This window comes from Phoenix dactylifera, chromosome 1, assembly GCF_009389715.1.
Source record: "Phoenix dactylifera cultivar Barhee BC4 chromosome 1, palm_55x_up_171113_PBpolish2nd_filt_p, whole genome shotgun sequence".
Taxonomy (NCBI): Eukaryota; Viridiplantae; Streptophyta; class Magnoliopsida; order Arecales; family Arecaceae; genus Phoenix; species Phoenix dactylifera.
In genome coordinates this window covers 9,587,572-9,731,750 of record NC_052392.1, presented here as the reverse complement: position 1 = coordinate 9,731,750, position 144,179 = coordinate 9,587,572, and the positions used below count along the sequence as shown (strand labels likewise).

The 144,179-nt window shown below is 41.5% G+C and overlaps 5 protein-coding genes across 6 annotated transcripts; 4 read left to right on the top strand and 1 right to left on the bottom strand.

Moving 5' to 3' along the window:
- The first annotated feature begins 17,705 nt into the window (after positions 1-17,705).
- LOC103707421 lies at positions 17,706-23,087 on the top strand. Its single transcript, XM_039128607.1, is given in 4 exon segments — positions 17,706-17,998; positions 22,777-22,854; positions 22,856-22,918; positions 23,007-23,087. Coding segments are annotated over 4 exon segments (435 nt in total). The 5' UTR covers positions 17,706-17,785.
- A 3,865-nt stretch (positions 23,088-26,952) lies between these two features.
- LOC103707420 (protein TSS) lies at positions 26,953-55,150 on the top strand. Its single transcript, XM_008791897.4, is given in 32 exon segments — positions 26,953-27,418; positions 27,420-27,450; positions 27,568-27,629; positions 27,760-27,775; positions 27,778-27,851; positions 28,469-28,541; positions 28,818-29,183; positions 29,186-29,206; positions 29,319-29,383; positions 29,508-29,639; positions 29,756-29,797; positions 30,639-30,834; positions 30,837-30,869; positions 30,872-31,002; positions 31,005-31,172; positions 31,288-31,448; positions 31,634-31,826; positions 31,828-32,142; positions 32,662-32,724; positions 32,820-32,921; positions 33,074-33,106; positions 33,108-33,395; positions 33,501-33,593; positions 33,673-33,751; positions 33,754-33,773; positions 33,938-34,042; positions 48,390-48,523; positions 50,939-51,122; positions 51,375-51,506; positions 51,608-51,720; positions 52,351-52,432; positions 52,526-55,150. Coding segments are annotated over 32 exon segments (5,589 nt in total). The 5' UTR covers positions 26,953-27,379; the 3' UTR covers positions 54,569-55,150.
- Positions 55,151-61,270: 6,120 nt separating this feature from the next.
- Positions 61,271-65,392, top strand: LOC103707419 (AP2-like ethylene-responsive transcription factor At1g16060). The gene is made up of 8 exons (XM_008791895.4): positions 61,271-61,580; positions 61,749-61,831; positions 61,960-61,968; positions 62,145-62,233; positions 62,310-62,383; positions 62,491-62,541; positions 62,991-63,067; positions 64,432-65,392. The coding sequence occupies exons 1-8, from the start codon at positions 61,423-61,425 to the stop codon at positions 64,947-64,949; spliced, it is 1,059 nt and encodes a 352-aa protein (XP_008790117.1). The 5' UTR covers positions 61,271-61,422; the 3' UTR covers positions 64,950-65,392.
- Positions 65,393-68,145: 2,753 nt separating this feature from the next.
- LOC103707417 (DNA topoisomerase 1-like) lies at positions 68,146-71,559 on the top strand. 2 transcript variants are annotated; one of them, XM_026804797.2, is made up of 2 exons: positions 68,146-68,979; positions 70,721-71,559. In XM_026804797.2, exon 1 carries the CDS (start codon positions 68,245-68,247, stop codon positions 68,941-68,943), a length of 699 nt encoding a protein of 232 aa, XP_026660598.1. In that variant the 5' UTR covers positions 68,146-68,244; the 3' UTR covers positions 68,944-68,979; positions 70,721-71,559. The 2 variants fall into 2 exon arrangements, with proteins under 2 accessions (XP_026660598.1, XP_017698376.1); XM_017842887.3 differs by lacking the exon at positions 70,721-71,559 and adding an exon at positions 69,142-69,440.
- A 5,331-nt stretch (positions 71,560-76,890) lies between these two features.
- On the bottom strand, positions 76,891-125,913 carry LOC103707416 (nudix hydrolase 3). Its single transcript, XM_008791893.4, has 21 exons — positions 125,713-125,913; positions 125,428-125,607; positions 123,543-123,620; positions 112,856-112,952; positions 98,797-98,930; positions 96,490-96,571; positions 95,879-95,965; positions 95,367-95,473; positions 94,574-94,745; positions 94,122-94,372; positions 93,910-93,991; positions 91,106-91,171; positions 82,800-82,877; positions 82,638-82,733; positions 81,260-81,366; positions 80,934-81,102; positions 79,944-80,027; positions 79,096-79,190; positions 78,918-79,008; positions 78,686-78,832; positions 76,891-77,226 (listed from the first exon to the last, which is right to left on the bottom strand). Exons 1-21 carry the CDS (start codon positions 125,853-125,855, stop codon positions 77,164-77,166), a joined length of 2,409 nt encoding a protein of 802 aa, XP_008790115.3. The 5' UTR covers positions 125,856-125,913; the 3' UTR covers positions 76,891-77,163.
- Positions 125,914-144,179: the final 18,266 nt, after the last annotated feature.

The window sequence follows — 144,179 nt, the reverse complement described above, 5'->3', positions numbered from 1 at the left end:
AGTCCCTGCAAATGGTACGATTAGTTATCTCAGTTTCTCCGTTTGCTGGGGATGGGCGACCGAGGTGAAGCGGTGGTCGATGCCGAGCCAGAGCAAAATTTCCTGAAGTGGACATTGTCGAACTGTCGGCCATTGTCGGATATAAGGATACGGAGAAGTCCGAATCTGCAAATTATGGACTTCCACACGAAGTTCCGCATCTTTTGCTCGGTGATCCGGGCTGCAGGTTCGGCTTCGACCCATTTGGTGAAGTAGTCGATGGAGACGGCCAGAAATTTTTTTTGCCCGTGGCCAGAGAAAAGGGCCCCAGAATATCAACCCCCATTGGGCAAACGGCCAGGGGGCGATGATTGAAGTCAGCAGGGCCGAAGGTCGGCGTTGGATGTTAGCATTCCGCTGGCACCGGTCACACTTCCGAACGAAATCCGTCGCATCTTTCTGGAGCGTGGGCCAGTAATATCCTTGTCGCAGAATCTTATGAGCTAATGCTCGACCTCCCAGGTGATTGCCGCAGATTCTTTCGTGACCTCTCGGAGGGCATAGTCCGCCTTAGAGGGGCGGAGGCATCTGAGAAGAGGAGAAGTAAATGATCGTCGATAGAGTCTGTTTTCATGTAAGACGTACCGGGGAGCTTGGCGCTTGATCCGGCGAGCCTCTGTCTCATCCTGGGGAAGGATTCCGTTCTGGAGATAGCAGACGAACCCGTCGATCCAGCTGGTTTAAAGTTGATGCACATGGTGGGTTCTGGTTCATCCGTGCTGGGAGTTCGAAGATATTCGAGCGCTGTCCCCGTGGAAAGCTCGCTCATGCGGGAGGTCGCTAGCTTGGACAACTGGTCTGCCCTGAGATTCTCCGCTCTGGAAATGTGTTGGATACTGAAAGAGCTCAGGGCAGACACGAGTTCCCGCACTTTTGGAAATATTTCTGCATGGATGGCTCTTTTGCTTCAAAGTCCCCCTGGATCTGGCTTACTATCAGCTGGGAATCACTGAAGGCCTCAGGTCTTCTACTTTCAGCTCCTTTGCTAACTTTAGCCCGGCGATGAGAGCCTCATACTCGGCCTCGTTGTTCGAGGCCGGGAACTCGAGGCGTAAGGCTTGCTCGGCCACCACTCCTTCTGGGCTGGTGAGGATGAGTCCAGCCCCGCTACCCCCCGGAGTTGACGACCCGTCTGAGTGTAGGACCCATGGTAGCCTTGGATTTCCTCTATGGATACGGATGGTAGCTCGGGGTCGTCCGGCAGGGTGCACTCTACGATGAAGTCGGCGAGTATTTGAGCTTTAATAGCCGGCCTGGGCTGATATTCAAGGTCAATTCTCCGAGCTCGACGCCTATTTGGCGATCCTCCCCGCACGATCCGACCTTTGCAGTATTTGCTTCATAGGCTGGTCGGTCAGTATGGTTATTGTGTGGGCTTGGAAGTAAGGCCTGAGTCTCCGAGCTGAAATGATAAGAGCGAAGATCGTCTTCTCAAGTTTGGAATATCGGTCTCAGCATCCCTGAGGACCCGGCTGATGTAGTAGACCGGCTTTGGAGCTTGTTCTCTTCCGGGCGAGGACTGAGCTCATTGCAACTGGGGAGACGGCCAGGTATAAGTAAAGGACTTCGTCCCTCTGAGGCTTGGTGAGCAGCGGGGGAGAGGCCAGAAGGCTCCTGAGCTCTTCAAAGGCCTGCTGGTATTCTTCTGACCACCGGAAGTCCTTTGGCCGCTTGAGGATCTTGAAGAATGGGAGGCAGCGCTCAGCCGACCGGGAGACAAATCTCCCCAAGGCGGCAACCCGCCGTGCACCTCCTTGACTGTCCTCGGGGGCGTCATTTCTTGCAGCGCTCGAATTTTCTCGGGATTGGCTTCAATCCCGCGCTGGGTTACTATGAACCCAGGAACTTGCCCGAGGTGACTCCGAACGCGCACTTCGCTGGGTTGAGCTTCATTCGGTATCCCCTGAGCTTGGAGAACGTTTCGTTGAGGTCAGCTATGTTGCCCAGATAGACAACCCAAGAGGGGGGGTGAATTGGGTTTTTAAATTAACTTAGCTAATTAAAACTTTGTGGATGATTAACTAAATACTATAGCCAGTTATTTAATTAAAGCTAAGTGCTGTGAGTAATGTGTGGGGAAGAAGATGAGAGACAATGCACTACAAACACAAAGTTTTATAGTGGTTCGGAGCTAACCCTTGCTCCTACGTCCACTCCCCAAGTCTCACTTGGGAATTTCACTATAACCCCCTTGGATTACAGCCGGTTGTTTTGCAAGCTCACAACCGAACTTGTTGTTTTACGAGCTCACAACGAACTCGGTCGGTTTTCCCAGGCTCACCGACTAGAACCAACCCCGATTGTTTTCCCGGGCTCACAATCAAACCCTTACACTCGTTGGTTTTAAACCGGCTCACCAACCAACCTTAATCCCCTTGATTCAATCCCCCGATTGAATCAAGTAAATACACGAGATAGAAGAAAACAGAAAATAGCTTCTCAAAAAGCAGATTTAAAACAATATAATCGTAAAGGAGTTAGAAGCCCTCAAACGCTTTTAAGATGGTGAAGAGGTGTGGCTTCTGGAACTCCGGTCTCCTCTTGAAAGAGTGATCGACTTGAAAGCAGGAGGAGGAAGCTTTGAATGCTGGGAAGATGTTGGTGGAGCAGTAAATGCAGATCTTCCCTTTTTCTCGTTGAAGAGCACTTAGAGAGCTTGAAGACTTGAATGCTAGGAGTGGAATGTGTTCTCTACCTTGCTACAGTCTTCTGTGGCTATTTAAGCCAACCCCCACGGAAACTAGCCGTTACTCTGCTTTTTCTGGCCGTTCTGCACACTCTGCGCAGCCTGACAATGTGACCGTTGGTGGGTTGGAGTCGACTCGCGCGATCAGGAGTCGACTCGGCTGTAGCAGGAGTCGACTCGAGCTTTTCCGGAGTCGACTCGGCAACTGTTCCCAGTTTGAATTAAAGTTGCCGTCTTGACTGGGAGTCGACTCGTCTTGACCCGGAGTCGACTCGCCAACTTCTGGCGCTGACCTGGCAATTTTGGAGTCGGCTCATCCTCTGTAGTCCGTGGATCCAAATTTGAATTTTGTCCACTCGAGTCGACTCGACTGTCCTGGGAGTCGACTCGAATCTCAGAGCCCGAACTCCCGATTCTCTGTCTTTTGGCTCATCCAGTCTTGGAGTCGACTCGAACTTCCTTGGAGTCGACTCGGCTCTCAGTTTCCGAAAGTTGGTCTTCTGCCTTTTGACGTGAAGCTTGTCTTGGAGTCGACTCGAGCTGTCTGGGAGTCGACTCGAATCTCAGAGGCAGTAACATGGTCTTCTGTCTGTCGATGGTCGCACAGTCTCGGAGTCGACTCGCGTACTGCGGGAGTCGACTCGAATCTCAGAGTCCATAAAACGCTCTCTGACTTTTTCTTTGTGTACCGCTGGGAGTCGACTCGCGTTCCACTGGAGTCGACTCGAATCTCAGAGTCCATAAAACGCTCTCTGACTTTTTCTGTGTGTACCGCTGGGAGTCGACTCGCATTCCACTGGAGTCGACTCGAATCTCAGACCTGAAAAACTGCTCTTCTGTCCTTCTGTCTGTTTTCAGTCGGAGTCGACTCGTACTGATCAGGAGTCGACTCGAGCTCGTGCCAGTGACCTTGATACGCTTGGAGTCGACTCGTGAAACTCGGGAGTCGACTCGTATCTCAGACATTGGTTCATGCAGACTTCTTAACTTATCCAAAATGCTATGAACCAAGTCTAGAGACACTTGGACAGGATTTTCACTGAAACACTCAATTGAATTCATTAGTAATCACAAGATATACTCAATGCTTTGAGCTCATCAAAATCAAACGGGGTTTTAATCGATCACTCCACAATCTCCCCCTTTTTGATGATGACAAAACTTTGAGTATATGTAAAATGAGTTGCTCAGTAAATAATGAAATAAACTCCATAAATGAATTCAAATGTCTGATAATTTAATTTATCCAAGTTTGAAAGGAGTGAAACATTAAATTTCGGAGTTAAAGTTCCCCCTTTCATTTGGAATTATATAAGCCTTCATATTCTGCAATCAATTGTTTGGCTTATATGACATTAATGATTTAGCTTGATTAAAATTCAGATTCTCCCCCTCAACATATGCATTCAACTATGTTTTGATTTTCTGAATTTCCTTTTAATGCTTTGAAATTTTTGAACTAAAATTTTTTTTTAGAGGGAAAATCTGTCAATTTGTTCTTGAGTAGGATTCAGCTAATCTCCGAATATCCCTTGAATAGATTCTGGAGATTACTCCATTAGGAGCCCCAAAAGAGAGATAATGAGCCTCGAGGTACCGAATCCACTTAGAACAAATTTATGTGTGTTTTTAAGAGTTTATCGTTTTATTTATTTCCATTGATTTCTTTTACATATTTTTTAATATTTCTCCCCTTTTACATATTTTATACTTACACATTTCTCCCCCTTTTTGTCATCATACCAAAAAGGAGGTAATCACACACAATCAATGGCACAAATGGCACAGTCAATCATCAAATGGCACAGAAATGAAGATAAGATGTCTACTCATTGTATTGATATGAAGGTGAATACATTTGAGCATACAATAGGTAAAGCAAGAACAATACAAAAGAAGACAAAACACAACTCAAAATCATCTATGACCTCCTCGAGGATGTGGCTCCCCCTCTCGAGGATACATCTCCTCCTCTGGAGGATGTAGCTCCTCCTCTCGAGGATGTGACTCCTCCTCTCAATCGGCTCTGCTCCATGAGGAGGGCGACTGCCTCTGTAACATGGCCCAGCTGCGTGATAATAGACGTGGTGGCTCTGCTATGTGTAGTGGAGAGCTCAGTCACCGACGTCTGAAGCCCAGTCACCGAGGTCTGAAGTGCGTCCAGCTTGTCGATGAGCACATTCGACAAGCGCTCGGCCCCCTCGGTGGTGGTGTGCATGTCACGGCGGATGTCATCCCGCATCCTCCTCGTGGTGCTCGTGACCTCGCTCATGCTGTGGAACTGGGCCTGCACCAGGGTCCTAATGTTGTAGATCTCCTGCCGCACCTCAGCCGTCATGTCTGTCACGGCTGTCAAGGATGGGACCAATGCTGAGGATGGAGTGGGTGCAGGAGTGGGAGCTGGCACGGAACCTCGGAGCTCCCGGAGCAGCTCGTCCCTCAAATCTCGGACGATCTCCTGCCGCAGCTCCCGGAGCTGCTCTGGATCAATACGGACCTCCATAGATGGTGGAGCTGAGGAGGAAGGTCCGGCAGAGGTGGTAGGAGCAGGAGGAGTGGATGGAAGGTCTGGATGGTCTGGGACTCTGGGTAGTCAGAATCTGGCTCAGGACTGGGTGATGGTCTGGTGGTCTGAGCGGTGAGAGTGGACTTCCTAACCCAGATCCCTTCTCTCTTCCGAAATCCCATCCTGTGCATGGTCCCCGTACCCAAGCGATCAGTCCATCGCAAGGCACGAGAGGGTTCCTTCTCAGGAATGGAAATTTCGTACTGCCTAAAGAGAAGAGTGAATATCATTCCGTATGGGAGGGAGAGCCTAGGTCTATCCAGGGGCTCACACATATACCTATAAATGAGCTTGGGGAAGTTGACCGGGGTGTCCTGAAGAATGTAAGACATAATAGCTAGGTCCCTCTCATTCACAAAATCAAATCTCCCTGTCTTAGGGAAGATGGACCTGGACAAAATGCTCAAAAGGATTCTCACTTCAATAGGAAGTGAGCTAGCAGATACCTCATCTAGGGGAGACTGAGGTGGATGCCCTAAGACGATCGTAAGGGCCTCAAATCTATCCTCAGGATGTGCAGGAGCCACCCCTACTAATGGAAGGTGGAGGATATGGGCAATGAGGTCCTCTGTGACACGCAATGGGACACCTAATACCGTGCCCTCAATACCTCCATCTCCCGATGGACGGTACTGTAGAACTCTTGAACTAGGCCAGGATAGGTGGGAAGGTCCAAGGTGAGGAAGTACTCTAGACCCTGGGCTCTAAGCCTATCGCCTATGGTGAATCCTTCCCGGGAGAGATAGTCGAAAGTGACATACCTCCCGGAGGTGACGGCCTTCCCGGCCAACGGCCTAACATGAACCACCCTAGGCGGGGAACGATCCGGAGGAGGTTGCCTCGCGGGATCGTGCCGCGCCTTGGAGCGCCGCTCGGGACCGGCCACGGGACGGGACCTCTTTCTAACAACTCCCTTGCGAGGCATCTTGACCTAAACGAGATGAAAACCTAGAGAACGAAGAAGGATCGATAGAGGAAGCTCGGGACTGACCTGAAAAGACCTAGGAACGGACGGAAACTCAATGTCCGGCGAAGAATCGACGGGAAAAGGGCTTGGAGACGATCGAGGATGACCTAGGAGTCGGCTCTAGGGCTTTGTGAACAGTGGCGGCTTGAGAAAAAGTGTTTGCGAAACGACAAACCTAGGGTTAAAAAGTCGGATCCCGACTGCGAGTCGACTCCCCTGAGTCGCGAGTCGACTCGACCTCGAGTCGACTCCAGAAAATGCGCGAGTCGACTCTCCTTATGCGCCTGTAGACTTCGAGTCGACTCCCGACAATGTGCGAGTCGACTCCCCCTCAGCTGCCAACTTTGCGAGTCGACTCCCCCAAATGCGCGAGTCGACTCCCCCTTAGGAGCCGGCTCTGAAACTTACTCGAGTCGTCTCTAACCTTGGCACGCACTTAAAAATCATGCTATAACCGTGCCAAATGAGGGAAAATCACCTAGTTGGGATCTGATTTGATGATCATTGAATAGAAACTCTATTTTAACCTCATTTTAACCATCAAAATCAATTAATCTAGTGGAAACTCCCACTAGGATGGGTCAATCACTCCTAATCCCCTCCTAAGTACACTGAACCTCTCTTCACTTAGGGGTTTTGTGAAAATATCTGCTAATTGATTATCAGTACAAACAAATTGGAGAGTCACATCACCATTCAATACATGATCTCTTATGAAGTGATGTCTTATCTCAATGTGTTTAGTTCTTGAGTGTTGAATTGGATTTTTAGTTAGGTTTATGGCACTTGTATTATCACAATTAATGGGGATTTTATCTTGTTTAATGCCATAATCTTCTAATTGTTGTTTAATCCACAAGATTTGAGCACAACAACTCCCGGCTGCAACATATTCAGCTTCTGCAGTGGATAATGCAACCGAGTTTTGTTTCTTGCTAAACCATGAGATTAGGTTTTCTCCTAGAAATTGACAAGACCCGCTGGTACTTTTTCTATCAAGCTTACATCCAGCGAAGTCTGAATCTGTGTACCCTATTAAGTTTAGGCTAGATTCTTTAGAGTACCACAGCCCTATGTTCTTAGTTCCTATTAAGTATTTAAAGATTCTCTTAACTGCAGCTAGGTGTGATTCTTTAGGATTAGCCTGATATCTAGCACACATGCACACACTAAACATAATATCAGGCCTACTTGCAGTAAGATACAGTAAAGAACCTATCATACCTCTATAAAGTTTTTGATCTACAGATTTACCTGATTCATCTTGGTCTAACTTACATGATGAGCTCATGGGGGTGCTGATTGACTTGTTTCCCTCCATATCGAACTTCTTGAGCATCTCCTTGATATATTTGGCTTGATTGATGAAGATGCCTCCTTCAGATTGTTTGATTTGAAGCCCGAGGAAGTAGTTCAGCTCTCCCATCATGCTCATCTCAAACTCACTCTGCATCAAATCAGCAAATTCCTCGCAGAGGCGATTGTTAGTAGCACCGAAAATGATATCATCAACATAAATCTGTACTAATAACATATCCTTATTTTTCTTTTTCAGAAATAATGTTGTATCTACATTTCCCTAGAGAATTCATGTTCTAATAGAAATTTACTAAGTCTCTCATACCATGCTCTAGGTGCTTGTTTTAGACCATAAAGTGCTTTGTTCAGTTTATACACATGATTGGGGTATTGATGATTTTCAAAACCAGGAGGTTGTTCCACATATACCTCCTCATTAATAAACCCATTTAGAAAAGCACTTTTTACATCCATTTGATATAGCTTGAAGTCCTTAGAGCATGCATATGCTAATAATAGTCTAATAGCCTCAAGTCTAGCTACGGGAGCAAAGGTTTCATCAAAGTCTATACCTTCTTCTTGATTATAACCCTTTGCTACTAGTCTAGCCTTATTCCTTATAACAATTCCATTTTCATCTAGCTTATTTTTATATATCCATTTTGTACCTATAATTGGATATTCAGAAGGTCTCTCTACTAGATCCCACACTTTGTTTCTAGTAAATTGGTTTAGTTCTTCTTGCATTGCATTTATCCAATTTACATCATTTTCGGCTTCTTCTATATGTTTGGGCTCAAAGTGTGAAACAAAAGCTAGATGGTTATTCAAATTTCTAAGGGATGCTCTAGTCCTAACGGGTTGGGATGGATCATCTAGAATTAGTTCCTTAGGATGCCCATGAGCATACCTCCAAGCTTTAGTTAGCCCATGATCCACTATAGGCTCTTGGTTTGATGATTCTCCTTCAATCAACTTTTGATTATCATCTTGTAATCCCATCTCATCTATCTTTTCTTCAAGTATTTCAATATCATCATCAAAATTAACCTTCTTACTAGATGAGATGTCACTAGAGTCATCAAAAACAACATGTATAGATTCTTCTATAACTAGGGTTCTTTTATTAAAGATTCTATAGGCTTTACTAGTTGTAGAATAACCTAGGAATATTCCTTCATCAGATTTTGGATCAAATTTCCTAGATTATCTTTCCCATTATTATGTACAAAACACCTACATCCGAAAACATGAAAATAGTTAACCTTTGGTTTTCTGTTTTTCCACAGTTCATATGGTGTTTTCTTTATGATGGGTCTTAATAGAACTCTATTTAATACATGGCAAGAAGTATTAATGGCTTCTCCCCAAAAGTACTTAGGGAGGTTACTTTCACATAACATCGTTCTAGCCATTTCCTCTAGGGTTCTATTTTTCCTTTCCACAACTCCATTTTGTTGTGGTGTCCTAGGTGCTGAGAAATTATGGGTTATCCCCTTTTTACTACAAAATTCATCAAATAATTGATTTTCGAATTCGGTACCATGGTCACTTCTAATAGCTATAACTGAGGACTCTCTAGCATTTGTTACTTCCTTATGGAACTTCTTAAACATAGAAAATGCTTGATCCTTATGCGCTAGAAACATGACCCATGTGTACCTAGAGTAATCATCTACTATAACTAGACCATATTTATTTCCACCTAGGCTTGTTGTTCTAGTTGGACCAAATAGGTCCATGTGTAGTAATTCTAGAGGCCTAGAAGTAGAGACACATTTTATGGATTTAAAAGAGTTTCTAGATTGTTTGCCAAATTGACATGCTTCACATATTTTGTTCTTTTCAAATTTTAATTTTGGCAAACCTATCACGGAGTCTCTTTTAACTAGTTTAGTTATTGTGTCCATGCTTGCATGACCTAACTTACGGTGCCATAACCAACTAGCATCATTTTCTTTAGTTTCATTAACAACTAAACATTGGTTATGTTTTGTAAGGTCTTCTAGATCTACCACATATACATTTCCACGTCTCATCCCTTTAAAAACTAAACTATTATCATTAGGATTTGTTATAATACATAGTGATGGTTTAAACATAACATCATATCCTTTATCACATAATTGACTAATGCTTAACAAGTTATGCTTAAGACCATCAACATATCTAACATTATCTATAAAGGTAGAAGGGGTGATTTGAACTTTACCAATACCAATGATGTGACCTTGGTTGTTGTCTCCAAAAGTCACAGCACCTCCCTTCTTAGCTTCAAGGGTGAAAAATTGATCTTTATCACCCGTCATGTGCCTTGAACAGCCACTATCCAAATACCAGCAGTTTTTGTTGACCTTGGCTGCAAGACACTCCTACACAAGCAAATCATGTCATCTTAGGTACCCAAGTTTTCTTGGGTCCTTCATGGTTAGTCAAGTTGGTTCCTTTTGGAACCCATACCCTTTTATTTTTCTTTTAGTTTTACTTTTCCTAAAATTACATGCATTTGCTTTATGTCCTACTACCACAACAAAAGCAAGTTATTTTCTTAATTTTAGTTTCCCCAGCTTTAACAAAGAAGTTACTAAGAAGTTTTTGCTTATTCCTTGGTTTATACCCTAAACCCGCTTTATTAAATACGGCTCGTTGATTATTAAGTATCATGTTTAACTTTTCAGAACTATATGTGAATTTTTCAACTAAGGGTTTGTATTTGTTTAGTTCTTTAGTTAATGTCTGATTTTCGGTTTTTAGATCATTTAGCTCTTTAGTTAGATCCTTGTTTAAGACTTGTTTTATTTTTTGAGATCTGAAAATTCCTTTGTTAGTTTTCATTTTCGTTAAGGTGTTAGTCTTCTTAAAAGTTGGTTGCTTGTCTTAAGTTCTAGATTTTCTTTGGTGATTATCTTTATCCTTAATAATTTATCATTTATGAATATAATTGGTTAGTTATTTTAGTTCTTTTTAACATTTATACTTATATTCTCCATTAATTCATTGAACGCATCATAAAGTTCATCAAATGTAAAATCAAAATGCGTATCGGAATTACCTCATTTTCGTTGGCCATGAAACAGAAATTGGCCTTCTCTTCTTGTTCTTCATCCGATGATGAAGATGATGCGTCGGAGTCCGATAGGGTGGTGACAAGTGCCTTCTTCTTCTTGTACTTACTCCTTCTTAGTAAGGGCACTCTGCTCTTATGTGTCCCGGCTTTTGCACTCGTAACACCCAATCCCCTCATTTTCCCTTTCCTTACCTTTGTCCTCTGCGGTAGGAATTTGAGGGCCTCTCCTTTGATGATACGACTTCTTGTGGTTGATAAACTTCTTGAACTTGCGCACAAGAAGTGCCTCACCACCATCTTCCTCATCTTCTTCTCTTCACTGCTGCTGCTGCAAGACAGTCCTTGTTAGAAGAAGTAGATTTTAAAGCTATTACCTTTTTCTTATGGGAGGACTCTTCCTCGTTGTGTTGTTTCATGGTAAGCTCATGCGTCATAAGGGATCCAAGGAGCTCTTCAAGTTGAAGCTTGTTCAAGTCTTTAGCTTCTTGGATGCCGTCACTTGGCTTCCCACGACCTTGGTAGACACCGAAGGATTTTCCTGACAAGTTCACTGTTAGTATAGTTCTTGCCAAGGCTTTTTAGGCCATTGACAATATCAGTAAACCTAGTGAACATGCTTGTGATTGTTTCATTTGAATCCATTTTAAATAGTTCATATTTATGAACCAAATATTTATTTTGGATTCCTTGACTTGATTCGTGCCCTCATGGGTCACTTCAAGTCTGTCCCAAATTCTTTTGCAAACAAGTTAAACCTATTGAATTCATTACGGTCTAAGGCACAATAAACACATTCATTGCTTTAGAGTTTAGTTGTGCCTTCCTCATGTCATGTTCATCCCAATCCGTTTCTAGTTTGGGTACCTTAACACCTCTACATATGGATGGGATGTATGGGCCATTCACTACAATGGTCCACATCTCATAGTCTTGGGCTTGGATGAATATTCTCATCCTAGCCTTCCAGTATGAGTAGTCGGATCCATTGAAGAAAGGGGTCTTTGGGTGGACTGACCCTCAATGTGAGAAGATCCAAATGGGGTTGTCATTTTGATCTTTTAACTCTTGAGTGGAAGAGTTTTTGGCTCTGATACCACTTGTTGCCCAGATAGACAACCCAAGAGGGGGGGTGAATTGGGTTTTTAAATTAACTTAGCTAATTAAAACTTTGTGGATGATTAACTAAATACTATAGCCAGTTATTTAATTAAAGCTAAGTGCTGTGAGTAATGTGTGGGGAAGAAGATGAGAGACAATGCACTACAAACACAAAGTTTTATAGTGGTTCGGAGCTAACCCTTGCTCCTACGTCCACTCCCCAAGTCTCACTTGGGAATTTCACTATAACCCCCTTGGATTACAGCCGGTTGTTTTGCAAGCTCACAACCGAACTTGTTGTTTTACGAGCTCACAACGAACTCGGTCGGTTTTCCCAGGCTCACCGACTAGAACCAACCCCGATTGTTTTCCCGGGCTCACAATCAAACCCTTACACTCGTTGGTTTTAAACCGGCTCACCAACCAACCTTAATCCCCTTGATTCAATCCCCCGATTGAATCAAGTAAATACACGAGATAGAAGAAAACAGAAAATAGCTTCTCAAAAAGCAGATTTAAAACAATATAATCGTAAAGGAGTTAGAAGCCCTCAAACGCTTTTAAGATGGTGAAGAGGTGTGGCTTCTGGAACTCCGGTCTCCTCTTGAAAGAGTGATCGACTTGAAAGCAGGAGGAGGAAGCTTTGAATGCTGGGAAGATGTTGGTGGAGCAGTAAATGCAGATCTTCCCTTTTTCTCGTTGAAGAGCACTTAGAGAGCTTGAAGACTTGAATGCTAGGAGTGGAATGTGTGTTCTCCCTTGCTACAGTCTTCTGTGGCTATTTAAGCCAACCCCCACGGAAACTAGCCGTTACTCTGCTTTTTCTGGCCGTTCTGCACACTCTGCGCAGCCTGACAATGTGACCGTTGGTGGGTTGGAGTCGACTCGCGCGATCAGGAGTCGACTCGGCTGTAGCAGGAGTCGACTCGAGCTTTTCCGGAGTCGACTCGGCAACTGTTCCCAGTTTGAATTAAAGTTGCCGTCTTGACTGGGAGTCGACTCGTCTTGACCCGGAGTCGACTCGCCAACTTCTGGCGCTGACCTGGCAATTTTGGAGTCGGCTCATCCTCTGTAGTCCGTGGATCCAAATTTGAATTTTGTCCACTCGAGTCGACTCGACTGTCCTGGGAGTCGACTCGAATCTCAGAGCCCGAACTCCCGATTCTCTGTCTTTTGGCTCATCCAGTCTTGGAGTCGACTCGAACTTCCTTGGAGTCGACTCGGCTCTCAGTTTCCGAAAGTTGGTCTTCTGCCTTTTGACGTGAAGCTTGTCTTGGAGTCGACTCGAGCTGTCTGGGAGTCGACTCGAATCTCAGAGGCAGTAACATGGTCTTCTGTCTGTCGATGGTCGCACAGTCTCGGAGTCGACTCGCGTACTGCGGGAGTCGACTCGAATCTCAGAGTCCATAAAACGCTCTCTGACTTTTTCTTTGTGTACCGCTGGGAGTCGACTCGCGTTCCACTGGAGTCGACTCGAATCTCAGAGTCCATAAAACGCTCTCTGACTTTTTCTGTGTGTACCGCTGGGAGTCGACTCGCGTTCCACTGGAGTCGACTCGAATCTCAGACCTGAAAAACTGCTCTCTGTCCTTCTGTCTGTTTTCAGTCGGAGTCGACTCGTACTGATCAGGAGTCGACTCGAGCTCGTGCCAGTGACCTTGATACGCTTGGAGTCGACTCGTGAAACTCGGGAGTCGACTCGTATCTCAGACATTGGTTCATGCAGACTTCTTAACTTATCCAAAATGCTATGAACCAAGTCTAGAGACACTTGGACAGGATTTTCACTGAAACACTCAATTGAATTCATTAGTAATCACAAGATATACTCAATGCTTTGAGCTCATCAAAATCAAATGGGGTTTTAATCAATCACTCCACAGCTACATGGTGCTCCGCCGCTCGGCTCTTCACCAGCATGTCGTCCACGTAAACTTCTATATTTCGGCCGATCTGGTCTTTAAAAATTTGGCTGACCAACCTCTAATAGGTGGCTCCAGCATTCTTCAGGCCAAAGGGCATCATCTTGTAGCAATAGGTGCCCTTGTCGGTGATGAAGGCCGTCTTCTCCTCGTCTTCTAACGCCATTCGAATTTGGTTGTACCCCGAGAAGGCGTCCATAAAAGTCAGCAGTTGGTGTCCTGAGGTGGAATCGACGAGCTGGTCGATGCTTGGGAGGGGAAACTGTCTTTTGGCAAGCCTTGTTCAGGTCGGTGTGTCCACGCACATGCGCCATTTTCCATTGGCCTTCTTTACGAGGACTACATTGGCGAGCCAGTCTGGGTAAGAGACCTCCCGGATGAAGCCGGCTTCAAGAAGTTTATCCACCTCCTCGGCCGCAGCTCGTTGCCATTCCGGGCGGAGCCTCTTTTCTTCTGCTTTACAGGTCTGCTGGTTGGCTTCACCTGAAGCCGATGGACTATGACCTCAGGGTCAACTCCCGGTATGTCCGCGGGCGACCAGGCGAAGATATCGGCATTGTCCCGCAGGAAGCTGATGAGGTGATTCCTCTCGCGGGCGCCAAGGCCGGAGCCGACCTGCACAGTTAGCTCGGGAAAATTTTCTCATAGTGGAACTTGAACAAGAAGCTCACCAGGCTCTACTTGCTTCTTCCAAAGGGTGTCCCTCGCATCCAGGGTTTCTATGGGTAGTGAGGGGCCCGTTGGCTGAATCGACGCCTCGGTCGGTTGCCTTACTCGGTAGCCGCTATGTAGCACTGCTTGGCAACCAGCTGGTCTCCACGGACCTCGCCTACTCCTTGGCCGGCGGGGAACCGCATGAGCAGATGGCGGATTGAGACCACGGCTCGAAGGGCGTTTAGCCCTGGCCGCCCAAGGATGGCATTGTAGACTGAGGGCAGGCGGACCACAAGGAAGTCCGTCCTCACAGTGCTCTCCTGGGGAGCGAGGCCAACTGTGACAAGGAAGCTGGCCTCGCCTTCAATTGAGACCGAGTCCCCGGTGAACCCAACTAGTGGGTATTGATTTTCCGGAGATGTCCTTCTGGCAACCCTTTTTTGGTAGGCATGATAATACAAAATATTGGCTGAACTTCCATTGTCAACTAGGACACGTTTTACATCAAACCTGTTTACAATCATAGAGATGACCACAGCGTCATCGTGGGGTCTCAATCCCTTCCAGGTCCTCGTCCGAGAACGAGATGACTTTATCAGTGCGCAGGTGCTTCGGGAGGCTCCCTGGGCTGCCTCTCCTGCCGAGGCTCCTCCGATCATATTGATGGTGCCGGCGATAGGCATGTTGTCGTCCGGGTTTTCGAGTGGTGTGACGTTTTCCGTCGGCCTCCTTGCCTCACGTCGGTTCCTCACGAACCGGTTGAGTACTCCTCGACAGATGAGCGCTTCTATCTCGTCCCGGAGCTGGAAGCAATCCTCCGTGTCGTGCCCACGGTCTCGATGGAAGCGGCAGTACTTCCTGGGATTGCGGGAAACTCCCGTATCCCGCATAGGAGCGGGGGTCGGAAGAAATCCCGACCCTCGATTTCCATCAAGATCTCGGCCCGGGGGGCATTGATAGGCGTGTAGCTCTCATACCTCCCTGGGTACGTCCGGGGCCGTGGTGGAGACCTTGGTCGAGGTGGGGTTCTCCGCTGAGGTCGTCCCTGCTGCCGAGGCGGGCTCCTCAGTCGGGGGAGGTTCTTCTCTCGACGGGGGGATCGGCTCCTTTGTCGGCCGCGCTCCTCACGGCGTTTCTTCTGCTTCCTTGAGGCGGGCTCAATCGCACCCCGCCTGGAGGCGACCGCCTCCTCGGCCTTGGCATACTTCCGGGCTCGGGCTAGCATTTCGGTGAAGTCGACCGGAAAGCTCTTCTCAATGGAGAAGAGGAATCGATAGGAGCGAACTCCAGTCTTTAGGGCCGACATGGCTATTGACTGGTCTAGCTCGCGAACTTCCCACGTGGCGGCAGTAAAACGGTCCAGATACTCCTTGAGAGATTCCCCCTCCTTCTGCTTGACGTCCAGGAGGGAGTCTGATGTCCGCCATTGGCGTCGGCTGGCAGCGAAATTGGTAGCGAACTGCCTGCCGAGTTGCTCAAAGGAGGATACCATATTCGGCTTTCATCCAGAAAACCAAAGCCGAGCTGTCCCTCGAAGAGTCGCTGGGAAGGCCTTACAAAGTACGGCCTCCGAGGATCCTTGTAGAGCCATGAGGGCTCGGTAGCTCTCTAGGTGGTCGAGGGGGTCGGTAATTCCACTGTAGGGCTCCACCTGAGGCATTTTGAACCTCGTGGGGACCGGCTCATCCTCGATCTGGCGGGAAAAGGGGGATTTGGTGGTGAACTCAAAATCTCCCTCCTGCCTTGCTTTCTTACTGTGGAGCGCTTCGATCTGGCGCTCCAAGTGCTCAACTTTCCTGTCGAGCTCCCCAACCTGTGGAATCGTCGCCGTGGTTTGCTCCGACTCACGGTGGTCCGGGGCTGATTCAGCTTCAGAGGGTTGGGGTCTTCTGCTGAGACCTTCCCCCAGTAGCTCTCCCTGGGGGGAGGTTCGCCCCTCATTGTTGGCTCTAGAGGAGCCATGAAAGTTCTGGCCTGGGATAACCAGGCCGTTGGGAGGAAACTCCGGCTGGACCTGGGCCTGCGGGGGAGCGTTGGTAAGGCCTCCACGCGTCGCAGGCTTTGGACGGCGGCGGCCAGGGCCTGGACTTGCTGTACCAGAGCATTGAATTGCTCCGGCTGGACCTGAGGAACTGGGTCAGCCGGAGTAGGTGAATTCTGGACGGAATGTCCAGGACTCTGTAGGGGACGCTGGGAGATGTTGGAGGCTCCCTTGCTTCTCAACTTCATGATCGCTACTCGGGCCTTCCTCTAGCGCCAACTGTTGCTGGAAATTGGACCCGGGGGCGATCGTCGGTCGAAGAGAGGGAGCGGCAGGTGTTCACAGCGGAACGGCGGTCCGTCGGCAGGCGGCGTCCTCCGTCCGGGTGCCTGCAAGAAAGCCGGTGGCTGGGTCTTCCGGCGCCGGCCCTCCGACGCTTAAGTCAGAAGGGGGGATTGTATGAGAAAAGAAGAAGAACAGTATTTGTAGAGTTCGGAGTCTCTCCTTCCCCTCTGAGAAGCAAGGGCTCCCTTTTATAGGGGGGAGGTCGGTTTACCTGTGATGTGATGGGGCGAGGCCATTGTACGGCTCGGCATGTTGCTCGGATCGGCGCACGATTGGGTGAATCATCGCATTGATGTCGGAGGTGAGGTCGTCGTACGACCCGGGCTGGCGCGCGATCGAGTGAATCATTGTATTGATGTCGGAGGTAAAGCCGAGATCAGAGACTTATCATGGTTGATTGGACTCTGCGGAGCTGACTTGCCGTGGAGAGCTGCGGGTCCGTAGATAACAGGAGCCATGCGCATTAATTGTGGAGTAAGCCGGAGATCCGCATTAATTGTTGAGTAAGCCGGAGATCCGCATTAATGGTTGAGTGAACCGGGGTTTGCAGGGGTCATACGCAATAAATGCCGGGCAGTGGCAGGATATGGCCCTCGGCCGGACCTCGAGGGGTACGGCCGTAGTAGTAGTCGATAAAAACAGACCTCGGGTGTCGGGAGTTTTCCGGATCGGAGGTTTCAAGGTCGGACGTTCCAAGGTCGGACGCCGACTTCGGTTGTCCAAGGCCGACGGTTGTACGACTCCTTAGGGGTAATTATGTCGCTGGGGAAAGCCATATTCCCCAACATCATGCATACAATATACAATACAAATATTGGTAGGGCATTATTTGTAATTATCTCTACGTTATTTGTAATATTGCTCCAGCTTGCCGAGTGCCGACTAGTTCAAAAGTTGATATATATGCAATGTTACATATAAACCCTTATAAGTGTAAATATTAATATTATTACCAAATTCTTCTGCGTGCCGTGCACGGACCTCTTAATCCTGGTCCGTCCGTTGGACGATGACTATCCTATACCCACCCTTTTGACCAATCGAACATCATATTCTCTCTCCTCCGCCGCCAGAACCACACTGCGATACGATCCTTCGGGTCAGTGGCATCCGAGTCTCTCAAGAAAAGAAGAGAGCGAAGCCCGAGAGAGGCGAAACCCAATGGCGATCTCCTGCTGTTCCTCCCCCAAATCCCTCCTCCCGTCTCTTCCTCTCAGATGGCGAGGACGAGGAGGAGGCCGCGCCGCCCCTTCCAGAATCTTCTGGAAGGCGCCCGAGCTTGTCATCAGGGCGTCCATGGTCGACTCCTTCGAGAGTTCCGGCAGCTTCGCCAAGCGGATGGAGCGGGCGTGGCTCATCTCTCAGGTACCACCAGCCTCCCTTTCATTTTCGTTCCCAGTTCTAAGGTTCTTGATTGGATCACGTTTCTTGGCAAAAGGAGAGCTTTTTATGTGTTTGAGGGGTTTTTGATATTCTATATCTTGATTCAAAGTTCTAGGGTACCTGATTTGCTAAATTCTATTGGACTGAAAATTTTTAGAACGAAACAAATTTGTGGTATAATCCAGTCGAGTACAGCAACATGAGAGGGTTGAGAAGTTTACGTGGAGGTTCATCGATTAATTTTAAATGAATTTATCTTAAGCTTCCCTTGAAATATCACCGTATTATTTATCTCCAATATTTGTATTTACAAATCAATTTCTTGTTAAAATTTTTACAATCTAGAATGAAATTTGATACTAAATTCCTCACCCAAACGAACCAATTGATTTGAGGGAAAAATGACTTTTATCAACTAGTGAAACCCACTGGAACCAACAATCAGAAAACGATGTAGTTCAGTAGGCTTTTTTAATCGGTGTTATTTTGCGGTAATTAATTTTGACATAATCAACATCATTAGACAGAGTTATACTTTTCAACAATTTATTTCGAATCACTATCTGCACTCCATGCTAGTTTTGGATTCTATGCAGTTATATTATCTCTAGCTAGTTGTGTTATTAGCTAGAAAATTACTGCTGGTGAAATGGTTATGTGGATATTTGACGGCATGCTTATGTGATTTGCTGTTAAGTGATGCGACTAAAAATATGTTTAGATATGAATTTATGCTCGTACATGGATAAAAACTTGTCAATATCTGAAAATATTTCAGATACGGATTGGAAAAAAGGGCCAGATATGGAGCCCACAATGAAAAGGTTCTCAAGATCAAGATAAAGAAAAACTTCAAGAAAATGAGAAGGAAGATGAAGAAAGATGACCAAAATTTTAGGACTCCACATAGGGAAGAGAATAGAGGGGCGGTGGATAGGAGGCTGATGGTTCTTTGTTTCCTTGTGCCTTGTGTTCTTTCCTTCTTTTCCTCCATCTCCTTGTATCCTTTTCTTTTTGTTTCCTTTCTTTTTCTTCCTTTTCTCCATTTTCTCTTCCTCCATGCTCTCCTCATGTGTAAGGGCAGCTACTCCTTCTTATTGATCTGTGAATTATAGAAAGCTTAGTCTCTTTTTTTGTTATAGAAGAGGTGGATGGGCTCCAATATGGCAGCCAGCTACTCCACTGCTAATTTCTAACAGTAAATTTCAACTCTTTGCTTAAGTTAAAACTCATTAACACCCAGGACATTCAAGAAGGAAAAAAAGAACAAGTAAAAGAAATCCCACAGGCCAAAAGAGACAGCAAGTAGCAGTCAGTTTGACCCTCCTAGGCTGTTTTTCTCCTCCTATCTACCCAATTATGCAATAAACTATGTTGATAGTGTCTTGCATTCATCATCAGTGCCAATTTGTCCAATCTGGATCCCACTAGTTGAGAAACAGCTATATAGGAACAATCATCTTGCTTAACAAAGTCTAAGTTTATAGTGGACTCAAAGCACCATTCTGTCATTGGGAGGTCAAACAGGTTTAAGCATTGTGATTGTAATGTTATAGACATTCAATTGATACACCATATCCCGTATTGGCTGCTTAAGAAGTGTGAAACATTTAGGTCAGTTAATTGCCTGTAAGAGAATGCCAATTAATCGAAAACTATTTATTTTCATGAAATAATCGAGTTACGAATGATGAGTTCTCAATCAAACGGGTAAAATAAAGTATTGTCCAGCTGAATTTATTGGTTTGTGGGGGCTTATTAGGATGTCGTTAACTAGTGGAAGCAATGTATTTAAAGAAAGTATAACAAAATTTGGTTAATAATAATAATAATAACAAAAGCTGTACTCAATAGCATAATGAATGACCAGACGCATTCATGTGGTGTGAAAGCTTCAAAGGCTCAATTGTTTCCCTCTTTAACACCGTGAAAAGCTTAACAAATGTCTATTGAGGCTTGCATATGCATAAGCAGCACATGTATCATACAGAGTCAGATTTGCATCTATCATTAGTTCCATATTAAAGCATAATTAACCTGATCATGGATAAACACCAACTTGGTATATAATATACTAGGTCATCACTTGAAGGTTATGCACAATAAATAAAAGTTAGTTCTATGATTTTCTTCCTTTCTGCAATTAGTTTGGCAGTGATTACTAAAACAATTAAATTAAACTTGCTGATGTTTGATTATCAGTACTTTAAGAAGAATGGACTTTTGTGGTATTTTCAGCTGACATCTGCTTTTTGATAGTAAGAATGGTCAGTATTTGGAAATAAAATAGATCGAGAGCTTGAGCTAGTACATTGGTCATACTTGTTATGGATATATCACTATCATATTTTATTGGTAGTTATCACACTGTTCTTTTTGTTGATTTTCCTTTATTATAGTTGATATTGCTCTTGGATGGGAGAGACTAGTATCGTTGTTTTAGTAGTTGATACTTGATCAATCTACAAATTTTTTAGTGCTTTAAGCCATCTTTTTTTGGAACTAGTAATTGGTTGAAACCTCTGAGAGTAGAAATTTATTTTCTTGCCTTTGCTTTGATGTTCTTTTAGAAGTGCATGAACCCTATAATGGCTGATATGGTGCCTAATCTAAAAATGTATACAACTGGCCAAGATATGAGATGCTTTCCATAGGTTGTTATTGTAGCCATTTTATAGGATAAGTGGCATACTAGCAGCTGGCTGCTCTTCTAACTAGTGAGGCATCTTTCATTATCATGATGCTTTAGGTGTTGTGATTTAACTTTTTTTTGTCAATGGGGCTGGATCTGTTTCTGAAAGTAAGCCATGCTCACCTTTTAAAATTTTGAAGATAGCTTATCCTGCTCTGCATGATGCTATATACAAGACATGTTCTGATGATTACAGTAAGAAGCATTGTGGGTGCTCTTTACCCTGAACGTATATGAAATAGCAAGATACTTTTTTATAGTCGATAAAGGAAAAGATGAAGGATTCAGGTTCTATATATTTGAAGCTTTTGGAGACCAACATTTCATATGCAGTGTAGGAAAGAATGTGGAAGATGGAAGAATGAAGTATTTTTATTTCAAGAATACTGTTCTGTGGAGCAACATATAATTTAAAACAATGTTGTACCTCTTAAGAGTCCATATTTCTGCTTTCTAGAGTGTCTTCTGGAGAATTTTTTTTTTTTTAATGTGACTTGAATTATTATTTTTTTAATGTGGACTTTCTTTTGTGATGCCTGCTTTGATTATTGGAAGAGGAAAATTTTACACCTTGCGATTCCTTGTAGGATCATGTGCCAGTTGCAGTGCAGGCTTGTATGGTTTAGAACGTTAGGTGAACTTCCTAATTCTCCATTAGCAATCTCTTCTAAGTTTCATTCTAGCTGAAGATGCCTAATAAAATTTAACTTTCAATGTATGAAGAGGCTTTGAAGGAAAGATGCTCCAGAAAGGGAACTTACTCTCCAAAGTCAAATTAATTTCCTCCTCGTGGGTTATAAATGCAGTCCAAGATAGGGCATTGTGTTTAACCATTTAATGTTTAATGATGTGAAGGATATTAAAGAAGAAACAAGGGAGACATTTATATTAAGTTCGGGGGAGAAAAAAAGGTAATGCACGTCCAGTGAGGCAGAACTATAGAGAGAGAGTGGGACATTCAGTGGGTGCCCTTTTTGCCATGGGTGTTATGATACTGGATAAGATGGTGCCTCTAGCTAAAAGGATTAACTGTAGAGATGTGTGGGGGATTCAATGGGTATATTGATGCATGTGAGGATCAACATGAATGGCTAATGTCAAAGATTATGATAGTTTAAGTTCTGTCAGACGATACATGCACTCCCAGTTTAACTTCTCTGCTTTTCTCTTTTAAGTAAAGAGGGAAGGGAAAGAGTTAAGCCAAGGCGAGTGAATTTAGTAAAGTTGTATATTTTCAATACCTGTCGGCAGTTGAACGCTCAGTTAGTCAGACATGCACCAAGGGTTTGCTTTAATTTGATAATAAAGTATCTTAATTCAATTGGACACTCAGAAGAGTAAGATTCTTTTATATTTCTCTTGTTCTAGTTGCTGATCACAAACTGCTTGTTTATTACATAATTTCTCTATTATGAGATGAATGGCTGAAAGTTGTTCCAGGAGAAGCATGGATATTTGATGCTTGTTTTAGATCCTGCACGGATATTATTTGTTGATCTTAATTCTGCCTCTTGTCCTACTTGACTTCCTAACTTGTTGGAGGAAGTTCACGGATATAGAAGATGAATTTTTTGGTCTCAAGAAATGGGAATATTAGAGAAAATCGAGGGAGTATGGTTGATTGAGAACTATCTGTGCTTGTGAATGGACATCAGCCAATGAGCCGGGGGCATCCATCAAATTTTAAACTCCATGCTTCCAAAAAAAACACAACAAGTTTTGATCATTCTATTAAGAAATATGAACATAGTGCATAGGCACTTATGCGATTATATATCGCTGTTGTGACTAGCTTGATTACTTTGATTCTTTACCTACCTTCGTTTGAACCTTTTTTTTTCACATGATCTGTTATGGTCCATCAGATATTTAGTGTAGGACCCGAGTGAATTTTTCCTTTTATGAACAGTTGAAATCCGACTCCATGCGCTATAGAGTCGGATTATTTACCCAGTAGTATTGAACTGTTAATATGAAATTAATGCTGAGAATCATTAATCCCCTGTTCCCATATATTTCTTTTGGTGGAATGAATCACTGATATTCTTTTCATATATTTACTTTGAGCAGCAACAAGACCGGGATTGCTTGTTCATCTTGCAAATCGAATGGCTACATTGAATGCAAATGGTGCAGAGGTACTGGTTTCTTCATCCCTCGGCAACAACATGCTGTGTGAAGTGCCTTCAAGAAATACCACCTGTTTATATGTGCGGGGAAGTGATGAAGTGGTAGAGACTTTGAGGACCTTCACATTTTTTGTTGCTGAATATTAAACATTAACGGACTTGATTTTTGTTTTTATCTAGGGTTCTGCTTGCTGTCCTGATTGCAAAGGCTACCCGAGGCTTCCGTGCCAATGTTGGGAGAACCTCCACCACCCCATAGTAAGTCCTAACTGAGAATCTGCTGACTGTAAAGAACAAGTTCATTTTTCATGCCATAAGCTTGCCAGAGCCATCAACATGTAACGAATGTGTTTCTTATAGACTGCAAATTCCTGTAATCAATACGACTTCAATGGTGATAGTAGGAATATGTTTATTCCGTTTATATTCTCCAATCTTATTCCGAGTTAATGTGGAGACAGCAGTTACGTTCCTCAGGATGTTGTATTGACAATGCCGACGTTTTTTAATGTATTAGTGTGTGTGTGGGTGGGTGGGTGGAAGAGATCTGGTCTAATTTGAGATGGAATCTTAACCCTTGTCAACGCTAAGCAAACTCGAGGTCTCTTCGGAGACGTCCAATAAAAAACTTTAAAACTTTAGGGGCTCGTTTGGTTCGCCGGAAAAGAAAGAGGGAAAGTGTGGCACATGAGAAAGTAATGAGATGCTTGTTTTTAAAGGAGAAAATGAAAAAGTTGTGTTCCTATGAGAAAATGATTTCCACATTTCATGGAAAAGTCTTTTCAATGAAAAACATGGAAAAGTTACTTTTGTATGAGGTAGGAATCACTCCATCTTTATTTTTTTTTCGAAAAATGCTCTTCAGCATTAAAGGGGAATGAAAGATCTAATTTTTATTAAGGGTATAATAGAAATTATACATAACTTTTTCAGAAAAAGTGAAATGATCAACCAAACATAAGCACTCTGGAAATCTAATCACTTTCTCATGTTTAACCAAACATGCCAAAAGTACATTTTCAGGAATTCTTCTTGTAGGAATCTTCTTTTCAGGAATCATATTTTTAGGAGGAAAAATGCTTCTTGCGAACCAAACGAGCCCTAGGAGGAACAAGAGAGCAGATTTAGGGAGGCGAGCGTCAGCATGGCCTCTTGGCACACGAGCACTAGCGCTAGGCGTGCTCGGATGGTTTCAGATGGAAAAGCAAAAGTATAACTAAATTGCCTTTGAAAATATAGCAAGGTAAGGTAAGCTGGGTGGCTTTAGAGTATTTAATAGCCATGCCTTCCGCAAAACTAATCTATTTTTCTGCAAGAAAACATGGTTGCTATCAGGATCGGTGAACTATTCCGAATCTGATGGTTCCGGCTATTCCGAGCTGTACTGGTGGCTCACAAGTACGATTCCGACAACGGACACGAAATCCATTGCGGAGCCAGAGAAGGATAAAGAAAGAGAGAGCGAACGGAGGAGGGACGGAGAGGGAGAGGGTGGAATGCCGGCGGAAGCTGGCTGAGGCTGCTGGAAGCGAGGCTGCGGTCGAATCCCTATTTCGTACTCTAGCGAAAACCACGCTTTCCGCAGCCTCGGCCGGCCTTCCTTCCTCTTCCTCCTTCTCTCTCTTTTTCTCTCTTTCACGGTCTGCGTACTGTCTCCTCCATCGGTATAAGTCCGGCACGGTTCATACCGGCTCATACCGTCAAAAATCGATACGATGTCTAGTACTAGTTTTGCCGACCTTGGTCGCTACTTTTTGAACACTTGCTAATGTAAGGGTGAACCTGCTGAATTGGTTATCTTCAATAGCAGCCCGACAATAAGAAATTAGACTCTCTTACCAAAAAGATGAGAACTTAGAACTCTGATTTTTTTTAGATTTTAGAAAGTCAAGCAATTTCTTATACTCATGTTGGAAGGCTTGATTTCTGGACATGGTATGATCAACTAATCACAGATAACTAAGAAACAATTTCTTTAAAACAGCGAAGTTGGAAATAGAAGAGATGAAGTTCTGCATGACTGTTGAACGTGTTCTTAGAGGGCTTGTTTAATACTAACCTTGGAGTACATGACTGTACGTTTCTTGTAAGGTTTCAAGGCCATGACTCATGAGAAATTCGCTGTTCCGCAGTTCCCTGTGAGGGTGAAATACTGGCACAGTCGCAGGCACCTTTCTAAACTTGAATATATCGTCATGCATTCGTCTTAACAAAGTCTTCAAGTTCTGCATGAAAAAAGAGGTGTTCAAGTTGTAAACTGTCTAATACCACACCAAGATCTAAAGAAAGTGATATAACATCAGATTCTCTCGCCCTCTTTATAAATTGTTTTCGAATTTAATTTGCCATTAAATTTTATGATGCAGGTTGTTAGGGCATTTTATTTTACAAGTGTTCTGGTCGCTCAATACTAAGGTTCCTTTCAATGATCAAAACTTGATCATTTCAATGGGAAAGACTATCTCTGCAAGTTCCTAATTGGTTGTGCTAGCTATCCATGTTGTAGCTTTTGTGCTTTTTGCCCTTTCTAAGCCTAATGCTGCATTCTTTAGATTTTTTTTACTTGATATAGCTGTGCTCCAACGAGACGAGGTTTAAAATTGATGCAAATGTGGTCCAAATTGTATTCCACGGCATAGACAAATAGACAATACTAGGACTCGTGCCATTCGTGGAAAAAAAATAATATTGTCAACAAAAAGAATAAATTTTTTTATTGGAGTTTTTAAAGGAGAGAGATAAAAATAAAATTTCCATATTTTATGGAAAAGAATAACCCATGAGGAACATGAAAAAACTACTTTCCACCGCTTGAAAATTAGAATTTTTTTTCTCCAAAATTACTCTTAAGCCATCACAATTCATAGATAATTTTTTTTAAATTAAGAGTATAATAAATATTTTACGCAACATTTTTAGAAAACTAGATGCTCAACCAAGCATAAGCAAGTATAGAATATACTACTTTTTATGGTTAACTAAATATGCAAAAACTATTTTTTCAGACATCATATTTTTGAAAAATTAATTTTATAAATAAAATATTCTGGTGAGAAATTTTTTTTTTTTTTTGCAAACCAAATGAATCCCCAAATAAACTGAAGTCTATTGGCTCATTAGTCTCTCATATGTCTTTAATTATCCCGTCAGATATTATATAAAGTTTTCCTCTTTAAATGTATATTTAATTGATCAATCAAAAACTAGTTAAGAAAATTCTCATTCAACTGTCAATCAAAACTACAAGTGCCTTTTGCATCACTTCCAACCATGCAGCAAAGCATTATGGAGGCCAGAAATAGTGTCATTTTTTTTTCTCTTATATTATTTCAAAGTGTACATAACAAATTACGGAATATGCTTTTGTACTTGAAAAACAATCTCACTACTTGGGAAAGTGGAAAATCATCATTATTACATTATCTACAAATCCAGTTTAGCAATCTTTGCAGTTCAAAACACTCTCAATATGTCGAAGGACATGAGAATTGAAACTGAATTGCATTGTAATCTTATCGTAATTCGATTTTTTTTTAACCCTTTCAACTGCTTATCAAATGATGTTGTTAGATCTGAATGCATAAGTATAAATTTTAGTATCAAAGAACAATGAGTTGTTGCTTGGGATTATTAAAGCATTCCTTTTGTAATCATTACATTCATAGAGACAGAAGACTCTTTAGCAGTTGCTTGACACGATAAGGTAAAAATTGAAACATGGTTGCATGCATGTAGGCCACCCAACATCCTCCTGCACCATCCAAACTACATCTAAACAAGTAGTTATCACAGTGAAACCATCATAGTAAAAGAGCTCAAAGTAAAGGGAAAGAAAAACATTCTTGCAGCTTGCTAATGGACCATTCCAAGCTTATCAGACTCGTTTATCACGGATAACTATAAGAAGACTCCAAAGAACAACTCAAACCCATGCAGTCAAAAGTGTGGGGGAATGGATTGGACTCAAAAAGGATAGGGTGAGGCACGAGAGAAGGCGAAGATAGGAGGGGGTTGGATTCAAAGGGAGAGATTTGGTGATGAGGATCGTCCCTGTCCATAAACGAGAGCCTCAAATCCCTTACCCTCCCACACGCCTTCACCTTCTCTGTCTCCAAGTCTTAAGCCGATGGGAGAGAGTAGACCCATAAAACCTTATCCCCTATCCCTTCTCCTCATCACCTCTATACCCTATACCTTCCCTTCACCTATCTCTCTCCACCACATCCAAAATCCATTCCAATATTCTCTCTTCTCTTCCCCTCTCTCACTTTCTCTCTTCTTCTACTTCTCTTTTTCTTTTTCCTTCGCATTGCTTTCTTCTTGAGAGAGCTCTCTCTCTTTTTCTCTCATTCCATTCCCCATTTTGTACGAATTAATTAAAGCTTGTGCCTTTTCTTTCCTCCCCTTTAATCACTCTGTCCAATCCCATATAGTTCTACTATAATATGCATCTTAGGAGAAATCTTATAGCATTTTGAATTCAAATAATAATCCTTGCAGAGAGGAGGAAGGTGGTTTTTGTTATCTCTGAGTGCGATTCTCTGGTGCTCGATGTCTCCCAAGGCTGGGAAAGCGAAGCCTCACAAGGCCCAAGGGTGACAAGAAGAAAAAAGAAGAAAAAGGTCCCCCAATCTCTCTCTCTCTCTCTCTCTCTCTCTCTCTTTCCAAATTAATGTCTATTTCTCTCTCCAAATCTATCCAAGGATTTAGAGAGGATTTGTATTTGTGGAAACTTGCAGTGTTGCCGACCGTTATCGACGTCATCGTTGAGACGCCGGACTACGCCCAGTTGGCCCTCAAGGTAACGGGAATAGTTTTCGCACCTCTCATTTTAAGAAGCCACTGTGCGCAGGTTAGCTCTGTGTGCGCCTGTGGATCAAGATAAGATTATGAGGTTCCTCAGCTCCATCTGACTTCTGCGAGACACGCAGGGGATATCAACGGATAAGATTTGGACGTCCGTAAGCTTCTGGCCGTACACGTGGATACATGCCACCTCACCAACTATTCCCTCTCCCACGAGGTACGAAACCGTTTCAAATTTCAAACACGGTCGCTGTCATAGATTTCTTTATGCGGAATTGCGTCGGAACAAAAGTTTTTGCGCCAGTATGCGGCATTTATCTTTACGCATTATATATTTCTGTACCGACGAAACCCACTCGGAATTCTACGAAAAAACCAAAAAAACCCGCTGGGACATTACGTGCTGACGTCCGCATTAATTTTCTACGCGGATTTACATGTGCATAGAAATTTCGTGCGTAGTTCCGCATACGGGGTTGTATGGTGCTGCATTATCCCAGCGCCAGGAAATAGGAAGGTAACCAATCGTTCCGTGCAAATGTCCGCATATAATTCTCTATGCGAGTTTGTTTCCGCATAAAAATATTATATGGACGCTTGTATATAAGCAAGCTTGTATTAACGCACTATTATTTATTTTCCCACGTTACCAACGCTTCTGTTGATTCGTGCGCGCTACCACACTTATAAGGATCGGACGGTTGGCGTTTAGTCGATCATTATTATAGTGTCGAGCCCGTCGGGGGAACGAGTACTTTAAAACCTCGTCTCGATTTACCAAACAAATAATTAACAAAAAGATTTTCTAACGTTCACCAGTTGTGTACTTAACAGGTGCGAGGAGCCAGATTGAAAGACACGGTGGATATCGTCTCCCTCAAGCCCTGCCAACTCAGCATCGTCGAAGGTAACATGACCGCATCCCACTTAAGTACACCCGTCCGCATCATTAATAAGTAGACTTGCCTTCAGGAAAGAACTGATCATAACCCTTCATTTAATGATGGCGGACTTAACCGGCATTGATCGCCGAACTGGAGGAACTATTTAATGACGTTCCCTTGTTCCCTTTCCTGAAAAAAAAAAGGACGGTTCTTGATCTGTCCAAAGAACCGATATAATTCTTGCGAGTTATTTTACCGGGACTTCGCGGCTAAACGACGCGTCCGCTCTTTTATTGTAGAGGACTACACGGAGGAGCTCGCCGTTGGCCACGTCCGCCGACTGCTGGACATCGTCGCTTGCACCACCGCCTTCGTCGCGCCTCCGGCGAAGAATGCTGGATCGACGGCGGCACCGCCTGGAGGCGGCGGCAAGGGTGGATCGCGGTCTGGTGCTCCGCCTCAGCCCAGCTCCCCCCCGAAGGCGTCCGAGGCCTCCATCGAGTCCGTAACAGCCGAGCCCCCTCCGAAGTCGAAGACTGGGAGCAAGAAGCCAGGTTCCCCCACCACCACCAGTACTGCCACCGCCAGTCCCTGTGGGAATCACAAGGATGAGCTAATGTACCCTCCGCCCAAGCTCAGCCAGTTCTACGACTTCTTCTCCTTCTCCACCTCACACCGCCGCTCCAATGTTGGTCACTCGCCTTTTTTTTTTTCCTTTTATTTCGCGTTTTTTATTCAGTTTTCATAAAGAAAAATTGGATCTTGTGATTTTTTTTTTTTTTTTTTGTAATTCGTTTCAGACATTAGGAAGTCATCGCGACCGTTCTTGGACGACAAGAGGGAGGATGACTTCTTTCAGATTGATGTGGGTTCCTTTCTTACTTCAAGAAAGATGGGATCTTGCACGGTGGAAATTTAACAAATAAGCGTTGAATTCCAATTTTTCCGTTGTCTTAATTAACTAGTGGGAGTTGGGAATTGATGAGCAGGTGAGGATTTGCAATGGGAAGCCAGTGACGATCGTGGCATCTCAGAAAGGGTTCTACCCGGCTGGGAAAAGGGCGCTCCTCAGCCATTCGTTGGTGGGTCTGTTGCAGCAAATTAGCCGCGTCTTTGATGGTGTAAGTAAAATTTTAGATCTTTCCTTCATATCCTACCTTCATGAGATCCCCCTTTCTCTCCCTTCTTTTTTGCATATAAAACGTTTTGTTTGATCAAGAATCCTTGGCTATTGCAGGCGTACAAGTCCCTCATGAAAGCTTTTATTGAGCACAATAAGGTGCGCTTTAACTACTTATTCTTTGAGCAAATAGTTTAGTGTTTTCACTTTTGCACTCGTAGATAGAGCCCCTCTGACCAATTGACATATTGAGTTATATTTTGTTGGTTCTGATGGAGATCAAGAAATTATGCCCGTCTTATTTAATGTCTTCTCTTTCAAAATATATGCGGAAATATCACTGAATTTTTTCAGTCATCGTTTCATTGAAGTGATATTATGGTATGCATTCCTTATCGGTCTAAATTAAATTTTCACCATTAATCAATCAACTTTCCACAGGCCATATTCCTTGAGTATTAGTATTTTGCAATTGACATTGGAGGCATTATTGCTTTGTTGCTTAATTCACCAAAACTTTTAGCAAGCTTCCTTTCAGCTTTTCTGAAGTTCACTAACATGATCAACTTATATTTCTTGATTCTTCTCTACAAGTCCTCCCATTAGATATCTCTCTTAGTCCTTCATAGTTCATTTGGTTTCTTCATTAGTGAATAAATAAGATAATTGCTCTCTTCTGATGTAGTAGAAAATTATTTGTTGATGTAAACAAAATAAAATAATTTCTTGCGATTAGCAATACACTTTAAATTTTCACCCAAATAAAAAATATAATGGTTCTTCTTCATACCATTAATCAATGAGAGTAGGCTGCCTTCAAGAAAAATAAATCAAAAAGGAGGACCCGACTCAACATGTTTCAGTTCGTGCTAGCTATTTTACTCTCATCAATTTTCTTCTCATATGACCCTTTTTTTAAAACATCTAAATCTAGAATTAATTGTAACATGTTATATTTCTATATTTACTTTATGGTCTATCTGTATTCATTTTGTTCCAGTTTGGGAATCTTCCTTATGGATTCCGAGCAAACACATGGGTGGTTCCTCCCATCGTTGCAGATTCTCCATCAATTTTTCCCCTTCTTCCAACAGAGGATGAAACTTGGGGCGGAAATGGTGGAGGTCAGGGAAGAGATGGGAAGCATGAGCAAAGGCAATGGGCAAAGGAATTTTCAATGCTAGCTGTCATGCCCTGCAAACAGCTGAAGAGAGACAAATCCGAGACAGGAAGGCTTCCTTCTTCACAGCCTATTTGTTGATGTTGCTGTCCTCAAAGCTGTTGGAGCTATTCAGCAGCTTGTTATCAGCCATGAACATTTGAACACAATGCCAAATGGTCCTACTGATGCAATTTTTGCACAGGGAACAAATTGGGGGATTTAAAAATTACAGTTATGAGAGATAAAGCTGATGCAAGTGCTAAGTTGGATGCTAAATTGGATGGGAGTCAGATTCCAGGAATGTCTCCTAAGGAGCTTGCTCAAAGAAATCTACTTAAGGGAATCACTGCTGATGAGAGTGCAACAGTTAATGTAAGCATTGCCTTTCCCTAATAAAATTACACCCCTGATTTTACTTAGGTGATTCTTCTTTGTAACCAATGATGGGATTGCTAGTTAAGTGCTGAAGAATATGGTGACCTTGCAGGATACTGCTACTCTTGGTGTAGTTGTTGTTCGACATTGTGGATATACTGCCATCGTCCAGGTTCCAGTTGAAGCTGGCTTGGCTGGAAATACTGTAACACAGTCAGACATTGATATTGAAGATCCGCCTGAGGGAGGTAGCAATGCTTTAAACGTCAATAGGTAATTTCGTGAGAGAATTTGAGGTCTATGTAGAATAAACATTTCTAAATGGGTTGTTTATATTTGTTTCATGTTAATTTGGTTGCATATATAAGTGTTTAATTTTAGGCTGTTTTGATTGGTGATCAACCTATTGGTTGCTAATTGGCAAGATAATAATGGGATGTTTCCTGTCTACCTTTCAGCTTGAGAATTCTATTGCACAATTCATCTGCTCAATCATGCGGTGGAGCCCAGCGCTTGCAATGTATGGAATTTGAAGATTTACAATCTGCTAGGTCCTTGGTACGAAAAGTACTAGCAGATAGTCTGATGAAGTTGCAAGGAGAGGAAACAAAGCAGAGAAAGTCGATCAGATGGGAGCTTGGAGCCTGTTGGGGTGCAACATTTACAGAACCAGGCTTCTGGGAAAGTTGAGTCGAAGAAAAGTGAAGACACCAAAGTTGAGCCAACCGTAAAGGGTCTTGGGAAACAATTTGGTCAGCTAAAAGAGATTAAGAAGAAGATAGATGAGAAGGGTTGCAAGATCGATCTTGCAAAGGAAAACTCTGCATATAGTGGTGTCATTGCAAACAAGACAGAGGTGGCAGGCAGTGCCAATTCAAAGGAGAAAAGGGAAATTATGCTGCAGAAATTGCTTCCTGAAGCTGCATTCTTGCGCCTGAAAGAATCTGATACTGGTCTTCATCTTAAGGTTTGCGCTGCTCCTGCTGTTAATATAAATTCTGCTTGCACTGAACAGCACTTAACTGGTTGAGCAAGTCATCGGACCCAATAATTGATTGCTTTTTGTCTTATTTATATGTATCATTTCATATTTACAAATTGATTTTTTGTTTGTTTAGTTTTGTCATATTTCTTTGGGGTTAGTCACAATGTCGCTGTTGCACATACTGATCATCACTTGTCTGAAATGCTTAGTTTGGGGGTTTGGCATATCATTAAATCCATTTACATATTTTGGCTACTACTAATGAAATATTGTAGGCACTTTGCTTCCCTGGAAATTATTTTCTGTCTAGCTACCTATCTAGTCCGCCAATTCTGACAATTAATGATTTTGGCACCAGATGCATGACACCAAGTGAATCTGGACTTTGCAAGTTTATTATCTATTGTTAAATATAGTTGAATCTGGACTTTACAAGTTTATTATCTATTGTTAAATATAGCAGCAGGACTTAATCTTTGTCTCATTTAATCATTTTGACAGTCACCTGATGAGTTGATTGAGATGGCACATAAGTATTATGAGGATACTGCATTACCAAAGTTGGTAAGCTTGGCCAGCTGTTCTTGCTGATGTTTCCTTTTTGTGGATTGGTAATTTTACAGCCAAAAGCCTTAACACCGTGCTGCATTATTCCTCAGGTAGCAGATTTTGGTTCACTTGAACTTTCTCCTGTTGATGGGAGGACATTGACAGATTTTATGCATACCAGGGGTCTGCAGATGTGTTCATTAGGATGTGTGGTAAATATTTTATTATTATATGTATTTTTAACGGCTTATCAAATACTATTAAGCAATTTATTCCTGGCCATCATGTATAGTAACAATAGTAACTGAAAAAAAAAACTTGCTGAAGCCTTTTTTCTCTCTATGTTTTCCTGCCCTTCTTACAGGTTGAACTTGCTGACAAACTTCCTCATGTACAGTTCCCTTTGTATACATGAGATGGTGGTTCGAGCATTTAAGCATATACTGCAGGCAGTTATTGCAGCAGTTGATGATATAACTGACATGGCTGGAGCTGCGGCCTCATGTTTGAACATTTTGCTGGGATCCTTGTCAGCAGAAAATGTAGATACTAACTTAGCTACTGATGATAATCTGAAGCAAAAGTGGTTGGAAATCTTTTTACTGAAGAGATTTGGATGGAGATGGAAAGATGAAAGTTGTCATGATTTAAGGAAGTATGCCGTTCTACGTGGGCTTTGCCACAAGGTGGGATACCTAAGTTCTGTTGTTTACTTCATAGTATTGTTTAGTCACCTAAGGTCCTAAACCTTTTTATCATTTGTAAGATGTAGTGGAACTTTATCAATGCAGGTGGGACTTGAACTTATTCCTAGAGACTATGATATGGATAGCCCATATCCTTTCAGGAGGTCAGATATCATCAGCATGGTTCCTGTATACAAAGTAAGAACATGCTTTATTCCTAGGAGACAAGTTTGACTTGATTATTAGAACCTGTGACACTTGTTATTTTGAATGGCAGTATGTCGCATGTTCATCTGCAGATGGACGCACTCTGTTGGAATCATCAAAGACATCCTTGGACAAAGGAAAACTAGAGGATGCGTTAACTATGGCACCAAGGTATAAAACATTTTTTTCCTGTGATTTCATCATGCTTCCCCCATCCCTCCCTCCCTCCCCCCCCCCCCCCCCCCCCCCCCCCCCCACACACACACACAAATAGCTTTGCTTTTTCACTAAAAAAAAATCCTAATGTGATCTTTTAAAAAATTTTGATCTTGAAGGCGCTTTCAAAACTTGTGGCAGTCTGTGGTCCTTATCACCGAATGACAGCAGGAGCATATAGTCTTTTGGCTGTGGTGCTCTACCATACTGGTGATTTTAACCAGGTACATGCCTTGAAATGTGGTTTGTTAGAGCCATGATCAATAGTTTTTTCTAGTGATAGTTATCATGCTGGTATCTTAAACTGAACAGCAAGTAAATCAATTAGCCTTTTCGGTAGAAAGTGTCCAAATCTTACTTGACTATTGTTTTTTAATAGATGGGTTCAAAATCATCTGTGCTTACTAAATTTATAGTTGGAGAGACTGCATGTAATTTAGAGTGGATAATTCTAAGTAGAGAAATGAATGATGCAAAGAGACAATCTCGAGGAATGTAAGACATCCCTTTCTGAGTAGTAAAATAACAAAAGTCAGAACCATGAATTTTTAAGTACTAGTAGGCAGGATTTGGAAGGATTAAATTAGATAATGGAGAGAAATTCTTATATCGAATAATTTTACTGGGTTGCTCATTAAAAATTTTGAAATGCTGGTAAGGAGAAGCAGGGTGCAATATGATTGTATAACAGGAAGCAGGCATTTGGGAATCTATGTTGTTGTTGTGAGGAGGTCATGAACAAAGAATAGTAGATGATATAAAAAAAGGAGAAAAAAATCACTAGGCAAAGAGAAAAGGAAACTGGCTTGGAAATAGGAATAGCTTGGGTCGAAACCTGCTACTTGTATGCTGTATATAAATCATATGCTCGAGGACTATATGGTAACAACTCACAACCATCTATCACATAAACCATTCATTGTTAAGAATTTTTTCCCTACTTAGTTCCTATCATTTCCATGTCATCCATGGAATCTTTTGACCCTTGTTACTATGCTTATCCATCTTAAGGGCACATCTCTTTTGTAATCTAGATGCATATTAAACTTTCCATTACACAAGTAACTAATAGCAAAAGCAGTAATTATTCTATACATTATATGAACACCTAAGATAATGTTGCATGCATGAAATTAATAAGCTTAAAAAAGTAATCTTTTATTGTGAAGTGTTATCATGCAGTCCCTTTTATGGTACAATTTTCATCATGCTGTCTTCTTGTAAGTAGTACCCTTTTTTTGCAAAACTTGCAGGCTGTTGTTTGGTTTTTCTGACAGATAAATGAATCTATGATCACATTTCAACAAGTTATTCCTTGCACTAGGGGTTTTGTTTTGAGTGTTATATCTTATAAGCATGTTGTGGAGTGATTGATTATAACCCTATTTGATTTTGATGAGATCAAAGCATTTGAGTATATCTTATGTTATACTGATGAATTCAATCTAGTGTTTCAGCCAAATATTTGTAAATTTATATTTAAGTGTCTCTAGCTTTGGTTCAATACACTTTGGCTAAGTATGGAACTCAGTTTGAACCAAAGTCTGAAGCTCGAGTCAACTCCAGAAGGTTACGAGTCGACTTCAAGTGTTTCAGAAGTTCTGGCACATGCTCGAGTCGACTCCGGCACACTATGAGTCGACTCCGACTGAGAACTGACAGAAAGATAGAAAGTTGTTTTTCAGACGCTGTCAGCGAGTCGACTCCAGAAGGGTTCGAGTCGACTCCGATGGTTGCCGAGTCGACTCCCGACGTTTCCGAGTCGACTCCAAAGGGTAACAGAAGAAAGACAGAACAATGTATTTCAGACCCTGCAGCCGAGTCGACTCCAGAAGGTTACGAGTCGACTCCGAAGTTTGGCGAGTCGACTCCTAGTTAAGTACGAGTCGACTCTCAGAGGAAAGCAAGACTAGAAGGCAGTTCAAGCCAAAACACAGAGGATCAGTTTTCGGATTCTGAGAGCCGAGTCGACTCCAACAAAGTGCGAGTCAACTCCGAGGCAGTTCAACTCAAAACACAGAGAAACAGTTTTCGGACTCTGAGAGTCAAGTCGACTCCAACAAAGTGCGAGTCGACTCCGAGGCAGTTCAACTCCAAACACAGAGGATCAATTTTCGGGCTCTGAGAGCCGAGTCGACTCCAAGATTATCCGAGTCGACTCGAGAAAGAAATGAAGAAAAACAGATCTCTGGAACCCTGAGAACGAGTCGTCTCCGGAGGGCCGAGTCATCTCCGGACATTGGCGAGTCGACTCCAAGTTTGGCCGAGTCGACTCCAGAACGGGACAGTACTTTATTTCAAATTTTGAACGGTGGGCGAGTCGTCTCCCGTAAAGCATGAGTCGACTCCAGCAACAGCTGAGTCGACTCCAGATCGAGCGAGTCGACTCCGATCCCAACGGACACTTTGTCAGGAGTTGCAGACTGTACAGAACGGCTCTAAAAGTGTGTCTAACGGCTAGTTTTCGATGGGGATTGCTTAAATAGCCAGAGTAAACAGTAATAGACAACAAGTAAGAGACTCCATTCAAAGCAAAAGGGATTTCCTCCTACCAAAGCCTCTCTAGAGTAAATACAAGAGAAAGAAGGAAGAAGTGCATTGAAGTCCATCCTCCAAACGTCTTCCTCCCATTCAAGGCTCCTCATCTGATAGCAAATCTTCTTCCCACTCAAGAGGAGATTGCAGAGTTCGAGAAGCCCCTTTCCTCACATCTAAAAATCTGTTTGAGAGCTTCTAACTCTTCATTATTTATATTGTTCATATTTGCTTTTGAAGAAGCTTTTTCTGTACTCTTTACAAACTGTTTTCTTGTTACTTGATTCAATCAGGGGATTGAATCAAGGGTGTAGAGGTTGGTTGGTGAACCGAGGGTAAAACCAACGTGTAAAGGTTCGATTGTGATCCCGGAAAAACAATCGGCTGGTTCTAGTCGGTGAGCCTGTGAAAACCGACCGAGTTCGTTGTGATCTCGTAAAACAACAAGTTGGGTTGTGAACTTGTAAAACAACTGGCTGTAATCCGAGGGATTATAGTGAACTCCCAAGTGAAGCTTGGGGAGTGGACGTAGGGGCAAGGGTTAGCTCCGAACCACTATAAAATCTCTTGTGTTTGTGATTGTTTAATTGTCTCTCCCATTCTCTTCATCCACTGCATATAGTAAACTAATTAATCCACTAGCAATAAGGTTTAATTAGTTACTCATTAAGTTTTAATTTGCAATTATTACTTAAAACCCAATTCACCCCCCCTCTTGGGTTGTCTTCTTGGGCAACAAGTGGTATCAGAGCAGGAACTCTTCTACCAAAAGAGTAAAAGATCAAAATGACAATCCCATTTGGATCTTCTCACATTGAGGGGCAGTCCACCCATAGACCTCCATTCTTCAATGGAACCGACTACTCCTATTGGAAGGCTAGGATGAGGATATTTATCCAAGCTCAAGACTATGAGATTTCGACCACCATACTTAATGGACCATACATCCCATCAATTTTTGTAGAGGGTGTCACCATACCCAAACTTGAAAAAGATTGGGATGACAATGATATTAGGAAGGCACAACTAAATGCCAAAGCAATGAATGTGCTTTATTGTGCCTTAGACCGTAATGAATTCAACAGAGTCTCTACTTGCAATTCTGCAAAAGAGATATGGGATAGACTTGAAGTGACCCACGAGGGCACGAATTAAGTAAAAGAATCTAAAATAAACATACTAGTTCATAAATATGAACTATTTAAGATGGAATCTAATGAAACTATCACTTGCATGTTTACTAGATTTACTGATATTGTTAATGGCCTAAAAAGCCTTGGCAAAAACTATACTAACAGTGACCTTGTCAGGAAGATTCTTCGATGTTTGCCAAGATCATGGGAGGCGAAGGTAACGGCAATTCAGGAAGCCAAGGACTTGAACAAGCTTTCGCTTGAGGAGCTTCTTGGATCCCTGATGACGCACGAGCTCACAATGAAACAACACAACGAAGAAGAATCCTCGCATAAGAAAAAGGTAATAGCCCTCAAATCTACTTCGTCTAACAAGGATTTATCTTGCAGTAGCAGCAGCGAAGAAGAAGATAATGAGGAAGATGATGATGAGGCTCTTCTCGTGCGAAAGTTCAGAAAATTCATCAACCGGAAGAAGTCCTTTCATCAGAGGAGAGGTCCCTTAAGTTCCTACAACAAGGATAAAGGTAAGAAAAGGAAAAATGAAGGAATCGGATGCTATGAATGCAAGAAGCCGGGACATTTCAGAGTTGACTGTCCCTTGCTTAAGAAGGGCAGCAAACATAAGAAAAAGAAAGTCCTCGTTTCCACTTTGTCGGACTTCGATTCATCATCATCATCATCGGATGAGGAACAAGAGAAAAAGGCCAACTTCTGCTTCATGGCAAATGAAAATGAGGTAACATCTGAAACGTATTTAGATTTTACCTTTGACGAATTGTATGATGCATTTAATGAATTAATGGATGAATATAAGACAATAAATCTTAAGAATAAAGAGCTAAAACTAACTAATCAATCTCACTTCCATAAGCATGATAAATTAATTAAGGACAAGGATTTTATCATTAAAGAAAATTTAGAACTTAAAACAAGCAACCAAAAATTAATTCAAAAAACTAATACCTTAATTAAAGATAACGAAAAACTAACCAAGGAAATTTCAGAACTTAAAAACGGTAAACAAACTTTAAAAGATAATCTCACAAAAGACTTGAACACACTAAAAACAGAAAAACAAAAGCTTACACAAGAGCTTGAAAAATACAAACCTATTGTTGAAAAGTTTACATATAGTTCTGAAAAATTGGAAATGATACTTAACAATCAACGAGCTGTGTTTAATAGAGCTGGTTTAGGATACAAACCTAAGAATAAGCAAAAGCTCCTTAGTAACTTTTTTGTGAAAGCAGGGGAAAGTAAAATTAAGAATATAACCTGTTTTTGCTGTGGAAAGGTAGGATATAAAGCTAATGTGTGTGACCATAGGAATGTAGGAGCTAAAAGAAAAAATAAAAAGGTTTGGGTTCCAAAAGGAACCAACTTTGCTAATCTTGAAGGATCCAAGAAAACTTGGATACCTAAAATTATATGATTTTCTTTTGTAGGAGTGCCTTGCAGCCAAAGTCGACAAAAACTGTTGGTACTTGGATAGTGGCTGCTCAAGACACATGACGGGTGACAAGGACCAATTCTTCACCCTAGAACCTAAAAAGGGAGGTGCAGTGACATTTGGAGACAATAATCAAGGTCACATCATTGGTATAGGTAAAATACAAATCACCTCCTCAACCCTTGTTAATAATGTACGATTGGTAGATGGTCTTAAACATAACTTACTTAGCATAAGTCAATTATGTGATAAGGGTTTTGATATTCTGTTTAAACCATCCCTATGCATCATAACCAACTCAATTGACAATAGCTTAGTATTCAAAGGAATAAGACGTGGAAATGTCTATGTAGTAGATCTTGAAGATCTTGCTAAAAACAGTTCTTGCTTAGTAGCTAGTGATACTAAGGTTGATGATGCAAGCAGGTTATGGCACCGTAAATTAGGACATGCAAGTATGGATACAATATCTAAGTTAGTTAAAAAAGATTCTGTAATAGGTTTGCCAAAATTAAAATTTGAGAAAAATAAAATTTGTGAAGCATGTCAATATGGCAAACAATCGAGGAGCTCTTTTAAATCCATAAATTGTGTCTCTACCTCTAGACCTCTTGAACTACTACACATGGATTTATTTGGACCAACTGGAACCACAAGTCTTGATGGAAACAAATATGGTCTTGTTATTGTAGACGATTTTTCAAGATATACTTGGGTCATGTTCTTAGCTCATAAAGATGAAGCATTTTCTGTATTTAAGAAATTTCATAAGGAAGTAACTAATGCAAAAAATGCTTCAGTCATAGCTATTAGAAGTGATCATGGAACGGAATTTGAAAATCATCTATTTGATGAATTCTGTAGTAAAAAGGGGATAACTCATAATTTCTCTGCACCTAGGACATCACAACAAAATGGAGTTGTAGAAAGAAAAAATAGAACCCTAGAGAAAATGGCTAGAACCATGTTGTGTGAAAGTAACCTCCTTAAGTACTTTTGGGGAGAAGCTATTAATACATCATGTCATATACTAAATAGAGTTTTATTGAGACCCATTATAAAGAAAACACCTTATGAACTTTGGAGAAATAGAAAGCCCAAAGTAAACTATTTTCATGTTTTTGGATGTAGGTGTTTCATTCATAATAATGGAAAGGATAACTTAGGTAAATTTGATTCTAAATCTGATGAAGGTATCTTTTTGGGATATTCTACATCAAGTAAAGCTTATAGAGTATTTAACAAAAGAAACCTTGTTATTGAAGAGTCTATACATGTTGTTTTTGATGATACTAATGATGTCTCTTCTAGCAAGAAAGTAGCTCTTGATGATGATGCAGAAATTCTTGAAGAAAAGATTGATAAGATGACATTACAAGAAGATGAACCAAAGCTAATTGGAGATGCATCAATAAGCCAAGAGGCAATTGTGGATCATGGGCTGACTAAGGCTTGGAGGTATGCTCATGGGCATCCTAAGGAATTAATTTTAGATGATCCATCTCAACCTGTTAGAACTAGAGCATCTCTTAGGAACTTAAATAATCATCTAGCATTTGTCTCACACCTTGAACCTAAAAACATAGAAGAAGCTGAAAATGATGTAAATTGGATAAATGCAATGCAAGAAGAGCTAAACCAATTCACTAGAAACAAGGTTTGGAACCTAGTTGAACGACCCTCTGAATACTCAATAATAGGAACCAAATGGATATATAAAAATAAACTTGATGAAAATGGAATCGTGATTAGGAACAAGGCTAGACTAGTAGCAAAGGGCTATAATCAAGAAGAAGGTATAGACTTTGATGAAACTTTTGCTCCTGTAGCTAGACTTGAAGCAATTAGATTGTTACTAGCATTTATATGCTCTAAAGATTTCAAATTATTTCAAATGGATGTAAAAAGTGCCTTTTTGAATGGGTATATTAATGAGGAGGTGTATGTAGAACAATCTGGTTTTGAAAATCATCAATACCCCAATCATGTGTATAAATTAAACAAAGCACTTTATGGTTTGAAACAAGCTCCTAGAGCATGGTATGAAAGACTTAGCAAATTTCTGTTAGACCATGAATTCTCTAGAGAGAATGTTGATACAACATTGTTTTTAAAAAGAAAAAACAAAGATATGTTAGTAGTTCAGATTTATTTAGATATTATTTTCGGTGCTACTAACAATCGCCTCTGCGAAGAATTTGCTGACCTAATGCAGAGTGAATTTGAAATGAGCATGATGGGAGAGCTGAACTATTTCCTCGGGCTCCAAATCAAACAATCTGAAGAAGGAATCTTCATCAATCAAGCTAAATACATCAAGGAGATGCTTAAGAAGTTTGATATGGAAGGAAACAAGTCAATCAGCACACCCATGAGTTCATCATGCAAACTAGACTAAGATGAATCAGGTAAATCAGTAGATCAAAAGATGTATAGAGGTATGATAGGATTTTTATTATATCTCACTGCAAGTAGACCTGATATCATGTTTAGTGTATGCATGTGTGCTAGATATCAATCTAATCCTAAGAAATCACACTTAATTGCTGTTAAGAGAATCTTTAAATACCTAATAGGAACAAAAACCATAGGCTTATGGTACTCTAAAGATTCGAGCATAAACCTAATAGGGTACACTGATTCAGACTTCGCTGGTTGCAAACTTGATAGAAAAAGCACCAGCGGTTCATGTCAATTCTTAGGAGAAAACTTAATTTCTTGGTTTAGCAAGAAACAAAACTCAGTTGCACTATCTACGGCTGAAGCCGAATATGTTGCTGCAGGGAGTTGTTGTGCTCAAATTTTGTAGATTAAACAACAACTTGAAGATTATGGCATTAAACAAGATAAAATTCTCATTAACTGTGATAATACAAGTGCCATTAATCTAACTAAAAATCCAATTCAGCACTCAAGAACTAAACACATTGAAATAAGACATCACTTCATAAGAGATCATGTACTGAATGGTGATGTGACACTTCAGTTTGTTTGTACTGACGATCAACTTGCTGATATCTTCACAAAATCCTTGAGTGAAGATCGATTTTGCATACTTAGAAGAGGGTTAGGAGTGATTGATCCATTCTAGTGATACTCTCCTCTAGTTTATAGATTTTGAGGATTAGTTTATGTTGGACATAGGATTTCTTATCTATGATCATCAAATTAGTTCTTAAATCCTAGATAAGCTCATAACTCTCTCTTTTGGCACGAGAATAACAATATTTCTGGTTGTGTGCCAGGGTTCGAGTCGACTTGGACGTTTCTTAGAGTCGGCTCATGTGGGAGTCGACTCGCGCATATTTGGGAGTCGACTCGAAGTCGAGTCGACTCGCGACTTACCGGAGTCGATTTGAGGTCGGGAATCCGACTTTTAACCCTAATCGAAACGTTTATTCCTCACTTCTATTCACAGCCGACACTGTTCCAAAAACCTAGAGCCGTCTCCGAACTCGTCTCCGACCCAGTCTAGGTCTTCTCCGTCGAGTTTTTCTCATAGTTTCCGTGTTCTTTCCCGTCCTTAGGTCAAAATGCCTAGGAAGGTCGTTGTACCGAGCCGAAAGAGACCTATCTCCGCAAGCGGGGCCGAGCGACGGTCCAAGGCTCGGAACGAACCGGCGAGGCCACCACCTCCGGTTCCTTCCCCGCCTAGGCCGGTTCCCTCGCGCTCATGCGCCGGGAAGGTTGTCTCTACCGGAAGGCAAGTCAACTTTGACTTCCTCTCCCGGAAAGGGTTCAACCTAGGGCATCACCTTAGAGCCCAAGGTTTAGAGTTTTTCTGCACTCTTGACCTCCCTACCTATCCAGAGCTTGTTAGGGAGTTCTATGGTACAGTTGCACGGGTTAGCGGAGGTATCCAGGGAACTGTTATGGGTGTCCCTGTTTTCATCTCGGAGGACTTCATTGCTCGAGTCCTCCATCTCACGAGTGAGGGGATTGTTCCCACACACCCCTCTGATAGGACAGAAGCCCTTACGGCCATCCTAGGAAGTCCACCCTTGTCCCCCATAGAGGAGGTGTTCGCAAATCAGCTTTCGGCTGAAATGCGGCTTCTCCTTAGTGTCATCTCTAGGACTCTCTTCCCAAAGACAGGTAGGTTTGATTTCATTTCCGAGAGAGACCTGGCCTTGATGTTCTACCTCCTCCACGACACTCCCATCAACTTTCCAAAACTCATCTACAAGTACCTTTGTGAACCCCTAGATAAACCTAGGCTCAGCCTCCCTTATGGCATGTTATTCACCCTCATATTTAGGGAGTTAGAGGTCCCCATTCCTGAGGGGGAACTCTCTCGCTCACTGCGGTTTACAGATCGCATGGGTGAGGGAACCTTTCACCGGATGGGATTCCACAAGGTAGGGGGAGTCTGGGTTAGGAAATCATCCACATATTCTGACCCTACCACTCATCACTCACCCAGTCCTGACCATGACCAGGACCACTATACAGATCCTCCCACCTATCCTTCCACCTCTGCTCATACCTATACTGAGCCTTCCACCTCCACTGCCCCACCTTCTCAGCAGCAGCCTCTGGAGGTCCGGATATCTTCTGAGCAGCTCCGAGAGTTGCGGCAGGAGATAGTGAGGGATCTGAGAGATGACTTGCTGAGGGAGCTCCGAGGTCCTTCAAGTGCTCCCTCCACCGAGATTGTTCCCACCCTGGCAGCAGTAGCCGAGATGACTGCGCACTTGAGGGAGGAGATATCAAATGTGCGCAGCCTGGTCCAAGCTCAATACTGGAACATGAGTGACGTCAAGGACGACACGAAGAAGATGCGAGACGGCATCAGACATGAGCTAGGGAGCCAGAGCCAGGGTGCCGAGAGACTAGCCCAGGCACTGCTCTCCAGGTTGGACACCCTTCAGGCGAGCGTGACCGAGCTTACCACGACACAGTCTAGGGCCACCTCGGCGATCATCAAGCAAATAGGGAACGTTTCGGAAGGAATAAGCTTAGTCTTGCAAGTGACTAGGCTTAGAGGAGATGCTTCATCCTCCACTGCAAAGAAACCCTAGTGTAGCTTAGTTATCAATCTCTTGATGTATTTGTTTTCTATACTTGTATTTTTTTTTTAATTGTACTCAATTCAGCATCAATACAATGAGTAGACATTTTTTTTACAAACGGTGCAATTCTTTTCTATGTTCTGCACTCCTTTTTGCTATGATGACAAAAAGGGGGAGAAAATATATTGAAATGTAAAGGAAATCTCTAAAAAGAAAATTCTTAAAGCAAAACTTAATTTGTTCTAAGTGGATTCGATACCTCGAGGCTCATTATCTCTCTGATTGGGGCTCCTAAAGGAGTAATCTCCAGAATCTATTCAAGGGATATTCGGAGATTAGTTGAATCATACTCAAGAACAAATTGTCAGATTTTTCCTCTAAAGCCAAAAATTTAAGCTCAAAAGCTTCAAGACATTAAAAGAAAATTTAGAGAATCTAAATAAAATTGAATGCATATGTTGAGGGGGAGAATCTAAAATCTTAAGAAAGCAAATTCATTAAACACATATAAGCCAAACAATTGATTGCATGACATGAAGGCTTATATAATTCCAAATGAAAGGGGGAGCTTTAACTTCAGGATTTACTGTTTCACACCTTTCAATTTTGGATAAATTAAATGACTAGACGCTTGAATTCATTTCAAAACTTTCTTATAAATCTCCTTTTGGTTGAGCAATTCACTTTACAAATACTCAATCTTTTGTCATCATCAAAAAGGGGGAGATTGTGGAGTGATTGATTATAACCCTATTTGATTTTGATGAGATCAAAGCATTTGAGTATATCTTATGTTATACTGATGAATTCAATCTAGTGTTTCAGCCAAATATTTGTAAATTTATGTTTAAGTGTCTCTAGCTTTGGTTCAATACACTTTGGCTAAGTATGGAACTCAGTTTGAACCAAAGTCTGAAGCTCGAGTCGACTCCAGAAGGTTACGAGTCGACTCCAAGTGTTTCAGAAGTTCTGGCACATGCTCGAGTCGACTCCGGTACACTACGAGTCGACTCCGACTGAGAACTGACAGAAAGACAGAAAGTTGTTTTTCAGACCCTGTCAGCGAGTCGACTCCAGAAGGGTTCGAGTCGACTCTGATGGTTGCCGAGTCGACTCCCGACGTTTTCGAGTCGACTCCAAAGGGTAACAGAAGAAAGACAGAACAATGTATTTCAGACCCTGCAGCCGAGTCGACTCCAGAAGGTTACGAGTCGACTCCGAAGTTTGGCGAGTCGACTCCTAGTTAAGTACGAGTCGACTCTCAGAGGAAAGCAAGACTAGAAGGCAGTTCAAGCCAAAACACAGAGGATCAGTTTTCGGATTCTGAGAGCCGAGTCGACTCCAACAAAGTGCGAGTCGACTCCGAGGCAGTTCAACTCAAAACACAGAGAAACAGTTTTCGGACTCTGAGAGTCGAGTCGACTCCAACAAAGTGCGAGTCGACTCTGAGGCAGTTCAACTCCAAACACAGAGAATCAATTTTCGGGCTCTGAGAGCCGAGTCGACTCCAAGATGATCCGAGTCGACTCGAGAAAGAAATGAAGAAAAACAGATCTCTGGAACCCTGAGAACGAGTCGTCTCCAGAGGGCCGAGTCATCTCCGGACATTGGCGAGTCGACTCCAAGTTTGGCCGAGTCAACTCCAGAACGGGACAGCACTTTATTTCAAATTTTGAACAGTGGGCGAGTCGTCTCCCGTAAAGCATGAGTCGACTCTAGCAACAGCCGAGTCGACTCCATATCGAGCGAGTCGACTCCGATCCCAACGGACACTTTGTCAGGAGTTGCAGACTGTACAGAACGGCTCTAAATGTGTGTCTAACGGCTAGTTTTCGATGGGGATTGCTTAAATAGCCAGAGTAAACAGTAATAGACAACAAGTAAGAGACTCCATTCAAAGCAAAAGGGATTTCCTCCTACCAAAGCCTCTCTAGAGTAAATACAAGAGAAAGAAGGAAGAAGTGCATTGAAGTCCATCCTCCAAACGTCTTCCTCCCATTCAAGGCTCCTTATCTGATAGCAAATCTTCTTCCCACTCAAGAGGAGATTGCAGAGTTCGAGAAGCCCCTTTCCTCACATCTAAAAATCTATTTGAGGGCTTCTAACTCTTCATTATTTATATTGTTCATATTTGCTTTTGAAGAAGCTTTTTCTGTACTCTTTACAAACTGTTTTCTTGTTACTTGATTCAATCAGGGGATTGAATCAAGGGTGTAGAGGTTGGTTGGTGAGCCGAGGGTAAAACCAACGTGTAAGGTTTCGATTGTGATCCTGAGAAAACAATCGGCTGGTTCTAGTCGGTGAGCCTGTGAAAACCGACCGAGTTCGTTGTGATCTCGTAAAACAACAAGTTGGGTTGTGAACTTGTAAAACAACCGACTGTAATCCGAGGGATTATAGTGAACTCCCAAGTGAAGCTTGGGGAGTGGACGTAGGGGCAAGGGTTAGCTCCGAACCACTATAAAATCTCTTGTGTTTGTGATTGTTTAATTATCTCTCCCATTCTCTTCATCCACTGCATATAGTAAACTAATTAATCCACTAGCAATAAAGTTTAATTAGTTACTCATTAAGTTTTAATTTGCAATTATTACTTAAAACCCAATTCACCCCCCTCTTGGGTTGTCTTCTTAGGCAACACATGTTGCGTGGACTTCCTTCATATATATATTTGATTCCCTGTTCTTTGACCATTTTTCTTAAAATACTAGCTATTTTGGCTCTTTGTCCAACACAAGATTTTATTGGCATTTTTTAGGGTTTCTATGAGGTCCAGTGGTCTTCTACGAGGCAAAATGCTTTATAGTTGGGATTTAGATTGCACATGTTCTTAACATGGTGGCAGCCTTTGTTAGAAACAAATGGAGGATGCTTGTGATATTAACTTGGTGTTTGTGAATATTGAAAGTAGGAACTCACAATTGCAGCAAACTGCAAAAATACAACTTTGATGGGAGTTCCTGGGCAACCTAGGATTTTCTGGCATAATTGAATTTAAAGTTCGCCATACCGACCATACCGACGTACCGGTGCGGTCCTGTACTGGTACCGAACCGAGCTAAACCGGTACCGTACCGAAAGTGCTACAGCGCGTGGCACTTAGCGCGTGGCTTTAGCCACACACTATCTCCCATGAAGAACACCCCGTACCGGTACGGTACGGCCTGAACCGACCGGTACCGGTCGGTTCAGCAGACCATGATTGAATTTGCTATGCAGACTCATAATTTTACTGTAAGTGTCACTACTCACTATGATGTGTGCCATTCTTTACTAGGCCTAAGATATTGAGAGACTTGCTTGTTTTACAAAATAGATATAAAGCAACCCAAATGATTCTTGAGTGTGACTTAACTCATTTTCGCTCTTGGTAATTTTTTGTTGAAAATTTATTATTGGCACCTAGTTAGAACAATATCGTGGTCCTTTCTGATTGCTAGGCATGGACATTTGGAGGGATCTGCCAATCCTGTAGGTGATAGCCAGAAAGGTCAATAGCTCACGATGACTATTGACTTGCTTGCTAATGACCAATCATATAGTAGATTGCTGTTTATTGTTCTAGGCACATGTTTGGATCACTTGCAGAATGCGCTTTGTTTGCCAATGCCATTTGTCAATCTAGGACTTGGGTGGTCTTTAGTATATTCTTATGGGAGTGGAACTGACATTTCTGTGTTAGTTTAACTGATTTTTGTTCTCTTTCAATGAAAAACTTTCATCTGCTTAGCAGAGAAGGTAATCATTAAATTTGCCTCGAACTTTTGACATCCTCAAAAGAAGAGGTTGACCTTAGCCGAGCTGCCTTATCCCATCCCTATGGGTTTGTCTTTGTTGATCGGGGTATAGAAGAATCCAAGTATTATCTTTTTTCTTAAATTTCAATTTTTTGAAACAGATATTCATGCATGCATGTGGGTATATTGGCATTATTTCAGAAAACTTTTGAGTGCATGGAATAGGTGAATTGCCTTACTGTAGCCATTTTTCAACTGCCTTACTTTCACAATATTATGGATCAAAGTCCCATAATTGGTGTATGCACATTATGCCAATTGCTTTCATAAATGATCTCATGCATATGAATTAAAAACAGTGTATTATAGCTGAGAACGTCAAAATATGTCAATAGAATCATTTTCCAAGGCATTTAATTGTAGAATTTAGTTTAACTAGTTGTAGTTTGTTATGATGCTGCTTTCCGCAACCCCATATTTATGCTGTAGCTACTTTCTACTTTCTAAAATGCTCGTCTTAAATACAAATGGAGAATTGGGGCAGTATAGTTTGTTTAACATTCTATCCTGGGCTTTTAGTTTCTCAAGGTTCATGCAGTATTTGTTTTGTTTATGAAAATGGGTAACAAGCTGTCCGGCCACTTGGCTATGAATTCTCCTAAGAGTTATGTTTTAATGTTCTTTATTTTCAATTTAAATAGGCAACAATCTATCAGCAAAAAGCTTTGCATATCAATGAGAGGGAACTTGGTCTAGATCATCCAGATACAATGAAAAGCTATGGAGATCTAGCTGTTTTCTACTATCGCCTTCAACATACAGAATTGGCACTGAAGTAAGTAGAGTTTCCGAGGTTGTTATTCAGTATTTTAACTTTAAGTTTGTGAATCCAGAGCCATTATGCAATATCTGTAGCACTGATTAGGTTCTTTATGTTGCCAGAATTAGGTGAATGACTTTCCCCTTTACTATGTTTATGGTCTTACTTAGCTTCTGATTGCCTTAAACCCAGTTATGTGGAGAAACATATGTTCCACTCAGTGCTGACCTAATCAAGCTGTAGTTGTACTAACTTTCTGATTGCGTTAAAATCTAATTATTGCAGATATATTGTGGCAGATGTTTGTTAAATTGGATTTATCTAGGTGCCTGAGGTACCACTATTTGCAAAATATCCAAGCATAGTAGTTGACAGATGTTTTCGCCTTCTATATGAAGAATATATATTTTATGTGAGAACCTAAAATTCTGGTGAACAAGTCTCAAAGAGTCCAATGCCTTCTTTAATTTCCTCTCTAACTGTAGTCCACCAAATTGGTAATGCTGAAGTATGCTTGCAAACACTATGGACCTTTTCTATCAGACATATAACCTTGTGTTAAGATCTATATGGATTATGTGTAAGGTCTATATGGATTATGTGTCATGTTTTCTTTCTTTTTTTTTTGGATTAAATAGTGCCTTTTTTTCCACTTTGTGTTTCTATTTTTATGTTTCTGCAATAAAGTACTCTACTTAGTTTTGTTTCAATAATAATATGAACTCCCAGTTATACAATCTACATGCATACCTATCCGTATTTTCTAAAAAAAGTGCATCCGAATGCACGAGGCTCCTGCCGTTATAGCATTGGAGAGGGCCAAATGTATACAGCCTTACCCACGTGTGTAGAGAGGTTGTTTCCATGACAATAGAGCAAACTTACCATTGAGCCAAGGCCTGCCATTACCTATTTGTATTATCTAGTTAGTAGAATCTTATTTTTTGACTATAGATAATCTGAAACCTGTATTAATGCTTGATTTCATTTTCCCATACTAATACTAAGAACATAGGCGAAGCTAGTCATGATATCTAGAAAATTATTGTCATCCAATTGAATTTTTTTTAAAAGGATGCTAATATCCTGATGTTTTCTTCCTTTTTTGAAGTTCTCAAGATAATTAGAATACATTATCAGTTTAACTGTCTCTTTGTTTTTCTCTTGTGCCTTCCTCATATGATCATTAGTGTCACTATATAGAGTTTCATGAATGAAATGCAATCTTGTGCTTGCCCTATACTATATTTTATAAATTTTGTGTAATTCATTTCTTCATCTCCATTCTCATGCTCTTGTAGTAAAAACATATCGCTCACTACTTATTTCCCATACAATATTATGATAATTTGAAACCATGCAATATACATGCATGCCTATCCATAGGTTTCATTCTGATGCCCATATCAGTATTTAGGAACATAGGTTATGGTGGGCACTTGAGGAACTGGTTGTCCTCCAGTTGAATATTGTAAAGATGTTAATCTCCCTCTGAAATTTTCCTTCTGGCCAAACTCTTTCTTGCTTTTTCTTCTTGATAGTTCTTGCACCAACCAGGAAATATTCTTACAACAATTATAATCAGAAGCCCTTTTCTTGTGCTTTCCTCCTATCAGCATTAAAATTATCAGATGAAAGCTATTCCCAGAATCAACATTTGCCTCCTCTTGCTTGTTATGTTTCTTCATAAACCATGCTCTCTTATGGATCTGATTTCCATCTTGTTTTAGACCATCAAGAAATTAATCATGGAAGAAATTAATGCACATAGGTCAAACAAACTTTTTACTTAATGATCTCTATACTTGGGAAACATATATTTTCTCAAAGTACGAAGATTTTGTTCCTTAGACACTTTAAGATCTAAAAGTCTTTTTTCTAGCTTTATGGCTGCCTGCAATCTTATCATTATGTATGGTAGCCATACAGTTTCAAAACAGAATAAAAACATTAGCTCATCTTCTTACTGTAAAAAGACGATAAGAGCGGAAATAAATCGACCTACATAGAATAATTTTCCATACTAGCTTGCTTCTAGTTTGATAATTAAAAGAGTCAGCTTTTGATCTGACATTGTTATCCCTGTATGAGTTTTCTATCATGGTTACTTATACGATATCTTACATGTAACAGCAGATTGTCAGAATCAGACGTGCTGGAAAAGTCGAAGCATGATATTTGGCGAGATAGTGTCAAGTGTAGCATGCTTTTGACTTCCATATTGATATGATGTTAAGACAGAACCTTGCTATTGATGTGTCATATGGACCAAACAGAATTTTGCCTCTTTTAGTGAATATCTCAAATTCTCAATATATGGAAACATTTTTCTCTATCTAAAACCCTTGTGATATATCATCTCTTCAATTTTATCACACTGCATGTTTTGGTAATGACTGTAAAATGTCAAAATGTGTCCATGTGCCCCAGGTATGTTAATCGTGCATTATATCTTTTGCACCTGACTTGTGGTCCTTCGCATCCCAACACTGCTGCAACATACATCAATGTAGCAATGATGGAAGAAGGCCTGGGAAACGTTCATGTTGCACTCAGGTACCTCCATGAAGCTCTTAAATGCAATCAAAGACTGCTTGGAGCAGATCACATTCAGGTCTCTCTCTCTCTCTCTCTCTCTCTCTCTCTGAGTGTGTGCACACACACTCATCAGATATATTTGTTAACAGATCTGGCTTCTTAGTTCCAGACAAATGCATTCCATGAACCTAATCCTTTGATTTTTATTTTAAAGACTGCATGAATGCACACATAGACCTGGTCCTGTAGCATCCCCTAAATGCTTGCACACAATATTATTCACTGGCTGCTCCCTTGGGAGATAATTTGGTTTTATTCTATTGTGCAGACTGCAGCCAGTTATCATGCTATTGCCATTGCTTTGTCTTTGATGGAAGCCTATTCTCTAAGTGTCCAACATGAGCAAACCACTCTACGCATACTTCAAGCTAAGCTTGGATCAGAAGATCTTCGTACACAGGTAGCCATAGTATTGGTTACTTGACCGTTTTGTCTACCATCTTCTGCTTCTTATACTAGAGTATTATCCAGTTCGATTATAATCTTACACATCTCATGCAGGATGCTGCTGCATGGCTTGAGTACTTTGAATCAAAAGCACTTGAGCAGCAGGAAGCTGCACGCAATGGTACTCCAAAGCCAGATGCTTCCATCGCTAGCAAAGGTCATTTGAGGTAAGCAACAACTGTAGCAGTAGTGATTGCTTTAGTTAAATCAATAAAAGTCAACAATACCACTTGTTAATTTAGAAAAAAGAGAAAAGGAAAGAGAGAAGAGAAAAGAAGAGAATAAAATGGCTCTCTCATCTTGTTTGGTTGTTTGGACTTAGAAAAGAAACGAAATTTATTTGGACTGTCCAGTTTTGGGCCAGAAGAGGAGTGAAAAAAATATTTTGAGCATCTGTTTTCTTCTCACCAAGTCTCTCCACTTTCACAGAGAAAAATTGTGGATTTTGAGAGAAGTGATTGCTCTCTGTTTCTCTTCATCTATTGCAATCCAAACAGGGTGTTAAGAACGAACAGTCATTTGCCAATATGAACAAAATTACTGTACTTCTGACTGGTGTTGCTTGTCGATAACTGCTACACGATTATTGGGCTTTTTTCCTCTCCTTTGAATTAGGTTTTCTACAGTTTATGCTGACAATCTAGCCCAACAATAAAACTGGAAATGATGAAAAATTTTCATATAAGCTTCAGTAGAGCCTGCCTGTCATTGTACTATCATAGCCTGTGGCCATTTTGGCTATTCTCATATGTTGTGGTCTTGCTGATCTATCTTGCCTCCTTTGGATGTTTTATCAGCGTATCAGATCTTCTGGATTATATCAATCCAGATGCAGAGCTCAAAGCAAGAGAAATTCAAAAGAAGCAAGCTCGTGCAAAGGTATAGGTTTACTTGGATTGAAAAAACTACTGCATGTTTATTTTTCTATCTGAGCGTGAACTTTATTTGCATGTTTCAACTTGTCTCTTGTAGATCAAAGGCAGAGTTAGCCAAAACCAATTGGAAATGGTTGAAGATGATGATTGTAAGGTTGAAACATCCAATCAAGATCATCCTAATGATATAGAGAATAGCAGCAATATTCAGCCAGTGGAATCTAAAGATGAGAAGCCCAACATCACTGTAATTCATGTGTCTGGGTTGAACCCACATGATGATGTGACACAAGAGAGCACATCTGATGAAGGATGGCAAGAGGCCAGCCCCAAGGGAAGATCTCTGGCAGGTCGTAAGTCTGGTTCAAGGAGACCAAGTCTGGCAAAGATTAGTACAAATGCATTAAACAATGCAGAAAATGGACGATACAGAGGAAGGCCATCCACCACCTTCTCTTCCCCAAGATCTTCACCTAATGAGGCTGTTAATCCTGCTGCTTCTAGCCCTGTTTCGAAGAAGCTAGTGAAGAGTTCTAGCTTCAGTCCCAAAACAAGCACCCCTGCTGTCTCAGCAAACAGCATAGAAAAGTCTAGTAATGCCAAGTCAGCACCGGCCAGCCCTGCTGCTCCAACAATAGCTGCAAAGGCAGTTTCATTAACAATTCCAATCAGTGGTCAATCAACCAGAAAAAATTTGTCGTACAAGGATGTAGCATTGGCTCCTCCTGGAACTATTGTGAAGGTTGTAGAAGATCAAATACCAGAGGACAAAGATCCATATGAGCAGGACAATGAGGCCTCCAAGGTTATAAGTGCTATGGGACCAACTCCAGGTGAGCAGATGGCAGAAGATCTTAAAAAAGAGAGAAAGGATCAAGAGACCATCGAAGAGAAGGACCCCATGTCTTCCTGCAAGGAAATCAAGGGGCGTGTTTTAGAGGAAAAGGACAAGGAAACAGTCGATATTACAGCATCAGAAGCAACCCCAGAAACTGAAGGTGTGGTTGTAGGGGTAACGAAAGCTGAAGATAGAGGCACTGCAGATTCTAAGTCTGTGAATGTGGAAACTTTGGAAGAGTCAAACAAAATCTCATCAAAACCTGGAATAAATTCAGATCCAAAAGGCAGCACAAGAGAGGACTGCAAGGCAACTCCTGTCTTGGGACGATCAGAAGTATCAGACACTGGAGGTTCTGCAGATAAGGAATGTCAAGCAGTTTCATTGTCTTCAGAAGAAACGCCTGACATGCCAGAAAGGAATGCCTCTGCTTCCGCTGTTAAGGTGAATAATGTAGGTTATGAGATACCAGAACAGGTGTCCAGTGGAGATGAAAAGGAGAAGTCTTTACTGATTGAAGAGAAAAGACATGAAGAAGCTGTTCAAAGTGCTAAGGAACCAACTAGCAAACTTTCTGCGGCTGCACCTCCATTCAATCCATCGACTATACCAGTCTTTGGCTCAGTTGCAGTGCTGGGATTCAAAGAACATGGAGGAATCTTGCCTCCTCCAGTAAATATGCCCCCAGTGCTGACACTTCCAATCCGCAGGCATCCTCATCAGTCTGCTACTGCAAGGGTCCCTTATGGTCCACGGCTCGGCGGTGGGTACAACCGATCAGGTCAGCGGGGTCCTCGTAACAAGTATGCCTTGCAGAATGGTGAGATTGTTGCTGCTGAGGGGAATTGCTTGGGCCCTACAATAATGAACCCAAATGCTGCTGAATTCAAACCGGACCAACCCTGGATTCCTCCAGCATCACCCAATGGGTTTTCAGCATCGCCAACTGGTATACCATTGTCCCCAAACAGTTTTCCACCATCACCAAGTGGTCTAGGGACAACACCTACATCAGTTTCCTCTGAAATCCCTGAACATACTGAAGCTTCTGCTGAAGAAAATGGTAACAACAAGGTTATTGTGGAAGCCAAGGATAATAACCAAAATTTGGAGGTTGAACAGTCCATGGAGGGAGAAGATACCAATCTTGATTCTGAGCAGGACATAACTTCCCCAGGAACTATTTCTGAAAATCTTGTGGCGGCAGAAGAATCTCCAGAGGCAGGAAGAGTTACTGATAAGCCAAAGTGCTGGGCTGATTACAGTGATGGTGAAGCTGAGATTGTTGAGGTTGTGACTTAAGAAAAAAAGGGAACATGAACCTCACTCGAAAGATAATTAGTTCATGAAGGATGGTAGAAAGCCGAGAACCAGAAAAAGTTTATTTGAAATAGAAATTTGGCCAACCCTTTCCTCCATCTCTAGGACTCTGAAGGACACACAAATGCTGATTGGACCACTAGTTTTAGAGCAATAGCAAGGGAGAGCAACCAGAGAAGCTGATCTTATTGCATCTGTTGCATGGCATGATGGAAGCTATGAAGACGAACCGAAGCAGCTAGCATGTAGTTGATTTAGGTTTTCCTCCTTTCCCATTTTCCTTTGATTTTTTTCTCTTTTATTTTTTTAGTGGGTTTTGAACATCGTCGACTTTGAAACTTGGATTTTGTTGATCGGTTAACCATTCTATGCAGTACAAGTTGTAAAAGGAGCTGATTTCCCTTTTCAAAGACAGGCATGATCAAATTAAGGATTGATATTAGGTTGGTTTACAAACTGCTGTTTTGAAATGTGACAATAATCAAAAAGAAATAGCTAGAAACTTCCTGCATGAGCATGATTTCCTTATATCTTCTGTTTATCTAATAAATACCAAGTTCTGAAGCTTTTTCCTTTTTGTGTATGATCTCGGTGCAACTTGTCTTTTTCTCGCCCACTAAAACATATACATTGTGAACGTTGAGTATTTAGCTGAAAACTTTCAGGTTGAATACCATTCCCTTTGTGCTCCTCTTGCGGAAGTTTATACTTCCATCTATTACATTTACCGATGTCATTGAGTTTATGATAAAAGAATTCTCCGTGAGAATAGGTTTTTGTCCAATCCTCACAGCTGCTCCTCTAACAAAACTTTTCAGTAATGACAGAACTCATGCAGAATCTGAGACTGATAACTGAAAATGAGAGAAATCATGAACAATCGATCTTAATTTGGATTTTTCAATTTTACTTCATGGTCATCTTGAGTGTAAGATGAGAAGGGAAAGCCGTGGGGAGAGGAAGGATTCTTCTGATTTTAAACTCCAAGTGCAGTCTCACTATATATATATATTCCTGTTCAAAAATTGTGTTGCTAGGAAATCTCAGTTTATTATTCTCTCCCTTATCCTTTTATTGATTTGACCCTTTTTTTGTAGATGATCTTAGCGTTGACTTTCTTCCTTGCTATGATAATCAGAGGGTACACACCCATCCTGGACATTGGCAAGAAAGTCTCCTTCTGAGACTTGACCAGGAATTCTCTTTACCAGCATAACTTCGACCAGGGAGACTACTCATCACCATGAAGCTAATATTTCAAACAATCTCGGCCCACTTAAGCAGAAATCGGAAAGACCACCTTGTTTCATATTACAAGTGTCTCACATGTCTGTTTTTTTTTTTTCCGTTCAACACAAACCTACTGCAATGGTAAGCTTGAATCCTGAGAATTCAAAACATATGACTTGTTACTTAAAATTGAAATTCAACATATTTGACTATGACCTACAACATTAAAATATCCAAGGAGCCATAAATCACGTTTTAGAAGCTTTTCTAGTCTATGCATCAAGTGTTTTTAAAAAAAAAAATACTATGTCCATGATATAACATATAGTTCTTTATATTAAATTTGTAAACGTATATTAAAGCAGTGTATAAATCATAATCAATAATTGTTTCTCAACTAATATGGTCTTTTATGCATTATATATTTCTATTAGTCTTGTCCACTTTCCTTCTTGGTTCACATATAATGACATTTGACCATTTAATTTTATGCTTTCTAACATTTTAGACATTAATGATATGCTTTCTTAATTTGGATGACTATATTCTGAATTTGATTGGATTCACGCGCAGCAAATGCACTTGATTTTTTAATTTGCAAAACCAGCACAATCACATTTATACAATCAACTGAAAGCTATTTTCAAATAACATTACCTTACGTGACTCGATGTGAGAGGGCATACACATATGTTATGTCAGTTCTTATATTGCGTGCTTGGTTTGGAATCAGTATTAAAACCTTTTCTGGTCAGCAATCAATGGCGATTATAGAGATTACAAATTCATTTGCCATATTGCATCACTTGATGTTCGCATGAACCTGATCTTTTCTCATCTCGTCCCCAAGGTTTCTATAAGTTTGGAAATAAGAGGTAAAATTTTATTCTTTTAGGGGCATATTTGGTTAGAAGGAGTTGAGCTCTGAAATGAATATAAGAATGAGTGATTCCCATTCTAGTTATTTGGTTGGAGAGAGTTCCATTCCAATTCCAATTCCAATTCAAGAGAGAAGGAAACGACAATATGCCCCAATCCTCCAAAACCCAATCCAAACTCTTCTCTCTCTTTTTTTGCTTTGGCGGGTTCATCATACAATGCGTGTACAAATACACTCAATAAAATCAGAAAATACAAGCTCACAGAGTGCCCGAGGCAACTCCCCCTCTTCTGACCACAGGTATATCCTGAATGGTTAGCCGCATAGGCAACCAGCCAGTTGGCAGCTCCTTTGGCCTCTCTAAATGCATGTTTGGCTTGAAAGGCCATCCTATCCCTCGTCATCATCCAAATGTCCCGGAGCAAAGGGTGGTCCGTGCTCACGTCCCTCGGACCCCCCTGAATCCAACTGATCACCGTGGCTGAATTGCCCTCCAAGATAACCGAACTGGCCTGCAACACCCGTCTCGCATGTCAAAAGCCCGCCTAGGCAGCCCGCAACTCCGCCCTGGGGACCAAAGTGTCGAACAATTGGCAGCCGCCCTCGGCCACCACCCTGGAGTACAAATCTCGTATGACAAAATCCGTACATCCCCTCGTACCTCCATCCAGAACAAATCCATCAAAATTGACCTTGAGAAAGCTCGAAGGTAGGGCTCTCAAGTGAAGAACACCATCGAGGGGTTGCCTGAGCAGAGAGGGAACTCCAGGTGTTCCGAGTTATCAAAGGTCCATCACAAGAAGAGATGGGATTGATCTTCGCTGCCTGCACTCGGGCGTACTCTACCACAAACCTCGGTGACATCCAGCGCTCACCAAAAGAACGAGCATTTCTTACCAACCAAATATGATACGCTGTGCAAGTCGCTCTAACAGCCTCCTGATGTGTCAGCGGACTACCCAACCACTGGCGAATCACCTGTAGGAACTGCACCCTCTAACTCCAGGCCTCCCGCAGAATCTCTGCCCACTGCCACGTCAACCTCGCCCATGTACACTGAAATAACACGTGGTCCACCGTCTCATCAGCACCACACATCCCGCACTCAGGAGGATCCCCAAGCCATGTCTACTCAGTACTGCTCTCATCAATAGGCAGTCACATAGCACCTTCCATCAGAAGAGTGCTGCCCTCGGGTGAAGCCCGGACCTCCAGATCTAAGTGCAGTCCAGCCCTGGCTCGTGCTCCTGCTGGATAACTCGAGAGAGATCCCCCAATCTAATGTTGGTTCTGCACAAGGTGCCCCAAACCTGAATATTTGGTCCATACAACACGGGACCGGACCCTCTCAGCAAGATGCACCTCGAACAACTGTTATAGCCTAGTCTCATCCCACTTTGTCCCTCCTAGTACTAGGAGGTCGCACACCGGAATCCCTCTGCTGCCTCAGCATCAACTGTGATCGGCCAACTTTTCAAAAGAAGGGTGTCCATCCATGGGTCACCGGTCACATCAATGCTCCGCCCATCGCCTATCAGCCACCTGATGTTCGCCGAAGCAGTCGGCAGGTGATGTCTCGCCACATGAAGGAAACTCTGCGACCACTCAGTGCCATTTTGAAGCCAAACTCTCCTTTAGTATTCTAATCCCATTTCGATTTCAATTTCGATTCTAGTTATAAACCAAACACATTTAGGAATATTGTCATTTCGATTTCCATTCCAATCTATTACGATTCCAAGTCCAACCTTTATCAAACACACCCCTAGTGTTTTTGGCATTAAATGAGTTGCTGATCTAACACTTTCAAATACTTGATGAATCGAGGTATAAAGGAGCTGAGTTTACTAGAACGCAGGCAAGATAGAAGAGTCCCCATCAGATGAAAAGGAATGAAATTTTTGCGGGTTCCACAAAATCTAAAAACTCCTACCATTATGTTTCATCCATATTGGTGGCTATTGAACTTATTTCAACTGGCTCCTCACAGATCCTACATATATGATTGTTGAGAGCATTGACGCTGATGCTGGTTCATTGGGCGATCACTTCCTGCCAAAACTCTTTAGGGACCACCACCTTCAGTAAACTTATTTTTCTCTTGAGCCAGATGGATCTCCAATGCTGCTTCCCGGAACCCAGCTGTTTATTGTGTTCATTATTAATCCAAGCATTGGATCATGCTCTCCTTCAACCAATCGTCGCCATGATCGCATCTGCCAAATCCCTCCCACAGTAGAATTATTAGGTTTTTGGCTTTGCCTCTTAACCCCTGCACTAAAACCAAACAATGAAAGCCAAAAGGACACCATCCCTCCAATGCTCGATTAACTAATTCAAGGACATCATGGGAACTCTAAGTAACCCGTTGGGATCGTTTACAAGTTTCTATCAATGTGGTTTTCCTGGTTTTTGTATGTTGTAGGTTGATCCGTAGGAACTTAATGCTTCTCAGTTCTCCTTGTTCTCTACCCTCTCTTCAAATTTGACTCTCTCATTTATCTCAATTGAATAAATCTTGGGACCCTTCATCTCAAAAAAGAGAGAGAGAGAGAGAGATTTTGAGATGATTCGATAAAAATGTACCAAATTTATTGATGTAAACTAATTTCTCTAATTTGATCTCTGTGGCTTATAAATAACTGTATGTAGGTCCTCAAAAATCAAATAAGGTGGACTCCCAACCATGGTGCAATCAAAGAGCCTTGTCCCAGAGGATATAATTTTTTTTATGAGCAAATCAACTCTTTAGGAAGAGTGCAGTTAGGATCAGAGTTCAACCTCAGGTGAGGAAAGAGTTCAGCCTTGGGATTTTGATCTTACAAGAATTTGTGCATAATTTACTAAGTAAACTTAGAAAATATATTTGCTTTTTTGGTATATTATGACATTTGACTTTGAACTAAATCATTCTTCTTCGTATTATGAACTGTTTTTGACCGTTTCTGGGGTTCTTCAGGGTTTGCGGCTGAGCACGACGTTTTTTCTTTGAGAAAAAGACTCTCATTAAACATCAAATGCAATTGCTTCCATAACTACCTAATTAAATGCATCCAACCAAATTGACTGCTAGCTAATCAAGTTTTAAGAGGTTACATTGATCTCAGTTTCCCTTTTAATGCGGCCTTAAGAAGTTGGAGTTTGGGATATAACTACATCAAATATGGATAGGGTGGGAAGTAGGTAGAGCTGTTCATGAACAACTCATGGCATGCTGCAAAGTTCAGAATTTTCTCTCTTCCCATCCAAGTTTATAAATGAAAAGATACCTGGCTTTGGCTAAAGTTCAGGATTTTTTCTCTTCTCATCCAAGTTTATAAATGAAAAGACACCTGGGTTTGGCTAAATACTCGGTTCGTATATGTATCTCATGACTCAAGCATTAACAACCTTTTCTTTATTTGCTAATTAGCTTCGACAACTATAATGAGCTTGGCTTAAGGTTGCACCAATTTGCCCGAAATCTTGAACATTTGCTTCCATGATTGAGCCAAGCTCTATAAAGTCCATATCCTATGAAAATGTTATTGAACTTCAAAGATATTAGTAATGACATTACTTATGTAAAATGTCCGTAATTTTTTTTTGGGTAGAGACGTACATAGTAAGACAAAATGATGAACTTACAAATTAAGCGAAGTATTGCAGTGAACTGAAAAAAGGGAGAGAACCAAGAATCCAATCAAATGATTCAAATCCATCACCCATTAAACGAATATATAAGTATGGATTTAGAGTGACTCAATCCAAATATATATACTAAAACCTATAACCTCAAAATTCAGAAAACCATTAACTACAAATTCGTAGTCAATTAAAATACTAAGATTTTTTTACAAGATCACCAAGCTTGCTCATGCGTACTCTAAGCCCGGACCATCCTGCGTTCCTAGTGACCCTATTCGTCTGAAAAGAAAAAAATATGAGCTACACAACTCGGTAAGTAAACCTTATACTTTATATATATGAAATTTGTATTTTTGGTTATTATGTAAGGATCCATGCGAGTGTATGTTTAGTCTCATATCAGCTATGCACTGGGTAGATCTTAGGTACTTATACAGGGTCAAAGAATCTAAATAATACATTCCGGCTAGCTTTTTTTGGATAAGGTTTTAAGTTGTTGCAAAAAGTATCAAAGCAGATCCGACTCATGGCCTATGTGGACTATGAGACACTGTAGCACAAGCCCATTAGAGCGATCGTGAATCTATCGTAGTACTTGTGATTAGATTTGAAGGATTTAAACTCTTAGACTAGCGAGAATACCAGAACTCAAATAGGGAAGGATGCAGAGATCCGTGTTAGCATGTCTTTAGTCCCACATTAGCCATGCACCGGATAAATTTTAAGTATTTATATAAGCCAGAAACTAAATAATAAAGGTTGCTGCTCTTAATAGAAAAGAACAGAGGTAACCGTACTTGCAGGGTAAGTAGATTCTAGGTGCCCATCACAAAGTACAGTAGAATGAACAACGGATAGTGCTAACCACCATAATTCTGATTAGCGACAAAAGGCCGCTTAAAGACGGCCAATTAGGGGAAGCCGGCTCCATCTAATTTGCCATTAGCTCCCTTCCAAAACCACCCTTTGCCGCCCCCACTCTCCCCTCCTCTCCTCCCTTTAAAACCCCTCTCCATTCGAGGACTCAGTCATCTCCCCCCTTTCTCTCTATCTCCTACCTCCTTCCTTCATTCACCTCTACGAAAGTTTTTTGAGTCTAATGGCTAAAAGCAAAAGAAACACTGCAACCAGCGAGATCACCACAGCCAACAATAACGACAGCACAAATAACAATGGTGGCAAGATGAAGAGGACAAGAAGGAGTGTGCCGAGGGATTCTCCTCTGCAACGTAGCTCCATTTACCGGGGCGTCACAAGGTTTGCACATAATCCTTTTCCTCTTCTTCTTCTTCTTCTTTAGCAAAAGGCGAAAACCACCCCATATTTCATTGACAAACGAAATGAGAACAAAGAAAAGGAAAGAGATGACCTTAAAGAGGCTAATCCCCAAAACAAACCATAACCCTGTTTCTCATGGAAGAACAGGCACCGGTGGACGGGCCGATACGAGGCCCATCTATGGGACAAGACCTGCTGGAATGAATCCCAAAACAAAAAAGGAAAGCAAGGTTCTTGAATTCCTCCTCTTTATCCATTTTTTTCTTTGATATATTTACTGCTGCATGAGTTATTTAATTTTCTAACTTACTTTTTTCTTCCCCGCATGTTTTGGTGGATGGAATTGGACTGATATCAGTTTATCTTGGTGAGTTTGGTTCATGAATCCAGGTGCTCTTTTTTTTAAAATAAAAACAAATTAAGGGAAGAAATGAAAACAGAAACATATAATGGGAAAGTTTCTCTAATGGACAGTTTTTAATCATAGTCTGAGAATTTTGATCATGTTTCCTATTTGTTTGGTGTTTATGAATTATGATCCAGGGGCTTATGATGATGAGGAAGCAGCAGCCCGTGCATACGACTTGGCGGCATTGAAGTACTGGGGCTGTGACACCATACTAAACTTTCAGGTACCATTTTATCGATTGAGTCATGCTATAATTTTTCTTTTCTTCTGTTTCTAATTATTGTGTGATCTAATACCAGCTATCGACTTACGAAGAAGAGTTGAAAGAAATGGAAGGGCAGTCCAAGGAAGAGTATATTGGATCCTTGAGGAGGTATGATAGTTCAATGATGCAATAGCTAGAAAAAGAATGAGGCCTCTATAGAAACTATATATTCTCATAAGTTTAAAACTTTATATGTTTACCTCTGGATTTAACAGGAAAAGCAGTGGGTTTTCAAGAGGAGTCTCAAAGTACAGAGGTGTGGCAAGGTATGTATGTGATAACAGTTACTAATTATATATTTAAATTATTAGTTTCCACGAAGAACCCATGAGTTTTTTTTTCTTCTTCTTCTTTCACAGCTTCCCGTTTTTCTTTAAGATTTTCTAGCAACACTTGAAAGTTCAAATGGATTTGTGGAGGTTTGTTGTAACAGTTTGAGATGCTACCTTCATGATAGGCATGGTATCCTCCACGACTATGGATATTCTATTAGAGAGAGATAAATATATTTAAACCATTATTTTTAATAATGCAACCCCTAATCTGGGGTCTTTAAATTTCTGACCTTTTGTTTTCTTATACAATTGGGATTGTTATAATTTTTTTTAGCAAAGTGGTGGTTTTCTTAAAAATTTTAGGAATGTAAAATTTAAGTCAATGTTTTATTTAAAGCTATTCCGATTTAAACTAATTGTTCTATCTAAAATGTTTGCAGGCACCATCACAATGGAAGATGGGAAGCTCGGATTGGCAGGGTTTTCGGTAACAAATACCTTTATCTTGGAACCTATGGTGATCTCTCTCTCTCTCTCTCTCTCTCTCTCAATCCTATAAAACAATGTTTAAATGCAGCTCTATTTCAGATGGTAACAACAAATTTTTTTATCTAATAGTTTTCTTTTTATATACATATATAAACAAGTCCTTTTGATTATGGCTATAAAGTTTTTGTCTTCCAGTTACTTGCGTAATTGTGGACAAACCAAGTTCCAGTAATCTTGGAAAGAAATTACCATCCCCATTGGCCATACTGCCTTTAAAACCAATTATATACCTAATGTATGGCCTCTCCTTCTCAATATTTAATGCTGGAGATAAAGCCGTGCAATTGATGTCTGGATAGCAGCTGAGTTAGACCAACAAAAGGAACCTATATGAAACACCGAGTCCATTGAAGTTTTCTATTAGCTAACTCTAGAATTGATGAAAAATTGATGTAGTGGAACATGACAGGCTTCTGTTTTCTTACATCCAAGTATACCTTAATTTGCTCCTGATAAAACAATAAGCATAGCCCAAAAATATTAACTTGTTTTGCGAGAAGTAATATTAAAAAATAATAATAATCAAACAATTGAGTTACATGTCATTTTAATTTGGTCCAGGGAATATTACTTCAAACTTTAGACCTTTCAATCCAGTCTTAATAAGTAGGCCGCAAAGGGTGGTGAAGCCGTGAAAGGAAGCAACCAAGAAGTAGCATCTCGTAAAAACTTTCACACCCAGCGGATGTTGACAGATCCACAGGACATCATTCTCAACAAATGGCTGCTTGCCGCGTACCAAAGACCGGGGTGTATCTTTTGGAGGAAAATGGGATCCAGTGGGTGGAACCGCTGACCCACCACCTTGGAATCTTATTTATTCTCCTTTCCCTCGGAATAGATACAGGTCGGTAGGGGCATTTCTGTGTCACGCAAGAACATTGGAAGTCCATAAAATCTGGTTGGCCGGAGGTAGGAGCCATTGTCACCAACCTCCAACGCCCTGTACCGCCCTTTTTATGAGAGCCCACCAAAATTTTCCATAGCTATTAAATTCTAGGTTCACACCCCCAACCATTCTTAAGCATCCACGCCTCTCTCGGTTGAAAGCCTACCATTAGCAACTTTCATGCAATTGTTACTTGCATATAGAATAAACCTATTCTATTACCCTAAACCATCAGAGATTAAGAACCCAACATATTAATATCTAGGGTTGTTATTAGGTAGAGTTGGTACAATTCCGTTCGGATGAATTAATTTTTTAAAACAAGTGTAAATGCATCTATGTAAATCAAAAAATAAAATAAATTCAGTATGATTAGCCATATAGCTCGCCATCCAATCTGCAGTACATGTATCATCTATTAATGTTTCTGTCGTTATCTACAGCAACACAAGAAGAGGCGGCGATAGCGTATGACATGGCGGCGATCGAGTATCGCGGGCTCAATGCGGTAACCAACTTCGACCTCAGTCGCTACATTAAATGGTTGCGTCCGAATCATGATGGTTCTAATGCTAGCCCTAGCATTGATCCTCTACCCAACCCGGCGTTAGCTGATCATACATGTGATGTTCAACAAAGTTTTCATCAGCATCAGCAAAGTGTTGGGGAGATCTCTCAATTCCCTGAGCAAAGAGCCAGTGGTGTGGCGGCATCATCTGCGCTTGGGTTATTGCTGCAATCACCAAAGTTTAAGGAGATGTTGGAGAGAACATCAGCAGCAAGTGGCTCGTCCTCTTCGCCCAAATTTGATAGCAAGCCATCTCGATGCAGCTTCCCGGATGACATACAAACATACTTTGAATCCCCTGACAGTGGAAGCTACACCGAGGGAGATGATGCCATCTTTGGGGAGCTGCACGCATTTACATCCTCGATGTTGGAGTTCGAGCTCGACGTATAAAAGCTTTGAATATCTCTCAATTTTGATTCATCTTCATTACTCCAAAAAAAAAAACATTACAGTTCGGTCATTGATTCTTTCAAGGAAAAATAGGTTTGCCTTTTTTTTTTTTGTCTCTCTTTCTCTCTCTCTAACTAATAGGAGGAAGAAAATGAGTGGGGGAGAATTAGATGGCAACGATTGCAGATTACCAGGATGTGTTTGAGCTAATGATTGATTTATTTGTTTTTCAGCTATGTGGATTGAGATTCTCTGTCTCCCATTCTAAAAATAATGACAAATGGCAGCTATTGAAGCTATTCCAACTTTCACAACGCCTCTGATGTAACGTTGGTATTTTTGTTATCTTTTACTCTCAGGAAGTTTCCAAGGCAGATGATGGAAATTTAATTACTATAATATACATCTTTCATGGGCCAATGCTCTTTGTGGCTTCTTAGGGGCAAGGTGGATGGCAGATTGATTGTTTGCTTAGAAATTTTTCTATATCCATCTGAGGAAAAGAAGTAATTTACATACACATCCTTCTGGAAGATGGTGTTCTTTGATGGTCAATATTGGGTAGGCTTATTTAGTTTCTATGGCCTACTTGAACCTTATGAGAGGAGAAGGCTTGGTTGAGAACTATGACCATGCTTTGTTCTGCTATGTTGGTATGGGTTGGTCAGCACCTTATGTTATGCATGGTAGCTTATAGAATATGTCCCTCTAGTACCATAAGCAGCTCTGATCTCCTTAATCTAATTGGCTCTACCACCATTGATGACACTTGCAGTGCATTGGCTTATGCTGGCTGGCTGATTTAGAATGCAAGAAATGTACGAATTTTTTCAAGGTCAGAACTTGCAACGTAGATAAATTTCCAACAGAGCAATCCACGTAAATGGCATTGGAATAAAACAAAACAGCTGAGGATATGTCTACTGTTTGCCCAAGGCAGTGAGCTGACAAGGGCTTTCCAAATCATTTATTCACTGCACAGCTCCTTCCATTGACGCAGTTAAGATTAAACTTCTATATATGGATCTGTTATTGAGAAACCATGCCGTTCAAATATTATTTGTAACCTCTGAACAAACTCCTTGGTATCAAGGAATCCATACATTTCTTCCATGCATTCCATGTCCAAAGAGAGGAGAACCAACCAGCATCTGTCGGAGAAACCAAGTCCTACACCAGGAACTCCTTACCTTCTGAACTTACCTAGTAAATTGCCAATGCTCATGGTTTTTTGCGAGTAATGCAGTATCTGTGGAGAAAACAAAACCAATACTTGACATTCCCACCTGTTGCGTGAGGCTCCGGCCTGCACCCCCCCCACAACACCACCCATTAAAGGAGAAGTTCCTAGGTCAAAAGCAATGAATAATGTATAAAGTCGGATAGGGGCGGTTCCCAGAATGCAGGGTTCTGCTGCGAGTTTGATCTATTTTGACATTGAGCATGGCGTGTAGCAAGGTATTTCAGTTCAAAGCAAGCAAGTCATGTGCACGCTAGCACTGCTGTGCTTAGTTTGACATGATTTTTTTTGCAATTTGAATTTTGAAACAGTTCTTCATGGTCCCAAGCTGATTGAGGGTAGATTTGCACCACTTATAGACCAAGTATAAGCTAAAAATTATAGGCCGCCCGTGTAGCAAGTTGATTGCATTGAATTATGTTATTTTTCTTAATTTGTCATAAGAAAATAAAGCCTGATGGCGAATGAGACCTCCCGGAATATGAGCAAAAGTGGATAGAATAATATCCATCGGGATCTGTTTTCATATTTGAATCTATTCTGATATGGATAGAAATTTAAGTATTTGACCAATATTCATATCCATCAAAGAAAAACGGATGTAGATATAGATATAGATAAACAACTACCCGATTCATATCCAAATATTTGATTTTATTTATAACTATATTTACTTTTATATAGAACTCATAAATTTTTAATGAAAATATAGAACCACATTAGCATACTATTAAACTTGATTTACTATTCACTTAGTAATATGTTTGATTCTCTAGTTATAAAGTTTAATTATTCGACATTTATATACATACTTCTCATATCCGATTTGTATCCATATCTATTTTAAACAAATGTGGATATGAATTTTTGCATCCAATTAATATCCATATCTGTATCTATATTTGTCACACAACACAAATATGAATATGGATTTATCACTATCCGATCCGGTTTCAGCCCTATTCTGAAGATATGATCTTGGCTTTTTAGGCCTTGAAGACAAACAGATGAATATGCTTCCATGGCGACAACTTAGGTCATAATTTGTACTCCTTTTAGGAGTTCAATTGAACTTCTTACTTGAAGTATCCATAATCGATTATTTTATATGCATCCCAAATTGTGTATGTTGTAAGCATCACTACCCTACATCTTGCAAACATAAGCCATTAGGTTCAAAGGTTTAATAAAATTAGCATCGCCTAAGTTTTAATTTTTATTTAGGGTTTTTACTGCACATATTCTTGCTAATATAGCTTATTAGATATGTCTCTAAAAAAAAATCACTATTTATATATGTACCCTCAAAACATCCTATTTTTGTCTGGATGCCCCCTCCTCCCTCACTCTAAAAAAATGTATTTGGCTAACGATGTTAGTAAATAAATATTTTAAATACAAAATAGTTCCAATATTCTTTTGCATTAATATTTTTTAAAAATTTAATAAAAAATACAACTCTTTTTATTGAAAAAGGTTGATTTTTCAAAGGTATTAATGTAAAAGAATAGTAATATCAAATGATATTCAAAATAATTATTTCTTAATGTTGTGAAGGTATTCACGCAAAAATAGGATGGTTTGAAGGTATATACATAAATAATAATTTTTGAAGGATAAGTATACAATAAACTATTTTTACAAAAGTTATACGTGACGAAATCTCTTTATTTATCGGTCATTATTTACTTAACTCATGGAAATAAACTACATACAGTTGTTAAAGCTGTTAGCTATTATAATATAAAATTAAAAACAATAATGATAACAATGTAACATGACTACCTCATTCTTCACACGAAATTTTTAAGCTCTTAAAAAAAATTATTTTAATTAGCTGAATAGTAATTCGAAACTGGTCTATCGATTGACCCGGCTCTGCCATCCGAATCTGCCTACCTCATGAACTATCGTAGGGATCAGATATCACCAGTTCAGTGGTGCACGAATCTCCACGGCCGCAGCTCCTGTTCCCCAAACCTTAAACCCTAGAAAGCGTTGCGCTGCGCGCCTCTCTCTCTCGGTCGGAGGCAGAAGGGGAAGGAGGAAAAGGAGATGAGGGCGGTGACGGGATCGGTGGCGTCCTCGAAACGGGTATCCGTCTCGAAGGCGGCCGCCATTCTTTCCCGCTTCGCCGCCGCCGAGACGGGCGCTCGCCGGGACGTCGCTGCCTACCTCAAGCGCGCCTCCGCAGCCTTCGACGAGCTCGTTCGCTTCCACCGAGAGGTCAGGGATGGCCAGCGGCGACGAGAGCGCGGGAGCCGGGTGGAGGAGAAAGAAACGAGGAGGAAGAAGCATGCCGGCAGTGACGGCGACCCCAACCCAAGGGAGGTGGAGGGAAACCCTAGAGGAAGGCCGGAGAAGGAGATCAGAGGGATTCGGGAGGTAGAGGAGGAGAAGGAGGTGTTGGAGGGTGGGGATGACGGGAACCTAACGGAGGTGGAGGGGAACTATGGGGGCGGAGTCGCGAGAGAGGAGGATGGGAAGAGGAATAGTAAGAAGAAGGGGGTAAACGACGCGAGGGAAAGCAGCGAGCTTGGGGGGAGGAATGAGAAGAAGATGGAGGTAGAAGGAGAGAGGAGGAAGGAGGAGAAGAAGAGGAGAAGGGAGATGGGTGAGGAGAGAAGGGACGGTGGTGGAAAGAAGAGGAGGAATTCAGATGATGGAGAAGAAAACGAAGGTGGAGGACTGGATGATCAGAGCGAGCGGCACAAGAAAAAGAAGAAGAGGCGGAAGATCGGAACGGAGGAGTAGGGATCAAAGGGGACAGATTTTCTTTTTTTGATGGAGGTTGGTTCATTTGAAAAAAGAGGTCACCTTTTGCTATTCTTATTTTTAAAACTAATGAAGTTTTATTTTTTCCTCAAATCATGAAAAGGCCTGGTAAATAACTACTTTATCTTTAAGCTGCATTTTTGTATGAATTATTTAGTTTGGACTGAAATAAAGCAGGGAACTGTCGGAGAACATACTTTTATGAGGGTTTTAGGTGGAGGCCGGACTGTGGTAGGTTACATTGCACAGTAAGTATTTCTTTCATTAGAACTATGAAATGATTTTGTTTGTAAATAGCAAATGTTAATGTGCAATCCACCTTGATCCAAAGAAGTATTGCTATTTGAAATGCAATTCGGATGGTAGAGAAGTGATGTAGTATGCTCTGTAATGTAGTAATTCAGTACGATCGTGCATTTTATTGGTCATGTATGAATGATTGCCCATATTGGCACTAAACCTTGAACTCTTCATAAGCCCCATCTTCTCTTCTTGTGTCTAATGGTCATTTCTGTGGTAGAACATATTTAACTAGCTTAGTGTATTTATAACCACTACATCTAATTGTCTTTGTGCAATTCAAAATCCATGAAGATGATTCTAGGTGAACATTATTATAGTAAAGCAATATCTTCATCTTTGCAAGCAGTGTAGCTCTTATTATTGCAATATATGTCCTATTCGTTGAAGGGGTTCAATAATCATGATGTTAAAAGATCGAGTTAGTTCGTAGAATTACTGCAACTTTTCATGTCATCTTGTTGGTGGGCTGTAGATATACTTCTAGAGTGGCATTCAATGAATACTAGCTTTCAAGATATTGAGAAATAAAGATGGCTATGATGAGAAAATATTGATTGTTTTGAAGAACTTAAATCAGGATGTTGGTTTAAAAGAAATGCTAAGTTTGCGTTTGTTGTAGGATAGGCAAAAATAAGTGCTTAGAAGCTTAGTATTAGCATCAACTAAGAATACAACCATTTGGTGTATTCGAGATGTCTTAGTAATGTGCAAGGACATAAGCCAAATCTGAATTTTGTTAAGAATGGGGATTGCATTTTATCAAAGGGCATGGAGAGATCAGGAGACTTAAGAATATCATGCATATGCAATGGAAATGTTCCAAGGAGTGTGCTAGTGAAGGATATGAAGTATGAACCTAGAGGAAAAATACAACAATTAATAGGTTTTCAACAGGGAACCCAACCGTGGGTCAAAGTCTATTGATTGGTACTTTTGACACCATTCTTTTGGACTTGAATCATGGGATTGGATCTCAGACCGTAGTCCTTGCAGTTAGTTATTAAGCTGCTGTATGATTTGTATGCCTGTGCCCCTTATTGTAGTTTACACTTCTGCGCCTCTGAGAAAGAGGTCCATTTAAGATAGATTTACCTATGCTTTTTTTTTTTTAAGTATTCATCTGGGTAGCAATAGCCAGCAAGTTGTGCTCCAACTATCTGTTGCTCCAACTTCTCCAATTCTCTTCTTGTAGCTCTCAATGATGTTATTTTAGATCATTGTTTCCCTTTTCTAAGGCTTTGTCATAGTACAATATCTCTATATACTAGACTCAACCAAATGCAGCCTAAATGATATACTAATATTGCCCTGAGTTCTTGAATTGTTAAAATACAGCTGCGACATGTACCTTAAGAATTCCGATTTTACTTTGAATGAATGGCTAAGTTTTTCTCGCTTCCAGCTTTTCAGAAGATTGAAACTCGCAACTTAGCAGGATCCCGTTCTCTTTCAGGTCTGGCTGAAATTGGTTCAGTTCAAAACAATTAGAGAAAAAGAGATTACAGTGTATGCTCAGTGTGCACCTCCGGGTTTGTTTTTTGTTTTGTTTTTTCTTTTTTTTTTTCTTTTTTTTCTTTTTTAACGGGCATATCTCACAGATACGAATATATCCAGTAGAATCGGCAAACAAAAAGTTCCGGAATGCACCAGGCATCTCACCCTTTCCAACCCATAGGGTGTTTTCTGAGTGACTCGCTATATATGCTGCCATCCAGTCCGTCATTCCGTTAGTCTCACGGTATACATATATGGTCTGAAATGTAACATCCTTCCTCACCATCAACCAAATATCATGGAGTAGAGGATGAACTTCTCCTTCACTGCTCGAGCCCCTTCTTAATTGTTTGGATCACATTTTTTATCTTTCCATGCCTAACAAAGCTATGAAAGATGAGGGACTCATATCCATTGGACATCGAGCAAAGGCACCTGTATCACTAGCTTGTCAATGGATTCATCATATCTATTGACAGTCGTTGAATTGGTTCTCTTGCCTGGCTACAATTTGGATATAAAAGGACATGGCCAACAAAATATAAAATATATAAAAGGAAAAATCTATGTTATGGTAAACTAATCAAGGTTGACACTTGCTTGAGGTTGGTTAACCGATATGAAGAAAAACGCGATCTAACGACAAATTAATAAAGCTTACCGCCTGCTGGGGTTCGTCAACCAATATCCATCCAACTCACAACCTAATAATTGAGTTCACTTCGGTAGATGTGAACTGACTGCCACCTTAAGTTGATCTGCCAACAGCATACAATTCATTTATATAATTACACATCCTTCAAACCTTAAACTATTTAAATCCTTAAACTATATTAAAGTAGTTTAATTTTTTCAAAAATTATCCTAATCATATTACTTCATTCAAGATTTAAGATAAAAAGTGACACAAAAAAATTATAATAATGCTCAACTTTGGGATGGAAGGTCCTGAGATTTCTATGATTGCATCATGATAGGAGTCTCACATCATTCAGAGTTCCAACTTCATGCTAATTTGTTGGTTATAGCAATTTTTTTAGATAAAAATAAGATATAGCACATAAATCTTAAATAACTTCTTAAAGAAATTATATTAGTTTAAAATTTAAAACTTTATTTAGGTTGAAAATATAGAATACAAAATAAAAAACATTACGTAGCGAATAGATCTTGGAAAATTTTCATAAAAAAGACATATTAGTGTGTAACCCATGCTATCTTAATAAGCAAGTACTAGATCTTTCCAAGGTCCAAATTCATAACAATTTGTTGGTTATAGCAAAATTTAAGCATTTATTCAGATAAAAACACAATATAGCATATAAACCTTAAACAATTCTAAAAGAAGCTGTATTATTGTAATTGAAAAAAAAATGATAGCAAAATGAAAACATGTATAGCCAATAAGTGTTGGAAAAATTTCATGAAAAAGGCGTATTAGTGCACAATGCATGCTTTTTCTTGGGAGAAAAAAACTCATATCTAAAATCTTTGCTTGTCACATGCTTCACACATGCAGGATAACTAGTGTATCAAAATGGTTTTAATATGCACATGAAAACGTAGAGGAAGCTCTATGAAGAGAAATTTGAATAGAGCATCCCAAACATAGCATGCATGAAATTTGCTGCGAAAGTGAAAAAAGTACAACAATACTATTGGTATCTCCATGAATAGCATGCATAGGTTCATGAAGCCAACCACACCGAAATCGGGGTTCAATGCCTGCACAACTTTGCATTGTAACCCACGTGTATATCACATGTACCAAGCACCCGTGCAATCTTATATATATCACAGCCAAACCAGATTTCGAAATCACTAAGAGCTCGTTTGGTTCGCGGGAAAAGAAAGGAGGAAAGTATGGTCAACGGAAAAATAATGAGATGCTTCTTTTTCGAAGACGAGAGACGAAAAAGTTGTATTCCCATAGAAATATGTTTTCCATATTTCCCATGAGGTAGGAATCATTCAATTTTTATTTTTTTTTCAAAAATGCCTAACAGCATTAAAGAGGTATTAAAGACCTAATTTTTATTAAGGGTATAATTGGAATTATATATAACTTTTCCAGAAAAGTGGATGGTCAACCAAACATAAGCACTTTGTAAATTTGTCACTTTTCTATAGTCAACCAATTATACTAAAAGTATTTTCCTAATCATCCTCTTTTTAGAAATTTTTTTCTCAAAAATTATATTTCTAAAAAAAACAATGCTTCCCGCGAACCAAACGAGCTCTAAACGCCCAACCACCACGGTCGGCCCGGCCCAGTTCTTGGGTCCGTTCGGGTGCTTCGGAACGACACGGAAGGCGGGCGAACGGAAAAGAAGATGGGGTCGAAAGAGAGGCAGAGCGGGGGACGAGGGAGCGGCGCCACCGGCATCAACACCACCGCCACCACCCGGCGGTTGACGACGTGATAAAGGAGCTGAGCAAAGCAAGCCGTCCTCCAGCGCCGCCTCGACCTCGAATTCCAGCATTCCTTTCCCGACCACGTTCGTGTTCTCGCTATTCTCCTTCTGTCCCTTGAAACCCTATATAATTTTTCGATTGATGGGGTGTCTCCAAGGTTAGTTTTCGATCACAAATCCACCAGCTCCATGGATTTGGAGGTCAGAGAAGCCTTGGCGCTTATTTCTTGAAATTTTTCAGGTTCGCGGGGGGGGGGGGGGGGGGGTGGTTTGCTTGTTCTTGATCGTGATGATCGACGGTTGGTGTGCACGAAAACCCTTGCAATATTGTTGCTAGGATCAAGAAGATCCAGGAGGACCTGGTCTTGCTCAAGGAGCTCTGCCGTGAGCTCCTGACAGAAAAGCAGGTGAGGATTTACGCTTGCTTTCTTCGCGATCTAAATCCTTGGAAGGAAGGCATCTCCTACGCGGAACTGAGGCTGGGGATGGAGCGCATCATCACCATCGAGAGAGATTCGACCATTGTGATCGACTGGATACGAGATAAGGGGGAGAGAGAGATGGGGAGTCCTCTATATTGACATTCGATGATGAGAGACTATGGTATGTTTCAGACAGTATATGTGTATTGAAAGGCAGGTAGGACAATCTAAGACCCTATTTGGAGGAGCTGTTAGTAGTAAAGTTGTTGGAAGTAAAGCTGTCTGAAGCATAGCGTTTATAAAAAACTGTTGTTTGGTAACTATATTTCTAAAGTGCTGTAGCACTTTAACATGTGTTTAGTAAATAAACTGAAAAAATACTTTTGTGTGACAAAATGACCATAAAGGACATTACCAGTATTATACAACAAAGTATAATAAAATATAATATGTATTAATACGTAAATATATAATATAATATAATATTAAGTAATGTAATATAATATTATTATAATATAGTACCATGACATTATATATTATATAATAATAATTTAATATAATATTAAATTATTTAATATAACATATCAATGTATTATAATATAATGTAATAAAATATTATATTTATAGTATAATACAATAATAAATGTATAAAATATTATAATTATTAATATAAAAAATAGCTTTCCGACAAAGCTGAAAACAACGTTTTCGAAAAGCTCCAAATTGGAGTTTCTTCCCAAAAGCTATTTTCAGCTTTCCACAAAAGCTGAAACAGCTTTCCGAAAATTTTACGAAACACCATTTTTTATCTAAAAGTACTTTTGGAGGACCAGAAAGTACTTTTTGGCCCTCCAAAAGCTTCCCAAACAGGACCTAAGGCATTTTTTTGCTACACAAAAAGATTTTCTAGACACATCAATAAATAAATAAAATCAGAGCTATTCAATGTCACCATATTTTAGGTGTGAGCACAAAAATTTTTTACAAGCGAATGCGACGTGTCGGACACATTTCAGCTCCCAGCAAGCCAGCATTGATGGCAGGATGCAGTGGCCACATTAAAACAATTAACTAACCATATGTTTTCATATTTCTTTCTTTTTCACAAATAATTGGGAAAAAATTGTAGTTTTTGTTTGGATTTTTTCAAACAGAAATCATATAAAGTGGACACCAGAGGAAAAAAAAATATAGGACTGATTTTCTATTTTACCATGTTTCTCCTTATGCTCATCTTAAAATAAAATTGCAATAGTTAAGAATTTTTTCTACTAAGGGTGCTGTCGATGTTGTAATTAAAAAAATAGAAAAAAAATTACGTGCAGCATCTTTTTTTTCTCATCAAGTCTCTCCATCCATTCTCTTCCTCGTCATGCTATTTCTTTTATCCACGAGATCTTCCTTTTTCTTTTTGAGTTCCTTTTTCTTCCTCCAAATTTCTCTCTCTTTTTCAAAATTTTTGCATCTAAAAATTTATAAAATCTGAAGGATGATATGTATATAATTTTTTATATTAGACAAAGCTAGTAAACTATGCACTATATACTCGTACTGATGAACAATATGTTTTGAAAATTGTATATCGATTTATCTGGATGTGCGTATTGGCTTGTTGATGATTTAATATGTACTGGTAAGAAGTATGTTTTGAAAACTATGCATTGATTTACTTGAAGGTATGTATTGCATCACTGCTGGTTATGTATCAAAGAAGCTTGTACTATATATTAGGAAGTTGACAAGTGTGTATTACTTGACCATGCAGCGTATGCTAGTAAACATGATGTTCTGAAAATTGTTTATCAATTTGCTTGAAGATATGTATTAGGTTGCTAGATGACTAATTTACCAAATATATATTATCCGACTATATACTATGTATTGGTGAATACCATATCTTAGAAACTATATATCAATTTATCTAAGGGTGTGTATTGTCTTTAGAGATAACTAATTTACTTGATGTGTATTATCTGGTCATGTAGTATGTACCGGTAAAAATATGTTCTGAAAATGAGGAAGAAAAAAATGCCATGTGTAATTTTCTTTTTTTGTATTTTATTAATCACATGATGGACAACTCCATTTATAGGCAAAGACTTACTTTTGGGCTTCTATTTAAAATGGGTACTAACGAAAACGTGGCAAAATAAAAAGCCCACCCCATATTTCCTTCTTTAGTGCCCGCCCGGCCGCCCCATAAGATTTTTGTTCGGTTCTTTTCCTCTTAAGCATGCCCCTAAATTAGAATTATTATCTTATTTTTTTTTAAATTACAGGATTGCAGAAATATGATCTGTTGGCTCGTCCAGCTCATAGTCTTCTAAAGACCCGTTCAAGTTCTAGACAAATATCAGCTCGTGGGCCTATTGGTCTGCAACATAAAAAAAGGTCTTCGATTTTTTTCCTCTGGGGTTGAGGGAATGTTGGATTGATTTAAACCACATCCAAGTAGGCTGCTCAATCTATGAATCCAATAAGAGATTCAACTTAATCCTGGTGGTTTTTCCCAAAAAGACCCTCAGATTTTTTTTCTTAAAAAAGATATTCGGCATCTCCAAAAAAAAAAACAAACATCTATGACGCCAACTTGACTGGTGTCTCGAGTTAGTGCTTTCAACCAGGGGTACCATTCTCCTAACACCATCGGGATACAGGGTCCTCAAAAATCTAGTTCACAATCCCATGATCCCACGTCGTTTGCCCTCCTACCTCTCCCTCTACCCCTTCCGGTTAACCTGGTGAAGTCCTATTTGATTTCATCAATCCACTACTCAATTGTAATTAACATCTAATATTCACCTTCTCTTCAGTCTTCACCAATGCAACCGCTCTGCATTATCTAACATTCCTACCTGATGAGCCATGATACTGGTTTCCAGCTTGGTGCCTCCACATATGATTTGCATAAGCACCAACGCCTTCAGTGTGCACCATATTTGAGAGCAAGTACGGTGACCTGGTGAGAAATGAAGGCAAGAATTGCGAGCGACATAAGGCTCAGGGAACGACATAATTCAGCAAGAATATCTATCGATAAACATATGAAAGATACATAAACTGGCATAGCAGCCAACAGTTCTGCATGAGTTGGACGAAGGACCTTTTTTTTCAGTATCAATATAGCCGTGTGAAATCCTTCTTTGAGTAGCAGCGCTCTTTGATTTAATTTTGAGAATTCTATTAAGTGCTACTGATAAACAAAAAAAAAAAGAGTAAAGGCTACCATACTGCAAGTTCTGTTTTGAAGAATTTTGATAGTAAAAATGCAGAACAAAATTAGTCCCATGCTCTTAGCAACCTCTCCAAAAGAGAACCAATGGATTTGATAAAGGAAAGACTTCTCCATCCTTCTTTCTCACATTCAATGTTTGCTTGAGCTGACTGCAAAACATATGTATTGAAAACATATTTTGCTGCAATATCTTACAAGAAACTTTGATAAGCATATCGAATTTTTTTTGTTTCCAACTTCTTGCTCCCATCCTCCACAAAAAAATTCAAATCAGTGGCCATTACCCCCATATATTCCATAAATGCTCTGTACCCCCAAACTTCTCTACAACTCAATGCAGCTGGCCTAATATTCTATCAGCAGCATCAAAGATGGGAGTAATATCAACAGGCACCTGGAAACAAAAGAAAATTGGATAAGCCAGAGGGAACTGCTTCTTATAACAAATAATGAAACAATTCAAAAAACTGGTTTTATGTTTTTTTTTTTTTTTGGGTGTTGGGGGGGGGGGGGGGGGGGGGGGGGGACAGTAGCTCATTGCAGTATATGAATGATCACATGATCCAATGAACTAGTAAAATCACATATATTTGACCCCTTTTTATTATTCTTACCAAGTTAAGCTTTATAACTTAATCTAGATTATCATTCCCATGATGCATGATATACTTACAGAAAGAATATAAAACACTCTCCCCTGGTATCTTTATCCAAGGTAAATAAGATTACAGTTCAATTATGTGATGGGTCCCAATGACCCAGTGACCACCAAGCTCCTTAATATCTACAGCACGCACTTTACGTGATAATATCATGTATTACTTAAGACTAACAGGTTTTGCATCAGCAAAGTAGGATCCTCCTTAAACATTTACTAAAGGTTTGATAGATAACCATCAAAATACAAAGATTTTAAGAACTAGAAAATAATTGACAATGTGATGAGTCTTGAATTTCTTTAGAACTTAAATGCAAGAAAGCTTTTGTAATTATTACTTCAGACGAAGCAAATCAGCACCAAAAACCTGAAAAACAGATCTTATTTTACTTTGAAACTGAAAAAAAACTGAAAATTAGTCTTTCTTCATTTTGAAACTGAATTTTTTAGCAATGCTATTAAATAAATAATAACTTGATCTTATGACAGAAAAATGCTATTAAAGATGCTTTCGCAAGGTGTACTTATAAATAGCAAAAGATAGTTAAAGGATCCCACCTAATTTCGATGGAATTACCCACTGGTAATAGAATTAGTTTTTTACCAAGAAGTTTTCCGTTAAAGTATCTAATAATTTTCTTGTTTTTACAAAAGCCTTTTACCATAGAAGGTAAAACCCTTCTTTACAAACCCAAAATTCTAAGTGAAAACCTGATCTTGGAGCGCATCCATATAGGCATACAAGCTGTAAACTTCAAAGGAGATAGACCTAATCAAACTGTTATATGTGATTTGCTGGAGACCATCTAATTTTTTGTTATTAGTGACCACATAAAGCCATTTTCATATACTATAGTTAACCCTAGGAAGCAATTGAATCCCTATAGCTATGTCAAGTAAACAAGGTTCATCTGGCAATACATAACCAGACCAAGCTGTGTGTCCTGAGCTAATTTTCAGTTGCCAAAATTTAGATCATCAGCCTACAAAATGACAAAATCTATCCACGAAACCTAATGTCTGACCAGTTAGCAGCTGATCAAAGTCATCCCAGTCCATATTAAGTTAACAGCAAGTTTCTAAACTGCAAGCTGAAGAATGAAGACTTACTTTTCCAGGTATAACTCTACAAGAATAAATAAGTCAAACTCTGTAAAATACACATCTACTGCTAAACAGTGAGAGAAATCCATGCCTGGATTCTTTCGAGTTTTTCCAAAGCAATACTCAATGGCTGTGTTGTTTTTGCATAGCTCTGAAGAAGTGACATTGCAGCATTTTTATCGCCTCTTGCCTGTATTGTCAGGATCTCCCTGCTGAGGCTTTCAACAGCTCCTTCAACCTTCAAAGAGAAAACAATTGCATGCCTTGGCAAGTTTTATTTTACGAATCTTTAATATATATGTAAGTATGTATGTATGTATTACCTTTGTAAAATCAACAGAAAATGTTCCGTCTGAGTGCAAAAGAAAGGCTCCATTCTCATATAACCAATTAAATTGCAATGCCTGCCCTTTACTGCTCTCAAATAGCCAAAGTCAAATTTCAGTTCATGTTAACTCTGATTACTAGAGGTATTTGTGACTATATATAATACATCCATACCCGTGTGCTTCTTCTAGTCCAAAACGTATTGAGCGAAAGCATCCCGCCAAGAAAGACACATACATAGATTTTTCTAAGCTCTTCGAAAGCAGTTCCTGTGAAATTAAGAACAAACAGATGGTCCATCACTTTGGGTATAAAATAAATAAAAAAGGAGTATTCTTCTTAATTATCAAACTGCTTGGCCATAGTTCACCATAACTATAAATTGATGGTGGCAGTAGAGTAGGTTATTGGCACCATAATAGGTTGTACCGTTCAAGCCAGCCTAAATCATTCTATATTGTTGGCATACACAGATGCATATCAATGCACTACTGCAAACCGACGGCATTGTGGATTTTTATCTTGCTTTTTCATCTAAAAATTCACTCTTGACCACTAAATAGCTCTCTTTGTATGCCAGCTGGTTTGGAACTCTTCCCAGGTGATATAGTTTTGTCTTTTTCTCTTTGCCAGGAATTTGATGGCCGCATGTATAGATTAGACAAGATAACAACAACACTCATCATTTTGCAGTGGACCGAAGGTCAGATAAAAAAAATAACCCATGTATATGGAATACCTACAGCAACACCCCTCCCTCTGCTAAAGTGGGGAAAATGAGAATCAAATGTGAAAAAGAATTTATGTAATGCTAGTTTCTACGACAAATTAGTTATTACCATGTAATGCACATTCTAATAGCAATCTACAGTTCTACATATATCTATGATGACATTTGATGCTAGGAATTATTCATAGAAAATATTTGTTTGTTTAAAAAAAATGTATGAACTACCATAAAACGATTAAAATTACTCTATTCCAGTGCAAGATAATTGGATGGAAGTTAGTAGGCCACTGACCTGGTTGATGAGGAATTTTAGTGCCCAGAGGCCAACAATATCTGCTTTTGCTTCTTCTAAGGCCGAGTGGAATTCTTGAAGTTCCTTAGAATCATGAAAAAAGAAAAATATGTCGGACAAGACTAACTAATGCAACTTTTACCCCAAAAAAAAATAATGTACCATGCATGTAATAATCTTTTGCTGAAAATGCTGAGGAAGAACCTATGAGACTCATCTTAGTCAAAAATAACAGATGCAATTCTTTTAAAAAGATAATCAAATAAACCCCACCATAATGATCACTCACAAAACTTGTACTACATGTTTCCATGTAAATAGTGGTAATTTTCTACATTTGATGTGTTCTGTGATTCCAGCACCTTGCAATTTTATTTATTTTTTTTAATAAAGAAGCATGTGGCATTACAATGCAAATTTATCCCTTCAAAAATTGATTTTTTTTTTTTTCAAAAAAAAGGTAGAATGAAAAGGACAAAAGAGTTTTAGAGTGCGATGATGGACACCAGATGATTCTTGCATACTGATCTTAAGCAAAAAATGTCTCTGCTTGTAGTATCACCATGATCCATCCTTGATATTCCAGCATTGCAATGGGAAAACAGCTCAACTATTGATTAAGCTTCAACTTTTAAGTTACCACTACCCACACAAAGTACATGCACCAACATATGCATTTCACATGCATAAGCAAAGGAATATATTTCATGCTTGACTCATACACAAAAAATGATAATCAAGGATAATTCCAACAGAAAAACAAAATATCTACATTTAACAAACTATAGCTTCTTGATATCCTTAATTTTTTTTCTCTACAACATATAAGTCAAGAAACCCTCTAAGCATTGTTAAATGCCTCAAAATGTTAATCAGAAAATACTAAAAAATGAGCTATGTATATCAATGTTTGTGTTTATTTGCCAAGTTTGGCTATTGAGTAATTAATAGAACCAATATATGACAAAGATTTGAGATGAAGAAACAAACCAAACGAACTGTTGACTGTTGACCACTTGGAAGGACTATGGTATGAGGTCCAATCCCATGACAGCACTCATGGCAAATTGTGTGTGTATAGAAAGACTCAAAATCAACATATTCCTTTTGTTCCCCTTTAATGCATACATCAGATATAGGCTGGAGAATATGCTTAAACCTGACAAGCATACAATTCAAAATTTGCAATTTTCTTAATAAATTTCAGTATCACAAAAGTACGTCAATTGATCAACCATAACCAGCAAAATATGAGAAGCTGACAATTTAAAGTTCATTTCAAATAAATGAACATTCAAAACAAAGCAGATACATACTTGGCCTCTGAGACATTCTTGAGCAAGACCATTGATGTTCCACGCTCATTTACTATACGCTCATCATTTGGTAAATTAAAAGCAACCGTTTGGGGGCCTTTCACATCCTGACATGTCACACATCATTTTTGATTTAATGTCTGCTAAGATGACTGAGCCTACAAACTATATGTACTTTGTGACTGCTAGCAGATACTGAAACCCTCCTTGTAAATACAGACAAACAAAATAGGATAAAACATGTAGGCTGTTAAAGCTATAAATTTTTTTTTCTTTTCAGATTCAAAACAACATGGAAAAAAGAAAGCACATCCATAATCAATGCCAAAGCTGTCAGCCTGATTAACTTTTCTGTTCCTATGTACTTAAGGCCAGCCAAAACAGATTCCATCAAAAGCAGAAAAGTTTCATCACCTGACCTGGCTCGATGCATGCAATTCAAAGAAAGGAGTATATAAATGACTGTGCTCCCCTATAAATAAATTGTTTGGTGTAAAAATCACCTGTGGATTTTTTTATTATAATCTTGTTAAATATGATACAACAGAAAATAGGCATCTATCATGATACTTTGGTGGAATTGGCAAAAATTCAGCCAAACTTTCATAATATTTTCTCAAAGCTTTCATTGCAGCTCTAATACAGTGATCTTGGGCTCAAATACCATGAAATTTGAAGATGGAAGATACAACCTACACAGGGCACTAAACTGACTAGTTTATATATCAAAAGACATGAGTAGTAGGACATTCCAGTGATAGGCACATGCATACTCTTGTATATACAATATGATGTCCAATCAATGTACAGGCTTATAGTAAGAAAACCTAGAGCAAAATCAACATATATGAGGCAGCGTATGCAGAAAACAAAGGTCCGTCACTTAGCAGTTCTTTTTCAATTGCTGTTTGTGATCTCCATTTCAACACTTATTTCATGCATTGTCAACAAAGTGCCTATCACCATAACAACTCGACACTCATCCAACTCAGCTATAATAGTGATCATTCAGTTCTATTATGCTTACACTTCAGAAGTTTTTACCATATGAGACCCAACCAAGGACGTCCGATTAAGAATAAAATCAAAGAAGATTGAATAATCCAATTAAGAAAGCCAAATGCACCCATTTGATGAAAAAATCAACACACTTCCAAAATAATATTGTACCTTAAAAACTTCCATTAATTGGCAATCAACAAAGGAGACCACAGTTCCAAATCATAGATGCTGTCAAAACTGAGTAAAACATAACATGTATTTCCATTTGTGGCCATAAATTAACCAAATGTAAGTAAAACTAATGACACTAGTACCTGCAGGCTCGTACATGAAGCTACTAAAAAAGGAAGACAGTGAAGAGCAACTACAAACTCACCCCTGCATTATAAAGAAGCTGGATGACACGGATTGGAGCTGCAACTACATCGTGTGATTTGTACTCACTGTCCAAAGGAAGATTTCGTTGCAAATCCTAATACAATGTCACTGTTACAACAAGAGTGAACTACATAATGGATCTGAAAATAACTAGATTTACCTGCAGATGGTCCCCAAATAGTTTGACTTGAGAAGTTGCTATGTCATCTCGTATTCCAACAAATGCCTCAAATGTTGCCTTAATAATATATGATAAAACTAATAAGAACCAGAAAATTGTGAATAGCACGATGAAGGATATTATGTCCTAATTGATTCTGACAATGAAGAAGATCTAATAAATCAAAATTGAATAAGGAGTTCATGTTTAACTATAAATTACAGACAATGATAACAAAACATGGTGAATAGTTCCCTGCAGGATTAGCATAGCAGGAAAGCCAATAATAATCAATCACTCCCTTTAGATTGAATCATAATATCAGGGCCAATGATACCAAGACCAAAGGCACCTTAATTGTTTGCCAGAACTAAACTATGGTACTCAGCATACACACTTCGCAGTATGGATGCAAACAGAATGGTCCAAATGAAAATTTTGCATATCCTCACCCAAAGTCCGCCGTACCGATACCGGTCGGCGTACTGATGGTAGCCCGCACCGGTTCCGAATTCCACGCTGATCCACGTTGATCCCATACCGGTCCCGTACCGGTCTGTATCGATCTCGTACCAGTCCGTACCCAGTCCGTACCAGTCCCGTACTGGTCCCAGACTCGTTCTCCAACGATAAGCTACCGGTACCGGATTCCACGCTGATCCGGTACCGGTCCCAGGCCGGACCGGTACGTACCAGCCCGTACCGGCCGATACAGACCGGTACGGCAGACCATGTCCTCACCTGAACCCGAACTGTTGCACCATGTCCTCACCTGAACCCAAACTGTTGCATTCCTTTATGTTTGCTGCTCACACGTGCACCATGCTATTTGGATGTTCCAAGTTACAGTGAGAGCCTTTATCAAATTAAAAGTCTAATACCAAGTTCATGTCTATATAAATATCAGGCTCTGGGAGATCTTGATTTAAGAACCTTAAACTAACAATAAGGTTTCTCTGAAATTAATGGCTGCTGCTAGGAGAAAGCATGTCCTGTTGGAAAGTGTCAGTTTGGAAATTTTTCTAAATGCTGCTGAGCTTATTTCTAGTACTTGGCTGGGGATTCCCTCAATCAGAGATATCAGTCACAGAGGCGTTCCTTGACATTGTTTTCTCATTTCAGTTCTGGACTGAAACATGGTGATAGGTCCTTAAATGCAAAGTTAATAATTATTTTTCATGAGCACTGGCAGAAAAGCCAGTATAGCTGATAGTTGGACCTCCCAGGAAATGTAGATTGTTCGCATCATCTTCTTAGAGGACACCTGGAAGATGACAGAATGGACTAATTGAATATCTTTCTATTCTCTGAGGCTAATTTAATGGGCCGGCAAATTAAACAAAAAGATGGAAGGATGTGAAAGGTCTGTTATCATTAGATACATATTGCAACTATTGCAGGATGGACTGTAGTGTGGAACAGTTGATTCCTTAAAAGTGCAAATGTTCTGATGTTTCCTTTGCAATAAAAAAATTGTGACCCCTAATTATGTGATCAAGAAGCATTAAGCTTTTGGCAATTACTCCTATCGAACTTCTGAATATTACAGTTAAAATTTACTCAGCATTTGTTCCCCGACCATCTCAACATGAGCATAGTTGTATGATCTCTCTTTCAGGTGCACATCAGATTGATCTCCTACCTTCTTAGAGGTGATCTAGTGGGCATGACTCTGTTGGATTCTTCAAACACAATGTGACAGTTTCTCAAAAAGAGCCTCTAAAATGAGAGATGTTGACAAAGAAATGTCAAAAGATGAAAATGCAGTGCATTGGCTTATTTTATTGCATTCTTCAGCTTATCACGACGAGGTTTTTAAGTTGTTACCATCAATGTCGGGGCATTATCATCTTCTAATTTAATTTGCACTCATTCTTACTATTATTTCTGTGTGGGTTCATCAATATATTTTCCTTGGATCCCAAACCATTAACAAATACAATCTAATCTTAAGCATCCAACACAAATACAAGATCTAGGCCACCGAGAGTAACGAAACAAAATACTAATGTTCTTGAACAAGCAATGCTTATGCTAGACTCCAATATGGTAAATAAACATGGGTTTGCAGGGATTTACAATGCTGAATTAAATTGCAGTAGTTAGAGTGATATTTTATGGAAATCACTTGTCAACGCTTCAACCAGAACTCCATTTGCACTCCAAAAAATGGCTTTTAAATGTACCAGAAAATACCTTGAAGGTGGGACTAGAATCAGGTTGGGATAAGCCACGCCCCTGCCCGGGCCCAGCATAAAATATTTTTGGCCTTCCTGTTGGGCATAGGCACGAAGTTTTTTTTTTTTCTCCAAAATCCCAACCCGAACCCAACCCGAGCCAAGGCCCAATCACAGCCCAAAGCCCAGTGGGGCTGACGCAAATTAGCCATTTTGGGACATAGAATGGGCTGAACAAGTTAGCATGATCAATCAGATTTTTGGCCCAATTGGCCTAAACAATGTTCTGCTATGGCGGGGTGTCGTACTAGTTAGGATCATTATCAGCCAGCTGTTGGATCAATTGTTCAGGGCATGATCCACTGAAGTAGTCACAGAGGTTTCTGGCAAGACAGGCGACGCCACCGATGGCATTAAGGATGATCTAGGTTTGGTGTCACCATTCATGAGGGGTTGGATGTACTCCTAGAGGAAGTGAAGGGGGTCAAAGGGCTGAGGCCCGATGATAGAGGGGGAACATATGGGGAAAGAATCCAAACCGAGGAAGCTGACGAGGTCACCACCATTGCGAAGATCAAAGCTATTGGAGGTGGCGTAAAGGAGGTAGGGAGCAGAGAGACGGAGGGGAAGAAAGGCTCGGCAAAGGCGGAGGAGGCAAAGGGGGCCTAGGGTAAAGGTTAGGGCTTGGGAGGTTGAATTCCTCGATGAGCCGCCAGGCAAGCAAGGGCAAGTGAGATCACCACCACTAGCAATAGTATTAGAGGGGGAGAAGGTAGCAATGCAAACATACTAGTGGCAAAAGTAGCACTTACGATGGGTGGCGTAGCCTGGGGCTCCAACAAAGACCATTGTTTTCCAGTGAGGGGAGAGGGAGCAGGAGAGGAGAGAGCAAGATTATGAAACTTTCAATGCCACAAAAATAAAAATAAAAAGAGAAATCATTAAATTATTAATTAATTGAGTAAATAAAGAAAGATTTATTAATTAAGGAAAACCAAGCTCAGTCTCGAGCCTGGTCCGAGCCCAGGCTTTAGGTCAGGCCTGGTCTAGGTCAAGCATCGATCTAAGTCTAGCCCGAAATTTCTCTAGACCCTATATTTAGGTCCAAACCCGACTTGAGCTTGGGCTAGCCCATGGCCCGACAGGCCTCAAGCCAGCTCGAGCCTACTTTCGGCCCTATTTGAAGGGGTTGCTCAGAGCTCCAAGCCTCTTCTTCAAGTTCATTGGACATATTTTTCCATTGTGCCTCTTTTCCTGAAGTATTCAAATCCACACTGGAATAAGTGTAGCCTGCCACCACCTAGGCATCGATTGCTGTTGCTCCTTCCTCTAAATTGGCAATGATGTGCATCATTATGCTTCAGGTTTTTGTGTACTCATAGATGGTTCTTTGAAGCTCCATCCCACGTTACAAGAGATCAAGAACTTCGTTTGATTTTAATTACTCTAAAGTTCTTCCATATGCAAGCAATCAAACACGGGGAGAAGCATTTGCTCCAAAGCGCATAATTTATGCAAACTTGCACCATAATGGTACATACTACATACTAATGTATGATAAACCATACATGGTGCCTTTTGCATGCGAGCAATGTATCGTCCCATAAGGATATTGAGATAGGAGAAGATGATGCCCAATTGTGAAACTTGTTGATGCATTTATTGTTAAGCAGGCCTAAATTAGGTTTATCTACTATTGAGCATAGCAAGTTTTTGCCTTAAACTTTTTTTATGACTAGGTTTTTTAAGACCTTCAAGTTATGTTAATAAGTAAAATATTTCTACATGGGAATGATGGTAAAGGAAATACCTCTTTCATTATCAAAAACCTATTGATATTAACCCATTCTCTTGCCCATTTATAAGTGTGGCCAGTACACAAACTAACCTAGTTCAAAAGCATTTCTTAATTGAATGTTCAGAACAACAACAACAATTACTGTCTAGTTTCTCTAATTTTGTGGCAATTGCACCGATTACAACCATCCTAAGTGATTTAAATTTAGAGTATTACAACTTAAGTTGGGGGCTTGCCATTTTCATAAGATAGTTAAAAGAATGAATGGAGTGCACGCACTGATGCAGCTAAGGGTCCTTATATTTGCCAGTCATCCAATTAGAGACTCAAGTTTCTGTTAAGAGGTCTCACTAGAGCAGCCCATATGAAGGAAGATCGCCAAAATTTAAGAAGTTCGTATTTTGAAGTTATTCTCCAGCGTCTTTCGAGAAGGCAATCTAATACATGTCCGTTCAAAAGGAAGCTTCACTAGCATCAATATAGTTAAATCCTCATTAAGATAGAAATGCTTCCACGATGTCCGACATCGAGTTAGCTTTCCAACGCATCCTAAATCACCCAAAGCAGAGGTCGGATGAGGAAGTTGTTAATGATTTATCAAAAATATGTTAGTGTCGACGAACTTCTAGAAAATTATGAAAATGTCATTATGCGGCCCATAATTTAAAGGATGATTTTTCTTTAATTCTTGTCCATTTTTTTTATATTCCTTTCTTTTAGAAACTCAAGTTAGATGAGCTAGAAGTCCAGTAGGAGTTAGGAATCTATTTTTAGCTAATTATTTAATATTTATCCCTTTATTTTCTTTAGGAAACTTGTATCCTACGGGAACTAGGAAAGCCTAATGTCTTTAGGAGATCTCATCTATAAATAAATCCTAGTTGTACGCCTTTAATATCAAGTATTCATCAGTAAAGTTCTTTTAAGTTCTTCAACTCCTGAATTGGAGTGATTCCCTGCTTGCTCTGGTGTGAGACCATGTTCGCATGAGAGACAGCTAGTGCGATGCTAGAAGCCTTGAGCATTCCCCAAAGAGATTGGAGGTGCAAGCCAAAGGTCCTGAAGGAGTTGGTGTGAGGCCATCGATTACCCCTTTAAGTTTATTTTTCTTCTAGTTCAACTTTCCACTGTGCTACTCATCTCGTGCAAGCTTGCCTAGCTGGCCAACATTTGACTTGATATTAGAGCCAAACCTAATCACTTATTGTCCCTATCTAGTTTAAAAAAGAAAATTATTATTTTAGTTTTTCTTCAACAAAGCCCATTACCTTCCCATTGGCTCCTTTCAACCTTTTCCTCCTACCACCCTCGGCCCTAGCTTTACACAAAAAATACTCATTGCTCCTTTCAAGTGAAAACAAAAATCATTTTTCCCTACTTAAGCCTTTTCCATCCATCAAAGATCTTAGATCAAATCAATGATGAAAACTGAGATTAGTGACCACTAATTGGTGTTCCTTCTTCCTGGTCGAACACCTGATCAGATCACCATTTTCACCATCGACCCTCCTTTCTCCTTACTCATTTCCTATCTCCCCTATTCTTTGGGCACCCACCTTCCAACTCTACTATCTGTCGCCTGCACCCCATGGCAACGTAACCCCGCGCAACCTCGACCAACGGCCAACTTCTTTGACTTCGAATAAGAACTCTCCGACTCTCACAACCACTAACTTCTTAGGGGAATGCCCGGAGAATTCTCAATTGTCGAACCCCAAAAAGCCTTAGTTATCTGAAACACCCCATCAATTATCAACCTCATGCTTGGAGCCAAAGCCCTACGGAGAATTTAGGACACTGTCAACTATGGTTTGGACTTGGTCCATCGAAGTCAAGCTCTCGATCTTCATCGAGTGCTCTAACAAGCTTGCCGACCACCTTATCCCAGCATCAGCGGCTCATCCTCATCTTTTGTCTCAGTCCTCCCACTCTAGACTCAAGTCCTTCTGCCACCGCAGCCCTTGGCTGGTCCATCCACAATGCCATCAGCCATCTCTCCCCTATTTCTCATATATTCTTGATTTCCATCAACAACCGCTTGATATGTTCCAACGACCTCCTGCTTCTTTGCTTAGGCCTTATCATGGCCGAAATTGCTAGAATCATCATCACTACTGCTCTTGTTCTTCATCTTGGATAACTTGTGGCGATCTCGATATCTTCTTGACGAGGGCTCTTCATCTTGACCATCACTCTGCTATTCTTCTAGTATCATGGCCTTAATGAGTTCGGAACAACCAAGACATCACAGCCCACCGTAATCTCCTTTCTCCCTCAATTCAATCGAGGGCAAAGGAATCGGTAGCGAAGGCATACAACATAGGTGTGCAACAACCAGAACTAAGCAAAAATAACTATATCACCTTTATTTTTGAGAATAGAATGACTTGAGCCAGCATTTTCCCCTTCTCCTTAATATAAATAAATCTTTTCCAAAAGAAAAAAAATATCTATTCTATCGCTATCCCCAAGAGAGCAAGCTCTCTTTTGGAAGGCAACCTGTAACAAGCCTAATCCAAGTTAGTTTTGGAAGAGGATCGGATAGGCTACCTATTACTGTGCATTCCTAATTTTGTACTACTTGAAGCTTAGGGCCATAGACTCCAAGTCATGTTTGGATTCCCGAGTAGGTTTGACCTAAGTTCCCTAGGTCAAACCAAAGCCATCTTCTAGTGCAGCTCAATGGCACACTCATAGCTGCCAACACCCCTATATCCAGTATTTTATATGCAGCTGCACAATGGTCGTATCTTGTCAAACATGTCAACTTGGAACCCTAGTAGTGGCAATGCTAATCCTCCAGCAATACTTAATGACGGTGTTGCTCAACTAGAGCAGCCATTTGATGATTGATGGACATCCTGCGCAACCTAAATGCCCAAGAAATGCCCTTAGGCATGCAACTCCAGCCGCAATACAACGAATTTGAAGAAATTCCCCAGCCACTAACTGCCTAACAAAGAGTTTATGACCCCAAAGAAGACATCCACAGAAGGGTTCGACTAGAGGTAGCTGATTTTCAAGGCAAACTGGATCCAAATACTTTTATTGATTGGCTTACAATCATTGAAGATTATCTCAATTTGTACAAGCTTATTGGACAAAGAAGTGTTGAGTTTGTCAAAAACAAGCTCAAAGGCCAAGCCAGAATTGGTGGCAGGCAGTCAAAGATTATACCCATGCCTATCACGAGCCTATTAACACTTAGGAGTTAGGATGCTATGCACATGAAGCTGAAGAAGTACCTGCACCGTAATTATGGCAATCAAATTTATGAAAGGCTTCTACAACTTCAGCAAGGTGCTGTGACTGTTGCTGAAGACACTGAGTAGTTCAATGAATTAACTGCAAGGTGCGAGTTTGCTGATCATGATGAACACCACATGGCAATATACAACATGGCCAACAGACTGACATAAAAGCTAAAATGGCATTGCACCGAATAGAGAATCTTGATGAGGCCTTCCATCAAACTCTACAATTAGAGAAAGCCATCACCATGCGGGCCAGATGTCCAACCTCTTGCTCATTCTACCTCTACAGCACTATACCAAATACTGAGCCGTAGTGTGAGAACACGATCACATGAGATCTGCAACCAGTACAAGGCTTAGATAATTCCCTAAAGAAGTGGAGGTGCGAGGCCAAAGACCCTCAAGGAGTTGGCATGAGGCCATCAGCTATCCCTTTATATTTATTTTCTTCTTATAGTTCAAGTTTCTGCTATGTTACTATGATCTCATGCAGGCTTGCCTAGCTAGCCTGCATCACACACTTATGGTCCGTATTCTATCACTTAAACGAGAAAAGCAGGCAGCCAACTTTAGAAGCTGTTTTCAAGTGAATCTAGAGCATTATATTCATGCCCTAGCATTTTGTAATGGCCAATGAAAAATACTTCACAACATGCACCAAAAGAATAGTGGCTCAAAAAAATCATAATAATGAAAGGAAAAACAATGCTATTTCAAAGCAGAGGCACATTTATATTGCTTACATAAAGGTGGAGATAAAACACACTGAGAAGAAATGCTAAAATGGGAAAAGAAAGATAAAAGTAACTAGTAAAAACTGAACATATGCAAACAGCCCAAGATTTTCTTAAAACCTTCACGAATCATATTTATAGGGGATGAGGAAAGATAAAATAGAAAATCTTTCATAAAAACAAGCATTAAGATCTTAATCTTGCAAGTACAACGCCTCTTGATCATATTACTCTATGCATAAAGAAATGGTTGTTAGGAAAAGGTCAGACCAATTGTTTATACTAACACAAAAGGAAATAGTCAGAAGAAGGTGAGACCAAATATGTATAACACAAGAATTACCTTATATCCAAAAAGTGCATCTTCATATGTCTCATATGGGCCAATAGTGACATCCAATTTTGAGTCCTACATGACAAACTAAACAATGAGAACATCAAGGCGGTAATTTGTACTATTGAGATAAAAAATAAAATAAAATAAAATAATCTCCTGAAAATTGATGAACTTATTTTATTTAGCTCCTCAAACAACAAGCATGATTTATGGACACCATCGAGGGGGAAAAATAATAAAATAGCAATTATAAAGAAAAAAGGATCTAATCTTTTATTACTTAAAGATATCTTGATTGGCCAGTTAGTTATCAATATTCTCAGCAACACATACAAATGCCATTAGCAAGCAAGTGGCATTCACATATATGTACAGCAAATAATATCAAGTTCTTCATAGGTTTACAAGGAAAAAGTGTTCAGGGTAGAGAGAAATAGGCATACATGTGCCTGGATATGTTAAAGTTCGTTAGAGATTTACTATCGAAATTAACAAAGTGAAAAAGAAGTATTGTATAGAGAGAAACAATTCAAAGAATTTCTCACTATCATTTAACCATCTGAACATTTTAAACTATTCAAACATGACTACAATAGAGACACAATATACATCCAAGATAAACTTTACTGGCCGGAGCAATGAGAAAATGAAATTTCCTTATACCACAAATTACCAGGAACTTGTATTCTCACTTGAAGATCCTTAGAACAATTCAAAGAGTATAAATAGTCAAAGGTACCAACATATTGGTATAGAATATGCTCAGAACACCTTCTACAGATACTGCATAGAAGATATGCTTGGATAGAAGATATGCTAGGAACATTTTCTAGATTTAACCTTGAACCTTCAAATCCCAGGTTTAGCATACATTTGAAGTGGAAATAATAGGTTGATCAATCCCAAAATGGTATCTGTAAGCTTGGAAAGTGAAACAACCTGATCAGGTAAATGGTTCATTGTCTGAGTTGCTGCAATGAATTTACTCAATCATCCGCATGGAGGTGAGAGTTATGCAAAATAAGGAAAATGTTAACTGCCACCAAAAGGAAAGCCCACCAAAGTAGGATGTTAGACCTAGTTGGAACAGAGAAACATACACATTTGTGCCACAACAACCTGTATGGAAAGGAAGTTTGATGCTCTCCACAGGTTACAATGATGAAATTAATTAAGTTGAAGTTTTCATGTTTATTATAGTTGTATTAATTAATGCTTATCGAAACCCATTTGCTTATGTTCATAAATTTGTTGATATCGGTGATAGTACAACTATTTAACTGTGTTCCAGAATAAAATTCCTTTTACTACCTGCCAACCTAGTTCAAATTTATGTTAAACCAGAAAAATGAAAATGATGGTTTAACCCAATAAAGTGTCCAATTATATATTTATTAAAACAGTTTCTTTTGAGAATTTTCCTTACACATTTATGCATATATAAAGATTAGATTGTTACAATAATATGGGAATCTCTGAAAGATAAAAAGATGTAATACCATTTGCACGGAATTTTCTCTTACTTTGGGGTTTTTTGGTGACTTGGAATCTGCTATTGGCATCATCAGCATTTCCATTAATCACATCCTTCTCGCTTATATGTATACCAGCGCATATGATTCCTTGGTTGACGCACCATATATGAGAACAGGATGCTTCATGATGACAAGCCAAAAAGAAGATTCGAATACCCACCCCCCACTCCCAAAAAATGAAAGAAAAAAATGCAAGAAATTTCTCAATGTACAACCAGAAGATAGTTTTGTTCTAGATATAGATATTACGACGTAAGCGATAGGTTCCATGACATAGGCTGCTTTTAACAATTACTCTACTGGATATTATACGCAAGAAAATTAATGCATGACATGTAAAGACAGCATAATGTGAACCTTTATTTACTAGATATCAAATAGATACAAAAATGGAAGATAGGATAGGTAATTAAATAAACAGGCAAGCATCGAAATCACAGCTTTTATACGACCCACATGGTATAGGCCTTCGTCTTGTAACTGTAAATGTATAAAGGAGAGAAGAAAGCAGCAAGGACAAAAGCTGTTCCAAGGCAGGTCTAAAGTTTAGCTTTCTCATCTCTAATGAACAAGAAATGCATTAAGCTAATCATCATCACTTGGCATCAAAATTACCAGGTTTGTAGCATTTGATCATTAGACTAGTTGATGCTAGCAACAAGGTATATGGCCTAGCTAGAAGCCCCATGTGTTTTATGCAAAGATATCACAGATGCTAGATGTGTGCACTCTTTCTACCTGCGTATTAGTCACTCATGGAAAGGTATCACATATGGTCATCCATCATCAAAGTATAATATGCTCAACTTCAGTATAGGTGCCAATGCAACTAAACAGTACAAATGTTTTTAATTAAATGTACAAGTCATATATTGCAGTCATGTCCTTAACAATTTTTTTATATCCCCTAAATTTGAATCTAGAAGTAGAGTAAATAGGATAAGCCTTTTGAACTACAGACTTTGTATCAGCATCTAATCTTTGGCATGCCTGTGAATTCTACATTGATTAAGAAATTTCATTTGGGTAACAATTATCATCATAATTTAGAGGTACCATTTCCAAACTGAAGAAGATATAGTGGAGCCCTAAATAGCATGTAAGAAGCAAAAGAAAATGCCAAGTTAAAATTAATTTGATTTAGAGGCAAAAACAAATTATAACCTAAGTATTAACTATAAAATAATTACAGAAGAGAAAGAAGGATTGAAAAGATTATACCAATTTTATGCTATGAACAGTGAAAAATAGCATAAAAATAGGAAGCATACTAACCAACTCGATCCACGCTATGTCAGATTCATAGTAATCATTGGATAGAAAAGCATCTGCTTTAGTTTTCAGCAACTTCTTCAGGCTTGTGAAAGAAGCCAATAAAAAAAAGGTTACCATTCGATTTTGAAACCAAAACTAAAGGTGCAAAATGTTATACTAAGCAAGTTCTGAAGCTCCAACAAGTTTCTTTAGAAGCATTAACATCAGCTTACCTAGAAGAGTCAGACAGTTCTGCTGCTGAATGAAGCAGCTCAGCTGCTTTCACAAGAAAAGTTCTATACTCTTGGGAAAATGGAACTATGAATAAATTATTTGATTTTAAGGGCTCCATAAATGCAACATGGTCGTTAGAAAAAGATGCTGCAGGGAATGAAGTATCATCATGCCTTCTGATGACAGTAAAAAATCCTGTTGCAGCTTTTTGTTCACAGTCCCTTAGATTCTGCTTCCATAGTTCAAATTCCTAATACAGCAGCATAAAAGTGTCAGTAGTAGTAACAGAAAGAAAGATCAAGGATGATGTTGGTGTCAAGAGAAATGATTACTTGTATCGGCATAAAGAATAAGACGTCACATAAGTCAACACTATAAAGCACATAAAAGCAGAAAATATTTTTGTACTTGTCTAGCAAAAAGTGATACAACACTGACACATGTCAAATACCATTTTGTCCATATCAGGAGGGTAGAAATTTGCACCAGGGGGCTTCACCACAGGAAATGCAACCCTATATTCAATTCCCTTCCAACCAGAAACAGGCTTGGTAGCATCAACAAGTAACTTCAAAGAAGAATCTGCTGTTGTTAGAAATGCCTTGTTTTCATCCAGGCATGACCTGTTATTGCAAGTTAAACTTCAACACCATGTAGAAAACAGAAGTAAATAGAGTTAATACACACACACACGCACTAGCATTAGCTTAATCTTTAAGTATATTTGGAGGAAATGAAATATCAACAGTACAGTAGTAGCCTTTATGTATTTTAAAAATAAATCATTTGGTAAATGGCCATAATATGTTAAATTTACAGAATTTGTCAAATCTGTTAATTATGTTAAACGTCCATTCAAATACTCCATTGTTATTATAAATTTCGTTAATCTCATTTGGTGGATAATAGATGACAAAAATACCCTCATCAGTTCTGATGCAATGAGAAAATCTTATTTCTTTGAAGAATTATAAAATGATCTGTTGCAAAAAGGGCAACTTTGGTCGTGAGTCAAAAATTGTGAGATCAATGCCATGGAAATTGATCAAAACGCTAATAACCATATTAGGCATGTCAATATACATGAAATTAAAACAACTTTTGAAAACAAAGGTCATGCAAATATTGTAAAACATGGTGACCTAGAAAGAAATCTAAACAGCCTATCTTACAAAGGGAATTGTACATCGTAGAGTCTGTATAAATATATATAATAGGCAGCAGTTCACTTCAGAAAAAATTACCATGGACTTTTGTTGATGGAATAATACATCCATTTTAACTGATCTAACTTAGAAGCATTAGAGTGCTCTTTTAACCAATCTCTTAGCATTGGATTGCTACACCAAACCTGAAAAGACAAAAGAAGACCAATCACAGATCCCATAACTTCATTGCACAGTTTTTAAATGCAGTATGAGTCATATTGTATGCAAGCATAAAAAGGAAAAAAAATCAAGGACAAATATAGCTAACGATGAAAATTATCCTACATAAACTTTTTATTTGGATATAAGAGTGGACAAAGAGGGCAAGCCTTGGCACAACAGTGAGGCTGCTTTATTATGACCTCAAGCTCACGGGTTCAAGAAACAAGAACAGCCTCTCGACACATAGGGGTAAGGCTGCATACATCTGACCCTCTCTAGACCCGACAATGGCAGGAGGAGCCTTGTGCACTAGGCCGCCTTTTTTAGAATAAGAGTGGAAGCTCAACAAAAGTGTTGACATAGAAACAAATTTCAGTGTAAGTAACCTGCGTATAGAAGATTTCATCCATGACCATTGATGCTCTGAGTATGGAAGACAAGGCTTCCCTGTCTGCTTCTGAAAGCCCAGTTAACTGCATCAAAGAAAAAGGAAAGAAATCCATAACACATAATGGATGTATTCATACTCCTGAAGTTCCAAATATTAAATTTTATAAACAATATTTTTGAAACTACCAAGAATGTGCAAAATATTTAATAATGCATCCGACACTAATATTCATTATTTCTATTGATTGATATCAGCTTTAAGGAAGATGATACAAACAACTAAAGGAGTATTCCCATTTATGCTTGAAAACTGAATGTTATAGGGTTCAGATCTTCAAGACTCTGTATTTAATGATAATTATAAAGGTTTCCTTAAACCAGCTCTGACTGTTATGTCCAATGAATCTTCTTGTACCTTTGATTTTCATGACTATAATGCAAAAGTTCTTTCATAAAGTATCATCACTTTTTCTGTGTATATTAATGTCAAGAAGGCTATTTACCACTTGATTTAGACCAAATTTTCAGGTATAGAATACTCCTGATGATCAAAAGAACTTGCCAGTATGCCAAATTTTCATATACAAAACATGATTTACTTAATTACCTCTGGATCCAAATGGACAGGAGCATATCGACTAAGTTGTTTTTGTAGGATTAAACTACGAGCCTCTGTATTATCTTTATACCTGCAGCAATTACACAAGAATCACTGGAATTTAAAAGATAATATGCACCAGCAAGTTCACAAGAGCTATCTTATGTATAACTCCGTAAGAGCTATATTAATTAGAGTAAAGAAAAACACAACTCCAACTCCACACAAATAATCAACAACAAGAAAGCATTTTCACAACCTAGCTCATCTTTAACAACATAACCAGAAATCCGAAAACCTATCTAGTATCTACCAATATCAAGGGTACCGACAAGCCTAAATTATCTTCAGCGAATCTTCCTTGCAAATCTTCTCTCATCTACTTCCCGTAGTGATTTTAATATGTTACAACCTAGACAATCTAAACTACATTTACAAATAAAAAATTTCTTCACTGAAAAGGTGAACTCTGTTGCTGAAGGTTTAATTAAACAAAAAGGGTACTGCACAAAAACAAGAAGAGACATATGTTACCTCCCAAGAAATCCATACAGATAGATGAAATAAAAGAGAAGGAATCATCAGAAAAATTTAAACACGATACCAGAAATTGCTGCAAGCCCAAGAACCAAGTGGAACTGCAGAAGAGACAACAGAAAAATTGCTTGCTAAAATAGACAAAACTGATGATCTACCCAGTACTCTGCCTAAATAAGCTACAGTCACTTGTAAATATAGTTTGACTACTGAAGGATGTTGGAATGCTGCCTCATATCTATGCCCCTGAATTGTGTTGCTTGAGATACTCCAGCATAAAAATATCCACAAAGCCCAGCTCACTGCATCACATGTGATATAATCCTTAAAGTGTCTCATTCTCTTGGACTTCACCCATTTACGGTCCTTATCAATCCCCATAATCAATAAGTTGATGCATCAGAAAACAGAAATACGAATGCTGAAGGCAGAGAGAAGGATCCCCCAAAGTTAATGGTTTTACAGTAACGCTTGACTGAAAATACTCCAAAAGTGAATAATACATAAAAGAAATTAAACTAAATATGTAAATAAAACACCAAACAGAAAATATTAAAGAAAAAGGAAAAAGGTAAACAAATTCAAAAAAAGAAATAGACAACAAAAAAAATAAGGATTAAATGCAAAAAGAATTTAAGCAGTTGAAGACAAAGGGCAAGTGATTAAATACAAAGAGAAGAAAACAAAAATACAGCACAGAAAATCAGAAAAAACATAACAAAAAGATAACATAGAATGAATAAAAACAAATGTAAAAAATTGAAAATCTTTGAAATAATTTTCCCAAACTGAATACACAAAATGGAGTGTCAGCCAAAAAAAAATGAAGCAAAAACGTAAAAAGGAAAAAAGCATGACACGGAAAACCAAAAAAGGAGCAAATTAGAAAAGAAGTGCAAAAAAACAGAAAAAAGAAATAAAATAAAAGGCAACAAAGAAAAGAAAAAAACTAGAAAAACCAAACCAAAGCATGCGGCAGAACTATAATGCACTAGGAAGTTAAACTAAAAAAGAAATAAGAAACGGAACAAAGTAAACTATAGTGTAAATACAAAATAAAGAACAAATTTACATAGTTGTAAACAAAAGGCAGATGATGAAAATACAAGTAAAAAGAATAAATCAGAAGATTAAAGAGAACATAACTAAAAGGTAAAATAAAATAAAATAAAACATACAAAATTGAAAATATAAAAAAAAATTAAAATAATTTTGCCAAACGAGATAAGGGGCACGTTGGTTAGAAAGAGGTGTGTGTGTGTGTGAGAGAGAGAGAGAGGGAGGGAGGGAAGTGCGTTCGGGGGGGGGGGGGGGGGGAAGGGATAGGAATCATGGGGGCTAGAAAGTAGTAGAAATACTGGGGTTTGAACGGTTTGAAAACTTGAAAAATGGGGGGGTGGGAGAAAAAAGGGATAGGAATCATGGGGGCTAGAAAGTAGTAGAAATACTGGGGTTTGAACGGTTTGAAAACTTGAAAAATCCATTTGAAACTTTTAAAACTCGAGGGGGTGCCTTTGAAATTGGCCCAAAGTTGAGGGATGTCTTTGTAATTTTCCCTTATATTTTTCATAAGCATAATGCATTACATGTGCAAACACCACTGCACCAGTGATCCCATAAGTATCCATTCTAAAAGCAGCTAAATATGGAAAATATTGCAGCAAAAGTTGTTGGTTGGCTGGTAGCTCATGCCCCATCTCTCCTTTACAAATTCTTTAATCTATTTTGTCTACAAAAAAAAATAAAAGCTACGAAAGAGGTAACTCATTATTAACATACCTTTGCTCAATAATGTTAAATAGTTGGCCATATTGCCCACTTACATCATAAGGGACATATTCTTCATGTTCATTTGCAAGTAAACTTTTGTACTCGCCCCAAAAGATATATTTCACTGAAGAAACTTCTGTTTCCTAAAATATAAATATAAAGTGCAATCAAATAATACAAAGCAGTCTATGATTTCCTGCTAGGCAAGCAGAGAAAAAAATAGCAAGCCATGATAAGTTTGGAGAAAAAGTTACAAGCTATCCTGAAAAAAAGTGTGCAGCTAAAGAGTGATCTAGCCAGTTCTTGTTAGTAGTGCAACATAATCATATATACCAAACAATTCACAGCTGAGACAAATAAGCAAGCACACACATACATAATCAATAAAAACCCACAGCAGCAGTAGATTTAAATATATACAACATTAATCTAGTATAGGATGACGTTACAAGCCTCCATGGCCTCCAATACGCAGAGTAGTGGTATGTTCACATGCACCTGTTTCTTTTCCCATGTATTATTTTGTCATGTATGGTACCATTTGCCAACATAAGTTAGTTGCATCCGCTGTACATTAGTTTATTTGCTGATTATAAGGTTTACTATCATTTTAAACAGTCTCTTCTTTGATCCTATATGATGATAGCGATGTCCATTAAGTACCTAAACAATGTGGTACACACATTTAGCATCTTTTTTTTTTTTTGAGAATTAACGAGGTGCACACGGTTAACATTAACCAACTCAAATTTAGTATGACTTGTAATGCTAAATTTCTTAAGACAGAATTATGTTTGTGATTATTCTAACTGTCTAGACCCACTAATATAAAGCAATTAAAAGCATAGTCACGAGTTTGGCATTCAGGAACAATTTGGTAGATGTAATGATTTTGAATTTCGAAAAAAAAATCAGCAAATTCATCAAAAATTTGGAAAGAGTTCAGATACCAAAGAATTAAGAAATAGGAAGAGAAAATATAGTCTTTCTAAAATAATTATAAATTTGTTTATTTAAAAACAAGTACAAATGAGAGAGAGAGAGAGAGAGAGAGAGTAATAACAAATGATACTAAAAATATCACCACTAGCAATGATATATAGTCTCATTAATTTGTAACATATAATTTTTTTAAAAAAAGTTACAAATAACTCGTTAATAAATCATAAAATTCGTGTCTAATTCAAGAATAATTGAATAAGTCTCAATCAATTTGGTTTTGGAGAATAATTCAATGAATCATTCGATCAAGAGACAAACTGAGAATTATTTGAGACTTTTTCAATAATTCAGAGCATATTGTACTTTAATTAAATGTGGCCCAAGTCAAAAGCAGTACCATTAAAAAAGCGACATTCTACTTTCCCACTTGTGCACCTCTAAACAAAGCTGTGTAACTTTTTGTGCCGATGAATACCTTGTGGCTATAGTATGATGATGTATGTACATGGTGCTGGCCTATAGAAAACACATACATAATGCACCATATTTTAGTCCTTGCAAGAACTCAAATTCAGCCAAGTCAGTTTGAGGGGTATGTGATATACATCTTCATTTTCTCTGTCCCCAACTAAAGATAGATATGCAACACCAGCTCTAAGCTATTGCTGACTTGAGAAAACCATTTATGTAGATTAACACCTTATATGGCTTTGACACAATTCCATCTTATGTAACCTGGACCCTTTCATTTAGCCTAAAGTACTTGCATCTGACACTTAAACACAGCTATTGGTACAACACTTGGACGCAGATCTGGAAGAAGAAATTCTTAGATATTGCAAGGTTCCGATGCTTGACAACCAACCCAAGTCCATGAAACATAGATTCCATCCTAAAAGAAGGTGAAAGGAGCCCACCTAGATCTAAAACAAAGGATTCCTCCGCCTTATACATTCTTGTACTACAAGCTTAGTAGCTTTAAAACCATATCTATATATAGTCTCATCCTATATCCAACCAAATAATCTCCAACATGTTGAGTGCCTCCATTTTATTTCTCCCAGCTCCTTGAGGCAATTACTTATGTTCTAAGTCAATTCTTTTGCCGCTTAATGGCATGCAACAGAAAAAGCAAGGTGAATGTCCTAGATTGTTTCTAAGCAAGGAACTTTAGTCCTTTCTGCTAAACTATTGTATGAGGTCCAAATTTCCAGCAACAACTACAGTTATTAGCACATTTTAACCCTCAAGAAAGACTACAAAACAGCAAAATCTCCAACATGATGCTCTCCGCATTATGGATGCCAAGATTTGTAAATCCTTTGTGTAAATAAAAATCAAAGTAATTTAAGATCATTAGCACAAGAACATCTAGTTTTTGTAGATTTCACATCTCTAGCACCTTAGACTAAGACCTAGTAGGCTCAGTTTACAATTTGCAACCCAAAAAATCCTTTTGCATGACCCTCTCTGCATTTTTAATCACTACTTTAACATTTCATTCCACATAAAGCTGCCACCAAACAATAAAGGATATGTTGCCCAAGGTGACAAGCCAAGAGGGGGGGTGAATTGGTTTTTCTTGATTTCCGATTCCTTAATAATGCTAATTGATGAGTGAGTGATTTGGCTAATATAGATTAACTACAAATAGTGAACTTAGAACAATACACAATACAAACAACAAGAAGTATAGTGGTTCGGTGCTCTCCTATGCACCTACGTCCACTCCCCAAGCGACCCCTTGGGAATTCACTATAATCCCGCGGATTACAGTTGGATTGTTTTCCAGGCTCACAATCCAAAAACCTTTACACTTGGTTTTCCGGAATCATCAAAAACCTACGTTAGTTTTACGAGCTCACCAACAAACCTTCACCGTTGGTTTTACGGGTTCACCAACAAACCTACACCGTTGGTTTTACGGGCTCACCAACAAACCTTACAAGATTGTTAAGAAGAAGAAGAAGAAGGTTTAAACTCCTAGATGAGCAGATATAACAAATATAAGCTACAAAGAAGAGTTAGAATATAGTTATCGCTTTGATATGGCTCTTCTCTTCTTTGTCAAGGAATGCTTCACTCCTCAAGGGTTGGTGGAGCTCTTAATGCCTCTTTTTGATCTGCTCAACCACTTCCTTTTGACTCTAGAATGAAGCACCTCGATGAAGAAAATTAGGGCTTTTGTCTTTCTTGGGTAAACTTTGATCTATTGCAAAAGGATGCTTTGCTCTGATGAATAGTGTCATTATAAACACTTTCCCACATGTTTAGGTTACTCTCTATTGGTTAGATTTGAAAAACTATCTGTTACTAGCCGTTGGGAGGTCAAAAAGTACTTCTGCAGAACTAGCCGTTATGCTTCTGTCCGTGCTGGGGTCGACCCAAACTTTCCTGAGGTCGACTCAAACCACTATTCATCAAACTTGGGGTCGACTCAACTTCCAGTGGGGTCGACCCAACTTTCACTGGGTCTTTTTGGGGTCGACTCAAGCTACAGTGGGGTCGACTCAAGTTCCATTGGGGTCGACCCTCTCAGGAATTCCAGAGATACAGTTTTGAACGACATAGCCTTGGGGTCGACTCCATTGGGGTCGACTCAAGCATTCCTGGGGTCGGCTCCATCTGGGGTCGACTCAAAGAAAGTTGGGGTCGGCCCTCTCAGTAAATGCCAGAGACTTGTTTTCTTGAGGCTTGAAGCTGGGGTCGACTCAACCATACTTGGGGTCGACTCCACTACTGTTCATCCGTGTCATTTTCGCAGAGGTGTACCTGATGGTTCCATGATGTGCCAGGGTCGACTCCACCTTTGTTGGGGTCGACTCATTCCACACTTTGCTGCATCTTAAGGTTAGACTCATCTATACAATCAATGAAATATACTTCAAGCAATTTTGAATGTATGCCATGGTAGTGCTACATACTCTTAACAATGAAAACTACTATTGTGCCCTTACGAGTACGTTTCACTTGAAACTTTACTGAATTAGAATTTAGAATTCACTATCCCTTTTCTATTGCAAATTTTATCTCATTATTAATCATTGAAAGACATCTTGATCTCATTCTTCTAATGTATCGAGAGTGTCGAATTCAGTAATGATGTATCATGTTAACTTGTAGTATTTAATTAGATATTTCCTCAATAGTTGTGTTAATCATCAAAATAATACTATCATCCTCAATCTCCCCCTTTTTGATGATTACAAAATATTGAGTATGAGCAGATTGATACTTATCTTAAAATTAGAAAATTTGTTCTAGAAGAGCTCAAGTTGCTGAATTTCAGCTTTTCAAATTTGAGAGTGAAGTCTCCCCCTTTTTCATCCAAATATTACCAATTTGAACTTTTGATTTTCTTCTCCTTTCTTTTATATTTGGTTAAGGATAAAACTTCAAAAATTTGAGATAAAGCAAGAGTTTCAAGTTATGTATCGAGGCATGAGAGGTATGTGCCAAATTCTGAAATTTTGATTAAAAGTTTAGACTTTAAAATTTTCATTGTTACATATTGCTCCCCCTTAAATGAATATTATCTCCTATTATAATTTTCAAACTTATTTGTCAATTTATTGCGACTTTTTTCTTTCCTTACTTCTTCCTCTTTTTGTTATCATCAAACAAGTGTATGGCAACAGATAAGTAGAGGCAGTAAATAAGAAACATTCAAGTTTCATTGATCAAAATGGAACATTGTAATACATTAATGCCAAAAATACAATGTTCTTCAATCAAAGTGCAAAGTACATCAACAAAGCAAAATACATATAAGAGCTAGATAAATCCTAGGCACTAATCATAATGCTAACATCAGCCTAGGGGGTATCTAAGGGCTGTGATCTAGTCCTCATCCTCCTAGTATAAGTGGCGAGGAGAGGTCGAGCCTGATGGGACTGAGTCTGGCGTGGACCTCGCTGAGCTAGATGACTCTGTGCCGAAACCTCCGACTCAGCCGCTCGGGGCACAGATGGACCATGAGTCTCTCTCTCTGTAATGCTCCCACCTGCTCTCTGAGGTCTCTAATCTCAGCAATCATAATGTCCATCCTGCTCGTCAATCCGTCAGAGAGAGTCCCCACCTGAGCTGACACAAGCTCAGTCATCCTACTCCAAAACTCCTCTGTGCACCCCGTGGGTACGGATGACGACGGGCCAGCCTCTGAAGGTGCCATAGGATGATCCTCAGGTACCTCAGCCTCAGGGATGGGGTCTCCAACCTCTGGTGCAACAACCTCATCTCAGCTGATAGAGAGCTAGCTATCACAGTTTCGGAGTAATCAAAATCATCTCTCTCAAAGATCAACTGTAGAGCTCTTAACTTGCTTTCCGGTCTTTATGGAGTTGCACCTTCGCAGGGAAGATGAAACAACTCACTCAATCTTTCTTCCGAGATCCTAACCCTTATTCCTCGGACTTCAGACACAAGCCCTTCCGGTCCAACCTTTAGGAAGGCGTAGAACTCACGAACCAAGCCCGGGTAGGTCACCAAATCTAGGGAGCAAAGATACTCCCATCCTTGCCTTCGGATCCAATCCCCCAAACGGAACCCTTCTTGATCTAAAAATTCGGAGTGGATCCTTCTCCCCGTGGTAACCGGTCTCTCCGCATATTTTGCAAGTTGAACTGAAGGGGAGGAAGGAGAAGGAGGCTCTACATGTGTCTCACCTTGTGGAGGCACTGTAGAAGACTCTCTAGCATGTCTATCTACAAGGGTTGGCCGTGAAACTCTCCCGGATCTCTTAGCAACGGCTCGCTTGGGTCCCATTTTCACCAAATGCTTCCTTAGATCTTGATCCAACGGTTTGGGGAAGCAATCTTCTACTGTTTGGAGATGATTGGAAGAAATTGGAAAGTGGAAAATAGAATTTTAGGAAGAGGACAAGATGAAATAGTGCCCTAACAATAGCTCACGGGTCCCTTTTTAAAAACAGGGTCCCGCCGTTGGGTCGACCCCAGTTTCTGCTAGGGTCGACTCAACGTGGGGTCGACCCCATTCTGGCTCGGGTCGGCCCCAGTTCAGCCCAAACAAAATTTTTTTTAAAATTCTTCCTTTCTTCCGATCCTTGCCAAATTTTTGTGGGACATTGATATGTGAGTAAGGAATCTAGAAATGAATAATTTTACTCATGTTTAATGGGATTTTCAAAATAAGAGAGGAGTATCATGAGGCAACTCATTCCTTCCATTTTCTCTCAATCAAAGGGATCACATATGCCTAATTCCCTCCTAAGCATGCAAAATCTATCTTCACTTAAAGGTTTTGTGAATATGTCAGCTAATTGTTTCTCAGTACATACATGCTCAATACATATATTTCCATTTTGCACATGATCTCTAATGAAATGATACCTTATTTCAATGTGCTTGGCTTTAGAGTGCTGAACTGAATTTTTAGTAAGGTTAATGGCACTAGTGTTATCACACTTTATAGGAATATTGTCTAATTTAATTCTATAGTCCTCTAGTTGTTGCTTGAGCCATAGTACTTGAGCACAGCAACTTCTGGCAGCTATATACTCGGCCCCAGCCGTTGACAAAGCTACTGAATTCTGCTTTTTGCTGAACCATGATACTAAGTTATTCCCTAAGAATTGACATGTTCCACTGGTGCTCTTCCTATCTAATTTGCATCCAGCAAAATCAGCATCAAAATATGCAAGCAAATCAATACAAGAGTCTCTAGAGTACCATAATCCTATGCTTGTGGTTCCTCTTAAATATCTAAGGATTCTTTTGACAGCACTTAAATGTGATTTCTTAGGATTTGATTGGTATCTAGCACATATTCCTACACTAAATACTATGTCTGGCCTACTGGCAGTTGGTAAAGCAATGATCCAATTAATCCTCTATAGAACTTCATATCTATACTTTTTTCTTGTACATCTTTGTCTAGTTTACTAGTGGGGTTCATAGGAGTGCCTATCCCCTTGTGATTTTCATTCCCAAACTTCTTTAGTATTTCCTTTGTATACTTAGTTTGATGAATAAAGATGCCATACTTAGTTTGCTTGATTTGTAATCCAAGAAAAAAATTTAGTTCTCCCATCATACTCATCTCGAATTCTCCTTGCATTAATTTAGCAAACTCTTTGCAAAGATTATCATTAGTGGCACCAAAGATTATGTCATCTACATATATTTGTATTACTAGCAAATTTTTATCTTTTCTTTTAAGAAAAAGTGTTTTATCTACATTTCCTCTACTGAAATCATTATTTAGCAGAAATTTGCTTAATCGATCATACCAAGCCCTAGGTGCTTGTTTCAATCCATATAATGCCTTATGTAATCTATACACATGATTTGGCAATTCATGATTCTCAAAACCAGGAGGTTGCTCTACATATACTTCTTCCTCTATATAACCATTTAAGAAGGCATTTTTTACATCCATTTGATACAATTTGAAATCCACGAAGCATGCAAAAGCTAGAAGTAATCTAATAGCTTCTAATCTGGCTACGGGAGAAAATGTTTCCTCAAAATCTATCCCTTCTTCTTGATTGTATCCCTTAGCTACAAGTCTAGCTTTATTTCTTATAACTACCCCATTTTCATCTAATTTATTTCTAAAGACCCATTTTGTTCCAATTACAGAGTTATGCTTTGGTCTCTCAGTTAATGTCCATACATTGCTTCTTTTGAATTGATTTAATTCTTCTTGCATTGCATTTATCCAATTTACATCTTTTTCAGCTTCTTCATAATTCTTAGGTTCTATTTGTGAAACAAAAGCAAGATAGTCATTTATATTTCTAAGAGAGGATCGAGTTCTTACCCCTTGAGATGAATCACCAATGATTAAGTCTTTAGGATGCCCATATGCGTACCTCCATCCCTTTTGTAAGTCTTGAGACTTGAGAGTGTGGTGGTACATGATCGTCCTCTTTATCATGATTTGGTACGTCATTAAGATTCAATTTTTCCAACTCAAGAATTCCTACATCATCATCAGAAGTATTTTCTCTCCTAGGAGACTCGTTATCAGACTCATCAAAAATGATATGAATTGACTCTTCAACTACAAGTGTTCTTTTGTTGAATACTCTGTATGCCCTGCTAGATGTAGAGTATCCTAAAAAGATACCTTCATCTGACTTGGCATCAAATTTACTTAGATCCTCCTTGCCATTGTTTAAAATGAAACATCTACATCCAAATACTCTAAGATATTTAGCAGTTGGCTTCCTATTCTTCCAAAGTTCATAAGGAGTTTTCTTGGTTATAGGTCTTATTAAAACATGATTTAAAATATGGCAAGCAGTACTTACAGCTTCAGCCCAAAAGTACTTTGGAAGATTTGACTCACACAACATCGTGCGTGCCATTTCTGCCAAGGTCCTATTTTTTCTTTCAACAACCCCATTTTGTTGAGACGTTCTAGGTGCTGAAAATTGATGGGAGATACCATTTTCATTACAAAATTCTTCAAAGCGTTGATTTTCAAATTTAGTTCCATGATCACTTCGAATTGCAATTAAGGTGAGGTTCTTTTCAGTTATGATATTTTTATAATATTTCAAGAATGCTGAAAATGCTTCACTCTTATGTGCAATAAATGAAATCCATGTATATCTTGAGAAATCATCTACTATGACTAGTCCATACTTTTTCCCTCCTAGACTTGCAGTTCTAGTAGGCCCAAATAGATCCATGTGTATGAGTTCAAAGGGCCTAGTGGTTGATACTATATTTTTTGATTTGAAAGATGTTTTTGTTTGCTTTCCCAATGAGCATGGTCCACAGATTGTCTTTTTCAAAAATTAATTTAGGCACATCTTTTATCAGATCCTTCTTGACTAGTTTTGATATTAAGTCCATACTAGCATGTCCTAGTCTACGGTGCCAAAGCCAACTTGTTTCACTTTTCCTTTCTTCATTAGTAATTAAGCATAATCCATTTTTCTTGCCTAAATCATGAAAATCTACCATATAAATATTTCCATGCTTATATCCCATAAGTACAATGCTATTATCTTTTAGATTTATAATTATGCATACCGAAGCTTCAAATGTGATTTTAAGACCTTTATCACAAAATTGACTTATGCTAAGCAAGTTATGTTTCAGACCATCAACTAATAAAATATTTTCTATAAATGTGGATGGAGTAATATAGATTTTACCCTTTCCAATGATAAGTCCTTTTCCATTGTCTTCATAGGTTACTACTCCACCCTCCTTAGATTCCAAGGTGACAAATTGTTCTATGTCACCTGTCATGTGTCTTGAACAGCCGCTATCTAGATACCATCGTTTATCCCTCTTATTAGCTGTAAGACACTCCTGCAATCAAAGTCAAGAATGTGCTTTAGGTACCCAAACCATGTTGGGTCCTTTAAGGTTAGTACTTGATGTTCCTTTTGAAACCTAGATTTTCTTAGACTTTAGCTTACTCTTATCACTCAATTTGTTATAGCTAGACTTTCTAAGATTACATTCATATGCTTTGTGTCCTACTTTATTGCAGCAATGACAAGTTATATTTTCAGTTTTGGCTTTCACAAATATGTTCTTTAAGTATTTTTGCTTCCTATTTGTTTTATATCCCAAACCAGCCTTATCATATACAGCTTTTTAACTATCAAGAATCATATTTAATTTAGTTGAACTAAGTGTAAACTTGTCCAATAAGGATTTGTATTTTTCTGCATCTTCTTTTAGCTTGATATTTTCAGCAATTAGATTCTTGGTTTCATTTGTGAACCTCCTACTTAATGTTTCAGAATCATTAGATAGTTTCAGCTTATCCTTGATAAGAGATTGATTTTCATCTTTTAGAATTTTATTTTTATGAATTAGCTTCTTGTGTTCTTCCATCAGTTCTAAAAATGCATCATGTAACTCTTCTACCGAAAAATCACATTCAAGTTCAGAATCTACCTCATCGTCATTGGCCATGTAGCAGATTTGGGCCGTCTCTTGTTGATCTTCCTCTTCCGAACTTGACTCCTCGCTTTCACTCCATTCAGCCATGAGGTTCCTCTTTTTAAGTTTTCTTGCCATCCCTTTCAATTCCGGGCAATCTATCTTGAAGTGCCCGGGCTTGTTACACTCATAGCATATTGGCACTTCTTTTTCCTTTTCCTTTTCTTTTCCCTTTTCCCGGCTTGAGCTACCTCTTACGAAAGGTTTTCTTTTATGGAATTTCTTTTTACCTTTCATGAATTTTCTGAATTTTCTTGCAAGCATTGCCATTCCTTCTTCATCATATTCCTTCTCATCATCGGACTCCTCTGATGCAGTTTCCTGCTTTGGAGCTGTGGATTTCAAGGCAATGGTCTTCCTTTTCTTAACCTCCTCTTCTGAGTTTTGTTTCATTGTCAGCTCATAGGTCATGAGTGATCCAAGAAGTTCTTCCAATTGTAGTGTATTGAGATCCTTTGCTTCTTGAATTGCAGTTACTTTGGCCTCCCAAACTCTTGGTAGAGACCTGAGAATTTTTCACACTAGTTCAGAGTTAGCATAAGACTTTTCCAAACTCTTTAGTCCATTTATGATTTCAGTGAATCGAGTGAACATTTCAGTTATGGACTCAGTGGATTCCATTTTAAACAATTCATACTTATGTACTAATATATTTATTTTAGATTCTTTGACTTGATTAGTTCCTTCATGTGTGACCTCTAGTCTATCCCAAATTTCTTTAGCGGAGATGCATGTGGATATTCTATTAAATTCACTTATATCTAGTGAGCAGTAAAGTATATTAATTGCTTTAGCATTTAATTGTGCAAGTCTTTTATCACTCTCATTCCAATCCATTTCAGGCTTAGCAATGATTGTGCCCTCTGTACTAACTGTGGGTGTGTGTGGCCCCCTAGTTACGATGTTCCACATGTCATAGTCTAGTGCTTGAATGAATATCCTCATCCTAGCTTTCCAATAAGTATAATTAGTGTCATTAAACAAGGGTGGTCTATTTGTAGATTGTCCCTCGCTAATAGAACATCCTACTTGGGTTGTCATGATCTTTGACTCTTGATCGTAAGATCAACAAATACTATGAGAGCACCTTGCTCTGATACCACTTGTTGCCCAAGGTGACAAGCCAAGAGCGTAAATTGGTTTTTCTTGATTTCCGATTCCTTAATTATGCTAATTGATGAGTGAGTGATTTGGTTAATATAGATTAACTACAAATAGTGAACTTAGAACAATACACAATACAAACAACAAGAAGTATAGTGGTTCGGTGCTCTCTTATGCACCTACGTCCACTCCCCAAGCGATCCCTTGGGAATTCACTATAATCCCGCGGATTACAGTTGGAGTATTTTCCGGGCTCACAATCCAAAAATCTTTACATTTGGTTTTCCGGGATCACCAAAAACCTATGTTGGTTTTACGGGCTCACCAACAAACCTTCACCGTTGGTTTTACGGGTTCACCAACAAACCTACACCGTTGGTTTTACGGGCTCACCAATAAACCTTACAAGATCGTTAAGAAGAAGAAGAAGGTTTAAACTCCTAAATGAGCAGATATAACAAATATAAGCTACAAAGAAGAGTTAGAATATAGTTATCGCTTTGATATGGCTCTTCTCTTCTTTGTCAAGGAATGCTTCACTCATCAAGGGTTGGTGGAGCTCTTAATGCCTCTTTTTGATCTGCTCAACCACTTCCTTTTGACTCTAGAATGAAGCACCTCGATGAAGAAAATTAGGGCTTTTGTCTTTCTTGGGTAAGCTTTGATCTATTGCAAAAGGATGCTTTGCTCTGACGAATAATGTCATTATAAATACTTTTCCACATGTTTAGGTTATTCCCCATTAGTTAGATTTGAAAAACTATCCGTTACTAGCCGTTGGGAGGTCAAAAAGTACTTCTGCAGAACTAGCCGTTATGCTTCTGCCCGTGCTGGGGTCGACCCAAACTTTCCTGAGGTCGACTCAAACCACTATTCATCAGACTTGGGGTCGACTCAACTTCCAGTGGGGTCGACCCAACTTTCACTGGGGTCGACTCCTGCTATAGTGGGGTCGACTCTCTCAGAGATCACAGAATCTTATATTTCAGTTGTTTTTCACTGGGGTCGACTCAACTCTTTTTAGGGTCGACTCAAGCTACAGTGGGGTCGACTCAAGTTCCATTGGGGTCGACCCTCTTAGGGATTCCAGAGACACAGTTTTGAACGACATAGCCTTGGGGTCGACTCATGTTCAGTTGGGGTCGACTCCATTGGGGTCGACTCAAGTATTCCTGGGGTCGGCTCAAGGAAAGTTGGGGTCCGCCCTCTCAGTAAATGCCAGAGACTTGTTTTCTTGAGGCTTGAAGCTGGGGTCGACTCAACCATACTTGGGGTCAACTCCACTACTGTTCATCCGTGCCATTTTCGCAGAGGTGTGCCTGATGGTTCCATGATGTGCCAGGGTCGACTCCACCTTTGTTGGGGTCGACTCATTCCACACTTTGCTGCATCTTAAAGTTAGACTCATCCATACAATCAATGAAATATACTTCAAGCAATTTTGAATGTATGCCATGGTAGTGCTACATACTCTTAACAATGAAAACTACTATTGTGCCCTTACGAGTACGTTTTACTTGAAACTTTGTTGAATTAGAATTTAGAATTCACTATCCCTTTTCTATTGCAAATTTTATCTCATTATTAATCATTGAAAGACATCTTGATCTCATTCTTCTAATGTATCGAGAGTGTCGAATTCAGTAATGATGTATCATGTTAACTTGTAGTATTTAATTAGATATTTCCTCAATGGTTGTGTTAATCATCAAAATAACACTATCATCCTCAGGATATAATATACTAATTCTCCTTCCTTTCTCAAATATAAATACCTTTTGCATATCCATGAGCAGATAGCAAGTAGAAGCTCAATAATCTTTCAGCAAAACACCTTTTGCATATCCATGAGTAGATAACAAGTAGAAGCTCAAGAATCTTTCAGCAAAACCAAATAATGGTTCATTCCTATGATCTGGTTTAAGTTGGAAATCACAATGGTGTATATTTCCCTTATCTCAATTCCCACCTGATGGTGTCGGCCAACCTTGTCCCCACCCTTGTATGTGTGTGTCGCAGGAATTTTTTGAAAAAGACAACGTAGGCGAAATGCCTCAACTTTCTAAGGAACCGAAGGTCTATACATGACATACACATTTTTGCATGTTTTCCTTTGACAAATTCATTTAATTTTCCTGTCCATTTAGATAGATATTCGATAGAGATGGGATTTGTTGTTTAGCTACCCACAATTGATAGAAGAATTGCAACTCAACTCAACTCAACTAAGCCTTAAACCCAAATTAGTTGGGGTCAACTGCATGAATCCTTTTCCTCCATTCTGCTGAGCTTAGGGTCATACTTTCTAAGAGATGTTAAGATATCAAGTCCTTCCTTACTACTCCATCCTATATGATTTTCGGCCTACCTTTGCCCCTCTTTCCTTCTACATACATCAAATCACTCCTTCATATCGGTGCACCCCTTTTGCCTACGTTGTACATGTCCAAACCATCTTGTTGTCATTCTCTCAATTGTCCTCAATTACTATTATTTTCGCCTTTTTATGAATGACTTTATTTTTTTATTCTATCTTTTCTTGTATTACCACGTATCTATCTCAACACTCTTATTTCATCCACACTCATCTTATGTACATGTTATTTTCTAACTGCCCAACATTCTTACCATAAAGGGCAGTTGTATGGCTGTTTTATAAATTTTTTTCTTCAACTTGATAGATATCCTACAATCACATAATATCTCGATTGCACTCCTCCATTTTATCCACCTTGATTGAATCCTATGGATAACATCCTCTTCAATCTCTCCTTTCATATGAATAATCTATCATAAATACCGTAATCACTCTTAAGAACTTCATGATCCTCAATCTTTACATCAGCTTCATCTCTATTTCAAATTTTATTATTGTTTTATTATCATTTTATTATCATTTTGCATTTGAATATATCACTCCAAAAGATAGGAGTTCTGAGTTCTGACCATATTTACATACATCATTAATTGCAGCAATATGCAGATATGAATAGTGTTCATAGTGAGAGAGATAACAAATTAGCATAAAGAACAAACTATCTACTATAGCAAACTTAGTACAGAACACTACAATAAAAAATTTAATCTTTTACCTGAAGAGTGAAGGCCTGCAATGGAATCGGGGCCAAAGTTGTTACAAGATATACATCATTATATTCATTGTTGATATAGGTCCCATTGTTTATAACACTGCATCAAAAAAATGATATAAAAGCTTAAATTTACATATAGCATAAAAATTTCAATAGCTCATCAATAATTGATAAGCTATAGCATATTCGAAGCTTGTCTACACTTCCTAACCAATTCATCAAAAAAAAATTCCAACCAAGAGTCACATCTAGGGATGTCAATGGAAGTAGTCTGAGCAGAACACAAGCAAAATTATGAGTACACCTTAATCAATGACCCAAGTAGAAACAATGCAATTTAGGGTTGCGGTTTCGCCCACTGACATGCCTGGCCATGCCATTAGAATAAATTATGTGATCATATAGCAAAAGGTTCAAAGAACCTTTGCTCCAGCATTAATAAACTCAAGTGATGTGTAAAAGAATGAAAATGTGACAGCTCAACTCATCAAGGCCTCAAGTATTGTTTTTACACTAATGCAGCAAATAACTACTAAAATTGGGAAAGGACTACTCACTAAAGTTTTCCTTAATGTTTCAGCAAATGACAATCCACACCAATTTCGCAGCAGCTTGACGAGTTCTGGCTGAAACATAAAGTAGCCAGGTTTCTATTAACCATTTCTACTTGAGAAATTAACTCCTGAAGAACATCATCATGGAAGACTTGATGCATATCTGGATAACTTGTCATCAAGCCTGAACCAAGTTTATGCGTTACTAGAAGCCAAAATCAATTAACTAAAAAAAAGCAACACAAGGCTTCAAAGATGTGCATCCTTTGAGAAAAATTGGCTTGCTTAATATTTATTATCTTATTATCTGCAAATCTCTTCTTTTTTTTTTTTTTGCTTAAAGGGGTGCTTTATACAGTGCGTGTACGAACACACCCAATAAAATCAAAATACAACAGCTCGCGGAGTGCCAGTGGCAGCTCCCCCTCCTCTGACCAAAGGGCGTACCCTGAGTGATGGGCCACGTAGGCAGCCACCCAGTCGGCCGCCCCATTGGCTTCTCTGAATACATGCTTGGCCTGGAAGGGCCTCCCATCTCTCATCATCATCCCTATGTAATGTATCATATGTTTTGGTAGTCATTGACAATAAATGCATTATATTCCAGAGCGAAACAAAAATTATACAGAAACATGTAGCGATTCGAAGTTACATTCCCCTAAAAAATAGAAGACCCCTTGGAAATGGAAACCGTTCATTATTCTTCATTGTTCAAACTCCAAAGTGAGAAGCATTTAATGCCCCATCAGATTCCTCAGTTGATTGAGAGTCCTGGAATAGCCCTAATCAATAAGGCACAATATTTGGGTTAAAGTCAAACCAGATCATCTTACAAGACATCAAGGAAACACTGTGTCTCTTAACTGGGCATGCCAACGTGACTAGGACCGAACCTTTTGAAAAGAAAAAAATTCAGGTAAGCATCAGGTTCAGGTCTACTGAAACAGGGACAGGTAAAGTTAAATATGAGTGGTATGTATTTCTCCAAAAACAAATAATGATCAGAACCACACAGGTAACAGGTTAGGATACAGCCACACGACAAGCTGAGCAGCCGGATTAGTAAGGCAGTAGTTTAATATTCAAAATAATTTCATAAAAGGAACTAAATGAGTCAGGAAGCAACAGCATCCAAATCTTTTCCTCATCAAATATGGGTCGTAGAGTACAACTCGAAGCCACGGAGGCTCCACAGAAGGATTGATCAATTTTTATGACCAACAGTCAACCTAACATCAATCCTCTAAAAATTGGTTCCAATTTTGTGGTCAACAAAACAAAAAAAAAAAAGATGCATAGGAGCAATCTCCAACAAACCCCTGGACATGAAAAGAGTCTAGACAGAATCGAGGTGCAACGCCTTGCTGCATCAATAGTCGTGCGGCGGACAACTTTCATCAAACATCTAGTGTGCGGCCATGACGGCCCCTAGCATGGCGGCACCAGGTGGCTCCGGAGGTGCTCGGCCTTCAAACATTGCTTCTGGGCAGGCCAAGACCACTCCGTTGTGGTCGCAGGTGGCAGGAGGGACTAAGCAACGGCCAGAGGACTCCATCCATCGCTTCACTGCGGCGGAGCTGGAGGAACTTCAACGGAGGTACCCCCGAGTAGCGGTGGTCCCGTTAGAGCGGGTGTCGCAAACCAGAGGCCTCTGGGAGGATACGGCTGTGATCGCAAGGAGTCTGGGGCGGCGGGTTCCCCCGGAGTTGGTGGTGCAAGACCTCCGGAACCGGGGCAAGTTGAAAAATGAGGTCGAGGTTTTGCCAATGATGGAGGGGTTTCTCACCATCTGATTCGTATCTGGCGACGACCGGGCGGCGGTGCTTGCAGCTGGTCCATGGCTGGCGGCGGGCCAGCTGTTGGCAATGGAGAATTGAATGCCCAATTTCATTCCGAATATCCACTTGGTGAGTCGTACAGTCATTTGGATCCGGTTGCCTGGACTTCCCCTTGAGTATTGGGATATGGAGGCTATCCGGGTGATTGTGGCAGAGGTGGGGAAACCCCTGGAGCTCGACCGGTTCTCAAGCGAGAGGCGGCGCATCGGTTATGCAAGGGTGAAGGTCGAAATCAACTCCCTGCAACCATTGATCCTGAGGACCATCATCTAGGGTGTGAAGGCGAGGTTCTGGCAAACCTTCGCTTACGAAGACTTGTCGGGTCTGTGCTACCGGTGTGCCCGCATGGGCCACCAGTCCGGCGAGTGTCGGCTCCAAGACTCGGGACTGAAAATGAGGGTGGAGCCGGGGCTCAAGGCGACGGAGGAATCCGGTGAGCCATCCAGTGGGCTGGAAGCCCCCCCTCAGGTGGAGGGTCGGTCGGCCTTCGGCCCGTGGATGACTGTCACCCGGCAGAGGCAGATGAGGGGCGGTGCCGCCCGGGGTGGAGCAAAGAAGACGACTGAGGCGGCTGAGGCGACTCGGCGGGCAGGCGTGGTGAACGCGGTACCTGGTTCGGCTAGGGAGGAAGTGCAAACGCCTGAATCACCGCCGGATTCCGAGGGGTGGTAGAAGCCCAAGAAAATCGCCCGACGAGTTTCTCCGAGGAAGGGCTCTGGGCTAAGCCACTCGGCCACCGATGCGGCGTCGACCTCCCGGCAAACTGAGTCAACTCAGACCCAGTTGCACTTGGGTGCAGATCCGAACCAAACCCATGGCTTAGGCCCTGGGCCAGCTCATGAGCGCCCCAGCCCGCCAAGCCAAAATCCAAAGGGTTTGGTCGAGGCCAACCTTGGCCAAGTCCAACCATCGGGCCAAATCCACTGCTTGGAGGTTTGCCCAAGCAATGGCCAACCTCGCCAGCCACCGGCCCAGCGCCTGCGCGAGGTTTTGCGCCCACCGCAGCAGCGCGCGGCCGATCGCGCGCCCAGATGGCCACAGCAGCGCGCGGGTCTCCGCGCGCCCATGCAGCCCCAGGCACGCGCAGCCCACCTCGCACGCGCACCGCCGACGCACGGCCCTCTGCGCACACGCCAGCAGGAGCGCAGACCACCATGCACACGCCCGCTTACGCACGGCCCGCCACGCACGTGCCCGCCTACGCGTGGCACTCCGCGCACGCCCCAGCAGCGTGCGGCCACCCGCGCGCCCGACGCCCAGCAGCACGCGGCCCTGCGCGCGCATGCCCAGCCGCGCGCAGACCTCTGCGCGCACGAGCCAGCACTTGGCGCACGCACAGCCAGTACTTGGCCAGTGCACAGCCAGGCCACCTCCCCATTCCTCGCCAGCACTTGGCGCACGCACAACAGTAGGTTGCACGCACGCCGGACGTGGGCATGGACATGAGCGACAACCAGGGGCACCAGCCCATGCGCACGCACAAGAGGGCGCGCGCACAAAAGGCACAGCAAGCGCAAGGCTCGGCCGAGACTGCATCCGACCAAGCGCATCCAAGCCAAACAGGTTCAAGGCCAGCGCACGGGTCAAGCCCAACCAAAGACACATCAGGCCAACCAAGCCCGCGCACATTGAACCCGGACTAGCCAGCGCATGCGCACCCGAGAGCCAAACAAGGAAAGCCATGATCAGCCAAGCCAAAGGCGCGGCAAAGGGACAAGTGGCAGCCATCCGCGCGCAAGAACAAACAAGGTAAGGCCCCGCAAGGCAGTGCCCGGCCAAAGCCAGCCGGCCGAGACACATGGCAGGAATCCACGCACAAGCGCAGGGCCAAACAAGGAAGGATCACGCGCAGAATCAACGGAGGAGCCTGCCGGCTCTTCCATGGAGATTTGGCAGGCGAAGACATGGGCGGCCAAGATGCAGCAGGCCGCGAGATAAACACACGACAGGAAGCCAAGTCAGTGATTCGCGAGAGCAAGGGCGACAGCAGCGCATCCTGGGAAATCAGGAGGCGCATCATGGTAAATCAGGAAACGCATCCCGGAAGCTTATCCAGCCAGCCAACGCAGCAACCAAATCAGGCTCGCCACGGACAGGTGGAAGCATCCGCACGAGACACGCGCCCCGGCCAACCAGGCAACGCATCCCAAGCGTCCAGCATTTGCAGCACTTGGTTAGACCCCCTTGCGGCTAAGTTAGGAAGCCTTTTGTCATTTGATTTCAGTCCCGAATAAGCCAAGGCACTCGGCTTATATAAAGAGCCATTAGGGCCTTTAGTCGCCATCCATCAATCATTTGAATTCTAGTATTGTGTCAAGGGTTGTATCCCTTAGTTTTCTTTTGGCCGAAAGGCTTGGGCTAGGGTGGAGAACATCACTCCCCTTAGATTGTTTAGGCATCGCAAGGTTCCTTCCGGATCTTGCCAAGAGTTCTTGTAATCATTGCTTATTGGAATAGAGTCAATTTTTCTTTCATTATTGAACCCCAACCATTGATTCTTTTCCACCGTCGGCAGCCATAAAGCAATAGCACACGGCGTGGTTCCAACGGCAGCAAGAAGAAGAGCGTGATACCCACTTCAAGTCGGTCCCAACAACATAACCACTACCAAACCTTGGCGCAGGGTTTGGGACCACAAAGTCCCGTGGGCCAACATTAGCCCCCGCTGCGCCCCGAGCACCGGGCTCGCCGACCAAAGGTCAAGGCGCTGGACCAAGCCATATCCGTGGGCCGAATAGGGCCGTGGGCCCACTGGACCAGGCCCAGGCCAAGGCCCAACCACGGGCCGAGGCCAAGCCGTCATCCGGTGCGGAGAGCGGGGCCGACTTCCTGAAACGGGCTCGAAGCCCATCGAAGAAAGGGGCGAGACTCGGGCCGGTTGAATGTGGCACAGCCCGTTTGGCACGAGTCCCTTCCATGCCATGCGTGCCGGGGGCGGCGGCGGCAAGCTAGGGTGCTGACTGGCAGAGATTCCGCAGCCGGAGCCTGTCGCCGGCGGTCTTGGGAGGAGTCCGGTCAGCTGGCATCAGGTCTAGCGACGTCAAAAGCAACGAAGCGGCGAATGGGGGCCACAGCAGCAAGTCCTTGCTTAGAGAGAAGGATGCACTGTCGAGGAGGACCGCTTCGGCCTCCTCGTCGACGGGTCTCGATATCCTGGCGGGGGCTCTAGCGGCCAGCCTGGTAGGCGTCGCCGGAGGGGGGATCAGTGCTGATGTGGCACATGAAGACCCGAATCGCTTGCCGGATGCTGTGGCACAGGAGGCTGGGGCTATCTCGGACGCTAGTGTAGCAGGACCCGCATGCGGTCCGGCTCATGCAGAGGTTGTCAAGGAGCTGAAGGAGGCTTTGGAAGACCAGAGACAGAGGGATGCAAGGTACCCCAAGGAGATGGATGGGTCACAGGAGAGGGAGGTTGTGGCTCAGCCAGGCACTATCCAGCCTTCTAAATGGTGTTACTGTGGAATTGTAGGGGGCAGGAAAATCATCCTTCAGACCAGCTTTCCGAAGATTGGTATGCCTTCATGATCCTGAGATTTGCATTCTGTTTGAGACGAGATTGTCGGGGGTCAGTCTAGAGCGGGCCATGCGTGCTATTTCGAGGTCTTGGGGGACATATGCAGTGGAGTTGCAGGGGTTGTCCGGGGGGATTATTGTTTTGTGGAGGATGGGGTCGTGTAGTATTGACGTGTTTCAGCGGTGCAATCAACAGGTGACCTTAGTGATATCAAATGGTAATGGGCCCCCGGGTCTTATTGGCAGTCTATGCGAGCACAGAGTATAAAAAGAGAAGAGTGCTATGCGAGGAGGCCACTAACCTCATCCAATTGGGGCACCCGGTGATGATAGCGGGGGACTTCAATTGCATTGATGGCCCGGAGGAGAAGAGGGGCGGGAAGGCCTTCACCAAAAAAATTAAGGTCCGAAAATTTCAGAACTTTATATTGTCCAATTCCAATGGGCTAGCTAACCTTGGCTTCACAGGTCCGAGGTTCACATGGTGCAACAACCGGCTGGGACGAGCACGAGTTTAGAAGTGAATAGACCGAGTATTTGCTTCGACCGGATGGATCCAAAAATTTTTGGATTACTGGGTCCGCCACCTGCCCAGGATTGCCTCTAACCATAGCCCCATACTGGTGAGTACCTCACACTCCGTCCAGATTCATAGTCCATTTTGGTTTGAGAAGGTATGGTTGTCCTACTCGAGGTCGTGGGATATGGTGAGGGAGGTTTGGCGATCGCCAGTTCGTAGGAGTGTGATGTATAGGGTGACTCGGAAGCTTGAGTTGACTAAACACCAGTTGAAAAGGTGGAATAAGGAGGAAGTGGGGAATTTGTTCATAAGGGTGGAAGAAGTCGAAGCATCCATTACTAGCTTGCAGGCCCGAGAGGATAGTGGTGGACTATCAGAGAAGGACCAGAGGAGCTCAGGGGGCTATTGGCTATGCATCACTCTCTACTCAGGCAGCAGGAGGTGTTCTCGAGGCAGAAGTCGAGAGTTCAGTGGATCAGAAAGGGGGACCGGAATACGAGATTCTTCCATCAGTCGACTATCATCCGGAGACAGCAGAACAGGATTCGCAGGATTAGGGATAGCAGTGGGCAGGAGTCAGAGGACATGGAGGTTGTGAGGACCTTAGAGTAGTTTTTTCGTGCCAGATGGACCGAGTCAGGGGGTATGGACGGCGGTGGCGGTGGTTGTGGGTCGGTCCCAAAGGAGCAGGTCACTGAGGAAGAAAATGCAGCGCTGACCAGACCAGTGTCGGATATGGAGATTCAGGAAGCCCTCTGGTCCCTAGGTGAGGATAAAGCCTCGGGCCCGGATGGATTTCCCCCAGCCTTTTTTAAGAGGTACTGGCATATTGTCGGACAGAAGGTGTTAGCGGCTATCCAGCAGTTCTTTGTATCGGCGTCGATGCCCAAGGAGTGGAGGCGGACCTTCATCGCCCTGATCTCGAAGAGACAAGACCCAGTAGAGCCGGGCCACGTCCGACCTATTAGCTTATGCACTACCCTGCATAAAGTAGTGGCAAAGGTTTTGGTCCAGAGGTTGAGAGGCATCTTGCCCAGGATCATTTGTCCTGAGCAGGGAGCTTTTGCTGGGGGACGTTCGATCTCTGATAACGCCCTCAGTGCTCATGAGTTTATGTCTGACCTGCAGAAAGCTCCCCGTTGTAGGAGTCTGATGGGGGTCAAACTAGATATGGAGCGGGCATATGATAGGATGAGGTGGGATTTTGTCAGGCGGTCCTTGGAGATGTTCGGTTTCCACCCACAGTGGATCAGGTGGATTTAGGGTTGCATTCTGTCACCATCCTTTGCACTGTTGATAAATGGATCCTCGTCGCAGTACTTCGAGTCATTTGTGGGCCTAAGGTAGGGTTGTCCACTGTCACCGGTTCTGTTCATCATTTGCTCAGATTCTTTGTCACAGCCTCACAGGTATTTCGCCATGTAGCAGTATCACAGAAGGTAAAGGCCTATAGGCCGGCGAGAGGTGCGGCCTGCATCTCACGTCTGCTTTTCGCAGATGATTGCTTGCTATTGATCCGCGCGACACGGAGATCAGCACAGACTATTAGTGGGATCCTGGGAAGATATTGTGGAGCTTCAGGTCAGATGGTCAACTTGTCTAAGTCGGACATCTATTTTAGTCCGAGGACCGATCCTAGGGTGAAGGCCTCCATCATGAGCAAGTTGGGGATTGGCGAGCAAAAGGAGATTCTTAGATACCTTGGGATCCCGATCATGGGTCGGTACCTGCGGCGGGGGAGTGCACATCTATAGAGGCGAGCATCAGACGCGGGTGGGAGAACAGGCAGGTGAGCACCCTATCGATGATGGGTAGAGTTACTCTTTTGAGGTCAGTTTTGAGTTCCATCCCTGTTTATTACTATCCAATACACTGGTACTGGTTACTGTGCTCCGAGACTTGGAGAGGATGTTCAGGAGCTTCATCTAGGGGCGTCGTGGGGATAGAGTGGGCGTCCACCTACTGGCATAGGAGGTCATTTGTCAGCCAACCAGTCAGGGTGGGTTGGGAGTCCACTCTCTACTTGAGCGCAGGAAGACACTGGCCACTAGGCTTGCAGTTAGATTCCTTCTGGAGCCGAAGAGTCTCTGGGCTTCTCTACTAAGGGCGAAGTATGGAAACCCCACCACCTCGGCCACCTTTCGAGCTGGACAAGGGTCCTCCTTTATCTGGAGAGAGATATGTGCTCGTGCCCCGGGGGTGCTTCCGATGATCAGATGGGAGATTTGGGATGGTCGGACCATCAGCATTCTGAAAGATAGGTGGCTATCGAAGGGCACATTGCAGGACTGGCCCACACTGATGGACCATGGATGGTTGGAAGGTCGCACAGTTAGTGACTTGTTTGTCCAGAAGGAGCGGAGATGGGATGCAAATATTGTTAGGCAGGTGTTTGGTGAGCAGCTTGCAGAGCGGGTGCTGACTTTACCGGTCCCGGTGGGGATGGCAGCGGATAGAAGGGTATGGAGTCTGTCCGAGCGGACGGTAGTGAGCTCCCGTGACATAGCGCGGATGAGAGGAGCGGTGCCCCGACAGTTTGATGACAGCTGGATCTGGAGACTACGTGTCCATCCCCGCATCGCACTGTTCCTGTGGAAGGTAGCATAGGGCTGCCTACCCACTAGGAGCGTCCTGGCATAGCAGGGAGTGTGGATAGCTGCAGATTATGGAGTATGCCCGGAGGTGGAGTCCATCTATCATGTGCTAGTCGAGTGCCCGCGGGCTAGTCAGATTTGGAGGTGTGCGGGGTTTTCTTATGATTGGGGGCAGAGATGGTCGTCCACTGAGGAGTTTCTGCGCTTTCTGGAGGTTCCGAGGTCAGGATCTAGGGCGGAGGAGAGAGAAACTCGTATTGCCTACCTGGCCTACCACTCATGGTTGGACAGGAACGCACAAGTCTTTGAGGGTCGCAGCTCGCTCCCGAAGGCGGTGGTGGCCATGGCATTACTGCATGCGGAGTTCTTTAGCACTGCTGAGAGTTCACCCACCGGGTTGGCCATGGACATCTGGAGTACCCCTTCTGCTCTTGTAGCGTCCAGATATGTTTTCGTATCCTGGGTGCCCCCACTTTCTGGCTTGCTGAAGGTGAATTTCGATGGCAGTATAGCCGCTGATGGAAGAGGCGGAGGCATAGGCTTCGTCATTAGAGATTATGACTCCAAACTAGTGGCAACGGAAAGCCAGCAGATCTTCGATTCTTCGGTGGTGTGTGCTGAGCTTAGAGCCGCCTGGAAGGGCATATCCTATACCCGACAGACACTTGGTGTGGACCGAATCATCCTCGAGGGCGACTCGGCCACAGTGATTGATTGGATTAGGAGTCGGGGACGTGCAGACGAGGGCAGGCCGCTGCTTCTTGACATTCGCGGACTCTTACAGGAGTGTAGTACCCATCAGGCTACACACATCTACAAGGAAGCGAATTGTGCAGCTGATTAAGCCGCTTTCTATGCGGCTCACCACTCTGAAGGTTTTGTTTAGATGAAGCGCGACATAGTGCCGGAGTCTCTTTCTGCTTTGTTATTTTTGAATTTTGATGGCCGTATCCACACCCGGAGGGTGTGAGCCGCCGTTGTACCCAAAAATAAAAGAGTCTAGACAATGAAGAAGATGATACCTTCTAATACAGGGAATTGTATTAATCTCTACGGCACAAATAAATATAAGAACCCAATGAGACACTTTCCCTTCGGCACTAGATGGATATACTTTTTAAAAAAAAAAATCTCGTTCAAGTTAGGTCCAGGTACTGGGTCCTGTTAAGGGTGCCCAATTTGCATTTTGGATTCAGTCCCACAAATCTTGGACCACAACTCCTGGTCTTAATGAGGATGTCAAATGTATAGGATCCACAAATCTTATACCCAAAACATTATTATTAGGTGACTTCAATGAAGAATCAGCAAAATCAGGTCATTTCTTACTCATTGCCTTATTAAGAAATGTCTGCCACATACAGCTCAAGCTTATGCTATACTTGTTTGATTGAAAAAAAAATGCAAAAAATAATAGGGTAGCAGCCTATCCTAGTGTCATGAAAAGGAAGTTAGCTTAGGGCGTTAGCTTAAATGTACTAAGTTATGCAATAGTGCTGCATTTAATGAAAACAACAGCAAGCATATATGCAAGGGCCAAAGATCTAATGTACATAATAGAAAATGTCTTATACACAAATTCTTTTGTAGGTAACTAAATATATTGGGTTAAAAGTTTAGACAAAAATAAAACAAAAATGTTAACACTATGGGCAAAAGTATACAAACCACTCTTGAAGAAAAACAAAAATCAACTCAAATGCATCTTCTGGAAGGCTTATGCCTAGTTCTTCGTTAAGCTCCCTCCTGTAAAAATATAATCTAGATAATTAGGCAATATACAAAGATTAAGGGGAAAAACTGAATCAAATAAAAAATTTGTGATTTCCAAGAATTCTCCACCAAAAAAAAAGTAATACTATTACAATATTAGCATAAATTTAAGGAACCAAGTAAACATCTTAGTAGTGAAAAGTTGTAAGGAAACAGCCACAGCCACCAAGTAGTGAAATTTTCTCATAATGCTCCCTTTTGAGAATAACTAATTTTTGTAACTAAAATTAAAGCTTCATGACAAATATCTATGGCCAGAGCCACTATAAGTTGTCTACAAACATCAAGCAATGTCCCATGAAGATATCAATAGGCAAAATTCAGAAAAACAAAAAACCATAATTGACTTCTCTTCAAAAATCATTCATCTTATTCTTATCATTGACTTTTGAGAGATGACTTATCCCTGCAGGAAGCACGCAGAAAGAAAAAATTAACTAAGACATGCCCTAGGTGTACCAACTAAGATGAAGGCCAACTGACAAACAACCCAAGAAATCAGAGTACAGTAAAGAAGCACAGGAAACTCAAAGCAAGATTTTGTCTTTCTTCAAATAAATAGACACAAAATAGACTATAAAACAGAATTAAACTCATAAACAGTGGATTTGATTACTGGGCAGTCAGGAGACCTTTTTATATAGGCACATTATAATCATAAGAGAAGGTAAAAAGAGGCAGAACTACTAAGATGCAGACCAAGAATCAAAGAAGCATGAGAAACTCTAACCAAAAAAAGAGCGAAATTCCATCTTTCTCCTGAAAGCAATCACAAAATTGACACTAAAGCTGAATTAAACTCATGACTAAGGAATTTAAGTACTTGGCAGTCAGATTTCCTTATAATAGCTGTATCATAATTGGAAGAGAAGATAACGATGTCTGCTAAGTGCTAACTAAGATTGAGACCAAGAACCTAAGAATTCAAAGGACAGCAAAGGAGTGAAAAAATTGTGATCAAGAAAACAGGCACAAAAGGCAGCAAGAGTTCATATTTCTTCCAAAAATAGCCATAACATTGACTCTAAAAAAGAAATAAACTAAGAGCAGTGGATTCTACTATCTGAGAATTAGGAGACCTTTCAAACACAGCATCATGATCGTAAAAATAGGTAAAAGAGGTGCACTGACTGAGATGCACAGCAAGAACTTCAGATTTAAAAGCATAGCAAGAAAGCACGAGAAACTCTAACAGAAAAAAGCAAAAAGAAAAAGAAGTGCAAGAAATAGAAAGATTCATCTTTCTTCCAGTAGCAACCATAACATTGATCCTAAAACAGAATGAAACTCACAGCTAACAGATACCTGCCAGTCAGGAGGCCTTTTAACTTAGACGCACCATCAAAGAAGGTAAAAAGAGATACACCAACTTAGATACCAACCAGAACCCAAGAATTCAAAGTATAGCAAAAAGGCACGATCGAACTCTTAACCCATAAAAGGGAAACAAAGATCGAGAAACAGCAAGATTCATCTTTCTTTCAGTAGCAATCATAACATCGACCCTAGAACAGAATTACATTCGCGCCGCTACCTTACAATCAAGAGACCTTTCGATAGGTCTATCACAACCGTAGAACAAGGTAAAGAGAGATGCATCAACTAATAAACGAACAATTAAACCAAGAATTCAAAGTATAGCGACGAAGCAAAAGAAAATCCAACGAAAACAGAAAAAATGAGTCACAAGAAACAGCAAGATTTCATCTTTCTTCCATAAACAATCATAACATAAACTCCGAAACGGGAATAAACTTATAATCAGAGTGAATCTAACTACCTGGCAGTTATAAGGGAGGAATCCCCAGCCGAGATGTGGCCAGCGCTAGAGATATCCCACAGCCCGGGCCAAGAATCCTTGCAGTCGGCTCGGCGCTGCAGGAGGAGCTCCTGAGTGCTCTCCGAGAATATCCAAACATGAACCGCCCGGTGGTAGTCCCCATCCCTGTGAACGAGCCCCCTGCATGAAGAAGAATGCATCCCATGAGATTTTTCGGGCAGGAATAAAACGAGAAAGAAAGAAAGAAGAAGTTCTTGGACCGATCAATGGGGGAATGGGGCGAACCTCGGCTTGGCGATGCCGGTCTTCTCTCCAGTTCTCGTGAGGACGTCGAGGAGCTCCTCGTCTTGGTGATTGATCTCCGCCATGACCGGGGAGAAAGAGGGCGTGATCGGAGTGGAGGCCGAAACAAAGTTTGGGTCGGACATTGGTGCTCCCAATTTGCCCCAGGGGGCCGGAAGGTCGCGTAGAAATTAATCATTCGGGGTGGCTATTAGGTTCCTTGAATCCGGCGACTGTAAGGCTATAAATGGGCCAGATCGACCCGTGACTCGATCCAACCCACGTGAAATCCGACCCGAGCTGATCCAAATTTTAAGACCCGCGAGGCCAGGTCGGATCCTAAATTTAGACCCGTTCAATTTTTCAGATCAGATTGGGTCCACCCAACTTCGATCCGGACCCGACCCGACCCATTTTTTTGGGGTCAGATTCCTTTTAGTCCTACAGGCTAGCTGGCCCACAGGCGGCAGCGGCAGGCCCGCAGCCCGCAAGGAAATGGCCTGCTTTAATTATTTTCTTGACTTTCTTCCAACTTCGATTCATCCCTTTTTCGCTCCCGTGAGGTCGTACCCTAGATATTGAGCTGCGGCGGAGAAACCTCTGGAGAAGACCGCTTCCATGTCCTAGATCTCCCGACTTCCGGCTCCCCATTCTGCGGATCTCCCTCTTCCCATTCTTCGGTGTCCTAAGGTATGTCCCTCCTCCGGAGTTTTTTTTAACATAGGCCGGAAGGAGATTTCAGTGAGGAGGGTTTGTCTTGTAAGAGGGAAACGAGGCCGGATTTGAGGGAGAAGGAGAGGGAGAGGGAGAGGTGGGGGTCGTTGGGGATAGTTGGGAGATTTGGAGGAGGGGCGGAAAAAGAAAAAACCCAGGAGGAGAGGACGAGGAGGTGAGGTTTGACTCATTTGAGCCTCGAAATTCCTGGGCTTGGGCTTAGCAAGGAGGAACTCCTTGGGGATGACGATGGTGAGGAGTGACGATGTCGTTCCTGTAGATCTCCCTCTTCCCCCTTTCAGCGATGTGCCACACTTGGGGAGCATCATTTGGGCCTCGGAAGTTAGAGTGATAGTATCATTTGGGCCTACTTATTTTATTTTCTACCAATATGTGATTCTTCTTAGTTAATCTAGTTTGCATGTTTTTTTTGAGATCTAATCATGGTTTTCAAAATTTTATATGCAAGGGATTCTCTCTGCTAAAGTCTTTTTTGACCTAGTTTTGAATAGTGCTGTGGTTTTTTTTTGGGGGGGCATAACTTGTGATATTATGTGCACTCTGAAGAAGGAACTTATTTATTTATACTTTTGGTGGCAAATTTTTGTACTTATATAAATTTGAAATATTTGTTATTTATTCAGTTATTTGTCATAGGTATACATCGTTATTAAGCCATTAGTTTTTTGTTTTTATTATATAAAGTTGCATTTTATGCTCATACATCTTTATTGAATTCTATGTAAAATAGGCTAATGTCTATGACGGATAGCTAAAAAAACATGGCTGAAGTTTCAAGTGTACTTCATTGTAGTAGTTCTCAAGCTATAGAACCTTCTAATACAGATAGCTCCAAAGTAAACAAAAAAAAAGAGGAGGTCGGAGATATGGACTCATTATTGTGAGGTAGAAAACCAAAAAGACAAGGCTAAATGCAATTATTATCATTTTATTTTTTCAGCTGATCCTAAAAATGGGACAAGTCGTCTTCACAAATATACAAAGAACTGTAAGGCAAAAAAATATCTTGATTTGAAACAAAAAATATTAATAGGTGTTGCTGGAAATTGGACCCGGGGGTGGCCGTCGGCTGAGGAGGAGGAGCTCCGGCGAACATTGGCGGGCGGCGATCCGTCGTCTGGCGGCGTCCTCCGGGGGGCCTGTGAGCGAGAACGGTGGGCGGTGGATCGTCGGCGTGCGGCTCCTTCCGGGGGAACCTGCAAGAAGCCGGTGGCCGGGCTTTTCCGGCGCCGGCCCTCCGATGCCTAAGTCAGAGGGGGGCTTAATTTTGGAGAAGAGAGAGGGACTGTATGTGAAGTCCGAAAAATCCCCTTGGGAGGAAGAAGCCCTCCAGCCCCTTTTTAGAGGGAGAAGCTCCCCTTTTATAGGAAGAGTAGTAGGGTTACCTGTGATGTGACCGGGCGAATTAATGGGTTACCGTCACGATTGGACGTGGGCGTGTGAAGTAATGAGTTGCCGTGGATGGCCCGTTCCCATCATGGGAGGAGGTTGCGTGCAGCAAGAGCTTGCTTGTGGCGTGCAGTGCAGTACATTCTTGGGAATGGTGAGGTGTTGACAGTCGTAGCAGGGTATGGTCCCTGATTGATATGTCGTGGCATGGCTGGCAAGTAAAGCATGGCGCGGTAAGGCTGCTGCAGGGCATGGCCGCAGCATATAGACGACGAGGTCGGCCTTCTGAGGTCAGCTCGGCCTTCTGTGCTCGGCCTTCTGAGCTCGGCAGCCTTCTGAGCTCGGCAGCTTTCTAGTCTCGGCCTGCTGAGCTCGGCCTTCGGAGCTCGGCAGCCTTCTGGTCTCGGCCTGCTGAGCTCGGCAGCCTTCTGGTCTCGGCCTTCAGAGCTCGGCCTTCTGTGCTCGGCAGCATGGATGAGCTCGGCAGCCTTCTGAGCTCGGCTTGCATGAGCTCGGCTCGGCCTGCATGATGAGCTCGACTCGGCCTTCTAAGCTCGGCTCGGCCTTCTGGGCTCGGCCTGCATGGTGAGCTCAGGCTTGTTGTCAGATTTGGGTGCTTTAATTGTACGTGTGGGGTGGTCTATTTTTTCCCCCAACACTACCCCCCGACTTCCGAGTTCGAGCTGCTTTTTGGCTCAGGCGAAGGAAGTAGTCTAGTCGTCGATCATCCTGTAACATAGCCAAATATATATGGAGATGTGCGTGCCAAGTAGGGTGTACCTCTCATGCAGTTGGAGTCAAGTGCTTTAGGTCGACTCAGCAGCCTTCTTTGGCTTGTGGTCGACTCAGCTCTCGAGAACGTCAAGACGATGCGACAGATCTTCCGCGTCGCACTTCTCCCAGGCCGAGGTCAGCAGCTTTGCTCATCGACTAACTTTTGTGGATGCTCTTTTGTTCGGGGTCCGCTTTCTAGGGACGCCGGCACAATAGGAGAAATAGTTGCCATTGGAGATCTGTGTGGGCGTTGTTTTGTTGTTATCCACGAACATTTTGGGGGTGCTTTGTTGTCAATCACGAACGTTTTGGGGGGCCGCGAAGGTACTACCCCATCATCCCGAGGTCGAGGGAGCTCGGGCTCACTGTCGACTCGTCGGGGCATCTCGACCTTAGTCAAGGAGGCGCTACGGGAGGCCGCGAAGGTCTACCCCATTGTTGGTGTTGAGCGCCACGGAGGGCCGCGAAGGTACTACCCCGTCTTCCCGAAGTGTCGAGGGGTCTGGGCACGCACTGTCGATACTCGGGGCATCTCGACCTTAGTCGAGGAGGCGCTACGGGGGGCCGCGAAGGTACTACCCCGTTGTTGGTGTTGAGCGCCACGGAGGGCCGCGAAGGTACTACCCCGTCTTTCCGAAGTGTCGAGGGGTCTGGGCACGCACTGTCGACACTCGGAGCATCTCGACCTTAGTCGAGGAGGCGCTACGGGGGGCCGCGAAGGTACTACCCCGTTGTTGGTGTTGAGCGCCACGGAGGGCCGCGAAGGTACTACCCTGTCTTCCCGAAGTGTCGAGGGGTCTGGGCACGCACTGTCGACACTCGGGGCATTCCGAACTTAGTCGGGGCATCATTGGAGATACATACAGGAGATGGATTTCGTTGGCGATCGTGCGCCCTTATTCGGAGCGGGGCGACGTTGGAGATAGGGATACCCGTAGGTCGTTTTTTGGATTCTCCGACCTGAAAATAGATGAAATATTAAAATTATTTGAAGCCAAAGTGGCATCCTGTACCTTTTGGAGATATTGTGATAGCTCTCGAGCTTTGAAGTCCCTCAGGACTTGGCTCAGCACCGGCCTTCTTTGGCTCGATTTTCTGGGAGGGGTGTTCTGCGCTCGGGCTTCTGAGCCCGCGCTTGAGCTCAGCAGCCTTCTGGTCTCGGCCTTCTGAGCTCGGCCTGCATGAGCTCGGCCTGGATGAGACTGCTGCAGGTCGTGGCTGCAGCATGTGGATGACGAGCTCGGCCTTCCGAGCTCGGCCTGGATGAGACTGCTGCAGGTCGTGGCTGCAGCATGTGGATGACGAGCTCGGCCTTCTGAGCTCGGCTCGGCCTGCATGAGCTTGGCCTGGATGAGCTCGGCAGCCCTCTGTGCACGGCCGGGGCTTCGGTGACGGCGACGCTCTGAAGGAGAGCAACGTCACGAGCGCCGTCGTAAGGACTTACACCCATGAGGAGGGAGTACATAACTCTCCTTCTCCAGACCTCAGCTTTTATTTCTCTTTCCCTCCAACTCGTTGATGTGAGACTTGGGCTACTACTTCTCACTAGTTGTCCCCACGTACGTCGTTGTAGTGGGAGCCATGCCTGATTCGAGATGGCTCGGGGGAGAGTTTCTTCCTCTGCTTAACATGGACCCGTGGAGGCGGCACAGGAGGAGCCTCCACTTGTTGCAGGCTTTGGGTTGCAATGGCTAGCGCTTGGACTTGCTGCACTAGCGCGTCGAAGTGCTCGGGTTGGACTTGTGGAGCTTGATCTGCCGGAGGTCTTGGTGGTGGATTCTGGACTGAGCGACCGGGGCTTGGAGCATGATGCCGGGAGGTATCAGAGACTCCTCTGCTCCTTAGTTTCATGGCCACAACTCGGGCCCTTCCTCTAGCGCCAACTGTTGCTGGAAATTGGACCCGGGGCGGCCGTCGGCTGAGGAGGAGGAGCTCCGGCGAACATTGGCGGGCGGCGATCCGTCGTCTGGCGGCGTCCTCCGGGGGGCCTGTGAGCGAGAACGGTGGGCGGTGGATCGTCGGCGTGCGGCTCCTTCCGGGGGAACCTGCAAGAAGCCGGTGGCCGGGCTTTTTCGGCGCCGGCCCTCCGATGCCTAAGTCAGAGGGGGGCTTAATTTTGGAGAAGAGAGAGGGACTGTATGTGAAGTCCGAAAAATCTCCTTGGGAGGAAGAAGCCCTCCAGCCCCTTTTTAGAGGGAGAAGCTCCCCTTTTATAGAAAGAGTAGCAGGGTTACCTGTGATGCGACCGGGCGAATTAATAGGTTACCGTCACGATTGGACGTGGGCGTGTGAAGTAATGAGTTGCCGTGGATGGCCCGTTCCCATCATGGGAGGAGGTTGCGTGCAGCAAGAGCTTGCTTGTGGCGTGCAGTGCAGTACATTCTTGGGAATGGTGAGGTGTTGACAGTCGTAGCAGGGTATGGTCCCTGATTGATATGTCGTGGCGTGGCTGGCAAGTAAAGCATGACGCGGTAAGGCTGCTGCAGGGCATGGCCGCAGCATATAGACGACGAGGTCGGCCTTCTGAGGTCAGCTCGGCCTTCTGAGCTCGGCAGCCTTCTGAGCTCGGCAGCCTTCTGAGCTCGGCAGCCTTCTGAGCTCGGCAGCCTTCTGGTCTCGACCTGCGGAGCTCGGCCTTCTGAGCTCGGCAGCCTTCTGGTCTCGGCCTGCAGAGCTCGGCCTTCTGAGCTCGGCAGCCTTCTGGTCTCGGCCTTCAGAGCTCGGCCTTCTATGCTCGGCAGCATGGATGAGCTCGGCAGCCTTCTAAGCTCGGCTTGCATGAGCTCGGCTCGACTTTCTGAGCTCGGCTCGGCCTGCATGATGAGCTCGACTCGGCCTTCTGAGCTCGGCTCGGCCTTCTGGGCTCGGCCTGCATGGTGAGCTCAAGCTTGTTGTCAGATTTGGGTGCTTTAATTGTACGTGTGGGGTGGTCTATTTTTTTCCCCAACAATAGGCATTGTGACTTCAAAAGATGGTGTTCCATTGAACGAGTTAGTTTCTTATTCATTTGATCAGGAAAGAAGTCGTGAGGACCTTGCAAGGATAGTAATTCTATAATAGATGTCATTTACAACAATTGAACATCTAGCCTTTCAGATGTTTATTAAGAACCTTAGATCAGAATTTCATATTGTTTCAAGAACAACATTGGCTTCTGATTGCTTTAAAACTTATGAAATGAAAAAAACGAAGACTTGAAGATTTGTTCAAGACAAACTGGGAAAGAATTAGCTTAACATCGGACATGTGGACATCAAATCAGACATTGGGATATATGTGTCTCACTGCACATTACATCACTAATAATTAAAAACTGAAAAAGTATATTATCAATTTTAAGTTGGTTCCTTCACCACATACGGGCTTAGTCATTAGTGATGCTATAGTTAACTATATTTTATCTTGGAATATTGAGAAAAGGTTGGGTTCAATCACTCTTGATAATTTGTCAGCAAATACAGTTGTAGCAATAAAACTTCAAAAACAATTTAGAAAAGATTTACTTTTGGATGGTAAATTCTTTCATGTGCGTTGCTGTGCACATATTTTTAATTTGAATGTGCAGGATGGGTTGAAGGTAGTGGAGGGTGCTATTTATAAGATCCGCAAGGTTGGTAAATATATAAAATCATCTCAAGGAAGGTTGGAATTGTTTATGGAAATCGTGAAACAATTCAAGATGAATGGTAAGAATTAGGATATGCATAGATGTACCTACTCGTTGGAATTCTATATATCTCATGTTAAATGATGCTATACAATTCAAGGATGTATTTATGCGACTTGTGGCCGGGGATCCTAATTTTGAAGATGCGCCAACTGAGGAAGATTGGTCTCAGGCATCATTATTTGTAACTTCTAAAAGGTTTTTCATCTTATAACTGAAATTTTTTTACAAACAAAAAATCCAACTGCAAATTTGTATTTCTATGAAATTTGGAGAATAAATATGCTCTTAATTGAAGAATCTAAGAGATCAAATGCAGTTGTGATGATGATGGCCTTAAAGATGCAAGAAAAATTTGACAATTATTGGAAGGAATACTCTCACATTCTTGTTGTAGGGGTTGTTCTTGATCCAAGACATAAGATGAATCTTATTATGTATTGCTTTCAGAAAATCCATGGTAATGGTGATCGTGCTTCATCTAAGATCAACAAAGTGCGTGATGTTCTTCAAACGTTTTATGATAATTATGCAATTTTATATGGCACAAATGTCTCTCTTGTTCAAGTGGATGAGAGGGTGTCTACATCCCAAAGTAGAAGTGATGAGAATCGTTTTATGCATACATGACTATAAAAAATTCATCCACGGAGTACAAGTTACCCAACCATCCAACTCAGAATTAGAGACCTATTTGGAAGAGAAGGTAATTTACGATCTCTAATTTGGATGCTTACATTAAAATATTAGTCAATAATACTAACAAAAATGACTTGCCATTTAATTTTTTGGAGCAGGTTCATCCATTAGAAGATCAAAATTTTGACATTCTATAGTATTAGAAATTCAATGAATCAAAATATCCAATATTCTTTAGGATGGTACGTGATATCTTGGCAAATTCTGTTTCTACCGTTGCATCTGAGTCTGCCTTCAGCACTGCTGCAAGAATTTTGAATGATTTTCATAGTAGTCTATCTCCGAATACCGTTGAAGTATTGATATGCATACAAGATTGGCTTCGAGACAGCTTGCCTCATCTTACAAGTTCAATTTCTAGAACATCCATAAGTTTTATCATATACCGGTAGTACTAGTGCTTTAAAACTTTGAGATTTTTAATTTCGTAATTTTTTCATTTGTAGATGTTCCACCTCCTCATACAAAATGCAAGTTGAAGATTATGAAACTGTTGTTGTTATTAATACCGATGATTAGCTTATGCTAGTAAGTAGTAACAATCATCTTTATTATTATGTTTGCATTTGAATTCTCTGATTTGCATCCATGTCTTCTTATAATTCAACTGGTGTGGGTTTTTATATATTCCTCTATAAGTTGTGGTGTCGTACCGTGAAGTGCAAATGAAAGAAAACCTTAAAGAGTCTCATTAGACAGTAGAGTAATGGATAACGACCCACAACCCATCCTTTGAATCTTATTTTATAATGTGGAGCTATGTTTCTTTATAAAGCAGGTTCAGGATAAAGAAAGGCATATGAAAAAGAAGAGCATAGAATCATCAGAGTTGGATCAGAATTATAGTTGTCCATCAGATAAAAGGGCATTGTTTTCATGCTTCAGGAGTACCAAAGGATGATAGAAATATGGAGCAAAAATAGATATGAGATATTGGTAATAATGCCAACAGATAACTGGTGATTCCAACTTTGGTTAAGATTGTTCTAAGATCTAGAGGATTTTGGCCATCAAAGCAATGCATCATCGCTTGTTTATGTTGCTATCAGGTCTAGGACAACCATAGAGAAATTCATCATTTCATGTGACATGACCACCTACTTACATCATCATATATGTTGCTATCAGATGTAGGTGCACTACAGGAAAACCAACCTATCCCGACGCTTTTGGCTATCTTTAGCGACGCTTATACGCATCGGCTAAAGTTCTACCGATGCAACGCGAAGCGTCGCCAAAGCGTCGGCGATACCGGAGTGGCAAAATGTTTATATCACATAACTCATGGTGGAAGCTTTTGTTCAGATGCTGGATTTGACAATTGAAGTTAACATACAGAAAGCATCTAATAAGATGTCTCAAGCATGACTCTAACTGAGCAACTACTTCCACCATGAGTCTAAAGTGAGTTAGTCTGCCTAATATCCTGGAAATGTCGACCTTGAATTGGAAATGCTATGAAAGCATCTACCTCATTCCAATGCATTCTTATAATCCCAACCCACAGCTTAAAAATCTATAAACAAGAGCTTGTGATGAGGAACCATAACAATTTTACAAGAGTTATTAACTACCAAGCATTGTGACTTTGCAATTGACAGGACATACAAGTGTAAAATCAATAATTGAGTTTTCCTTTGATAAATATTGAGTGAACCTAGTGCAAATATTGAGCTATAATCCTGTCTTTTCTGCACAGGCTGTAAGTGCAGAATCTCAAACAATCATCACAACTAATAATTTGAGTAATGCATGAATAGTATCTTAGCAGCAGCAAATAATGTAGTGAATATGATCAAACGAACGAAATCAAGGGATCACCGCGGACAAAAAAGGGGAAGAGGAAGGAGAGAAGATGAGAATCGAAAAAGGGGAAGAACATAATACCTCTAGAGCTCTCCCGGTCGGCACCGCAGAGGAGGGAGGAGGAGAGGAGGTTGCAGACACGCAGTCGCTCGGCGCTAGAGAGGAGGGAGGAGGAGAGGGGGCCGGGTGAGCGTTAAAAACAAGAAGAAAACAAAGAGGAGGAGGAGAAGGAGGAGGAGGAGGCTTACCTTAGACGAGGGCGAGGTCGACAGTGGCGGGGAAGCAGAATCTTCGATCGCCGATCGGGGCTCGGGATGGAGGTGAGATCAGTTTGATGTCGGCATGCAGCTAGAGCATCAACCGAGAGAGGATGAGGAGAGAGGGTCAGGTGAGCATTAAAAACAAGAAGAAAACAAAGAGGAGGAGGAGGAGGAGGAGGCTTACCTTAGATGAGGGCGAGGTCGACGGTGGCGGGGAAGCGGAATCTTCGATCGCCGATTGGGGCTCGGGATAGAGGTGAGATCAGTTTGATGTCGGCGCGCATCTAGGGCATCGACCGAGAGAGGATGAGGAGAAGGGGCCGAGCAAGCGGTTCAGAGGGTTTTATATTTTTTAGCGACGCTTTTAAGCGTCGTCGTTTCTAAATATTTTAACGACGCTTTAGAGCATCGTCGTTTCTGGAGCTTTACCGACGTAAGGGGGAAGCGTTGGCAAAGGTTGGCGCTGAACCAAACTTTTTCGGGACTTTTCCCTAGCGTCGGGAAAATTGAGTCGGGAAAACTCACATTTACTTTAGTGGTGCAAGCAAAGAGAAATTTGATTCCATGTGTTCAAGTCAAAAGGATGTATACATTGCATGATAACCTGTTAACATAACCAGCAAAGGCAACACATTACACCCTGCTACCAAACTTTCGCGGAGTTTCACCTATATGCACATCACTTGGAAGCTTAAGAGTACTAAAGCAAGCATTAGACATGAACAAAAGTGCTTAACCAGAAAACCCAGGTAGCAAACAAACTACAAGATTACAAAATTTTGGAGATGACAAGATCAGCATATCTCCAAGGACCAAGCTTCCCTGCTGCACACCCAACAAGAACTGCTGTCTCCAATCCCAGTCACTGTCCAGGAAGAGACCAATATCCCCACACATCACCTTGGAAGGGCCCTACAGACCAAAGGGTTCTTCATCTCAACTTCAAAGCTTAGATTTATATGAAAGAATTATTATGAGTTGATGAAACTTCGAAGCTCCTGCACAAACATAAAAGTGTACTCATTGATGCTTTAACTTCATAATTTTATAGTATAATGATCATAAACTGATGTTGCTTTTTTGCTTTATGCAAGATGGTGGTAATCTATCTTAACTAATGCTCTTGATTGTTTCTACCAAGCGGGTGATCCTTTAGCTGCGGTCGAATGGATGGAGAAAATTGTGGTTCATTATGCGTGTTCTTAGTTATGTAATTCTAAAATTCACTGAACATGATGCTGATGGTGTGATGCATCCTTTTGGATTGTCATATAGGGTAGAATTTTGTTGTAATGTTGTAAATTGTAATGTTGTGATGCTAATATTGTAACCGTTTGTTTAGATTGTCATATGGGGTTGAATTTTGCTTTGTAAAATCCTATAAGAAGAAATATATCTTGGCATCTCAAGAGATAAAGTTAATTTTGTAAGGCAGGAAGATGAAACCAAGTTTGATTCTCAGGTTTAATTCTTTATGAATAGCAATTGCAAGAGTGTTCGCATGTTTAAATGTTTTAGATGGAAAGTTGCACCTATTCAAATATTTTAGATGCAGGAACCTATAGTCTAAATGTTGGGCAAGCTGATTTTGTTTTAATCTGTGTAATTTATGCGCAATTTGAGACATAATAATATTTCTATCTCTTTCTTATTCCAAAAAGATGTTGATGTACTCTTCTTATCGGCTAAAATAATCAGTGGAAAGATGGTTGCATCGATGCTTGGGACCAACTTGTTGAATTTAGAGAATGTTGAATTTGAATATGTGAATATAGCTTATCTAGTAAAATGTCTATTTTCTTTTCTAAAAAGAATTAGGGCAATAATTGCTTAATGTTATTTACTATTAGTGGAACTTTGAATATAAAAATACATAGACTCGGACCGGGACCCGACCTGGACCCGACCCAACCCGGACCCGACCCGACCCGATTGACCCATCGGGTCAAAATTTGTAAGCATGGACCCGACCCAACCCGACCTGATTTTCAACCGGGTCGGGTCTGGGTCCAAAATTAGGACTTGAACAAGTAACTGGGTCGGATCGGGGTCACTCAGGATCCGACCCGACCCGACCCGACCCATTTGCAGCTCTAGTGTAATGAAAAAATTCTAGCAACGGTCCATATGAAATACAAATACTTCTACAAACCTGTTTACATGCCGGACGATCCAATCGGCGCACTCAAGTTTGAAGCATTTGAGATGACCTGGTCTATATTTTAAGCCCGGTAGGCCAGAGATCTAAAGTATGAGCCACAAGTTAAATATTCCGAAACTGGATTGAAATTAGCCTACAGCCTGAACCTGTCCTAGCCCGAATCTGATAAAAATATAATATATATCACATATGGATGTCCTAGCCCTCCATTAGGCATAGATTTAGGTGTTTGTTGCCTATTGAGGGCATCTACTCACCATAGTCACTCTTCCGGTCACCAAGCATCGTCCAACAATCTCTCGATCTCGTCAGAGTCCCCAGTTGTAGCAGTCTCCTATACTAAAATTGATCTGCTTCAGTGACTTCCTAGCGGGATCAATAGCGAAGGATAGACGGCTGAGTGGGGTCTCCCGTAAGGAGGTGTAGACTTCCAGTGCTAGGGGAGGCGTAGATCACCGGTGCCAAGAAGGCGCAGGATTGCCAGTGTTGCTGGAAATTGGACCCGGGGGCGATCTTCGGTCGAAGAGAGGGAGCAGCAGGTTCTCACAGGGGAGCGGCGATCCGTCGGCGGGCGGCGTCCTCCGTCCGGGTGCCTGCAGACAGACCGGTGGCCGGGTTTTCGGCGCCGGCCCTCCGACGCTCAAGTCAGAAGGGGGGCAAAATGTATGAGAAGAAGAAGAACAGTGTTTGTAGAGTGCGGAATCTCCCAACCCCCCTCTGAGAAGCAAAGGCTCCCTTTTATAGGGGGGTCGGTTTACCTGTGATGTGATGGGGCGAGGCCATAGTACGGCTCGGCATGTTGTTCGGATCGGCGCACGATCGGGTGAATTATTGTGCTGATGTCGGAGGTGAGGTCGTCGTACGACCCGAGCTGGCACGCGATCGGGCGAATTATTGCATTGGTGTCGGAGGTAAGGCCGAGATCAGAGACTTATTATAGTCGATTGGACTCTGCTGGGCTGACTTGCCGTGGAGAGCTGAGGGTCCGTAGATGACAGGAGCCATGCGCATTAATTGTGGAGTAAGCCGGAGATCCGCATTAATTGTGGAGTAAGCCAGAGATCCGCATTAATTATGGAGTAAGCCGGAGATCCGCATTAATTGTGGAGTAAGCCGGAGATCCGCATTAATTGTGGAGTAAACTGGAGGTTTGCAGGGGTCATGCGCAATAAATGCTGGGGCAGTGGCAGGATATGGCCCTTGGCCGGACCTCGAAGGGGTACGGTCGTAGTAGGTGGCTGACAAGGATAGACCTCGGGTGTCAAAATTTTTTCAGGTCGGAGGTTCTGAGGTCGGATGTCTTGAGGTCGGACGCCGACTTCGGCTGTCCAAGGTCGGCGGTTGTGCGACTTCTTAGGGGTACTTGTGTCACTGGGGGAAAAACCTTATTCCTCCAACACTACCCCCCGACTTTCGAGTTCAAGCGGCTTGCAGGCTCGGATGTGGGAAGTAGAGACTATCATTAAAGTTGGAGGGAATCACGTCCGCACCCTTACGCTTCTCGGAGCCTTTATGACGGAACCTGCGCCCTTTGGTGCTTTGAGGTCGCTTTATTCAGCGAACTTATGATGGGGCTTGTATCCTTACGTTTTTCGAAGCAGCTGTAACGGGGGTGGCGCCTCTTGGATCTCCGAGATCGCTTCGTGCGGCGAACCCATGATGAGGGTCCCTGGGCCCGACGAGGCGGCGCCTCGATCTCGTGGTCGAGGCTCCCCGCTCATCAATGAGTATGCCGTTCCGTGCTTCAAAATGGACACGCGGCATGATCTGAGGTCGGACGTTTCCGATCTCGTATTAGCGGATCATTGATCTGGGGAGGTGGAGGCTACATCGGTGCTCCACGTGTCCCAGAGCCTTATTAAATGAGGGGAGCGGGGGTGACGTCCGCTCGTTCTTCAAGGTGATCTGATCCTGCGGACCCATGATGAGGCCCCGAGATCCGATGGGACAGCATTTCGATTTCATACCCGATTTATTGATCTGGAGTGAATGTGGTGCCTCGGCTTCCGAGGTCGACACGTGGCGCAATCCGGTCGGGGGATGGGAACCGACCCTGTCGATCTAGGCCGTCAGGGGGGTCTATATAAACCCCACGAGTCTGCCCTAAGAGTTCTATTTGGTTGCCTTGTTTTTTTGCCGTCTCCTTCCTTGCTTCCCCCCCCCCGACCAAATTTTGCCGACGGTGCCCGGAGCGATTTCCGGCGATGTCCCGTAGGTTCCCACCCTGTGCTTGCTAGAGTTTCCTTTCCTCCTCCCACCTCTTTCTTTAGTTTCATTTCATTTTTCCGTAAAAATAGGTCTCGGTCCTGAAGAGGTAGGGTCAAGTCTGTCGGGAGAGGAGTTGGAGTTAATCCGCTCCCGGTTTTTCTTCCAGCCCGAGTTTCGTCTCGAAACTGCGGGGCCGAAAGATAGGGTCAAGTCTGCGAGTTTCTTTTCCTCGATTCCTGATCAAATAATATAAATAAAAATTAGTAAGGGAGAAAAAGAAGATAAGAAAAGTAACAATAATAAAAAAAATTTTAAAGAATTTTTTTTTAATTTTTAAATAATTTTTTTTAATAAGAAAAATAACTATGCTAGCAATCTCCGGCAACGGCGCCAAAAATTGATCGGTTATTTCAATTTCAAAAATAAACCACGCAATAGCACGTATCCTGTAGGATAGTGATTACGGGTGTCGGTCCACAGGGATTGAAGAATAAGTTATTTTTCTTTTAAATAATTACTTCAAAGGGTATAAGCTAGAGTGAATGATAAAAACTAAAAATCAATATGGATGTAATAGTATGAATTATCTATGGAGAGAGATGTTTAGGGCTAGAATCCACCGATAGATTTATATCCGTGATGCTTTCAATAATTGAGTTGTATGTAAGACTTGATTGCTTCCGACTACAAGCCAAAGCAATCATTAAAAATTATGATTAATTCGCAGCATGAATCATCTAAGTCTAGCACAAACCATCTACTCTAACGATAAGCATGATCTGTCTAACCTAGCATGATGCATCTGATCATTAAATCATTAAACATGAAATCGATGTCACATGAATATCTCCTCCAAACCAGAGGTGTTGGATTCGATGAAATAGATCAATCTATGTAAAATATTTTATGCAAGATAAATGATTCACATAAATTGGATAAATCATAAGATCAATTGATAAATTCTTCATCATGCAACCATCTTACAATACAAACTCAAATCAACAAAAATGAAACGAATACTCCTCTATGGCTTCATCAAACCCCTAAACCGAGGTTTAGCTGCTCATGATGCTTGGCGACTTTGATCGGCTTGCTAAGATACTCCACGCCATTCGCCTCAAGTCCCCCCTCCTTTCTCTTTCTTTTTTTTTATTTCTTTTTCTCTTCTTCTCTCTCGGCTGGTTTCTCCTTTTTCACCGAAACAGGGGGTCTCCCCTGTTTTCTTCTCCACCCAGTCCCCCTTCTCCTTCCCTCTTCCTCTCCTTAAATAGGTCGCCCACCCCTGATGGACAGCGACGAATCCTTTGATGGAGGGGTAACAGCTGCTTGATCGATGGGGATCCGATTGCTTGGGGGCTGGGATTTGGAAACGGAAGGAGGAGCCAATCTCGGATGAGCCGCTGGGTGCTTGGATCATGGTGCTTGCAGACGCGGAGGCTTGAAGCGTGGGATGCATCACTGGCTTCAAAGGAGGCGGACTCGGGAGCTTGATTTGTGGGATTGCTTGGATGTGGAGGCTTGATCCGTGGAAGATGAGTACGGATGGGAACTTGGGCTGCTGGCAGTGACGCGGACGAGCGGATCATGCGAAGGAGGCTGAGCTAGGAGGGGACGCGATGCAGGGGCTCTCGAATCCGGAAGAGGGGGACGCGGTGCGGGATCGCCGGATCACGGAAGAGGGGAACGCATGCGGAAGGTGGGGAGAATCACGGGCGGCTGAAACGGCTTCTTGAATCGGCGGATATGGGAGAGATGAAGGCCTGCGGGATCGCCGGGAGGAATGCTTCACGGATGGAAGAAGATCCATCTTCTTCTTTGGCCCACGGATGGATGCGGGATCCGTGATGAACGCGAACGAGCGCTTGGGCTGGGGTACTGGCTGCACGCACGGTGATCGCGGAGGAGCTGGTCGCCGGCTGTACCGCGTGGAGGATTTGCATCGCTGGCTGCTGGGAGTTGGCACGGGTGGCGGATCGACGCGGGATCAACGGGAAGAAGCGGAACGGCCCGGATGCACTGCGGGGAAGGGGGGAAAGAAGATAAACAGTGGGATATCGGGAAGAAGAAGATAAACAGTGGATATTATTTATTAATTTATTTATTATTTGATTTATATATATACATAAATATATATATCTATTTGTAAAAACACTGTTCATATGAACAGTGTTTTCACGGGATACTGTTCATATGAACAGTGTTTCCAGTAATTCTTCCCAAAATTATTTTTATTTATTTTATTATTTTATTATTATTATTTATTATTATTTTTTTTTATTTTTTTATTTTAAAATTATAAATTTTATATGAAGGCACGTAAGGCATTGGTTGGGAATTGACTTTGGGTTTGAGGTGGGTCATGATTGTTGATTTGCTTGAATTTGTTCTCGAGCCTAATGACATTTAATTCTTACTATACCACTTCAGATTGAACTCAACCAGATCAGACCGTGACTTAATAAAAGGGTTAATCAAATATTTTTTCATATAATTATAACTTTCAATTTAATCAGAACCAAAGCCCATTGAATTATACCCTTAGCTTGATTGCAACTCCATCAGGTTAATAATTCGGGTCAACACAATCTCCTCCTTATATATTTTTATGAAAGATCTCAACCAGAAGAGAGACAAATTCAGAGTCTGTTTTAAGAAAAGTATTATTTACCTCTTACCATAATTTAAATTTATTTCATTGTTTATTCAATTTCATGGTAAAACAAGTAGCTATCCGTTTAAGAACATTGATAAGTGCTGGAAAAAGAATATTAAATTATAGATTAATCAGCACTTATCAATCGTCCGTCAGGTCGATGGGTCTGGGCACGCTCTATCGACCTGCGACGCTTTCCGAGGTCGAGGGAGTTTGGGACTCTACGGTCGACCCTCGGGGCATTCCGACCTTAGTCGAGGAATCGTCCGTCAGGTCGATGGGTCTAGGCACGCTCTATCGACCTGCGACGCTTCCCGAGGTCGAGGGAGTTTGGGACTCTACGGTCGACCCTCGGGGCATTCCGACCTTAGTCGAGGAATCGTCCGTCAGGTTGATGGGTCTGGGCACGCTCTATCGACCTGCGACGCTTCCCGAGGTCGAGGGAGTTTGGGACTCTACGGTCGACCCTCGGGGCATCCCGACCTTAGTCGAGGAATCGTCCGTCAGGTCGATGGGTCTGGGCACGCTCTATCGACCTGCGACGCTTTCCGAGGTCGAGGGAGTTTGGGACTCTACGGTCGACCCTCGGGGCATCCCGACCTTAGTCGAGGAATCGTCCGTCAGGTCGATGGGTCTGGGCATGCTCTATCGACCTGCGACGCTTTCCGAGGTCGAGGGAGTTTGGGACTCTACGGTCGACCCTCGGGGCATCCCGACCTTAGTCGAGGAATCGTCCGTCAGGTCGATGGGTCTAGGCACGCTCTATCGACCTGCGACGCTTCCCGAGGTCGAGGGAGTTTGGGACTCTACGGTCGACCCTCGGGGCATCCCGACCTTAGTCGAGGAATCGTCCGTCAGGTCGATGGGTCTGGGCACGCTCTATCGACCTGCGACGCTTCCCGAGGTCGAGGGAGTTTGGGACTCTACGGTCGACCCTCGGGGCATCCCGACCTTAGTCGAGGAATCGTCCATCAGGTCGATGGGTCTGGGCACGCTCTATCGACCTGCGACGCTTCCCGAGGTCGAGGGAGTTTGGGACTCTACGGTCGACCCTCGGGACATCCCGACCTTAGTCGAGGAATCGTCCGTCAGGTCGATGGGTCTGGGCACGCTCTATCGACCTGCGACGCTTCCCGAGGTCGAGGGAGTTTGGAACTCTACGGTCGACCCTCGGGGCATCCCGACCTTAGTCGAGGAATCTTCCATCAGGTCGATGGGTCTGGGCACGCTCTATCGACCTGCGACGCTTTCCGAGGTCGAGGGAGTTTGGGACTCTACGGTCGACCCTCGGGGCATCCCAACCTTAGTCGAGGAATCGTCCGTCAGGTCGATGGGTCTGGGCACGCTCTATCGACCTGCGACGCTTTCCGAGGTCGAGGGAGTTTGGGACTCTACGGTCGACCCTCGGGGCATCCCGACCTTAGTCGAGGAATCGTCCGTCAGGTCGATGTGTCTGGGCACGCTCTATCGACCTGCGACGCTTCCCGAGGTCGAGGAAGTTTGGGACTCTACGGTCGACCCTCGGGGCATCTCGACCTCGGTCGAGGAATCGTCCGTCAGGTCGATGGGTCTGGGCACGCTCTATCGACCTGCGACGCTTCCCGAGGTCGAGGGAGTTTGGGACTCTACGGTCGACCCTCGGGGCATTCCGATCTTAGTCGAGGAATCTTGCGTCAAGTCGATGTTTCATCGTCCTGCGATACTTCCCGAGGTCGAGGGAGTTTGGGACTCTACGGTCGAGCCTCGAGGCATCCCGATTTTAGTCGAGGAATCTGAGGATCACAGACGACCCAACATTAGAAGAGAGTTATAATCATTGAAATAGGCGAATCACTTGCAGAAAAGAGACTTGAGTCCATTGTCCTGATTGTCTTGAACCCCTAGGGGTTTCATTGGTAGTACATTCGTAGATTCTCGGAGTTCCAGCTTCGCGGAATCAGAGTCCCCTCTAGGGACTTCAATTTGTATGCTCCGGGTCGTTGTACTCGGGCGATTTGATACGGCCCTTCCCAATTTGGGGCGAGCTTTCCTTGCTCGGTTGGTTGAGAAGCCTCGGCTCTCCTGAGGACGAGGTCCCCTACTTTGAAGAGCTTGGGCTTGACTCTGGAGTTGTAGTAT

Bases quoted from the DNA above. Each gene is read 5' to 3' on its own strand.
- LOC103707417 (XM_026804797.2), top strand. From the start codon at position 68,245: ATGAGGGCGGTGACGGGATCGGTGGCGTCCTCGAAACGGGTATCCGTC.
- LOC103707419 (XM_008791895.4), top strand. From the start codon at position 61,423: ATGGCTAAAAGCAAAAGAAACACTGCAACCAGCGAGATCACCACAGCC. The intron at 61,581-61,748 runs GTTTGCACATAA...ATGGAAGAACAG, and splicing joins ATTTACCGGGGCGTCACAAG to GCACCGGTGGACGGGCCGAT. The intron at 63,068-64,431 runs GTGATCTCTCTC...CGTTATCTACAG, and splicing joins CCTTTATCTTGGAACCTATG to CAACACAAGAAGAGGCGGCG.
- LOC103707416 (XM_008791893.4), bottom strand. From the start codon at position 125,855: ATGTCCGACCCAAACTTTGTTTCGGCCTCCACTCCGATCACGCCCTCT. The intron at 96,572-98,796 runs GTATGTTAATAA...TAATTGCTGCAG, and splicing joins TTTAACATTATTGAGCAAAG to GTATAAAGATAATACAGAGG. The intron at 94,746-95,366 runs GTAATTTTTTCT...TTGCAATAACAG, and splicing joins TCCATCAACAAAAGTCCATG to GTCATGCCTGGATGAAAACA.